General features: G+C 50.4%; 1 protein-coding gene across 11 annotated transcripts; it reads right to left on the reverse strand.

Moving 5' to 3' along the window:
* Positions 1-21,695: 21,695 nt before the first annotated feature.
* BCOR (BCL6 corepressor) lies at positions 21,696-80,012 on the reverse strand. Of its 11 annotated transcripts, none has more exons than XM_086934135.1 (15): positions 79,527-80,012; positions 45,589-45,718; positions 44,608-44,686; positions 40,932-43,748; positions 39,955-40,008; positions 38,240-38,429; positions 36,506-36,760; positions 35,364-35,615; positions 34,496-34,818; positions 33,886-34,161; positions 29,570-29,736; positions 27,348-27,493; positions 24,779-24,856; positions 24,446-24,593; positions 21,696-22,753 (listed from the first exon to the last, which is right to left on the reverse strand). In XM_086934135.1, exons 2-15 carry the CDS (start codon positions 45,672-45,674, stop codon positions 22,471-22,473), a joined length of 5,154 nt encoding a protein of 1,717 aa, XP_086790261.1. In that variant the 5' UTR covers positions 45,675-45,718; positions 79,527-80,012; the 3' UTR covers positions 21,696-22,470. The 11 variants fall into 11 exon arrangements, with proteins under 11 accessions (XP_086790261.1, XP_086790259.1, XP_086790257.1 ...); XM_086934133.1 differs by having other exon boundaries at positions 34,496-34,800; positions 35,364-35,717; XM_086934131.1 differs by having other exon boundaries at positions 35,364-35,717.
* Positions 80,013-144,179: the final 64,167 nt, after the last annotated feature.

Below are 144,179 nucleotides of genomic sequence, written 5' to 3' on the forward strand. Positions count from 1 at the left end.
GCCTGCACTTGCAGCCTGGGTAAGGTGGTGTTAGCACCCCTTACTTAGATATAGTATACCTATATATATATATATATATATATATATATATATATATATATATATATATATAGACACATATAGACCTATAAGTCACTCCTACGGCAGGGCTTAACAATCCTGAAGGCAGAGTGCTTGGTTTTGGGTGAGAGGGTGCCCTAGCATGAGCTGAGCCCCTCTGCAGCTTTCGGGAATCCCTTCCTTATAGCTGTTCTATGATATAGCCATACCATGTACTCTTAAGTGCATTATAATCCTCGCGGTTAATGCTACCTTTGGAATGGCTTTATCAAAACATGTCGTGTTTGGTGTCAAACGCTCTGGAATCTTACCTCCCCCCCCCCCAGTAAATGTTTAAGAGAGCTGCAGCATCAAAAATTGGATGCTGCTGCCACAGACACGAGTCTGACCTCCTGCTGCTGGACAAAACTACGGCAGGGGAGGCCTGGACAATAGGTTTCCTGTACAGGGAGGTGCCAGCACCTCCCTAGACAGGCTTTAGTGTATTGGGGCAGGGTGGGTTGCATTCAGTGAATGCTTTTCAGACACTGCCTGGGGCACAAAAGGTGTCCCATGCATTTCCCAGTTCAAACCGGTTGCTAGGGTACTCAGCCCCAGCTCTGGCGCGAAACTGGACGAAGGGGTGTCCCCACCCCCTCCCCAGGCCCTCCCATATGTGGGACCCTAGAGTTAGTCCAACCCCCTAAACTTAGTATAAGTATAGGAACCCAGTCTCTAGGACTTTGGATTACCCTGGATGAAACTCTGATACAGAAATCTTGGACTTTCGACATTCCATATCGACTGGAAGACGGAAGAAATCTCCCTTGGGGTCAAGGAGTGACTCCCCTGTTCAAATAGGCACCAAAGAGGCATCTTGCCGGTCTGCAATTTCAAGGCTCCCGACGGATCCCGAAGAATCTGCGACACAGTACATGGACTTCCAGACATCTCCGAGGCTGACACGAGTCCCCAGCGAAGCTGAGACCTGTAGCTACCACGAGAGACGTGGACCGGAACTCCTGGACATCCTGCACATTTGCTAGTGCATCGACTTCCCGAGCTTTCCCGAAGTTGTGCATTTGGCTACTTGTAGTCCATGCCCTGAGCAACTGTTGCATCGAAGATTGTGGGCCTACACTCCACGAGTGTTCCATGGGCCCGCTTTCAGAATTTATACTCGAGGCGCCATCGCGATCCCTAGTCCGTCGACTGGTGGGTCCGGACGAAGGACAATCCTTTGTTTCTTGGACTTTCCTGGTTGCTCCAGACGTGCTCTGACTCCCCTCCAAAGGGTGAGTCCCTCAGACCTTGCTGGTCTGCACCGAAGCCAATCTTGTCATCTTGCGTGGGTTGCTGTTGCCAAGGCTTGTTGTATCCAATCCGGATACCAATGCTGTAGCACTCGACATCCGACATGGGACAGGTCGAATCCAGCTCCTGGTCATCGTCGTTGCCTTCTGGACCACGTGGCTGTAGAGTCAAGCTTCACCTACTTCACTTGAAAGCACCCAACATCGGCTGGCATCTTCTTGTCGCCATCCTGGTCACTGGCTAGTGACCCAGACTCTGTCCCCTCTGCTTTCAGGTTCTTCAGATCTCCGATCCACCCTTGGATCCATCCGGACACTTTTCTCCTGGTCGCCAGCAGCACTTCTTTGCAGCTCTCCGTTGGAATCGACGACAAAACCCGACACGAAAAGACACCTATGCCCCCGGCTTCACTGAGTGAGGTAACACGAGTACTTCGGTGCTCACGTGGGTCTTGACTCTCGAAGTGTCCAGTACTGAAAGGGTTTTACTGTAGTCCACTCCTAAGTGTCCTGAAACTGTAACTTTAACTTTCGCCATAGAAGTCAGCTGTGTTTAGACACTGCACACGTCCCCCTTGGGTCTCCTGCGTCCCTACCTTGGGTGGTTCCTGGTTGCCCCAGCAGTTCTACAGGCACTAGGTCTAACTTCTATCCCTCACATGGTTCTTATACCACTTTCTTAGTATATGGTTTGTGAGGCCCCTAGGGTAAAACGTATACTGTGTTAATTTACTGTGTGCTATTTAAGTTCTTGTATTGTACTTTTGCCTCTAGCCTCATAAAGAGGCTAGAGGGGTTGTGTTTAGAATAAATACATATATTTTATATATATATATACCTGGTGTGGTGCTCTTTCATTTGATCATTCCAGAGATTATAGACTGGTAAACGGGCTGCTTTACATTCCTTCAAGAATTAGCCTGAAGGCTGCTCTCCAAAGCTACCACGTGGATAGCTTTCTATAAAGGTTGTTATAAATCTACCATCAATAAGGGTCGTTTAGACTGGTGCAAGGTGCCCACTAGAATAGTGGAAAGCATATGCCAGGCCAACTTCTCACAGTGTTTATTGGGGTTGTTGCTAACTGGCTGTTAAGGGACTCATTTTCACGCTTTCTAGAATTTAAGCTGGGGGGGGAAGAGGGGGGGGGGGGGGGGGTTGGTTGTTGAAGTTACCTCCCGGATGGCTCTACATGATAACGCTCAGCAGGCATGCCTTCTTTCCCCCGTAATCTATTTGGTATAAAACAGATGTTTAGAAACTATAACAACTCTCCTGGGACCTGAGCAACCTTTCAGTGCATCCCTCGTCTGGGCGAGTTTACAAGCTATTAAAAACCCTCCTGGGACCGGAGTAACTTTTCATTGCAACCCTCATCTGGGGGAGACATCACATATCTCCTTGAGAACAACATTTTTCTCTGCATTCTTTTATTCCACAGTTGGGTGGATCTCACAAACATCTTCCTGGAAACTTAGTAACTCGTTGCAGTTCCATATTAGTCATCGGACTGAACCATACAGGTCACACACCACAGTAACCCTGCACTCCCCATTTGGGTGAACCCTCAGATCTTTTTGGTAACTGGTGCACTCTCTGCATTCGTAGTAGTACACACTAGATTAGTCTCACACACAATTGTAGCGATTTCTATCCCAAAAAAGGACTGTCAAAATATATCTAGGTGCATATTTATCATTGGTGTTGCATCGACCGTGCACCACGCAAAGGGGTGCAAGTCCGTCGCAACAGATCAGATTTATCAAGCCATACAAGGCCACCTTGCTTGGCCCGGAGTGGCTTAATATATCTAGAGTAACGCAGCGTAAATCGCTGCTTTGCACTACTCTGCCCCAGGGAGGCCTTCCATGGGTGGAGCTTGGTTGTTCCCACGCATGGATTTTGGCACATTTTCAGATTTACCATTATTGTTAGACATTAGAATGTGTAAAAATGAGTCAGGTGAGGTGTAACGAGGAGAAATAGCTCTAGTTCTCCTCGTTTTCTCCTCTTTCTATGTGGCAACTGAAAGAATTGCTCAACATATGAATTTCCCACAATACGGCACACACTGTTAAAAGTGCAAATTCAACAGAACGAAATGGTGTTATATGCAAACAATGAAGGTGTGTTTGGGTGGGGGGGGATTGGCACAACATTGAGGAAGCTCAAAGATTGATTAAAATCGCTATGGGTTTAAAATTATAAAAACTGAATTGGAAAAGGGAGACAAAGCACAGAGGCTTATGAGGTGTGTCTCGCATCCCGTGGTGGCAGACAATTCCAACAAACCGAAAATACTATTCCAGGATGACCCACTACATGACGGAATAATGCACAGCATATGAATCTCGAAAATTCTTTAGGCTTCAACCTACTTCTATAGAAGTAGGTTGAAGTATTTCTTACCTATAGGTAAGAAATACTGTATTTCCAGTGAGATCAGAGGGTTGCATATTAATCCAGAAGCTAATTCAAGCTGAAAAATTGCTCCTACAGGCAAGTAACCATTTTGTTTTGCAGTGTGAATCTTTTCTTGAGTCCCTTGCTGTGCATTGAATTTGTGGCAGTATCCTTCCTTGGGAGATTGGGTTGAAATGTGCTTGTACTTTCAAAAAAGTGTTTTATTGCCTTATGTCGTACTTGTCCATAGAATAGTGTTAGGTGAATATGTATATATTTCCCAGTAGCTACCAAACAGATATTGTCAATGGAAACGTTCAACAAAAATGTAAGGGTTCCCATCTTTTTACTTGTGGAGTGGGCTCTTGGTTTCTCTTCTATTGCTACTCCTGCTTCCAGGCAGCATGCCTACTATCCTTCGTATGATGGTCGCCGATAAACATCTGCCTGCTCGGGCAAAGGGAACACAGAACTGGCTCGGTTTTGCTATTGGTTTAGGCTCTCGTAGGTAGTACATGACCGTCCTTCAGACATCTAACATGTGATGAGCTCTTTCTGAATCCTTGGCTGCTGAAAGAATTCCATCAGCGGGATGGTTTAGTTAACGTGGCAGTGTGAGATGACTTTGGGAAGTCCTTGAGGTTCCATGACCACTCTGTCTTTGTGGATCGATAAGTAGGGTTCCTGTGTCGTGAGCATTTGCACTCACTGATCCTGCACAGTAACACAAGGGATATGAAGAATGCATTTTTTTTTTTGCATTAAGAATTTGCCTTTTGATTGGTCTTGAAAGGTTGTTTCATCAGCAGCGCGAGCATCATGTTTAGATTCCACATGGGAGCGAGTGCTGATCAGGGATGCTTTTTTGATCCTTTTAGGAATCTTTTGACAATTGGTGTAAGAAGCTTTTACCCATATATCCCCCTCGAGTATACCGGATGCCTGGACCTTAAAAGATGTGTAGGTGAGATGTTCATCTGGCAGGTAAGTTAGGTATCAAAGGACTGTGGTGCCTTTTGTACTACCATCCATGAACCCTTCATTGTTCCACCGTGGCAAATACCTTTTCCTCTTTGCGGCTCAGCATTTTCTTGTGATTGGTCTTATTTATGGCTTCTCTTAGGACCTCCATGGTTCTCTGTGGGAGTGCCAGGTGTCCAAACTAAGTCCTGAGGAGCCAGGCTGCCCGACTAATTCTGGCTAGTACAGAGTGGTGGACCTGGCTCTTTTTGCAGGTCTTCTGATAAGTCTGTACCAGGATTATGAACCACATTTTTACTATCCAATGTGGTGCTATTAAGATCAGTATCCTGGATGACAGCTAGCACTTGTTTAGTATAACAACCACGCAACTAACCTGTTATAGTAATTTTTGGGGGAATAATCTGTGGCAGGTCTATAAAATCTCTTGGACCCTTCATGACACGTTTTATTAAAGCACTTGTTTATTATCAGTGGTAATGTGGAGGAGGGGATTGTGTGGGGGGAAATGTATGCACCACTGTGCAGTCTATCGATAAGACATTCCTCTGGGACAGGGGTGTGGGTACCTTGACGCAAAGTCTCTGCGTTATGTAATTGTTTGGTACCAACAGGACTAGCTCTGGTGTGCCCCTTTCTTGAAAAACTCATTCCAGTATTTTTTTAACTCTAATTTTTACATGGAACCTACTTGTCTGATTAGCTTGTACACCACTATGCCTTGTATGTCTGGCAAGTGCATTTCTATAGGGTTATATGTCTGAGTAGCGCATTTGTAAAGGTCCTGCGTCAACATGGGCAGTGCATAAGACTGGGTCGGTCACCGTTTGTGGAGGTAAAACATCACAGTTGTGTTGTCCTGAATTTGGATCATTTTCTCCCTTACCTGTGCATGAAAAGCTTTTAGTTCCTGGAAGACTGTCATCAGTTCCAACACATCTATGTAATTCATTGCTTTCTGCTGGATTCCACATACCCTTGATGTTAAGTTTCTCCACGGGCGCTTCCCACTCCACGTGGGATGGATATGTGGTGATGGTCAATGAGGAAATTCGTTGTCTAAAAGGCCAAAGTTCCACCAGTCTGTGTTTCTTCTTAAACACCCACTAAATCCTCCCACCTTCCAGTTGCCTGTGACCATTGGTTTTGTAGCCACTTCTGGACTGGTCTCGTGTGGGAGTGAGACATGGCGGATTATTAGCAGGAGCCACCCTACCCGTCAATTTCCATCCAACCTCGCTTTCAAGAGATTGCTCCTTCTGGTATAGAGGAGTTTGCCAACAATGTCAGGATCCTTTTGGTTGTAATGCTTAGGCTTCTCTGGAATCGTCTTGCTTCAAAAAATGTCTTCCTTCTGGAGTATTGGAGGTTACTCCAAGTTCAGCGAGAACCACAGTTTGTGTAGAGTACATTTTGTGTTCCCTTGGCATGGTCTTAATTGGTTCAGCTTCAACAGCGAATCGTCTAGGTAGGAGTACACATATATCCTGCTGCCTTCTCAAATACACTGCTACTACATCCAAACATTTTTTTAAAACACCAGGAGCGCAGACTTGAGGAATGAACTTTCAAAAAACACAGTTGATGGACAGAATGCAGAACAATGTCTTACATTCACCCCAGTATAAAGATCTGGGCCTAAATGTATGTATGTATGTGTGTGTGTTCTTATATAGCACTCGACTTACCCTAGGGCATCTCGGCGCTTGCATTGGGAACCCGTCCTGGCTTTTCCCTGTGAGATAACCCGTACTGGGCATCCCTAAGGTGAAAGCCAGGCATCCTGCCGCGGGGGGCCGTTGTGGAGATTAAGCAAGCTTAATGCCCAGAGTTGCAGAGTGTGAACCTGTGATTAGAGTGGGCACCGAAGCGAGAATTATCGAGTCCGTGGACAATTGGGCTCAAGACCCTGCCGCGTCGGGAATTGAACCCTGGTCCCGGGTCTGACCTCTGCTTCAGGGTATGCCTCCTCTAACCAGTGAGCCACACATCTCCACCAATCCATCGTTTTTTTGCACTCCACACCACCCCAGGTCAGACAATGGCTATATGCAAATCAGCCTTGACCCTGTGCCTCATGGGAACAGTCCAACCCGAACTACCAAGCCATGTCTTTCCTAGACCGGAATCAAGCATCCAAGGACCGGTTTCTGGCTATCAGCCTTCTTCAGCCTGGATAGCTAGACTCCAGTGATGTGGAGAGCCTGGGACTCACGTCTGAGTATACCCAGCCCACTTGGGGTGAAAGTTGCAAAAAACACAGTTGACGGACAGAATGCAGAACAAGGTCTTACATTCACCCCAGTACAAATGAACTTTCCTCTATCCTTGGCCCTGCCCCAAAAGAGCTCACCTGGGTTGAAGGAATTGCAGCCGTGGTATTGTTCGTGTTTCACCTCGATCACCGTAGAGAAAGATGCCTATGGAGTACCATGTTGAAAACCTTCTTGAAAGCCTCCTTATTGGTGCGGAACCCTTTTAAAAAGGCTGCAGAACTCCACGGCTCCAATCGTCTTTGCTGTACTGTCTTCTTTCTTGAGCTGTTGGAGAGAGTCAGCAACTGCTTCACTAAACAGATGGTATTCCTTCAAGGGAGTGTTTTGAAACATAAGACGTGTCTGCGGCCTGACTTTACACAGATGTTGGTAATACCCATGTCCTCTTGGTTAATTGTTTGTGCTCAGTTTTCATACCCGTCTGGGAGATGCCGAGTCAACCCCTCGATCTGCTCCCACTGCAGAGGCACATGGTGATTTAGTAGAGCATTGGAGTTCCTTGTTCTTCGCTGGGTTGCAGTTGCTCCCACTGGCTATCCTTCAATGGTAGGGTCCTGTTAATGTTGGGGAATTTGGTCTTTCCTGATTGTGGTCACTATTGTGTCCACCACTGCAGTATTCTTTTCATATGTGGGCTTGGGATATGTTTGTATTTTTTCTTGACCCTTGCAGTTACTATTTTACAGGAAGCTGGTTCTCTAAATTCCTGCTTCCACGGTTTCCAAAATACTTGGGAGTTACTGGCACCGGTAGGAAATCGTATTACTGATCGTCCTCAACTTCCACACCAATGGGTGTCACCAACTCTCTTGGATGCATTGTACATTGTGATGTCTTCGAGGTGAGTTCAAGGGATAGAAGTCGATGGCCTCCTCAGGGGAATCCATGTCAAGATTTTGCTAATCCCCTTTGGCACTTTCAAGTCCTCAAAGGGCCCTTTTGTACAGCTCTTCCTCATAGAAGGCTTCTTGTCTTCTTGGGTGTAATCAGTGGTTGTAACTACTTGAAGCTCTTACTACCCCTGGTCTTCAACAGATCTTGCAGGGATTTGTTGAAATTCCTTTTATTGGAGGATCACAGCCATGTCATCTTCCAGACAGCACTTATAAGAATGCCTTTTGTTGAGAGGGTGGATGCTCTTAGGCTTTTTGGAGTTGGCGTTTCTAACTTTGGCTCATTTTCATTTGCTTTGCAAATGCTTGTTTTAAAAATACCACAGACCTACTAGAGGATTTATTTTTTAGTTGCTCTTAAGCAACGCTTCATCTGGAGTGAATAGTAGTTTCTTAACTAACTCCAGTTCTGTAGTAGGGGTATCTCTGTTATCGTCATAATCTGTGAATAGTCCCGCTCATGTGCGGGGACTCCGGAGCAATCAAAAATAATCTCTTAAACTGTCTTCTGTGCAGTCCTGCATAGACACTTAAGAGAGAATTAAAAGACAAATAATGCATCCTATACCTGCAAGGCTACACTGTCCAGTACTTCAACTAGAAATGCAAAGGTAATTCCACCAATATCATATTCAACAGTCTGCCAATTTTCACCCTTGAGAAACTTCCCCTTCACAAAATCCTTGGAATGATAGAGAGGAAGGAGTAGTTTCTGTCCTGTAACTCCAGTTCTGTAGTAGGGGTATCTCTGTTATAGTCATAATCTAGTGAATAGTCCCGCCCATGTGCGTGGACCCCGGCAATCAAAAATAATCTCTTAAATTGTCAAAATAATGCAGAAACTGCAAAGACACTTAAGAGAGAATTTAAAGCAAAATAATGCAGCCTATATCCACAGGCTACACTGTCCAGTACTTCAACTAGAAATTCCACCAAAAAACACTACACATAATACAGCCTGCCAGTTTCTACCATAGAGAAACTTGCCTCCCCCAGTCAAAGACTCTGGAATGATAGAGAGGAAGGTAGGGACAGACAAGCCCCATAGGCTGCCATTATGTGGCTTAAATAGGATACTGTGCCTTTAAGAGAACTTTCCAGAACTTCTCCCAGTATCCCAGAATGCATAGCAGGTCCCTCTACTTTCAGTTCTTTTTGAAGGCGAAGCACGCCAGACCTGTCGCATTCCGTACATGATCAAATATCTCCACCGGGGAGGAGGGCGGGCGCTTATGACTATAACAGAGATACCCCTACTACAGAACTGGAGTTACAGGACAGAAACTACTCTTGCTGTAGTAGGGATCTCTGTGTATAGTCATAATCTAGTGAATAGAATGGCAAGCCCATCCCCACACCAAAGCGGCGGTGGAGAATAAATACATAACGCCACTACTGTGCGAACAAATTCCGCAGCGAAGCCTGCCCAACCTGAGCGTCTGCCCTGGCGTCAGTGTCCAGGCAGTAATGCTTAGCAAAGGTATGAACCGACTTCCAAGTGGCTGCCATGCAGATTTCAGCAATCGGCACGTTACGGAGCAGCTTTGCCCCTGGTGGAATGAGCCTTAGGCTTACCTCCTAAGGTCTTATTAGCCTTCTGGTAACATAATTGTATGCAGGACACAATCCACCTAGAGATGGACTGCTTAGAGGTCGCAAGACCCGTCCTGACCGATTCATAATTGATGAACAACTGGTCAGACCTACGAATATCTTTGGTTTTATCCAGATAAAATTTCAACACCCTCCTAACATCCAGGGAATGGAGAGACCTCTCCGCTGGGGATGAAGGGTTCTGAAAAAATGTAGGCAAAGTTATGGTCTGGTTGACATGAAAATCAGAAATAACCTTAGGAAGAAATTTAGGGTGAGTACGCATAACAACCTTAGCAGCTTGAAACACAGTATAAGGTTCAGTACAACACAACGCCTGAATTTCACTCACCCTGCGGGCCGATGTAATGGCCACGAGGAACGCCGCCTTCCAGGACAGGTGCTGCAAGGAAGCCTTATGAATAGGTTCAAAAGGTTCCTTCATCAATCTGGACAGCACCACATTCAATTCCCATGAAGGCAAAGGAAGCCTGACAGTAGGGAATACTTTCTTCAATCCTTCCAGAAAATCTTTGATCACAGGGATCTGGAAAAAGGAAGTCTGTGAAGGGCATTTCCTGTAGGCAGTCAGTGCAGCAAGATGAACCTTAATGGAATGAACATTAAGGCCAGACTGCGCCAAATGTAAAAGGTAAGGAAGGATGACATCTTCCTTACAGGTCGTAGGATCATGGTTCTTAGACTGGCACCAGATACAAAACCTCTTCCACTTGTAAGCATATGAAGTCCGAGTGGAAGGTCTCTTAGACTCCTTCAGTATGTCCATGCAATCATCGGGCAGATTCAGATGGCCATATTGCACTATCTCAGGAGCCATGCCGCCAAACTCAAAGACGAGAGGTTGGGGTGTAACATCCGTCCCCCGAGCTTCGTGAGAAGGTCCGGCCTGCACGGCAACCGAATGTGAGGAAGGAGAGACCGGTGAAATAGGTCCGTGAACCACCACTGCCTGGGCCACTCCGGGGCAATGAGTATCATCCGAGCCCTGGACCGGGCCAGCATGATGAGCACTGCCGGAATCAGGGGAATGGGAGGAAAGGCGTACAGAAAGCCGTTCGTCCAGTTGATCCATAACGCATTCCCCAGCGTCCCTTGCTGGAAGTACCTGGAGGCGAAGTTTCTGCACCTGCTGTTTTCGGCGGTGGCGAACAAATCTACGTCTGGCGTTCCCCACCTTGCGAAGACTTCTCCTAGTACTTTGTCGTTTATGACCCATTCGTGGTTTTCCTGAACCAGTCTGCTCAGTGCGTCTGCCTGAACATTCTGCACACCTGGTAGATGGGTGGCCGTTATCGTCAGTCCTCTGGCTTGGAGCCAGTGCCAGATCGCCTGCGCCTCCTGTGACAGAGTGCGTGATCTCAAGCCCCCCTGCTTGTTGAGGTAATACATCGTGGTGGTATTGTCCGTCTGTACAAGCAGAGAGTTGGTCTGGAAGGACGGAAGAAAGGCCTTCAGTGCCAAGTGAACAGCCCTGAGTTCCAGGAAATTGATGTAATACGTGGCCTCCATCGGTGACCACGTTCCTTGAATCTGTAGAGTCCCGGAATGCGCTCCCCATCCCAGGAGAGAAGCATCCGTCACGACAGTCTGCGTGGGAATGTCCTTGTGAAAGGGAACCCCTCTGAGGAGATTCTCCGCCGAACACCACCACTTCAGAGACTGAAGAGCATGCAGCGACAGTCGAATCTTGTTGTCCCAAGATCCTTTCCTCTGATCCCACTGGTCCTCCAAGCACTCCTGCAGCGGTCTCATGTGCAGCTGTGCGTGTGGCGTCAGGAAGATACAAGAGGCCATCGATCCCAGTAGAGAAGGCACCGTCCTCACTGTTGTAGATGGAGCCGTCATAAGAGCCTGAGCCTTCCGAAGGAGTGATAATCGTCGCTCTTCCGAAGGAGAATCGCTTGCTGACAGCGTATTGATGGAGGCTCCCAAGTACTGTATGCATTGGACCGGAGTCGGGACAGACTTGGCCATGTTGATGTGCAGCCCCAGCTTGTTCAAGAGAGCGCACGTCTTCTGGAAGTGTGCTCGCGCTTCCGAGAAGGAGGATGCCTTGATCAACCAATCGTCCAGGTGCGGGTAGACGAACACCTTGTTATTACTCAGGTGTGCTGCTACCACCGCCATGCACTTCGAGAATGTTCTCGGCGCAGACTTCAGTCCGAATGGGAGTACTGTGTATTGATAGTGATTGGTACCGACTTGGAACCGCAAGAACTTCCTGTGTTTGTGTGCAATGGGCACATGGAAGTAAGCATCCTGTAGGTCTATAGCGCATAGCCAGTCTCCCTGTTGCAACCGAGGGTAAATCTGATGCAACGACAGCATGCAAAACTTTTCCCTGCGAATCCATTTGTTTGCCTGCCGCAAGTCCAGAATGGGCCTGAACTCGTTCTTGTCCTTCTTGCGAACCAGAAAGAACCTGGAGTACAGACCTCTTCCTCTCTGAGACAGAGGTACGTCTTCTATCGCCCTTTTCCTCAACAGGATATCCGCTTCCGCCTGAAGCTCGCGCAGCTGAAACTGCGAGCTGACCGGGGGAATTGCTGGAGGAGGGCTGGTGAACCGAAGACTGTATCCATTGCAAACAATATTCAGCACCCACTTGTCCTGAGTAATTTTTCTCCACTCTGCCAGAAAAAATTGAATGCTTCCCCCTACCGGAGTGGGTAACAGATCCGGGAGAAGTAGGTTCCTAGGGCCTAGACCCAGCCTGGCCCTTGGGCGCCGGGGCCGACTGCTGGCCTCCTCTGCCCTTCTGACGCTTCTGGAACGGCTTACGGAACTGGTGTTGCTGTTGCGATTGTCCCGAAGCCTGGCCTCGTCCTCGTCCTTGCCCGCCGAACCGCCGTTGGAAAGGGCGGTACGTCTTCTTGGTCTCTTTAGGCTTCTCCTGGAGAAGTGGAGAAGTGTGGCTCAGGGGTTAGAGGCGGCAGACCCGGAATCTGAGATCGGTCCTGGACCAGGGTTCAATTCCCCGCCCCGGCGGGTCTTGGGCTAAAAATTCCACGGACTCGATAATTCTCGTCCCGGTGCCTCCTCAACTCTCGGGTTCACACTCTGCGACTCTGGGCAATAGCTTGCTTAATCTCCACAACGGCCCCTCGCGGCGGGATGCCTGACTTTCACCCTGTGGACACCCTGTCGGGGCTTCTCACAGGGGAATATCAGGACGGGTTCCCTAGGCAAGCGCCAGGATACCCTTGTGGTGACAGGTTGCGCTATATAAGTATACCTACATTTACATTTACATTTACATTCTCCAGGCCCACAGCCGTTAGCGTCTCGGCCTCCGCCTTCATGCGGGCCATCTCATCGTCCGCATGCTTCCCGAAGAGCGTCTCACCGGAGAATGGTAGGTTGGCCACCCTCTGCTGTGCGTCCGGTTTCAGGGACGTAAGCCGGAGCCATGCGTGGCGTCGTTGGTTGACTCCGTGGCAAAATCCGTGAGCAGCCAACAGGGAAGAGTCCGCCGCAGCGCTGATAAGCTGGTACGCCACCAGCATCCCCTCATTAAGCACCTCCATGAAGTCCTCACGCTTCTCCCGAGGTAAATGCTCAGCAAACCGCTCGAGGGAGTCCCAGAGGGCGCGGTCGTATCGGCCCAACAGCGCCGTGGCACTCGCAGCTTTCATGGAGGTAGCGGAAGTTCCACAGACTTTCCTCCCCGCCGAATCCATCCACCTGGACTCCTTATCCGGGGGAACCGTGGAGGACTGAGTGGTGGCATGTTGCTTGCGGGCCGCCGTCACAATGACAGAGTCAGGAGGGGGTTCCGTTCTCAGAAAGGCCGGGTCCGAATCAGGAGCCCGGTACTTTTTCAGCAACCTCGATGGAGCCGCCCTCGTCACCGCAGGGGTGAGAAACAGGGCCATAGCCGGTTCCTCCAGGCCCGGCACCAGAGGTAGGAGAGGACGAGACAGGTGTTTTTGATGCAATGTCTCAAAAATGACTGAAGTCTTCGGAGTAGGCACCGTCAGGGATATGCCCAACTTCGCAGCGCCCCTTAAAAGGACGTCATGGAACACCACCAGGTCACCAATCGGGGACACCCTCGTGTCTGGTGACCCCGACAGGGTAGGAGAATAGTCCCGGGTCCCAGAGGACCTCGTGTGTGAGCGAGATTCGCGCCTCCTATGGCGGCGTCTCGACCTCGTGGATGATCTGCGTCGCGATCTCTCCCTTCTCCCAGAGCGAGAGCGAGACCTGCCAGCCCGTGGCCGCTCCGCCCGCTTTCGTGGCGGGGTCTTCCTTGGCTCCTCACGGGGTTTCGGTTTTGGGGTCCCCTTAGGAGGAACAGGCAAAGACGGCAGGGAAGTGGACCTCGGCGGAGGAACCTTCGGCTGCGGGGTGGGCCCATGCGGAGGGACAGGAGGTGGTGGTGGGTCGCCTGAAGGAAGTGGAGGTTTGGGTGGAGGATCCTCCTTGGGAACAGGAGGAGGAGTCGGAGTCCGAGGCCGAGATGGCGTGTACACCTCTGAGTACACCGAGCCCGGTGACCCCTTAGGCGAAGGGTGCGGAGAGCTAGCCCCATCAGCAGGTGATCGCTTCCTCTTGCGTCCTCCACTAGAAGCAGCGTGACTTCTGGGACTAGAATCCCTCTTGCGCCGTTTCGAAGAGGCTGAACGACTCCTAGACGCCGACCGCTTTCTGCTAGACGCAGAGCGTCGCTTTTCTGGCGTCGAACGCCGCTTCCGTGACTCCGGCGTCGATCGCCGCCTCCGTGACGTCGACCCTCTTTTCCTCGACGTCGAACGCCGATCCCTCGACGTCGACCCTCTTTTCCTCGACGTCGAACGCCGATCCCTCGACGTCGACCTCTTCCTCCGCGACGTCGTACGACGCCTCCGCGACGTCGAGCGTTCCGTCTTAGACGACGAGCATCGCCGTCTTCTTGATGCTCTCGACGTCGAGGAGCCCCTCGACGTCGACCGGTGCTTCGACGGCGATCGACTGTCGCCTCGACGGCGAGCGTCGATGCTTGTCACTTCGCCTTCGATAGGAAGACCTTGACGTCCACGAAGACGATGACGTCGACGGTGGCTTCGACGGCGACTTCTCCATGATCTTCGACGTCGAGCCGTCACGCCGTCTCGACCCGGAGCCCCGGGGAGAAGGGGAGCACACCGCCGTCATCCCTCTGGACGTCGTCGTCGATGCAATCGACATCGACGGAGACCGGGACCGTTTGCTGGACTTCCTGCCCCTGGGGAGCCCCCCAGAGGCCTCAGCAGAGGCAGAGGGAACCTTCCCAGCCTGCCCAGACCCACCTGCAGCCTGCAGACGCCTCTCCTCAAGGCCAGAAAGCCTGATCTTCAGTCTGCCCCTCAGAGTCCGAGCAGTAAACTGCTGGCAGATAACACAATCCTCAGGGACATGATCTTCAGGGAGGCAGACGATGCAGACATCATGGGGATCGCTCTTGGCCTTCTTCCTCCCACATGCTGGGCACTTATCAAAAAGGCCAGGCATTTTAGAGCCCTAAAACGCCTGAAACAGCACAAAAAAGAGAACACCAAGAAAGTAAACTGAAACACTTTTAGAACACAAAAGTGCCAAAATATCCAATAAACCCTTGAAACAAGGGAGAGCTCAATGCCAGGGTCCTGTAAGCAGGAGCCGGAAAAAAGAACTGGAAGTAGAGGGACCTGCTATGCATTCTGGGATACTGGGAGAAGTTCTGGAAAGTTCTCTTAAAGGCACAGTATCCTATTTAAGCCACATAATGGCAGCCTATGGGGCTTGTCTGTCCCTACCTTCCTCTCTATCATTCCAGAGTCTTTGACTGGGGGAGGCAAGTTTCTCTATGGTAGAAACTGGCAGGCTGTATTATGTGTAGTGTTTTTTGGTGGAATTTCTAGTTGAAGTACTGGGCAGTGTAGCCTGTGGATATAGGCTGCATTATTTGTCTTTAAATTATCTCTTAAGTGTCTTTGCAGTTTCTGCATTATTTTGACAACTTAAGAGATTATTTTTGATTGCCGGGGTCCACGCACATGGGCGGGACTATTCACTAGATTATGACTATACACAGAGATCCCCTACTACAGAAGGGATGGACAGACAAGCCCCCACATAGGCTGCCATTATGCGGCTTAAAAAGGGATACTGTGCCTTTAAGGAAACTTTCCGGAACTCTCGGTATCCCAGAATGCACAGCAAATCCCTCCACTTTCAGTTCTTTTTGGAGGTGTATAAAGCTAGACCTGTAGCATTCTGTACTTCATCATTTTCTCCACCGGGGAGGAGGGCGGTCACTTATGACTATAACAGAGATACCCCTACTACAGAATAGAGTTACAGGTAAGAAACTACTCCTTCTGTAGTAGGGGATCTCTGTGTATAGTCATAATCTAGTGAATAGAATGGCAAGCCCATCCCCACAACCAAACCGGCGGTGGAGGAAAAAGACAACACCACTACTGTGCAAACAGATTCCGTAACGAAGCCTGCCCAACCTGAGCATCTGCTCTGGCATCAGAGTCCAGACAGTAGTGCTTCGCAAAGGTATGGACCGACTTCCACGTGGCAGCCCTGCATATGTCTGCAATGGGAACATTACGGAGCAAAGCTGTTGTACCCACTTTGCCCCTGGTGGAATGAGCCTTAGGCTTACCCCCTAAGGTCTTATTAGCCTTTTGATAACATAACTGGATACAGGACACAACCCACATAGAAATGGACTGTTTAGAGGTAGCAAGACTAGTCCTGACCGACCCATAGTTGATAAACCATTGGTCTGACCTACGAATATCCTTTGTTTTATCCAGATAGAAGTTTCAACACCCTTCTGACATCCAGGGAATGAAGAGACCTTTCCACTGGAGTGGAAGGATTCTGAAAAAACGTAGGTAAAGTTATAGTCTGGTTAACATGAAAATCAGAAATCACCTTAGGAAGGAACTTCGGGTGAGTACGCATCACAACCGTAGCAGCATGAAATACAGAATAAGGTTCCTGGCAACACAATGCCTGAATGTCACTCACCCTGCAGGCCGATGTAATGGCCACGAGGAACGCCGCCTTCCAGGACAGGTGCTGCAGCGAGGCCTTATGATTGGGTTCAAAAGGGTCCTTCATCAGCCTGGACAGCACCACATTCAGCTCCCACGAAGGAAGCCGAACAGGAGGAAACACTTTCTTCAAGCCTTCCAAAAAATCCTTTATCACAGGAATCTGGAAGAAGGATGTCTGTGAAGGGCATTACCTGTAGGCAGTCAGCGCAGCAAAATGAACCTTAATAGAATGGAAATTAAGGCCAGACTGCGCCAAATGCAAAAGGTATGGAAGGATGACATCTTCCTTGCATGTCGTCGGATCATAGTTCTTGGACGTGCACCCGCGCAGAACCTCTTCCACTTGTAAGCATAGGAAGTCCTAGTGGAAGAACGCTTAGCCTCCTTCAGTATGTACATACAATCTTCAGGAAGATTCAAATGGCCATATTGCACTCTCTCAGGAGCCATACCGCCAAACTCAAAGACGAGAGGTTGGGGTGCACCATCTGCCTCCTGAACTTCGTGAGAAGGTCCGGCCGGCGCGGCAGCCGTATGTGAGGAAGGAGAGACCGGTGAAGCAGGTCCGTGAACCACCACTGTCTGGGCCATTCCGGGGCAATGAGGATCATCCGCGTCCTGGACTGGGACAGCTTGAGGAGCACTGCCGGAATCAGGGGAATGGGCAGAAAAGCGTACAGAAAGCTGTTCGACCAGTTGATCCAGGGCCCTGTATTTCTTTTGCAGCCAGGAAGGTGACGATTTTGTAGAGGCAGGGGTGAGGAAGAGCGCCATGGCAGGTTCCTCCAGCCCTGGCAACAAGGGGCGAGACAGCGGTTTCTTTTGCAGGGTCTCGAAGATGAGTGAAGTTGATGGTGTGGGCACCGTGAGTGTAAATCCCAGTTTTGCCACCCCACGTAACAGCACCTCTTGGAAGGAGACAATGTCGTCTACTGGAGACACCCTCGTCCGAGGGGAGTCCGACAATGTGGGTGAATAGTCCCGGGCACTAGACTAGTCCGTGTGGTGGGACCTAGACCTGTCCCTCCTGTGGCGCCGTTTGGACTGTGTGGAAGAGCGACAGTCACTTCTGGATCTGTCCCTCCGTCTGCAGCGAGATCTCGACCTCCTCGGCCTCGGTTTGTCCACTGGCCGTAAAGGAGGGAGCTGAGGAGGGGGCGGGAGCATAGGATATGGAGGCCCCATAGGCGGTGTCGGGAGATGAGGGGGAGGAGGTGGTGGAGGCGTAGGATTACGCAGAGGAGGTTCCTTGGGCAACGGGGGAGGGGTAGGCGTCCTGGCCGTGAGGGCAAAAAGGTCTGGGAGTACTCAGAGCCCAGAGACTACCACTCTCCTTTTCTGCGCCTGTCTTGACGGGGTGGCTTTGAGGCCGACCTCATGGACGAGCGACGGCGGCGCCGTGACCGTGGGCTTGTGGAAGCCGAGGCAAGGCTGACTACAGACCCCTGGGACTCAGGCCTGGCCTTAGAACGCCCCCTGGAGGTCGATTTTCTCCTTCGACGCTGACCTCCTTCTCGACGGCGAGCGCCGGTGCCTTCCAGACCCTTCACGACGTCGACAAAGTGAGCTTCGATGTCTACCTCATCCGAGGTCCCAACGTCAATCCCCTGGACGTCGAACGGCGACGTTGCTTCGACCCAGAGCGCCGGGGAGCAGACGTGGTCATCCCTCTCGACGCTGAGGGTATTCACGTCACCGGAGCCGTTTTCGGGCCTTCTCTTTCCTGGGGAGCCCCCCAGAGGCCAAGGTACGGGCAGAGGAAGAGGCCTCTCCATTCCCAGACCCACCTGGACCTTGCGGTCTTCTTTGCTCCAGTCCTTGGAGCGAGTTTTCTCCCTGTCCTTCAGGGTCCTGTTGGCAAATCTCACAATCCACAGGGACATGAGAAGGGACACCGAGGATGCACCCCCTGTGTGGATCAGATTTGGCCTTCTTCCTGGCACACTCCGGGTATTTGTCAAATAAGGAAGGCATATCTGACAAAAGAGTGGCCAAACTCACCAGAAAACACCAGCAAAAGGAAGAAAGAGCAAAAATATGTCGAGTGAAACACTCTAAACACTTGGGAGAGCTCAATGATCCAGGGCCCTCCAATGAGCCGGAAAAAATAACTGAAAGTGGAGGGATTTGCTGTGCATTCTGGGATACAGAGAGTTCTGGAAAGTTTCCTTAAAGGCACAGTATCCCTTTTTAAGCCACCTAATGGCTGCCTATGGGGGGCTCGTCTGTCCATCTCTTCCTCTCTACCATTCCAAGAATTTTGTGAAGGGGAAGTTTCTTTATGGGTGAAAATTGGCACTGTTGAATAGGATATTGGTGGAATATCTTATGCATTTCTAGTTGAAGTACTGGACAGTGTAGCCTTGCAGGTATAGGCTGCATTATTTGTCTTTAATTCTCTCTTAAGTGTCTGTGCAGGACTGCACAGAAGACAGCTGAAGAGATTATTTTTGATTGCTCCGGGGTCCCCGCACATGAGCAGGACTATTCACTAGATTAGGACTATACACAGAGATACCCTACTACAGAACGTGTATAACATAACATGTTTTTGTAAAGCGCACGTTCACCCAGAAGGGTATCATGTTGCTGAATAGCAGATGTTTATTGTTACCCAACTCAATGGTACTGATATTCTCGGCCTCAGAAGGATGAAAAGCTAAGTGGACCCGCCAGGAGGTCGACACAGTCCCCTACAGTGGACGTGCTAGTCCCCTAAGCCACCAGACCTGCTAATAGTAATGAGGAAAAGTTAGTCTCCATGCATGTTCACTTCTTGGTCTCTGCCTGGGATGTTCTGCCAAAATAGGTGGTTCTGCCACATGTCCATTCAATCCTTGGCCTCTAGTTGGACCATAACTCTTGGGATTCCAGTAGCTTAAGAGGGGACAGACTAATGTATACAGATGTAACTGGCTGCAGGTCATTCTCTATATCAGTTCAATCATCGCCATGTAAGGAGAGGCATAGCCCCTAGCGCAGGCTTTCTAAATCTCGATGCCAATTACATTCTTGTTATTTTAGCTCAGGAATATATCTTTCAGGAGGTAGGTAGTATAAGGGTATAGATTCAGTCCAGTCTCTTTGCCTATTTAATCTATGGCTTCTCTCCAGGAAGGTCAACATGATGGATCAAGGGTGTGATTTATTTCCTTGCAACCAATCACTGTCAGCAATCCTATTTAAGGGTAAGTTGAGATCAGCGTTTACAACCACAACTCCAGGAGACTGGCCTCTCCCTGAAGGGATACACTTTTAAAAGGTGAACCATTCAATATTATGCCCCTCTGTAAGGCATGACGTGAAGAGGTGAAATACTCCCTCAGGATAGGGACGATCCGTAAATTTGCACAAAAATGGGGAGCAGAATAAAATCAAAGTGGCAGATACTGCAACAAAGCATAGAGGGCTTGCGCATGAGCAGATTTGATGAAGAAGTTGCGATGAAGGAGGAAGAGGGAGCCCCGGGATGCTGCAGCTAAGGTAAGCCATTTTCTTTACTTTTCAATGGTTTTTGAAGCTTGTAATTTAATTGTTATTAGCAGGGCGGGAGGGAGGCGGGTTACACGTAGTGGGGCAACACGGAGTGTGCGGGGTTGGTTTTCCACTCAATGGCACTCCGCATAGCCCCACTACACACACCCTTAGCCACAAGAACCTACAATCTAGTCTGCACTTTTTTAAATCTATTTATTGCATTGTATTTAGATTTGTACTATGGTATAGATGTCTGATTTTATTGAATGGTCTGAGTTCTAGAATAAATCTTACAAAAAAAAAAAAATTAAGGACCCAGTCATGAGATGGTGGAATAATGCACACCACGTAGCCAGAAAAGATCCATTTTTCAAAAGGAGCATAAAGCCAACAAAAACAAGATAAGGCATAGAACTTTCTCTTCCCCCCACCAAGAATATACAGCTACGTGTGCAAACATAACCATACACATCTCTATTCTGCCACACAATTGGCTGTGGTCTGATTTGGAAGATGCCCTAGCAAATAGTGAATCGCCAATCATGAAACGGACACCAAAATCATACATTGACAGCCCCCTATTTGAGAATAGGACCAGATCACAGTATCTCAAGCTAAATCAGTCCAATTATAAATGGTAATATCAGAATCAGCTTGAAGTCAACATTTAACAAAAGTAGAATACGGCCATTACGTGGAAAAATGTGTGCTGTACAAATTTCAGTAATGATGCATACAAATGCAAGAAAGCGAAACCATGGATACACAAAAAAAATGTTTTTGGGATACAGCAGAGCAATAGTGACAAGGAACTCCAAGATAACTTAGACCATGTAGTGTCTGTCAATAGCTGGCATGAACTGGGCAGAGCGGGTGGATTTGGTGAGCTCATCTGCCAGAAATTTAATTTACCATTCCAACTTTCATTGGCGGTCAAAACTAAGCAAGACTGACTTGGTAAGGGAAATCATTCATGTTAAAAGGGTTGACTAGAAACGTTTCCACATGGAGGCACACCATGTAACAGAAGCACCCCGGCCATTGTCCAATAAAAAACATGTGCCAGTCACACAGACACGTCGGAAACACTCAAGTTAAGTATTGCTCAGCATTTGGCGAAAGCCCAGTATCCACTGCTCTGTGGCACCCAGCCCAAGGAATCCATCACCTCTGCATGCAGTAGGTTACCAATGAAGTCGTTCCAGTTACCGGCACAAAGGTAACTGGCTAAAGAACACCGGGTACCAAGTGACACCGCAAAAGACCTGTTAAACACAGCCTCATGAATTGAGGCTCTCAAATCTAACATCTCCATTCAGGGAAGTTCTGTCCATTTGAAGCACAGTATATGGTCTACATGCCTTCTCCCTAGTTCACTTTCTACATTGCTTTCAAAATCTAGCTATTCTGGTTTCAAGTCCTTTGTTTTACCTCATATTGCAAGTAGCACGTATCAACTCGTTTGTACAAGAAAACTCATTTGCCAACTCCAAAGTGTTGTATTGTGAGTAGTTTAACTGGTACCAAGCATTGTAATAGAAGTTAAATACGGAATCATTGTAGCTAGTGTATTCTGTCTTTTTTGTAAAATTTAAACAAAGGCCTGGAGAACTGATTTAGAATGGGGAAGCGTTCCCCTGCTTTTGTGCTGGAGGTTTACAAAGTCAACTCTTAAATCACAGACACATTTCAAAAAATGTTTAATATATACACACACCGTCTCAAATAAACTCAACATTATATGTTACATTTTACAATATTTTACAAAGTACAGAAAAAATAGTTAAAGGTATTTTTCTTTTAAATAAGGGGATAAAATATTGAAACATATATTCTTTACACGCTATATATATATATATTTATATATAAAGAATCCGTTCTGATGTATGAAATCTAAATTACACAGCTATTTAAATTAGAATACAAAACTTCAAACAACTAATTGGTATATGATGTATTCTTTTAAAGTACAAAAATCATTGGATTACATCCAATACCACTTACCTGTCCAAAGCAGGTAATTTTGTAAACATAAAAATATCATGAAGTGCCTTTTTAAATGCAGGTACAACCGTACATTTTGAGTCTTCCATACAGACCACAAGACCTTGATCATATACCCTATTAAAAACAAAAAACGTCCTGTGTATTCAGTGCTTTGTATGAAGCAAAGTCAATGTGGTTTAAAAGTTGACGTCTTCCAAGTGAAAACAAAAATGTATCCCAAAAGTGTGTGTGCATTGAAAACCAAGGAAATATTTATAATATTTTGTTAAAAACGTAGTCTTTCTAGTTTTAAAAATGTCTTAGAAGTCCTTCCTTCGGGCCATGAAATTCCTTCAGACGAAGGAGCCATGTTTCCATATTCCATAGTGTCCTCTCTGTACAGGGATCGGTGTCCTTATAGCACATATGTACAAGTGTTTGTTGGGCTATGTACAGGTCAGGCCCTGGTCCGTCACCAGGTGGCGCGCGCCTCGGAGTGTAACCACTCCAGGGAGGAGCCCAGCAGGGCCTGCAGTTCACTTGTAAACTCCACCACTTCCAGCTGCTCCTTGCCCTCGGGGTCGAAGCCTTCCAGGTCCTTCGAGCACGAGAACAGGTGACTCAGCGACGTCTGTTTGTAAAACTCGGCCTCCGAGATGGTGACGATTTCCACGCCGGGGAACTTGCTACGGAACGCCTGGGGTGACATTTTCAGCCTCTTCAGTACGTGGGAGAATAAAAACCAGTTCCGAGGTCTGGAGGGAGGAAAAAAACATTGATTAACTTCAGAATGCCCACGCAAGATGAATGTACACAACATGAAAGTACAAGTATATATTATTTTTTGTACATATTAAACAGTTAAGTCGCTCTCTGTATTTAACCTGGACTGTAGATAGACAACAGATGTGCACACCTCAAAGCATTTTCGTGCCATGTTGGTGGTAGAAGGTGCGGTACAAAAGCCAGGGCTTTAAGTGGGATGAAAGAAGGGGGGGGGGGGTGTCTCTCAAAGGGGCCTGTGTAATTAGGGGTGTGGCTTAAAAACACAAGCTAAAAACCTGTGCTTAGCATGGTGTGCAGCTCGACCGGTATTTTGCGGTTTGTCATTGCATCCGGATGTATAATGCAACAAGTAAAATACACCTACAACAAGCCGGGATTATTGGCTTTGTCAAGGATTGTTAATAGCAGATGATACATAAGCAACTACGCCTTCGTTTTATAGAATATTGAAATGCTTCAGTTCTGAAATTATAAGACTATGGTTGCGCACTTCTTCCGTCTGTTAACAGAGTCCTACACGAATTTCTGGTTATATCAGTCAAACACTTTTCCACTTAATTAACATTAAACTACACGAAGCAATGCATCTTTCGAGGCGTCATAGGTGCGCCCGCAAAACACCCTTATTCTAAAAATAAAAAATAAAATATGTATCCCCCCCCCAAAACTGGTCTTTGTTTGGAAACTCCCTGCAGTGGAACCTAAAGCCACCTTCAGTCAGTGTGGCAGCGCCGCCCACAGGCCGCGCCCACCAGCTCCACCAGCTGAGCCCCGGGTCCAGGGAGCCCACACTTCCTGTTGGGACTCGTGGCCCGAGGGTGCATTGGGCTCATCTGCACAACCCGTGCCAAAGGAGTAAATTAAAAGTGCGCCGAACGCCGCTTGGGTAAAGTTATTTTGAGGGCAGGAGTTAGGAAAAACTTTGACCATGAGCAGAATGTTTAGGGCTGCTATAAAACGCCTGGCAATATTTTTCAAACACACACGAGGAGTGTGCATTTGTAATATAGTCATGTTTGATTACGTCGGTGCATTAGTTTTTATTTTAAATGTAGAGGTTCTATTTGTACAGTAATTAAAGGCAGGAAGGAGGTCGTTAAGGCTGCACTTGGATGTTCGACATTGTTTGTCTAAATGTAGTAATACTTTCGAACTCTAATGATTTGCTGAGCTGGCTTGCAAAGAAGCGGTATGTGCAGCTTGGCGCGGGATTAGTTAGGAGTGAACGGATGTGTGACCTTGGAGCAAGGCGCACCTCTTCTCTAGGGTGGAAAGGCTCCACAGCTATTGTCCGCAGGTCGGAAACCGCACAAAGGGCCGGGTCGTGCACGTTTGCACCAATAAAGCCGGGCGCAGCACAATGCACATTTTACTCCCTGTGGAAAGAAAGGCCATTCCTGTCCCAACACTTAAGATAAGCCCCATTTGCACGTCTCTTTTTAGGAGCCAGCGCAAACACTGAAGCACCTCCGGTGCCCCCCAGATACAATGGCGGCCATTTGATAAGCCGCAGGCAACGGCAATAAGAGGTAAGAGGCCATTAGGGGGGAAACAAAGGAGGCGCCAAGCCAGGACCCCCGAAACGTTAGGGCCTTTGACTGAAAAGGATATAACCAACCCTCTCCATCCACACACAAAGTTCCACGCCCCGTGGCACTCACCCCTGGGAGAGAGACACCTGGATGTTGTAGCAGGGCAAGAGGGGGGTGTCGGAGAATTCGAACTCGAAGACGTCGCTGCAGCCATCCTCGTCGTCGCTGGGGCCGGGGGCGTTAGCCAGGACGTCAAACCCGGTTTCATCCTTCGGTTCTAGTGAAAGAGACGGAAACACGTCAGCACTGAGGCGAAGCTACCACGGCACACCCAAGAGTCAGCAGTTCACCTACTCCACTAGCAGCCGCTCTACAGACAGTAACCCGGAAACCCCCGGCCTTGCCTGTAACCTGCGGCAAACTACCCACACACAAAGAAAAAAAAAACATGCATTTACTTACCACACACAGAGCTGCCGTAGAACTCCCAGGAGCCACCAGCCTCGTCGCCACCGCGGCCTTGCAGGTCAGTCAAGTACTCTGAAGAGACAGGGAGAGGCAGACATGTCAGAACAAGAGGTCAGCAAGCTGCGTCATCGCCCCAGCGCCATCACATGCTTCGCAGCCCTTACCAACACGCAAGCGCAGATCAGACCAGCGGCAAACCACGCACTCAACTCGGCTGGCTGAGAATCTTAAATGCTCATTGTTCTGTACTGTAATGGTTGTGTTTAGTCTGTCTCTAAGCACCCTAGCAATGAAACAGCAGCCCAAGATCACACCATTCGTCCACGTGGAAGGAAGCCTGTATTAAATATCGCCGTCCGAGTGTTACACGTGATTAATAACGCAGCCACTGACCCCGCCTGCCTAAGGGACCCCTCTTTGCACTAATTAGTGAGAAGAGCTTACCGTCTGGGTTACCCCGGTTGGGCCTTCTTTTCTGGTTGCCCAGTACTCCAACCGCAAACTGTTCCACTTGTTAAATACTTGCCGGTTACGTATTTTACATTCCCTGTCTGGGATATTCACGGACTTTGTGCTCTTAAATCTTTACCCCTTTCAATGCAAGTGGCAACAAAAAAAGCCTGATTTTTTTAAGCGGCGGGTGAGGGGCGTGATTTCGATCATTCAAATGGACGTTTGTGGCCTTTTGACACTGGTAACAATAAGGCGCTTTATCGGCCTGGGAGCCACGTCGAGGGGTTCAGAAGAGCGACGAAACGTGGGGAATTCATTCCGACAAGGACAGAGGGGAATAATTGCAGGCTCCGCCCTCCCGAGGTAATTAGCGTGACCTGTGCCGTGCACAGCATTGTGGACAGGAGCAGGGCATGCCTGGGGCAGTGCCCGACGCTCGCGTGGGTGGAGGGACGGGAGTAGCATGGTGGGCTGGCTTTCGGGTGGCATTATTACAGACCGCGGCCTAGAAGTGTGCAGGTGTGGCATCGTTACCGATAACGGCATGGTGATGTGTTAGGTGGCAGCATTATAGACTCTTGTAATCCATGGTGTGCGTCAACAAGAACAACAAACGTGGGGGAGTTCTGCTAGAGTGCTACCTCCATGGTTACTCATAAGGGAAGGGGGTGAGTGATGGGAGTGTGCTAGTCTGAGCATGCGCGGCTAGCAAACGACATGTGTGTGTTAATGTGGCACCACGGTGTTCACTAGCAAGATGCAAATGTGCGTTAGAGACGGCTGTAGAATTGCTGCAGACACTAGTAAAGGGTGGAGGGTAGGGTTGCTGGTGCAGTGGGCCCCAAGGACCCACGAGTTCCTGGCACAACATTCCAGGCAGCAGCATGCTATGCGAAGGGAGGTTGAGACGGAGAGCCACATGGAAAGGTCCGAGCTGGTGCTGAAGCATTCAAACACTAATCCTGTATGGGTTCCGGGGTAGCGTGCTACTCGCCTAAAATGCACTTCGACGCCTCGTCAGGGGTAGTAAGCGCTATAGAATTACAGTACAATACAAAGGGAGTAAAACCTGCCCCAGTACTCGGGGCTGGTTGGTCAGAAGCCCGAGATATTCCAGCAAGAAGAGCTGTGCAGGTGGTATGTGTGTGTGTTGATAGGATTGCGTGATCTGCATCCGTGTTTGTGTATCCATACCCCGACACTAGGATGCACAAGGGTGTAACAGTCGGCTACTAATCATAGGACCGCGTGGCTGCATTGTGGTCCCACAGCAATACGTTGTTAAAGGACAGAAGCCAGGGAGGGCGCAGCTCGGCACTGGATGTGTACAATACCAGATGCGCAAACAGATGAATTAACTTACTGGGGCTCGGCCATGTGCAACCACTCATGTCCGGCACCTGTTTCACATCACCGTCAGAAAATATTTTTAGCTCAACTCAGAAGGGGAAATCTTTTGCAGGCCCGCAGCCGAGTTTGAAAAGTCCTTTCCGAAGGCATGCCTTCCCTCCGTGGAAGTGCTTCAGAACAGTCTTACACTTTGGAGCTGCCCTAAACGGACCACGGGGAGACCTCATGTGATCTAAGCACACAACACTCTTCTCTTGACCTTGCAGAGCACGAACACGTGCAACCTGAGAGGATAGCTGCCAGCCCCGCCCCCTGAAATGTGGCAACGTTTCCGGATCACGACGTTACTTAAAGGTACACAGCTGCTAGGCTTCGCGCTGTCTACGGGGCTAATGCTGCCAGGTGACTCCGGGTCATCAGAGGCGCCATTTTCCAGTTCCGTGTTTGCCTTTATCGCTCCACTGCATTGAAAAGAACGGTGTTACCACACTCAGCAGGCGGTTTCCACTTCTTTCATGCCTGCATCATATGCAGTTTTTTAAACTGATATCGGAAGGACTCAGTCCAAGCACCACCTTGTATGGTATTGTTCCTATACACCAAACCCTGCGTCATAGGTGTGGCCAGCCGTGCACCAGCTCCTTGCAGGGCTTTAAATTACGCTGCGCGCGCACTCTATAGGGGCCACCTGGGTGGGGGGGGGGGGGGGGGGGGGGGGGGTTGCAGGCCATACTCTTGAGACACGCGCGCACACACACACCTGTCAGGAAGGCCTCCATCAGCTCGCTGTGCGTCATCTTTGCAATGGTCCTGCCCGAGTAGGTCGCCAGGGTGGGATCCGCCCCGTAGGAGAGCAGGAGGCGCACACATTCCAGGTGATCGTTTTCTACGGAGTCGTGGATCGGCCTGTGGAGAGAAACGCGTGCATTTAGAGATGCGCCCAGACAGTATTCACACCCACCAGACACGTTTCATTGGCTTATTTTATTTTGAAAGTTTTATATAGCGCGAACAAGATCTTTGCAGATATCAGAGCGCTTTACAGACTAAGGGTACAACATGTGAGTAAGTAACAATTGGGGTGGGGAAGGTACATGCGGGAGCATAGTCAGACAGATACATCAATAATGATACAAGTAAAAATAAGTGGTAGCGTAAACAATCCATTTAGATCGTAACCTTGACCAACAAACACCACTCAGAAAAAGAAGAAAAACAGAACACTGTAAACTAAGGTTTCAATGGTGAATTATCCGTGGAATATTGTACAAATCCACGCGAGTGTAACGCCCCCACCACCACCCCCGGCACTGCCCATTCTGATAACACAGCCAGGTTAGGGTGCCTACCCCGAATTTGTGGTATTAGTTTAGCAATTATTTTTCTCCTCACTGAAGGTAATAGGAAGGAAGGCACAGTAATGGCTTATAAAAATGGGAGGGCTGAGTAGAGCAACGACTCCATTTGTCAAGGGTGAGAGGTGTCCTGCCCATATAAAAAACAGATTCAAACAAACGTCTGAAATGGCGACAATGCCCTTAAGTTAGAGAGTCAGTCTCATGACAAGCTCTTTCTGCTGCTTCACAGGCCCGGTACTTGTAGATAACTCAATTTCTGATTTATGCCCCATTAGCGACAGATATATGTCGAGCTTAGCCATCCGGTGGGTGCCGACTGGCTTGATTAAAATGCAATGGCTGGTCAAGCTCCCGGTCGCATGTGTTGCCAACGTCATCATGCAAAGTAACTAATGAGCCCATTAAACAGATTTATAGAGGCGTTACGCCATTGTTGTTAACACGCTGATGATTTGTTTTTAATCAATAACTTGCACAGAGCACTTTGCACGCAGTGGATCTTTTAAAAAGGGAAAAAAAAGTGCTGAGGTGAAACCAGCAGCGAACAAGGCTCTTGAGGCAGCCACGCTGGGAAGGGGCCGTCAGAAAGCTACCATGGCCCATGTGTTCAGACACAGCCCAATGCAGAGGTTTGTGGAGGCTGATAGGACCGGGTCACATGTGGAAGGAGACCTCTAAGCCCACTAAATGTTCCTCATTGGTCTGAAACAGCTACAGTATAGGTTAACAATTCGGTACAGATTCACACTAAGTCCTCCCATCTGCACTGCTCAGTTCAGAAAATCAGCACTTTGCCTTAACTTAAATCCCTTACACATGGTGAAAGCTCTAATAGTTAGAAGACTTCTTCAATGCGATTTTAAACTTAAGGTACAATTTGAAATCCTTAAAAAAATAGGGTGGGGGTAAAGAAAAAAAGAAGCTATGGCATAAATTATATAGAAAAAGCAGACCTTAATTATGCTATACGGGGTGTATCTTGAAAGTGGGCTGGCATTGCATGGTCATTACGGGGGAAGAGAGGGCGGAGGCAGGGCTAGCATGCACTTTCCTCACTGCACCCCGCAGCTAGTCTGCGTTTACTGGCAAGACGGGGGCGGCACGTGGTTGGCACAAAGTCCTCAGCCGTAGACCATTCCTGCAGGGCCTGCATGTGTCACACACGGGCACCGCGCACATGATCAGCAGAGGCTGCTGGCGGCTGTTCATCACTGGATGAAGGTCAGCGCAGCTCTCCCCCACCTCCAGACCCGGCAACCAGGAGTAACATTTGTAAATGTCCCTTTGATTAGGAATAAAGCCTTACTTCACATAATCACGGTGACAGCGAGACACAGGAGAAAGAACGATGTCAAACCCAATGCTCGATGCGAAGAAATAGCAAAAGCATGTCGCAGAAGCAATGGGGGCATTAAGGGCGTCATTGTAGACTTAAGAAGGCTACCCACATCTGCATGGAAGACTTTTGCATGCTTAACATAGGGGGTGGGGAGCAGCCTTCTCCCCATCCCCCAATCACACCCTAGTTAATTAGTGTGCCTTATCAAATAAACCCTTCGATCAGAGGATTACTATAATTCTCACGTGACCTCTGCCCTTCAACAGATAAAATAAAGCCACTCACCTGGTTCCGTCCTGTGCACTGCAGTTCACATCCGCCCCATGGTCAAGTAGGTGCTGTACGATGCTCAACCAGCCCCTGGCACATGCCTCATGCAGGGCGCAATAACCAGCGTTGTCACGATGATTGACATCACAGAGTTTGTTCTCCAAGCAATAGAGGACCACTTCCTGCAAAGACAAAGGGCACTTAGTCACAGCTAGACTACATTAGGTGTCTGCAGATTAAATCAAGTATGTGTAAATTATAATACAGTATTAATAAAAAAAGGAAGTCTGAACCGCAAACAAAGAAAGGAAAAAAAAAAAGTATCACCATACTTATTAGAGCCCTGAGCTACACACAGAATAGATTATCCTCAGTTGTCCAGCTGTGAGCATAGGCTGCAAAAGGCTAACAACGCTGGCAAACATGTTCAAACCAGCCCCATACTGCAGGAGGGTCCGGGGGTTGTGGTTCGATCATGGCAGCTGTTCCTCCTCTGAATGCAGCCGTTCCGTGCAGCCCATCCTGGAAATTGTAAGAGTGGGGCAATGGCCAGCATAGCCTTCTCAGCTATTTACAGCACAACCAATCTTACGTCAGTATTTCTGTCAGACACCACACCAAAGTAACCCTTTCGGGCAAACACCTTCGTTTCCATCATTACACGAGGCAGGCTTGTCTCCATAGACCCAATTATCAGTCTCGTGAATAAAATTTAAAAAACTTCAGTGAGGCTACAGACGAGGTAGTTGTGAGCCTCATAAGGCTTACTGAGGCGGGTGAAAATGGCATCTGTCCAGCCCAAAGATGATGGGGCAGAACTGCCTCTGGGCTCATGCTTACTCTGGTCTTTCAAAGATCCCAACGAACACAAGGTTCCGTGGGAAGGAAAAATAAGCAATAATTTCTGTTCCCAAGGAATAGCTTGGGCAAGGAGATCATTTGATCGTGTTTACGGTCCTAAATTTTTAGGGTCTTACAGGCCAGGACGTCCTGGTTCTGAAGAGACTGAACATGTGGGTAGAGACTATTCATTTCAAAACAAATGTTGCAGAGCATCATCCCTCTAGTCCACAGACAGGATTTCACGATTGTGATTGACCTTCAATATGCTGATATACACATTCTAATTTATCCAAGATTGTTGTAGTTTGCAGCTACTTCCAATTCAAGTTTCTACCTTTCAGACTCAAGTTGGTGTATTGTGCACATCGAAGCAATTAAAATCACCAGACTGTGGACCTGGCTAACTTACTTTTTGCAGGCAACCCGTCAGCCGCCACAGAGTGTGGCTCAAGGTGGATCCATAAGGATGTGTGTTCCTCTACAGCTGATGTGTGAGCTGCTTTCATTTCCGAAATGTGCTGAGCAGCAACTTGGTCATTTAATCCAAGTTGGCAATTTCATGCAGGTGTTGCTTAACAACTATGTTGCTGGAGAGTCAATTAGGAAAAGGAGGGAACAGTGCGCAATAACTACATGTGGCACTTCCCTTTGCCCTTACAGGCACTCACATTAAGGGCTGTGATGAGCTGCGGTTCCACTCCCCCTAAATATATCAATCTAAATTCTATTGACTTTAGAAGGCTGGAAAGCAGTCGTTAATGCCCAGTAGGAGGTCAAGGGTGTTGCATAGTTCACAAACACCTTCGCTTCACCAGCTGAACCCACGAAGAAGCCATGTGCCATTAATCTCCCCCGCATGCTCAGGCACGTAGACTTGCAAAAGCTGGATTCACTTCACCAGCAAAAATAGCCCTGCGAGCGGAGCCAATGCAAAGGGAGGGCGACCAGCGTGAAAATGCCTCTGACACAGCACACCCGCGCCGCAGACAAAGCCGGTGGCAGGCGGCCAGCAGCCTGCCCTCCCGAGAGCCGCGGGCACGCACGCGCTGCCTTCATGGAGGAAGCTGCTGCCAGCTCCGGGGGCTTGGGGTGAGGAGGGGGAACATACGGATGGGGTAGGGAGAAACGTCAGGAGGAAATGCGCACGGTTTGCAAAGCCGCTCCGGTGCTGTACCCCTACGCACCTGAACGCAGACTCGGTATCCGAGAGGCCGCACAGGAAGCTGGGGCAGCACCGACCACAGGAGGAGAGCATCCCCACCCCGGGCAGCCGGCTCCGTCACGTGACTGGCGGAGCGCGTCAGCCGCCGTCGGGTCGACGTAGGGATCAAGAGACCAACGTCCCCGCGCGCCGCCGAACCACGCCTGCGCCGCCAGGCGTCACAGAGCGCGAGCCCCGTCCGCAGAGGTGCGGACGCGCGCCGGCCGCTCCAGGCCTCGAGCTCTAAACGGCCGTGCCCGGAAATCTCTCACCGGGCGGGGCGGGTCCCCCAGCGGCCGCGGCCTGGCACAGCGGCGGCGGAGGGAAGTGCAGGATGCACACAAGACTGATGAGGCCACCGGTGGCCGTGCACCTCTACCAGGGACTGAGCTCGCGATGCGCCACTCGGAGTCGGTGTAGCTCCCCCACCAGCTACGTATGACAAGCCTGCCCAGCAGACGCGGCAAAGGAACCCCCTTCAACCGAGCTGCAAGACGAAACAGCTGAACTTTGAACCAGACCCGGCATGGTCACGGCAGAGTCGGCCTGCGGACCACCACAGATGACCTCCAGCCTTAACAGTGCCAGGTGGCACCGGGCCCAGCCACTGAGCATGCACCCTTTCCAACAACATCCCTCGGGCACCCAACACGCACTGCGGCAGAGACACGGAGAAGATTTATTGCACTTGGACTAAAAGAGGAGCCTGAAAGTGGCCGCTGGGTAAATGTTAACAAAATATTTTAAACTTGCCGAAACACATTTCTACTTAGTCCGAAGACAGTTGGCATGTAATAACTAGGAGGTGCACATGTTCGCTGTTGGCACTAGGCATCAAGACATCCCTCCCTGTCACCGATTCAAATTCCTAGCTATCAGTTACAGCTCGGCAGTGGTACAAGAAACCTTGTCACGTGACTGTGCCAACTTGGTGGTCCAGTATATGAACACACAGCATCACTAGGGTCACCGTCTCGGACAAACCCACCTAGAGTGACATTGGTCGGACACTGAATTAAGGGACTTCGGCTTCAAAATAGAAACCTTTGAGTCTGGTAGCCTTGGTCTTGCGCATCAGAAGATATTTTGGACAGGCTATTATAGTCTACATCCTTTCTTCCCCCAACCTCCTGGCTAAAATATAGCAAACAATTTTTTGCCGCTCCCCACACCTGTCCAAGTGAGGCAAGCACTCAAGACTTCACCATCACACATTATTTCTCTAGGAACAAGAGACTCCTCTTCTGTCACAGACTTCAATAGAACTAGTCTGATATTAACAAAATAGTTCCATTCACAGTCACCAAATCGACCATTCTTGGGTCGACCATCAAGCTCTCAAAAGCTGCTATTAACTTTAAGCAAATCTACCTTATGCATACACGGGACATTTCTGCAATACAGGAACAAATAAAAACTGTCACGCCAAACAAGGCGGAAGACAGAGCAGTTATTGTTTATAGAGCACCGAAGCATCTACTACAGAAGGAGGCACCCAACAAGAGTTGCTTGCAGGGGCACAGTGAAAAAAGCAAGGGGGCACCACAGCACAACAACCATCCAATTTTCTATCGCTGGAAACGGAAGGACACTTCACCACCACTGATACCTAACAGAACAATCAGTAATCCATGCCATCGAAACGCCCACCCAAGACATGCTGCTTATGGGGAAAGAAGAGCAGGCAAGTGACATTTTATAAGAATACATTTTCAGTATTAAGATCAAACTTCGAGATGGGTGGCCGAGGTTCCTACTTCCTAGCGGTGAGCTTAGCCTACCACAGTTCTGAAAAATCAGTTACAGTAAAAGTTGGTAAAAGAAGCACTCATTCTCACACTAAAATAAATAAAACCCATTGACAAAGGCGTTCAAAATGTCCCCGGACATGTTTGAAATAGGAAAATACTTAAGGAAAATGTTTAAATTTGATGTAGCCTTTAACATGCAGACATCAGATTAGTTACAGCCAAATTAGGTTTCTACCACAAACCATCATACTGCAAGTGGGTAAATTAAAATGGTATATAGAAAAATGAGAATGCATGCTACACAGCTATGGAAGCCATGGGTGGTTGAGGGCAGATCAGCTACTGTTGATTAAACAAGCCATTTGATGTTCTTTTGTTAATAACGTTTTTTCACTACAGTGCCATGAATCCGCCATGTATTATATGGTGGTGCAGATCGATTTGGACAGTCACAGAAGTTACACTTTCTGGGGAACCTGCAATATATGCAGTTTTCATGCAATTCAGAGTTAATTTAGCAAAAATAAAATACTTGCCTCATATCCCAGACGAGCTGCTCTTTGGAGGAGAGTCTCCCCGGCATTCTTATTGACAATGAGCCTGCGTGCTTCAGGTGGCATAGGGCGGCTCGGGGTCATCTCTGGAGGGCCATCTGCAATCTGAGGCTGTGGAGGCTGGGTGGCAGGTATGGACAAGGACATTGAGGAAGGTGTATGCAGCAGGCTGTCCTCTGGCTCACTCGCTTTGGCTGGGGAGGACTCCCTGTCTGAAGCAGTTCCTTGTTGCTTCTTGCACAGCCTGGTGATGGCACCCTGCAGGATTCAGGATAGAATTGTTCGTTAGAGCACAATGGTCTCTGGAGGAAAAGACACTGAATCTGCACTACTGAAGGTCAGAAAAGAGGGAGGTATTTTCCTTATCTGGCAAGTACTATGACCCAGGCCATTCTATGTCTGGTTCAGAAAATGCAGACATATGGGACCACAAAACTGCAGTCGACCAGCCAAACTATAACTGGGAGGGTCAGATGGAGTCCCACATCAGTTTGTAACAGACAGGTTTCTGTATATTTTGGCTTCTTTTTAACGGAGGTGCATTTAGGTTTCAGAATACATCAGCAGGACCTGGAAAAGCTTGTTTAATTACCTTGTCTTCGTTGGTCTCTCCGTCAGTGGTGTCCTCTGCCAGGGAGTCCCTTGTTTTGCCCATCTCCAGCGCAGACAAGTGCTTTGTTTTGCACTGCCGCTTCCCGACTGGCTTGTCGCCCTCGCAAAGCTTCTGCAGCAATGAGGCAGTCTGGCAGCTCTCCTCGTCGTCCGTGCTCAGCTCCTCGTCCGTGTGGCTTGCTTCAATCCTCAGCTGCTTGGCTGGGAGCCTGGGAGTGGGGCTTGTGCTGGCAGGACGCTTGCAAGTTGGAGAGCCAGTAGAGAGGCTTTTCATCTGCAGGGAAACTGCATACACAGACAAACCTAAGTAGATCAAAGGGTAGAGCATGCATTACAAAGTGAAGAGTGGGGTTAAGGTGCTCAACATTTGGGCACACCACAATTTTTTGCGAAGGCAATGCGCGCCCTTTACTTCCCACACACTTGCAAATATTTCCTACAAAAGCATTATTCGCGTTTGTACAACGCAGCTACTATTATTAAAGCATCCTGGAGTTTTCGGTTTCTGGGCCCCTTTTGTGTAGTTCTATGAAAGCCACCAATCAATAGTGTCTTGGAGTTTGGTTGTGCAACATAAGCAGAGTTTGTTCAATAATTAGTTTGAGACTGGATTGTGGACAGTACAGTGAAAAACGGTTGCGTACGACTATGGGCCATCTTTCTAATACCTTGTGTACGTGTGTATGCACCAAAATACTATGTTTTCTCTGGATTGTGTGTGCAGTTTCCATTGCTAGGCTGGGACAAAGTGCTCTAGGCATTCCAATCATTGGAGGCAAACTTATGCGATGCGCGCATGGAAGCATGGTTACATTAGGACAGAGGGTATCCCCTGGCACCCAGCATACCTTCATCCACTTCACTTCTCCTTAAGGACTCCTCCAGCCAGCTCCTAGTGCTTTGGACTTCTGGGGTGGTCCTGCTGAGCCTGTCCTCCTCCCAGTCTTTGACTATAGCCTCTTTCTCGCTGGCCTCTGGCTGCTCAGCCTCAGGGAGGTCCTGACTGCCCACATTGCCACAGGTGGCTTGTTCCGGTGTGACCTGCTGCTCCCACAACTCCCTGAGATGCTGCAGGTGACGCTGCTTTTTGGGATGGAGCCCTGTTAATTCAATGCACACCTTCAGGTTGGTCACCTCATTACAATTGGGCTCTTCTAAGTGGTTAGAGGAACTGTTTGTCATTTCCCTCTCAGGCCAGTCATCTAAACGAAAGATAACTACAATTAATCATGATGCCCCCTTGGCTACGCACAAAGAATACCTACGCTGCACTGCTGTCTCCGCTACGCAAATGCACACCAGAGTTTCAAAGCCCTCTGCACCAGCGCAGCACCCCTCTAAACCGCCCATTAGCAATAACCCCATGTGTAAGCTATGGAAAAATAGATGCGATACACCAAGATGGCAACTAACTCCCTCTCCGAGTCAGTGTCACTGACATTGTACCCAGTGCCACTTTACCTCACCATGAGATTAATGCCTCTGCTGAGGTCTCAAATGAACATGTATCCCACCATGACATGGAATTATTTGAATACAGCAAAAAATAAAATGGCAGCATTTATGGGATGGGCCTGTAAGAACAAGAAACATGCCGTTCAAAGTAGCTAAAGTTAAACGGTATGAACCAGAGGCCTGTTCACTTCAATCCGTGCCTCCATTTGCCCAGATAAAACTCCGCTATAATTACACATTTTTATGCAGTGGGGCCAGCTTCAGAGAAAGGGAACACCAAATTCTTTTTACAAATATGCTGCGCTTATTTATACAATATGCGTTTATCCCATTGAAATAAACCCACTTCTCAAGTCCAGGTTCCCCTAGTACTGTGAAGCGACAACCCCGAAACAATTCAGCTAACTCAATACACTAAAAAAACGCATAAAATGGCCGTCCTCAACACTGCTTTGCAGGATAGCCATCACAACAAGAAGGAATTCAGCCCTACAGTTACATCAAGCACTGGAAGCGCCACGTGAAAGGAGCTTACCATACTCAGTTCGCATCTTCTTTGCCTGCGACTCCTCGTCACCTTGGGAGGGCTCCCCACAACTCTCGCTGTGGTAGGCATCGCTGTCAGAAAGTTTACGCTTCCGGTGTGGGCTGTCACTCAAGCTTTCTGCAAAAAGTTCCCTGGCTTTCTCCTTTGTGGCTTGATACAAGGTCATTCTTTCGAGGAGGGAGGTCTCCACTTCTCCTGCCTGGTGAAGTACCGCATGGTTGTTTAACGCAGTCTTAATTTCACCTGCACAGTGAAAAAAAAATATAGATCTATTTAGAATCAGAAACTTATTAGACTATAAAATAGCCGTAAAAGCATGCAGATATATACCAATATACAAATAATGTGCAAGAAAAGCAAAAACGCCATAAGACGTGATCCAATAATTAATATTAATACACAAAGCCTAGATAAAATTGGCAGGGAGACCTAATCCAACTAAATCTGCATTGTACAATAAAAAAAACTGCTTAAAAACAAAGAATTATCAGTAAAATCAAGCCAGTAATATAGTCCTCCTAAAGGATACTTCAGCTCGGATAAACATGGCTCCAAAACAGCATAATTCATCATCTGTCAAAGAGCGTAAAAAAAGATGAGCCTAAGTGCAGGGCGGTGTCTTTCTGAGTCTCATAAAAGGCACGACAAATGTTTTTGTATACAACACATTAAAACTGCAGGTAAGAGAAAGTGTATGATGGTTTGTTTAGACTGATTATTACAGAGGCATATTCTCAAATGAAACTTACGCTGATGCCCAGGTGGGGAGCAGAGAATAATTTATTGCTCCTGCCCTAAAGAGGACGTCACTGTAAACGGCACACTTAAGATTAAAAAGACTCCGCATTCCACGGTGACCCCCCCCCCCCCTACATTAGGGTACTATAGGAGGCTCTTGAGTAGGTCAGTAGGGGTGAAGACAAGGCCCTCCCCTTGAAGCAGCCTGTTTTAGCCCCTTGGCTGACATGCCAGCGCAGTGAAGGACTCAAGGGCAATACAATGTGGTGTGCCATTTGCGTAGAGCCTCCATTGATGAACTACAGACACCCACCTCTTCATGGAGGACGGCGAAGATGGCTGGCATTCACTGGTTACAATTGTTAAACCAGGACCATGATTTTACTGAACTATTCAAAAAATCATAAGGGTACCAAAAGGTTTCACATATGAGGTATGTAAAACCTAAATCACAAATGGAACTTCACGCTGTGGAAGAGGCCTGAGCTAGCAACCCAAATAGAACTTAGTTTAGAACCATAATCAAGAGATTCAAATATTTCCCCTGAGAAACCAGAAATCTAATCCTGGCTTCACCACTTGACCACACTATTACATACAGGGCAAATCACTTTTACCTCGGTGTGCTAAGTTTATTTTTTTTAATCCTAGATGTGCAGACTTCAGAAACTAAAAATATCTGCCCATATTTTGGGGCATTTTGTTTAATCTCCAATACTTTAGCAAAAAGCTCAAATATCCATGTAATTGGCATGTGCGCACCATTTGCTTTTGGGAGAACCTTGTGTGCACAGCCTCGCAGCAAGGTGCGCCTGATGCCAGGGTCTGCTTTCCTAGACGTTAGCACCGTATGCCAGAGCTTGAAAACACTATAGAGTTGTGTATAATGTGTCCTGGTCCATTCGCTGGACTGTGTGGAGTGACTGGTCTTCCCAGGTAAAATGACAAGATTGCACCTCGTTGAACCGTCCATGCAGCACGTACCGTTCATGCACCGGCTGCTGTCTTGCTGCTCAGCCATGGCACTCTCCAGAATAACGGACGCGGGCTTGTCCTGGGTCCCTTTCTGGCTGTCCCAGCCGGCCTGCCCCAGGCGGGTCCCCTCGCAGTCCTTTGTGGGCGCGTCGCCCTCTCGCACCTTGGTCTCCAGTGCAGAGAAGCGCATCATGGCATGCTGAAAAGAGACAAGCCACAGATTACCTCAACTGCCAGGGAATCCATCTGCTTACCAACCACGCTTCGATGCAGCCCTGGGCCACCCTTGTGTGTATGCGAAACGTGTACCTCCACCCCCAAATTCCAACTGTGTTCCAGTTATCAAATACACTTCACTATTTCAAACAGCAATCCGAGATTAAACAAATAACCAGTGTTCGCATAGCTAGGCAACACGAAGGCAACGAGTGCCCCCCCCCCCCCCCCCCCAACAAAGCACCTCGTGAGCAGTGAACAAATATCATCTCACTGTGTGCTGCCACATTAAATCTAAAACACACCTTAGTGTGTGCGATTTAATCATGGTTTTGAAATAAATTACATAGAGAGGAGAGCAGTGATGTCCATGCTGTAAAACACAGAAAAGAAACACTGGGCTATACAACCAAGGAACAAGGGGCAGGTATCATGCTTAGAGATGTAATCATGGCGCACTGGCATCACATAAAAAACAGCGTACATACCATAGTACGGTGTAATGTGTCAAATACCCAGAATCCCTCGGACATGACCTCATGACGAGGTTAACCATCATGTAACTTTAATACAAGGTTCATCACAAACGGGAGTGCTTTCAATGGCATTCTGAGCCCAAATTGTAACCCTACAATGCCACGGAGGTTAAATGTCTAAAGGGTACAAAAACATCAAGCTGGCGTCATTGAGCAACAATACATGCCCCACATGACATATGGTTATATTTAATGTGAAGCTGTATGGCTTAACCTTTGTTGGGCTCATGTGAACACTAATTAACACCCGGGAACTTCTAGGTTTGCAACTACTACAGAATGCTTCAAAAGCAAATCAAAAACATATTTAAATCCTAGAAGGGAAAGTCAACGTGGCCCAATAATGTTATTTAAGCAAAGCGTCCAAAAACACCCATTCGCACATTGCTCTAGTGTAAAGGGCACCTTCCATATTAATACCACAGTACAGTGTAAGTGACATGAGAAAAAAAGACACTGCTTTGGTGTCACAGAATGCATGGTATCTCAGAACTGACAGTGGAAAACAAGAAGGCCAATTCAGTGGATTCGCTCTAAATACACTCATTTAAACCCTTGCATCTTGGTATAACACCTGCATAACTCCAAGACACGGAAAACCAGCATGGCACAAACCACATACTCAGATCAGCAGAGATTAATATATACACACACACACACAACCAGATATCAAATCCCACCTATTCGTTTAATATGTCCATAGAATGGTTAAAACAGCAGGTGTGGAGGATGCAACAATTCACAAGACTGTAAATAAGCGGCATGCTGGATGAAAATGCATAGTGCAGCAAGCTAGACACAGTGCCGTTTAGTAAATCAAGAAGCAAATTAAAAGAGGTGTTACCAAATAAAATGAGAACAAAAGGATAGGTAAAGAACAAAAGATTAAATGCCCGTGGCCCCGTACACACCCCCTTGGTGAATTTAGAAATAAAGCTGAACCCAAAAGGGTAGTAAATTTAAAGCACTGACCTCACAGTAAGCGGCAGGTGGGCATAAATTAGTGTCCTCTTGCAATCCTTCCATCTAAGTAATTAAAAGAGGCACTTAGTGGGTCATTTACGTAAATTACTAGCAGTACACATCAAAATATCAAGTGCATCAAAGGAGGTCTCAACTGGGGCCACATTATAGAGCACAATATTGGTGCACTGCAGCATTGCACAATTATTAGCACCGACTAACCAGTACAAATGGTCCAAAAACTATTTTCCCACTAGTCCGGCAGATGTCATGTGGGCACTTTCCGGCAGGCGCGCTTGTAATTTTTGAACCGGTTCTGCATCATGTAGCTTGGCCCCTACTAGGGGAACTATATTACAGAAGGGCCTCAGAGTAAAATATGATGCAACTCAGCAGCACGTGAAACGGCACCGTTAGTCTGCAGAGAATAGATCGAGAAGATGCAGCCTTCATGGCACTGAGTGGGACTGGCACAGAAGCTGGGCTTGCCAGGTTTGGCATGGATGAACTGCCCATACTATGTCCAAATTGGTGAATATGGCCCTGGACAGGGTAGCCATGAGCTTTACCGCTGTTGCTTCAGCCTGCCCTTGAATCTGAGGAGGCCTCCCTCAACTAGTTTGTCATATGCAAAGGGTGAGTTTGGGGAAAATGGGTAGAGCCAAGGCTTAGCCTGGTCAACAGGGCCTTATGATAGTTCAATAGAATGGAGCATCATTAATTTTTAGAAAGAACGTGCCACCATTACCAACAAAACCAGATTACCCTTCAGATAGAAGACAGTCATTTTAGCAGGGCCATAAGGGTTTAGGGTCTGGTCGCGCACATCTGATTTTGTGGAGCCACTTTTGATGCATGTTTGAGTTCTATGCAAAGCTCAATTTAGTCACTACCAATACTGCCCAGTGCACAATTAACATCTACTGAAACATCAGTACAGTTCCATCTGCCCACCTCTGCATGCTTTATCAATGAGAGAAGCTCACCTGCAGTGCGCGCTGCTCCCGGCTCAGCTGGCTTGAGTCCCCAAACAGTTCGGTGGTCATGCACTTCAGCCGGTCTCCTACGTAGCCAGCAGAATTTTCAATTCTTTTCGCCACCTTGGAGGATCGATTCTTCATGTCCAAATTGTCCATTTCTTCTTTGGTGAGGGTTTCGTAAACGCTAGTGCCAGGGTGAGAAGTTCCCATGCAGAACTGCTGGGTGTCCTGGGGTGTGGTCCCAAAAAAAAGGGATGGGTTACAAGTGGCCTCGTAGAGCCCTGTGGGAGGCTGGGGGCAGGGACTCTCTTGGTGGGGGCTCGTGGACATGCGGTCAGTCAAGCTCACCACTGGACCATTCTGTGCAGGTTTAGCAAGGTCATGGAAATCATGCTTCTTCACAAAGTCCTCCCTCATGACAATGACTTCTCTGTGCGGCTCCACCTTGGGCTTGGGTGGGTCACTGCTACGACCGCTGCAGTCCGGTGCAAGGGGGCTTTTAGTGGTGCGCAGCTCACTTCTAGTGTCATGCAGGAGATCACTGCAGCTGGTTCTTTCCAGTTTGGCCAGGGGTTTACTCAGATTTGAAGAGCTCTGGGGTGCCGCCACATGCTTTTCTTTGGGGGCATCGTAAGGTTTTGGGCTCGGCGCAGTGGTCTCATGGAGTCGGTTCCGTGGAGCAGCATCTTCGTATCTCGGCCGTTCATGCGACCGTGATCGCCTCTCACATCGGTCATCCTTGTTGATTTCCAGAGAGGACGGTGGCAGCAGGATGGGATGCACCATGCCCAGGGCATCCTGGTATGTGACATAATCCATGCGATTTGTTGGCAGACTGTAAGGAAGGCCAGGTTTAGGAGCCAGTGGGCCTGGGAAAATGCTGCCACTTGGCAGTAACACTGGGTGAGGGTACATGGGTGCTTTGCTGTGCAGAGATAAATGGCTCAGAGCAAGGCTTTCCGAAAGTGGGTAGGGGAGAAAGCTTCTGGGATAGTGGATAGGAGACCGATAAGCCTCGTTCTGAGCTAAAAACATGGAGTTCGATAAAAGGTCACTCTCATTTGGTTTAAAACTGGTTTCTTGAGTCATTGCATCAAAACACTGCTCTTCATTGGCCACCTTGAAACTGGACTCTTGATTGGCTGCCTTGAAGCCAGACTCTTGGCTTGTAGCTTTTATACTAGATTCTGGATTAGCAGCTTTTTGATTTTTGTTAGACTTTGTGCATGTTGGAAGGGGTTGCCCTATTTGTTGTATGACCGAGGTCGCACTTTCGGTTCTGTTGATTTTGGGGCAATCTACGTTTGCATTGGGAGCTGGTGATGCAGAGGCTGGGCGACCTGCGCTTGGCACTGCCCCTGTATTGCTAGGGACAGCTCCATCAATGCTCCCAATTCGCGGGCACGAAGAGCTTCTGGGCTGTGGCATCACTCGTTCCAATGCTTTGTTTTTTAGCTGCATAATCTTGCCTCCATTTTCATCAGTAACACTGGAGTTGGGGACTACCCAGGATGAGGGTGCTGTACTGATGATTTCTGGTCTGTAGGTTGCACAGCCACTTCCTAAAGGAGAAAGACCTTCTTTCTGCACATCCCTCACAGATGAGATCAGGCCACACCCGGGCTTGCTAGGGACCAGCACAGTTGGTGCGATTTTCTTTACGCTTTCCGACTTTGGTGTCTCAGCATCAACAATTTTCGATGACAGATCTAGGGGCTTGTCGCCTCCATCTTTGGTAGGTACTTGTTTCTCGAGTACAGGAGGGGACCTGCTGTCTTTCCTGTCCCGGGTCGGTTTCCTGGTGTGTCCTTGGGCTTGCAGAGCATTATCAGGGTTATCCTGGGCTTTGGCAAATGTTCCATTGGGCAGCCTTGAAGGAGAAAAGTCATTGTTCACATTCATGTATGGGTTAGGCAGAGGAACTGAAGTAGACGTTGCCATCTGGGCGAGATGCTTTTGGAACTCTGCATAAGTGTCCCCCATCGGCTGCGAAGACATGTGGAGCCTCGGAGAAGGCCTTGGTGAGTGGGGCAACAGGAGGGCAGGCTCTGCAGACATGCTAGGGGGAGTAGGCTTGGGGCACTGGACTCTGGGAGGTTTGGGCTGTAGATGCTGGTAGGCATGTGATTCAGCAGGACTCACGCCCATCTTCCACGACAGGTTCTTATCCTGACAGTGCACGAGAGGTGGCATAGCTGGAGATGTAGAAGCAGTTGTAATCCGCATGGGTGAAGCTAAAGTGGATGGCATGTGTGGGGAAACGTAGTGATGGGGGAGGTACAAGAAACGCTCGCTGCTGGTGCATACAGGAGAGTACGCCAGATGTGGTAAGCTGTAGGTGGACTGCTGAGGTAATAACGCCTTGTACATGCTCAAAGAATACTTGTTAGGCGAGTCAATGAAGGGGTACATAGCAGCAGCTGTACTGTCCATGTAAGGGTGTACCCAGGGGAGTCGCAGGTAACCGGCACCATTGACAGTGAGTGGGCTCTGTTTGTCAGCCGCCATGCCATCCAATCCCAGAGTTTCACCTGGTGACCCTGATTTTTGCAGTCCAGGAGGGGTTTTGTAGATCGCACTGAAGCCATTAGAACTGCTCACAGAGACAGGAGAACCATCCATGGGGTCGGCTGGGTTCCTTTCAGGGGTGTATCCAAGACTCGCCATGGCACTAGCAGCATCCCGGCTCTTCTCCGCACTCATTCCACACAGGCTGGGGTAGACCATGCCCCCAGGCATTCGAAGACCTTCCCTCATGAAGCCGTTTCGGTCCATGCCCAGTGCTGCGAGGCTGTCCATGCGATGTGCTGCGGCTGCATCAACCTTAGGAGAAACAGAAGGGGGGCCGGGTTAATCATGTGTTGATATTGGTCATCAATTAACAAATCCAAACATATCTTGGAACATGCCCCTCTGAGCTACACCGTGCGACCATCCTAAAGTATTCACATCAGCGGCACCTAAAAGCAGTCAAAAAACCAGCTCAATGCCCATCTGCATGACACTGCTTTTATCAGTATCAAATGTTTAAAACAAAGAATACATGAGAATTGTGCCTTGCCAAGAGTCAATTCTGTGACCATTACATTAATTATTTTATTCTCAGTTTACCCCGCCCCTTTGTTTAAGCTATGCAGCTATAAATTCAACATGTGTCATGCATAAACCAGGAGCTAGGGTGGAATGCACAAGGCAGATAAAGTGAAAAATATTGGATCATTCCAAGTTGCATTTTAAGGATTTATCAGAACAAACAACTTAATCTCTGGTGAAAGGAGCAGTTAAACCTTCACGACCCATGCGGCCACAGTAGTGCATGTCTCAGGTTGAGATGGAGATATTTGTGTTCAAGATCCTTACAAGGTAATGGACGAGTTTGGTGCCAAGGTGGGGGCCTGGGGTGGATACACCCATAAAGATGGCGCCAGGGAAGGCAACAATGTCAACTGAAGGGAATGTCTTTGAGGGGACTCTTAAGACTACAGCCTGAGAAAGGATGACGAGGGGTTATGGTTTTGGACACCATCAGTATAGGGTCAGTGGGGATAAAGGATGCAAGCAAATTATAACTTCTAGCCGGGCAGCCAATTCCCATTGTCTACAAAGGTAGCATGACACCTTGCTGCAAATTTCGGGAAATGTGATCATGGCAGACCATGACTGAAGATCAAAGGGGCCTTACCAGACTGTGGGTAAGGAGACCGTCTTCCCTCAATTCCAAACGATTTTTCTGAGCTTCGCCATCATTTACTGGAATTTTTCTAATGGTGGAATAAAAAGCATCACTTTAAAATGTACACACAAAAAACAACACTTTCAACTTCAGTATTTGCCGACAAATCACAAGACTCTACAACACTGCCCTGTTTTGTTCACATTCGTAACACCCATCAGGGAGAAGCAGAATTATTCAACTTAAAAGGGGCTATTGCAAAAGACTGGTGATCAACAAATAGCAAGCCACACATCTGAACCAAACACCTGAAGAGCAAAATGAATTCAGTTACACAGAGGAGCAGGTTGTAACTAGCCAGCAGACCAGATGAGGCCTTCTGTGAGCTAAACAGTAATTGTGAGGCCTTTAGCCAATGAAGAGAGGGTTCCGAGAGGAAAATAGAAAAATTATAAGAACATTTAATGGAGGAGATTCTCCGGATTAATTCAGCAGCATACAGATTGAAACTTCTCTACATCTCTTAGACGCCTTGGTACATCTAGCCTCCCATCTAACGCGTTCAGCGTGCCAGTGCCAACCCCAACGACCACTGTGCGCCACCAACACAGAATGCATCTCTGGTGGCAGCGGGAGACTCATGTCAGCGTCAGGCCCCGTCACAGCCCGCGCTTCCTTCCTCCAACACATAGGCGGCCATATATACATGGCAGAGATCCATTTCCCACAACCACCTCTGCAGACACGTTACACAACCTTCATCGTGGGCGAGTAGCAGATTTCAAAAGGGTAGTGAAAATAAAGAAGACGGTGGGGGTTGACACATTCTATATTCCTCCCTAGGCTCAACAAATTCGGCATGTGCCAGCCTTCCCCCAACTTGCCTTCTCTGGCCTGCTAGCAATCCTACAGAAGCCCTCCCCTCCTAGGGGGGTACCCTCTCTAATCCTCGCCCCCCCCCCCCCCTCCTGTGTGCTCTGCGCCAGTTACCTGTCCTCTGGGAGGCCGCACATGCGGACCCTCTCGGTGCTCATCCAGCTGTGAACGTTCCCATACAGGGGGGTGGCAGAAAGCATGGCGGCCTCTGGGGTCGGGCTGCCTTCAGCTCCTCGGGGTCAGGCTGTGGGGAGAAGGCAAGATGGTGAGGAACGCTGCATTAAAAACAAACAAAAAAACCTGCAAGAGCGTGTCCCCTTTCCTGGCCCGAAATAGAGTCCTACCCTGAAGAGAGGATGAACCTGTGCAATGGCACGGCCAAAAGCAGAGCTGCCAAGGGAGAGAGGGGAGACCCAAGTATGGGGGCAGCAGATAGGGCAAACAGTAGCTGTATGCACCCAAAGATGGGCATAGAACCTGCTGTAAACAGGTGATAGCGCGCTCACGGGACGATAGCAGTGTGCCCACGTATGGTGGTCACATCGCAGGCGGCTGCTTGTGCAAGAGTCGAGGATGGGTGGATATTGTGTGTGGGAGTGGAATAAAAGTGTGCGGAGCAGGGATTAAACGTGCTCTGTATCTGATCGGTATTCTCTGTGTGCAAGAGGGGATTCCAAGCGGGGAGGTTCTTTGCATTCAAGGGGGTGTTATATGTCGGAGTGTGAAGGGGAGCCGTGTTTGTGTACAGAGCTCTGCGTGCGGGAGGGAGCGCTGCCTGTGCGTGCAGGAGGGGCCGATCAATCATTAGCCGCGGCTGCGGGAGGCCCCCTCCCCGGGAGTGTCAGAGTCCAGACACTGCCTCCCTCCCTCCGCCGGCAGCAGCAGCCTCCGCCCCTCACCTCCCTCCGGGGGAAGTGTCAGGACAGGCTGCCTTTTATTAACAGGATTACCGCCGCGCGTGATTTATTCCAGTGCAGCCTTTTAATTGCTCTGCGAGGGGCGGAGCCGGCGGGCCCGGCCGCCATCCTGCTGCTAAACGCCGGGTTAATAAGCACTGGAGCCGCAGAGGAGGCCCGGCCTAACCGAGCGCCATCGCGGGCACTGTCCCAACCCCTCGGAACCTCCCCACCCCCATCACACGGTGACCTCCGGGCCAACTAGAGTCTCCTGCGGGAGCTTCCGGCCCTAGCGCAGCCGCGGCCTAGCGGAGTCTAGAGCTGGCCCGAGGAGCCCTCTAACCTCTCGCAGGGACGCCTCACCATACATTTACTTCAGGCCTCGCGAGTACCCTATTTCCCAGCCCTAAAGGCTGGGGAGACAGGGTCCCCGAGCTGCCACCTAGCGAGCCCGGGCCGATACGCTGCTTATCTGGGGCCATCCAGGGCGAGGATAAAACCCTGGCTGGACAAACGAGACTAATACAAAACATTCAAGCATGTATCTCAACCAGAAGTCACTGGCAAGGTGTCCATCAATTCCCAGGCCTGCGGCACCTCCTCCCGCCATCACATGCCTTGTCAAAGGGGCCGATTTATATTTTTGTAAAGCGCTACACACAGTAAATCCCATCTCTTCAGCTGCAGTCTCTTCGTTTGCATTTTCAGCTTTTAAACGCACAGGTTTAAGAAACCAAATGTGTGAAGTAACCAGAATGAAAATGTTCAGGCATTAAACAGTTTTGCTTAAACTTTGACTGGCACAATTGATTCCGTCCCATGTGCATTTCGGTTCAAGACCCTTCTCTGGGGCGCTTGACCACTGAAACTGGCAAAAGGGGAACCTCTATTGACTTGCCACATGTTTACCCGATCAAGGAATAGTACCCAGGAGGCACACGAGGGCCAATGAAGGCAGTATCCCGAGGCAGAGATGGAGGAGGGTGGCTAACACAACGACGCTTGCTTCATTACAGGCCTGGCCGAAATTTACCTGGAACTAAAGGAAATAAAAATAAGAATCGGGAGTAGCCATCTTAGGACTGATCACACCTCACGCTCAATACAGACGTGGTGTGAATTTCTTAAAGAAGGGCTAACCACGGAGGAAGGCCTGCGTGGTGAGAGGCAAATGCACTTAACGAGTCTGTAAAGCGCGCATCCACCCTGGGGTCTTTATGCGCTGTAATAAATAAAAATGGAGCAGGTTGTACAGACGACACGGAAAGCAGAGAGACAGGAGAGGAGGTGCAGAGAGGTTTACACGTGATCACCTAGTAAACACTGGTCGGGCCGAGAATTAGATCTGCGGGCAGACAGAACTGGGCAGTTTCTCCTATAAAAGAAGGTACATAAACCTCACGGAGCTGCTTTGACTTAAGATTGCTTGATAGTCAAGAAGGCAAGTCGGGAGGGGGAGGTAACACGGGGGTGGGAGACGCCCACGTCAGTCACCAGCACTATCGCGGTCAGACTCGGCTCGACTCACCACTACAAGACGAGCAGGACAGACCGGCAAACTCCGAGGCCAGGATCCAAGCCAAACCCCGTCAGCGCGGCAGTAAGGTCACCCCGGGCTGCGGCAGCAACCCGCCCACATTCGGTCCTAGAAAGAAACCCAGCTGGCCCTCCAGCAGTCCCACGCGCACCGCTTAAACTGCAACGGGCACAGGAGGGCCCGAAAACCAACTGCAGCGAAGCAAGTGCGAGTGCCTAGAAACCGGGGATGTGCACTTGGCGTAAGACCGCTTCAAACAAGACGAGGGGCGCGCGCAAGAGAATAAAAAACATGTACATGTCATAAACAAACATGGCAACAACGAGAACACTAGTGCAAGTGTATCATCACAAACACTGAGCCAAGCCAGCTACTGTATGTTGGATTGTTACACTAGGGAAGTGCGGATACCAGCGCTACACGGGGAGCCAATCTGTTTCCGGGTCAGGGCCCAAGGACAACTTCTCGCGGGTTGTGTAGAGTTCCGTTTTCCTAACATCGCACTCCCTGGGCCGTTCGGCGACTCCCAAGATATCCGTGCGTTAAGACGTAGTTTACAGTACCAGGAGATCCCCCCCCCCCCCATCTAATACCCCCGAGACTAACACCCCGACCCTCGCGCAAGTTGGAGTACTCGCACACATCAGGCATTTTTGATTTATACAAGGCAGAGTTCTTTTACACACGTAGAGCAAGCGCATTTAATGTAATAACTAAGTAAAGCTCAGCATAGAAATTCAGAATGCACATTCCAATTAGATAACGCATTTGCCAACACCTATTGTATACTTTAAAAAAAAGTGAGAGAATGAGCATTAATTGCTAGAGCAGTCGACTTTGAAGCTGGGGAACCAGGTTCGAGTCTGGCGGGAGGCTCAAACAGTCAGTGATTCTGGGCAAATCAATTAATCTCCCCGTGCCTGAAATATCAATATGCCCGTCTAATGCAACTGCTGCCCATGTGAAGGGCTCAGATACCTTCTGGTAGAGTTAGAGCTATAATGAATTAATTTGTTTCAGTTAATTAAAATTGTTACAAAAGAGTTCGCGCTATATAAAACTGCCGCCCAAAAAGGTAACGTTGATGCCGATATGTAAAAAAGAAGACTGGCTTCCCACTCAATAAAATATATATCTAGATGTTCCTTCTATTTCCTCTTTCTGATATTTGAGTATAGGAAGTACCAGCGTATTAGACAAAATGACCAGTCCTACACAATTCCCATGACAATATAAATCACACATACAGTTCCTGTGGTCCTGAAACACGAAAACGGCGTGCGGAATGCATGACGGCCGTGTGACAGCCTCTCGCGGACAGTAACACACAGACGCGTCTGTTTGCCCCGTGTGCTCCAGGCCGGTCGCTGTGTGTTTGCTGATAACAGGCTGTGTGGGGCCTCCCGGCCCCAGTAATCCGCCTGCGCCGCACGAGGCTGAAACTGCGCCCAGATTAGAAGGGCATGGCACGCCCTGGATCCACAGAGCCGTGCGAGCCTGGGCACGGCGCCCCGCCGGCGCGATGCCCAACTGCAGAGACGGGGGCCATGCCTGGCAGGGATGCGCCCATGCCACAAGAGAAACTGGAAATCGGGGGTCAATGACACCGCGAACCGCAGGGATCTGTCTAGATGGACCCGCAGGAGGGGCGCACTGAAACCCAGAACCGGCAGAGGACTGCGCCCAAGGCTCAGCAGAACCACAAGAGGGGCGCAATGGTACCCCGAACACGCAATTATACCACAGAGGGGAGTACTACCACCGCGAAACAACAAGAGGGGCCACCCCAAACGCTGGACTCATCTTGAACCGCGCGAGGGGGGGGGGGGGGGGGGGGGGGGGGGGGTCACATCCACTCTAAGCGAGAGCGGCCTCTGCCCACCACCTGGGATGAACAGAGCCCCCACTGCCGAACGGAGCCTAATGAACGAGTCCAGCACCATCGGATCTGCAAGAAACGGATCCGCGTGGAACACTAGAAGAGCGCTGCGGGCGCACTTACGTCTGTCCGCGCAGGGCCGGGCTCCTCCAGGGTCGGCGCTCCTCTGCCGGCCGGCTCGGCAGCCGCGCGATGCGCACGTGTAATTCGGGATAATTGGTGTCTCCGAGTTGCAGGGAGGGGCGGACTCCGGGGATTTCAGGCGATTTACAATCTGCGGCGGCGCTCCAGGGAGAGCAGCCGGCTCACGGGGGAGGGGCGGGGGCCGCACACCGACTGCATGCCAAGGAGCCCGGAGGCTGCCGAGCGCGCCTGCTGGAAGGATGGGCCGCCAGGAGCCGCAACTACAGACATACGGTGGGTGCGCAAACCAGAGAGCCTGGCGAGGGGACGGAAGCGCACTTCTGTACAGTTGGCCCAATTATCCCCTTTCTCTACCTATCAATGCAGTGGGGCTATGCTGCTGTCAGGAAAGAGCACCAAAAGGGACAAAACCCCGAACAGCACCCGATACAAGAATAGGGCGATCAGAAGTGCGCGGGCACATACCTGGACCATGTCATCACGCTAGGGATGGCATGATGGCGGTGCGGAATGCATGACGGCTCGGGAGCCCCAGGTAAAGGGACGGGACTTCGGTACTTTTGCGCACCTTCTTGGCACTGTTCTTTCATTTGAGGCGTAAACCAGCACACCACACAAGCGGGTAGCACCCCGTCAGAATCGTGCAGGAAAGCCATAACACCATCACTAGAGGTGCAGAGTTGAATTACAGGGCTGCAAGGAGCTCGCAGCAACACACGCAGTGGAAGGAACCCCTAAACCCCTCCCTCGCTCGCTCCCCACCAAGCTTATGTTGAAGGGATAGACGCCCCCGCAAAAAAAAAAAAAAAGCGTGGCGCCAGAAACTACATGTTGTGTCTAAACCTGTCCCGCCACTGGAAGGTGCAGTGAGTGATGTACGTGTCAGGTACTCGCTGGCAAGAAAGCGTGGACACAAGGTGCGCCCCCGAGTACACAAAGCAGCACCCCACAGACAGGGGTTGTCAACATGCACGCCCGCAATGACTCGGGATACCCGCGGCCCCTGGCACAAGTGGGGTGCCGCAGTGTACACCCCGATAGCTCCACGCCGAGATCTTAGCCCCAACACGAGCAGAACAAAGAAGCGCGCGTCCCCGTGCTCTGCGCGTGCGATCGAGCTGCGGCCGACCCAGTCTGGGTACCAAAGCAGAGACTTAACTGACAAGTGCACCTCCAGAACTTAGATAATAATTCCAGCCGCGGCGTAGGTCGTAGGAGATGCGCGCAAAATGCGTTCACAGTGCTTGGGGGCGATTTAGCCATATTCCACCTAATCGGAGCACCGACTCCGGTCACTATACACACAACTGAGTTATGAGAGTGTGGAGGTAGCGTTAATGCCGCGCGGATACCAGAATAGTACGAAACGCAGCTGGCCAGTCATTACACCCGTTTATCGTACATGCAACAACCGCAATACAGTCTGTACATTCTATAACAAGTACATTCAGCAAATTGAAAAATTCTCATTTTACGAACTTATTTAAAATGTTAAATATTTTCCTATTTTGTAAGTTAGGTTTACTATCTTTGACAAATCCGCCTCACGACGCTTAATAAAACATAAGCCTCTCTATGTAGGTCTGTTTTGCATTTGGGGCAATTATGACATTTAAACCTTTTCTGACCGGCTGCCACAAATCTCCACAACTGGTAGCGGCCCAATCCTTAATTGCAGCTTCATCTGAGAATTATGTAAACTGTCCTTAAAAACCGCGACTGCTTTCTCCGAAAGTACCCTATGCGGCCCGTCTGGAACTAAGAATTGTACTGGGACGTGTAATATGCTGTGCGGTGGCCGGTTTATGCAAATTGGACACCTATCCTCTGGTTGTGGGGATGTCGCCGCTGGATTCCTCCTGCCAGGCCCGTGGGCAGCTGTAGAGGCTGCCCACGGTGACCGACTCCGGTAGTGCAAGCACGAGTTACTAAGCGGAACGGGGCAGGCTCGGCCAGTGGTCTGCCGACCCCCACGGCTGCTCAACAATGGTCCAATCCGACTTGGAAAACATTACACAGATCAGTCCGCACACGGAGCCCGTAACATACTTTCTGGACCTGGAACCCCAATACTGCTCGGCACACGCACCTGTTTTTTTCCCAGACTGTCACCAGTTAGCTACAAATAGGTCTGAACCCATCTTGGCCATAGTATTCTATTGGCAAACCGTGTCCACGATGGTTTAGGCCGCTCGGGACACCCTCCATTCAGCCTTCCATGACAGTCACGTTGAGATTCCATATATGACTATTTTAGTCACTTGTGAGGACCTGGCGGTGACTGCACCGGGTAGGGCTCTCGTTTGTCCTTTCACGCGCCAGCTAGCTCTCTGGAGCGGCCTTTGAGTGTTATACCACTACATAGAATTAGTAAATAATCTGCAGCGACTAGAACTAGCACATCTAACTGCTCTAAAATGTGTTATTGGCAGCAGGTCACGCACCAACCTGTCGGGCAGATACTGCTCCTGGTCGCAGGAGGATGCCAGGCGCTTTGCAGCGTTGTCCGTCACCCCCTGCACCCTCCGTACACGGGAGGGTATGGAGTGACGGGAAAGCTGCCGCTAGTGCAGGCCGGGACCTAAGGGGTTAAGCGTCTCTGCCGCTGGCTGCAATGAAATTAGGCCCGCCATGGCGCCGGTGTTTGCTCAACAGACCTCCAGCCTTTAGCAGTTCACTAGAAGTTCACTCGGCTGAGATGCGGTGGGGGAGGTGCCCGTCACGCAGCGCTCGAGGGAGGCGCTACTGCGAGACAACAGGGGTGCTAGTCTGTGCGCAGTGTGCGAGCTCCAGAAACCAAGTCGAGTTCAGCCTTTATCGCCCCACGGTGCAGGCACAAGCGGGTATTTGGCGTGTGCACCGAGGTGAATTCGGGCTGGATTGCATATAACGGAGATCAGCGCGAGTCCCGCAGAAGCCCCACACTAAAGGTGCTCCACCCAGGGCCAAAGCATCAGCAAAAACAAGCCGCCCGAAGTGTGGGCAATAGAACTGCTATAAAGAACTAGACTCCTGAATAACTCCGATATTACGCGTTTCTAGATCACTTTAAACAATCATTCATGGGTTTTCAAAATACACACCGTCACACACACACAAGCGCAAGACTAGCCATCTCCTTGTGTAAAAAATATAAAACCAGCCTTTTACATGCTTTGAGAAATGTGAAAACCCTACAAGAAAGAAATTCAACTGGGAGCGCCGAGGGCTGACAGAACGGCGCTAGCCTCAGCGCGGGCGGTGCGGGAGGCACCGGGTGACACGCGCGAGGGCGCAGCAGACCCGGGCTCTGGGGTCAGGCGAGGCCAGGGGCGCTGCACCGCCAGAGGACTCTCCAAAGGTCACCGCCAGGAGGAGCGGCGCCCCCGGAGCACTGCGACGAAACCCGAGCACAAAGGAGCACCTGCCGCGCACCCTGCCAGCCGGCGAGGGCTGCTTACCCCGATCCCCTCCCTGCCCGCCCCGTGCCTCGGCTCCGGGCCCCCGCGCTGCGCTCCGAGGGGCGGCTCCCGGACAAAGCCACCAGCAGCGGCCCCGTGGCGCTCTGGTTCAAACCCCCAGGCCTCCCTCCGCCACCCCCGGGTCTCCCCGTACCTGCTGCCCCCAGCCTCATATCCCGTGGGGTCGGCCTCTCCGGGCGGTGGTCGCTGCGTGCGGGGTGGACGCGCTGCTCCGGCTCGGTGCGTGCGGCGCGCTGTGCGGCCAGGAAGCCTCTGAACGGCAGACACCGTCGCTGCAGCGCACCGCTTCCCATTTGGCGCCTTTCCTCCTCCCTCTCTCCTCCTCCTCCCTCTTCCACCCGCCCCTCCACCTCGGGCTGCTGGCTGCGCGCCAGCTTTCCACCGTGTCACCTCCTGCTGCTGCAGCCTTGCGAGCAGCCTCGGGACGGTGGGGGAGGGGTGCTCCCGCTGCAGAGTCTCCTATGGAAGTTTGAGGGGGGGCTTCAGGAGCTAGCCGCCACTGGGGGTTAACCCCCCGCCTCCCGGAATGCAAACAGCGCCACACCCGCCTCCACCGGGTCTGTTGCCAGGCTACTGGCCCCAGCTCCACTGCACCGCGCCTGCTGGCACCAACGGTGCCTCGACTCTCAAAGCGCATCTCGAGGCGCTCTTCGGCTCCAGCTCAGCTGAACCCCACAGGGCAACATGTTCATATTTATAGAATAAAAGGATTCAGCCACACACAAAACATAACCTCCGCCCAACTCCCGAGAGTTTTTAATAAAGTGGCATTTTAAATAGCGCCTCATACTCCAATGCCTGCAGTTTCTAGGGGCTGTAGTTAGATGCTAAGATAAGCGATTTAATACGAACTGCGTGTATTATGCAAGTCCTACCCACAAAAAGCCGATTCAACAGTTCACCCGAAACGAAATGCCGGGTTCGTTTAAAAATATATATTTTTCATGTGTTCTGGCGAGACCTTTCATACACAGAATAAGCGACACCGGCATTTTTGATTGATGTTTTATATAAGTTGTTGACCTCAGAGTGCTTTACATAGATGCAAAACATATATACCGTGCAAAGTTACAAACACCTTATAGAAAGACAGCAAGCAGGGCCCTTCAAGAAAATCATACGAGTAAAGGGTTGAACTTAATTTGTGATTTTTTTTTCTGGAATTAAATTAAAGCCGGATGTGTTCTAAAATGATGAACTCTAGACTTGTTGCTGTAACATTTTAGAAGTGTAGACTGATATCTGCCACATTTGAGGAATACCTCAAATCAGATTAAAACCGCCGAAAACGAGGCACAATTGCAGACGCCGTTTAAGGCCACGTGAGGAGTCTACCAGTTGTTGAAAAAAATAAACTGCTAATAAAACGTGCTGTCCCTTATTCACTTACAAATAAAAATGTAATTGGTGCTATAGAATTCTGAACTGAAACAAAGCACACCCTGTACAACACCAGGTTTCATATTTTGACAGCTCCCGAGAGGTGTCCTGAACTGTGAGAGCGCAGGTATGGGCAGAGGCTGCCTGGAGGCCAAGCTTAAGCCACGGAGTGGCGGACAAGGCCGGCAGCCGCATACGAGCGCGGGCACGACGCCGAGCCCTGCTGGATAGGACGCGCCTGCGTACACAGAGCCGTGATCCCGCATCATCAGACTATGGTGCCCGCTCAAGCACAGCAGCAGATGCCGACAGGGGCGCCCGCACACCCCTTGGGACAGACAGCCCCGAGGGGAGGAGTGCACAGACAGCCCAGAGGACCAAAAGCCTCATAGCCGCCCCAGATGAGGCTAACGACACCCGAGAGAGAAAAGGGGAGGTAATAAAAAGGGACCAAGAAAATAGAAAAGCGGAGGCATACGACTGGCGGAGCCACGGACATCCGTGAGGGGAGGAGTGCATAGACACTCGAGAGGACCCAAAGACAACAGAAGAGTGACCCGAGAGAAGAGGAAGGCAAGCGGGGCATAAGAGAAGGGGGACAGACGCACACCAGAGAAGAGACTTCAAAAGAGGAGGCGAGTGGCCAAGGTCAGAGCCTCGACCGGGAACCCCAGAGAAGCACAGAGGGCAACAAAAAATGTAATGGAAATATTGCAAGAGAAACTGCCCTCTCCCCGTGGAAGGCACGACTTTCCGATTGAATCAGTAAACTCCGAGGCCGCCAAGCCGCGGAAGTGCAAAAACTCTACACTTCCGGAGGCTGGCTGGGTATCTGGTCAGAAGATACCCTGGGCTCGAGGTGGGAGACAGCCATGGTATCGGTCTAGACGAGACTGCACCTTGGGCTGCAGAGGGCTTGAGCGTTTATACAGGCGATAACATGGGCACAAAGCGCAGGAGTGCCGGGACCAGGGACACAGATCATGAGAGTCCAGGGCATCCCAGGAGGCATCCCGAGGCCATGGAGTGCATCTCTGTCACTACAAAATGCAGCTCGGGTTTATAATATCTGGCCAGCGATGCGTGTGAATTTACGCAGGAGTCAGCGGAGCCACAGAGACTGCATGCGTGTTGAGGCTGGAGACACCTTGAGCCAGAGAGGAGACAAGCGGCAGTCCGGCCCAGGGAGAGTTCATGAACGTCTAGACAAGAGACACCTCGGTACACGGAGAGTTGATATGCGTTTAGTAGGCAAGATACATCTCGGGCCTCGAAGTAAGGTTCATATGCGTTTAGACAAGAGACGTCCCGCGCCACGGAGGGTTCATATGCGTCTAGACAAGAGACATCTCGGGCCTCGAAGTAAGGTTCATATGCGTCTAGACAATAGACATCTCGCGCCACGGAGGGTTCATATGCGTCTAGACAAGAGACATCTCGGGCCTCGAAGTAAGGTTCATATGCGTCTAGACAATAGACATCTCGCGCCACGGAGGGTTCATATGCGTCTAGACAAGAGACATCTCGGGCCTCGAAGTAAGGTTCATATGCGTCTAGACAATAGACATCTCGCGCCACGGAGGGTTCATATGCGTCTAGACAAGAGACATCTCGTGCCACGGAGGAAGGTATATATGCGTCTAGGCAAGAGACACCTCGGGCCACGAAGGAAGGTTCATATGCGTCTAGTCAAGAAACACCTCGGGCCACGGAGACTTCATATGCTTCTAGGCAGAAGACGCCTCGGTACACGGAGAGTTCATATCGGTACATGGAGTTCACATGCGTCTAGGCAAGAGACACCTCCGTATACGGAGGGTCCATATGAGTCTAGGCGAAACACCTCGGTACATGGGAGAGATCAGATGCGTCTGGGCAAGAGACACCTCGGCCACGGAGGGTTCATATGCCTCTAGGCAGCAGCCATCTCAGGCTACGGAGGTTTCATATGAGTCTAGGCAAGACATCTCGGGCTACGGAGAGTGCGTATGCGTCTAGGCAGGAGACACCTCGGGCCATAGAGTTTACATATACATCGAGAAGCGACCGCTGGAGCTACATAGCCCATGCGTGTACAGGCAGGTGAGTGTGTACCCGAATCTGGGTGGAAAAAAAAAGATCAGAAAGGAGACAACGGACCAGAAAATGTGTATGGTATGAAATTCGTGTATCCTCCCGGGTCATAGCTCCGGGGACGAGCAATTCGCATCCGTGTTCTCCACAGAACTCACGTTTCAGCCACCCTCGAAGTCCTTAGCCTCGGAACGTCAGCCATTTTCAGCCAGTTACAAGTCCAGCCACCCATCACCCGCAGAACGAGGGGGAGAAAGCCTGGAATTAAACCTCTGGCCTAGCAGGAAGAGGGCCGCAAAGCCCTAAGGGATGCCCTCCCCCAGTGCAAGTCACTCCACCTCGGGTATAACCATTCCCTGCCTGGAACTCCATTTTCACTCAATTGTGCACATACCGCTTCAGTTTATTCGACCACCTTCCGGACCTAGATCCACATGTCACCAAACACGAGTGTAACACGAGAGTAGTGGTAGATACCAAGCGGTGGTCCAGGAGAACGCCTGCTGCCCTCCGTATACTACATAGGCGATGAGAGGCCCGGCAAGCTGCTTTGAGGCGATTAAGGAGCTACACGAATAATCCAAAGAATGTGCAGCATTTGGGCAGGCTCTTAGATACGTGCCAGAGCTGCCCGGAGCAGGGGAACGGAGATTATGCACACGAAGGAGCACTGGACTAAAAATCCGCTGCGCGCAACTGATCGGACTTTAAAAGCCATTGGTGTGTGCGCCACACACGCGCGCATCCTGCTTTCATCATTGTACGGTGAACGGGAGTGGGCGCCCCCGCCTCTTCCCGCCCTCCCTCCCTCCTCGCAGGAGCTGCTGCCGGGGATGAGCCGGCCATGGCAGCCAGCCACACGGGAGGTCACACGCTGCTGCTCTTAATATTTTCCAGGCGCCTCGCCCTCCTCCCCTCCGCCGCGGGCACATCAGCCCCTTCATCGCGCACAGATCCGCGGCTTCCGATCCCGGCCGCGCCATCTTAGAGGCAGCTGGAGAGGGGGTGGTACAGCACGGGAGCGGGGCAGACGATTCACGGCAAACTTCTCTGGGCAAGGTCACTGCGTGCTTTCTCTGCCGTTCCACAACCGACACAAAACATACCGTCACACAGGTTTACCCTTCTGCAGATCCCATCAATGAAACCCGTAAGCCTCGGGTGGCACCGAATGTTATTATTCTTTGTCAAATTAGGCACCGAGTAACTTACAGAGCAGAATTAAACGTTGCTGGTAAAGCTTGTATAGAGCGAGGTAAAAGCAGGCGACAATACAATCTTTTATTTAAAGACAGGGCGTTCGGGGTAGACGTGTCTAAAGACGAAAAGGAGGACACTTTAGGGCATTTTTAGAAAATGGAGAAAGAAAGAGCTGGGTTATCAGGGTTGTTGGTGCATTCAAATGTGGGTCAGGTTCTCGGCGCCATCACCAGTCAAGACGTCTCGCACACAGAATTAAAACTGAACGCGAAGAGAGCTCGCCAAGACTGCGGGAAACACTCGTGCGCTTTCCGAAAACAAAGCAACAAGCTCCCGGCGCAGCCTTTTCCGCGCCAGCCTCCTCCCCGCCCCTTTCTCATTTCACTGACAGGAAACTTCAAGTTGAAAAGAAAACCCCACACACGCTGCCCGGAGGCGGAAAAGAATCCACCAGCCTGTGTGCGCGAGCTGTGCCGGGCGGGCGGCGCTGCCTGCAGCCCACAGAGCCAGGGTCAGAGGCGACGAAGCACCAGCGCCGGGAGTCAAGCACTGGCCCTCGTGGGCCGGCTTTAGGGCATTGCCACTGGTGCGGTCGCACTGTGCGATGTCCTGTGGAGGGGGCGCCGACCTCAGGGCTGGGCGCTGCGTTTAGCAGAAATGTATGATTGGAGAGATGAGGGGCAGTTGTGCCCGGTCGTTGTGAGAGAATCTGAGGAGGCATTCATGCGGTGGGGGGGCCCCATTTAGGTGGTCGGACTCACACCCAAGTCCGAAATACTGGTTGAACTCTAGCTCCATGACACACACAAGGTTTTTTGTGCTAAAAGACATTTGTTTGTGGGCTGGAAGTCCCCTTGGCCCAGTAGAAACAAAGTAAGGCCACAACTTTCATTAAGGGGGTGGGTGTTTCGGTATTAACGGAACGCCAGGCCCACATGTTTATGGCGTGCGCCCCTTCACTGTGCTTTGCGCAGGGGTGGCGTTAACCCGACTCTGGTGCAAGGCTTTATCCGCTCCGGCAGTGATGTAGGATGTCAGCCCCACCTCCCCTGTATGACGAAGGGTGTTTTCAATCCAGGCTGTTCGAATCGTGGCGTCAGCCCCCCACCACCCCCGCCCAGGTCTTGTGTAGGGGCGGCGTCAGGCCAGTCTGTGGTGTGCAGTGGTGTCAGCCCTGGCTGCCTCGTAGGGTGGTAACAGCCCCGGCTCACCGCCTGGGTGCATTCATCGACCGCGGCCCCGGAGATGCTTTTTGCATAATTGCGGCTGACAGGCCCTGTGGTTGCCTCGTTTACGGAGCAGCAGATCGGAAGGGCTGATGGACGCGCCCCCGCCCACTCCCAGACACTCTCCGACGTACACGGCTCGCGCCGCCCACCACGAAGAGCACGGGTTCGCTCTCCAAGCCCCCGAGGAAAAGGAAGAGGTTTGGTGGTGGGGGCCGTGGCCAAACGCCTTTTGCTATATTAATGCCAAGTTATGTGGCTATTACAAAAAAATCTCCAAGTGTAAACGGCTGCATGCCAGCACCCCCGCAGGGTGGGGGGGGGGGGAGCGTGTTATGGGTCGTATTGTTGAATAATGTCAGAGTGAGCTGAAGCGCGCTTTACCCCCATGAGCTACCACATCTTGAAGTCTGACAGGATAGACATTTTTGTCATTTCATTTTTCGGTTACGAGTCTTCCGCGGACCAGAATTTTTGGGATAGAGAAGCGTGTCGCTGAACCCAGTTCTTGCTACCCTAAAGTACCCCCTGGCACTACTTTACCTGCCGTGTGGGTGCCAGCGAGGCGTGTACAACAACGGCTGATAGTGGCGAGAGGACGGGGCTCCCCACAACCTCTGCGCTTTAATTACCGGCTCTTGTTTCGCGGCCCCGACGGCAGCGGGAGCCTGGACAGATGTGAGGGGGTGACGCGGGCACACAGCTGGAAGGAGCGGCCTGTCTATACGCCGCCTCCCCGCCGGAAAACACGCGGAGCAGTCTGTATGTCTCACACACACTAAACCAGTATGTACACTACGCGTGCAGATTTTAGGCCCACGATTCTCCGCAGTCCATGTAACGCCCCCATCCCGCCCCACCAGGTCAGGACAGAGCCCTTCCCTCGGGTCCTGGGTGCAACTTTTAACTCCGAAGACAGCAGTGCTCCGGCCTGGAGCCCACAGATGACCCCACGCTTCCACTGAGCCCAGAACCAGACTCCCTGACCCCTAGGGATGCACCCAGAGCCGCACAGACCACAACAACTCCGCCACCGTTTTCATAATCAAGTTAGTCACCTGAACACTCTGGGGAGACCCGATAAAGACGCGTAGACACCCCTGAACACAAAGGGACGACTGCAGCTCTTGTACACTTCAGGCGATCTCAAAGGCCCGAGAAACTCCCCTTCCGGACTCGTGGTAGGAGACGTGCAGCACAGGGCACTGTGCCATCCGCGGGCTTACATGCGGACCGACCACACACGCTCAGATGCACTTTTCAACACGAAGGAAAACGGGCAGTTGAGACTAACAAGCACGTATACAGGAAGCAAAAGAAACCACCCCTGCCCCATGCAGGCCTCTTCAGGGGTGTTCAAGACCTATAATGGATTGGGGGCTGCACGAGAGAAGGCGGAGACAGCAAATAAATACAAGAATACCGGATGTGTACAGCGTTTAGAACCGAAGCAAGTGCGACACGAAGCACTATAAAAAACACGCCCTTCGTGCTCACTGCCGGATGTTTATGCCAAGCCGCCATAGCTGGCTGGACTCAGTATCTTTGAGGGACGGAGTGGAGAGGTCTCCGAATGAAGTATATGAAATTTAAACTCAGTGACACCAAAGAGATCAAACGTGGGGGAGGGGCCCATGCCGCCCCTTAGGGGGCTTATTAACCAGTGGTCTATGGCTGCAGGCAAACACACAGTACAAACACACCGCGCACACACAGGACAGGACACAAAAACTTGGCCCCAAAAACTGCAGATACTGGGCAAAGGGACGACCCAGGAGCAGAGAAACAAAACAATGCACACCAAAACAGCACACAGCAGGCACAGGGCAAAGACAAACAGCGTATGGAGGAGGGGTGGGGGTCAGGCGTGGGCACACAAACATGCAGCAAACAGATGCCCAACCCACAGACAAACACGGGGAGCACGGGCAGAAATCCGGGCACAGTCGGAGACACAAAGGCAGAAATGTCGCAGACCAACACCACACATCAGACACAATGCAAAGAAAGCCAAACACGCAGAGAAACAGACAGCAGGAAATGGACACAGAAACTCACATGAGACTAGAACTGCAGACACCCTGCCCAAAAGGAGACACGGGCCGTAAAGTCATAGCAGAACAGAGGGACAGGAAAACAACCAGTAGGAAGAGATGGAATGGAGCCAGGCACATACAAAGACACAGAGCAGTCACACGGAGGGCTCCGCGCTCCTGCAGTTATTACAATCGACCCAGTGGCGATAATGCTCGGCCGCACGGCTCACTGCGCCCCCGCAGGGTCACAAGGTCACCCCCATATGAACAAGCCGATTACTGCAGAGAATGCGCCCGTCCATCAGGGGCTGCCTGCCCTCTTGGGGCTCTAGGGAGCAAGCCACAGTGGCCCCGCACCGCCGTGGCATGCCTGCGGGCCAACCCGGCCTTTATGTCACACCCTGTGATTCATGCTGCCTTGGGTAGGGCACAGGCTGGCCTCGAATTACGAATCTCGTAAACAGTGGTACAATGCACAGCCTATTGTCGCACATTATATAAGATACCCTACAACCAGAATTCTGTATTAATCGTGCGTGGGCGTAGCTATCAAAAGATTAGCAGGTGCAGTGGCACCGGGGCCCAGTGGTGTTTAAGGCCAACTGTGGCCCAGTTACAACGGATTTATTGCCAAATCAGTGCAAGCGGGCCTATTTTCCCTGGCAGCAGCGCCAGCCCATTTCTGCAGCAGAGCTTTACAACTGCTCGCCAGTCCGGAAGCAAAATGAGGTGCAGGCCGCCCCTTTTTTGCAGGACACCCAGGAAAGGACCCCATGGGCGGCTCAAGCTAACGGGTACTTGTCCTGCCAAAGGCCTCGGGTGCAGGTTTCTTGTTAGACCAGCACAAGTTTAAACCAGAGAGTGCCCACATATGCGTTTGTGCCCAGCCAGGGCCCCCAATAAAGAATGTTATTTCAAACCTCTCTTAAACACTATAGCGTGGGGTTAATTGTGGCGTTCGAAAGTTTGTCGTGTGGATAAGAGACAACACATACAATATAACAGATTAAAAAAAGCTTAACAGGGACCACATTACGTCAAATTCCATCAAAACCTCCTTATTGGCTCACATGTACTTTACGGAGGAAGGGTTACTCACAAAGGCCTAGTCAGTGTAATTTCAACACGGACTTAACTACTATGTACTGGTTATGTAGAAATTACATTGTTTACAACTTTTACACTTGAATAAGTACTATGGGATAGCATTCATCATACATGCAGATCAGCTGAGTGTAATAAGCCATTTATTACTATTAATAAGGCAGGGGGCATAGGGATTCATAGCGTACACGTCCGCACACATCTTATTTATATTTCAAGGCGCACAAGTGTGCAATTATAATAAAACTAATAAAAACACTTTCACACGTCTTTCACAATACGGTCATTTCCGCATTGAGGGATGGGTCATTCTTCCTAACATTTAGTCCAGGAGACGCCCAGAAAGCCTCTTCCTTGGTCTGATTTATCCCACCAGATAAATTACTCGCCAATGTATTTCAATATTATAGAGAAAATTAAATACATATTAAAAACATTACAGCTCGGGACGAACCACCTTAAGTAGCAGCTATAATAGTCGGTCTACAAGGTGGCCCATTGTCAGCGAGAACATTGCCTACAGTAGCTGCAAAGCCCTTCACTTCCAGGGACAGTCTTTAAGGCGCTTCGTGCCGCACCTATGCGGTTTCTAAACATTATAAATGACAGAGTTCAAAACTTGCTGAGATTTCACTTAGGGTTTTCAAATCTACCTACTTGTGAGCAACCAGCATGGAACTTAAGCTGGGGAATCCCCCTTACAACCGCCCCCCCCCCCCCCCCCCCCCCGAAGAGAAACGTCATCGTCAACACAGGAAAACCTACTTGGAAAGTGCACTCTTACTTGCAGGTTCGCAAAACACTAAAAGCATAATTGTTGGGCCAGCATACAATTATTGACGTGTATCGTGTAATATGAGCCACGGGACTGGTGACTTTTCACAAATACCCTCACAGATTGCCCCTGTGGTTTACAACGTTAATTCACGGGCCCCATAAAATACACCTATACACCCTGTATCAGAAAGGGACAACCCCCCCCCCACCCCCCACTAAACACTTCGAGAAACCAATATATTGATATCATTTCACCCGAAAGGTGTCGGTAAACATGTGACACCTATATATATATATATATATATATATATATATATATATATATATATATATTTTTTTTTTTTTTTAATTGGACCGGTCTCAAACTGCCCATTAATTTCCACTTCAAACAACAAGCGTGAATTACAACCAACCCACTGGCTTCCCTACAACTCACACATCAGCCCGGATACAAATGCTTCTGTAAAAATTAAACATTCAGCAATTGAGAAGCTACTCTCTATCGCCACATATGCATTCCAAAGTGTAATGTTTGTCGAGCCTTCTTTTATGGGGCACAGCCTCGTAGAATTCAGTGGGGTTGCCCCCATGAGGTGGGGAGGGGCGGTGGGTTTGGATTTTTAGAAAGCCTTGAGAGGCGCTGGGTAAAGTTGCGAGACGGGGCTGTTCCCACCCCGCTGCAGCCGCGGGAGAGGAGGCCCCGGAGGAGCAGGCACGCCGGCTTGCCTTTCAAATGAACCCACGCAGGCAGCAGCCGTAAAGTGCCCGAGCTCCGCCGCCGCCTCCCCCATAATGAGCGCTTTGTGAGCCGAGCGGCCGGCGGGGCCAGCAGCTGTCACACTGTTTGCACTCCTTGTAAACAGGCCTCGCACCCTGCGCCCGGCGGGGAGGGGGCGCCTTGGGCCCGAGAGAAGTGCCAGGCACGAGGTGCGTGCAAAGCGAGGGGGGCACTAAGGGTGCCAGGCACTGTGTGCTTGCAGGGGGGGGTACAGCTGTACAGGGGCGGAGAGGGGCCAGGCATTGCCCCCGTGCATAAGGAGAGGGACAACATGGTAACGGGTACTATGCACGCAGAGAAGTGCCAGGCACATTGTGTGCCCGTAGATAGAGGGGGCGGAGAGCGGGAGATGCACGCACACAGTGCCTGTCGCAAAAGGACAGGAGACCATAAGGTGCCAGGCAATGTGCACGCAGAGGGGTGCCAGGAAAGGCAAAAGGGGTACCGAGAGAGGTGCCATGCTTCGCATGTGTTAGCAGAGGCACACTGGGTGGTGGTGGTTTGGGAGAGGGGTGCTAGAGCAGTGCATGAGACAGTAGGGGCAAGGGGAAAACTGGCCTAGTGAGAGAGAATGAGAATGGTGTGTAGGAGCAGCGGGCACCAGCAAGGGGAGCCACGGGGGTGGGCAGCGGGGGTGCCAGGCAGGGTGTGCCGAGCTGGACACGGGACCGTCGGCCTAGAGAATGCCGGGCACTGAATGTCCAACTGCTGCTGGAGGGGTGCCGAGCACTGATAGTGCGCCCGCAGGAACAGAGAGGTGCCTCGCCCGAGCCTACAAATGGAGGGAATGAGGAGATGGCCGGACACCGAGTGCGTGAGTGAAGGCCTCTCCTTCGAGACCGCGGGCGCACGCTTATGCACTCATGCAGAGGAGCACAGGGTGGGTGATGCCTAGATAGTTGAGTATGGGCATCGAAACGGCCGGGGCGAGAGTGGTGCCAGGCACTCTGTTCACACAGGTGGGCACAAAGAGGGCAGCCAGGAGTGCTCCAATCATTGGATGTGCGAACGGAATGAGGGGTCTGTTCACCACCTGAAGCAGGTGCCAGGCAATTCTGTGGAGATATAGGACGTGTTTAGTCCAAGGTTACACGATGCCCGCCCGGAGGCGGCATCTGGTTACTACGCTCACACAGGTGCAGCCGGGACTGAAGGATCGACAGCGCGGATCCCATTTCTTTGTCATCGGCCACGCGTCCTACAAGGCAGCGCAGAAGACTTACATTTGAACATCTCCCAAAACATCCAACGGCTGTAGGAGGATTACGCCCCTACGCTGACGATAGTGGTTTAAATACAGCTGCAGGGGTGATTCTGTGGATGCCAACTTCATGGAATACTCAACCGTCTTTGGACTGGGTAAGAGTGGTCTGCTCAATTCAGACACTCTGTTCATCACCACCCCCTTTTGTAAATCGATTTTGGCCACTATAGGTGTGGCAGGGTATACTCAGACATGAGTCCCTTTCTCACTGCTCCATCAGGATTCAAGCAAGCCGGGCCGAAGAGGCTGAAATGCCAGAAACCGGTCCCCGGTAGCTTGTCTCCTTTCTGGTAAAGAATTGGCTTTGTAGTTTAGTCTGCCCTGTTCCCATGATGCACTGGGCCAGGGACAGACTGATTTGCATATAGCCAGGTTCTGAGCTGGGATGGGGCAGTGAGATAAATAACGGTGATGGATCAAGCCCTGATCTTTGGACTGGGTAAGAGTGGTCTGCTCAATTCAGACACTCTGTTCATCACCACCCCCTTTTGTAAATCGATTTTGGCCACTATAGGTGTGGCAGGGTATACTCAGACATGAGTCCCTTTCTCACTGCTCCATCAGGATTCAAGCAAGCCGGGCCGAAGAGGCTGAAATGCCAGAAACCGGTCCCCGGTAGCTTGTCTCCTTTCTGGTAAAGAATTGTCTTTGTAGTTTAGTCTGCCCTGTTCCCATGATGCACTGGGCCAGGGACAGACTGATTTGCATATAGCCAGGTTCTGAGCTGGGATGGGGCAGTGAGATAAATAACGGTGATGGATCAAGCCCTGATCTTTGGACTGGGTAAGAGTGGTCTGCTCAATTCAGACACTCTGTTCATCACCACCCCCTTTTGTAAATCGATTTTGGCCACTATAGGTGTGGCAGGGTATACTCAGACATGAGTCCCTTTCTCACTGCTCCATCAGGATTCAAGCAAGCCGGGCCGAAGAGGCTGAAATGCCAGAAACCGGTCCCCGGTAGCTTGTCTCCTTTCTGGTAAAGAATTGGCTTTGTAGTTTAGTCTGCCCTGTTCCCATGATGCACTGGGCCAGGGACAGACTGATTTGCATATAGCCAGGTTCTGAGCTGGGATGGGGCAGTGAGATAAATAACGGTGATGGATCAAGCCCTGATCTTTGGACTGGGTAAGAGTGGTCTGCTCAATTCAGACACTCTGTTCATCACCACCCCCTTTTGTAAATCGATTTTGGCCACTATAGGTGTGGCAGGGTATACTCAGACATGAGTCCCTTTCTCACTGCTCCATCAGGATTCAAGCAAGCCGGGCCGAAGAGGCTGAAATGCCAGAAACCGGTCCCCGGTAGCTTGTCTCCTTTCTGGTAAAGAATTGGCTTTGTAGTTTAGTCTGCCCTGTTCCCATGATGCACTGGGCCAGGGACAGACTGATTTGCATATAGCCAGGTTCTGAGCTGGGATGGGGCAGTGAGATAAATAACGGTGATGGATCAAGCCCTGATCTTTGGACTGGGTAAGAGTGGTCTGCTCAATTCAGACACTCTGTTCATCACCACCCCCTTTTGTAAATCGATTTTGGCCACTATAGGTGTGGCAGGGTATACTCAGACATGAGTCCCTTTCTCACTGCTCCATCAGGATTCAAGCAAGCCGGGCCGAAGAGGCTGAAATGCCAGAAACCGGTCCCCGGTAGCTTGTCTCCTTTCTGGTAAAGAATTGGCTTTGTAGTTTAGTCTGCCCTGTTCCCATGATGCACTGGGCCAGGGACAGACTGATTTGCATATAGCCAGGTTCTGAGCTGGGATGGGGCAGTGAGATAAATAACGGTGATGGATCAAGCCCTGATCTTTGGACTGGGTAAGAGTGGTCTGCTCAATTCAGACACTCTGTTCATCACCACCCCCTTTTGTAAATCGATTTTGGCCACTATAGGTGTGGCAGGGTATACTCAGACATGAGTCCCTTTCTCACTGCTCCATCAGGATTCAAGCAAGCCGGGCCGAAGAGGCTGAAATGCCAGAAACCGGTCCCCGGTAGCTTGTCTCCTTTCTGGTAAAGAATTGGCTTTGTAGTTTAGTCTGCCCTGTTCCCATGATGCACTGGGCCAGGGACAGACTGATTTGCATATAGCCAGGTTCTGAGCTGGGATGGGGCAGTGAGATAAATAACGGTGATGGATCAAGCCCTGATCTTTGGACTGGGTAAGAGTGGTCTGCTCAATTCAGACACTCTGTTCATCACCACCCCCTTTTGTAAATCGATTTTGGCCACTATAGGTGTGGCAGGGTATACTCAGACATGAGTCCCTTTCTCACTGCTCCATCAGGATTCAAGCAAGCCGGGCCGAAGAGGCTGAAATGCCAGAAACCGGTCCCCGGTAGCTTGTCTCCTTTCTGGTAAAGAATTGGCTTTGTAGTTTAGTCTGCCCTGTTCCCATGATGCACTGGGCCAGGGACAGACTGATTTGCATATAGCCAGGTTCTGAGCTGGGATGGGGCAGTGAGATAAATAACGGTGATGGATCAAGCCCTGATCTTTGGACTGGGTAAGAGTGGTCTGCTCAATTCAGACACTCTGTTCATCACCACCCCCTTTTGTAAATCGATTTTGGCCACTATAGGTGTGGCAGGGTATACTCAGACATGAGTCCCTTTCTCACTGCTCCATCAGGATTCAAGCAAGCCGGGCCGAAGAGGCTGAAATGCCAGAAACCGGTCCCCGGTAGCTTGTCTCCTTTCTGGTAAAGAATTGGCTTGGTAGTTTAGTCTGCCCTGTTCCCATGATGCACTGGGCCAGGGACAGACTGATTTGCATATAGCCAGGTTCTGAGCTGGGATGGGGCAGTGAGATAAATAACGGTGATGGATCAAGCCCTGATCTTTGGACTGGGTAAGAGTGGTCTGCTCAATTCAGACACTCTGTTCATCACCACCCCCTTTTGTAAATCGAGAGAAGTGCCAGGCACGAGGTGCGTGCAAAGCGAGGGGGGCACTAAGGGTGCCAGGCACTGTGTGCTTGCAGGGGGGGGGTACAGCTGTACAGGGGCGGAGAGGGGCCAGGCATTGCCCCCGTGCATAAGGAGAGGGACAACATGGTAACGGGTACTATGCACGCAGAGAAGTGCCAGGCACATTGTGTGCCCGTAGATAGAGGGGGCGGAGAGCGGGAGATGCACGCACACAGTGCCTGTCGCAAAAGGACAGGAGACCATAAGGTGCCAGGCAATGTGCACGCAGAGGGGTGCCAGGAAAGGCAAAAGGGGTACCGAGAGAGGTGCCATGCTTCGCATGTGTTAGCAGAGGCACACTGGGTGGTGGTGGTTTGGGAGAGGGGTGCTAGAGCAGTGCATGAGACAGTAGGGGCAAGGGGAAAACTGGCCTAGTGAGAGAGAATGAGAATGGTGTGTAGGAGCAGCGGGCACCAGCAAGGGGAGCCACGGGGGTGGGCAGCGGGGGTGCCAGGCAGGGTGTGCCGAGCTGGACACGGGACCGTCGGCCTAGAGAATGCCGGGCACTGAATGTCCAACTGCTGCTGGAGGGGTGCCGAGCACTGATAGTGCGCCCGCAGGAACAGAGAGGTGCCTCGCCCGAGCCTACAAATGGAGGGAATGAGGAGATGGCCGGACACCGAGTGCGTGAGTGAAGGCCTCTCCTTCGAGACCGCGGGCGCACGCTTATGCACTCATGCAGAGGAGCACAGGGTGGGTGATGCCTAGATAGTTGAGTATGGGCATCGAAACGGCCGGGGCGAGAGTGGTGCCAGGCACTCTGTTCACACAGGTGGGCACAAAGAGGGCAGCCAGGAGTGCTCCAATCATTGGATGTGCGAACGGAATGAGGGGTCTGTTCACCACCTGAAGCAGGTGCCAGGCAATTCTGTGTGGAGATATAGGACGTGTTTAGTCCAAGGTTACACGATGCCCGCCCGGAGGCGGCATCTGGTTACTACGCTCACACAGGTGCAGCCGGGACTGAAGGATCGACAGCGCGGATCCCATTTCTTTGTCATCGGCCACGCGTCCTACAAGGCAGCGCAGAAGACTTACATTTGAACATCTCCCAAAACATCCAACGGCTGTAGGAGGATTACGCCCCTACGCTGACGATAGTGGTTTAAATACAGCTGCAGGGGTGATTCTGTGGATGCCAACTTCATGGAATACTCAACCGTTCAGCCCTGAAGTGAGTGGGGGGTGGAAGGCAGTTTACAGACCGGCCTCGTGAAAGTCTAGTCCTGCACATGGGAGGCCTAGAGTACCCACTCCCCCGCACATGACTCGCCTTGAATTCTAGGAGCCGCAGAAGCTGCACAACACTGACGGGTGCCAATAACTCACCCTCTCCCTCACAGGTGGAACATTCAAGGTCATCGTTTCGCGTCTATGCCATTACCCAGGCCATTACCCAGGTATTCCCGCCTAAGCCATCGGGACAAGGGGCTTCCTTCCCTGGTGTGAGGTCAGAGCCAGCTTCAAGGCGGCATCTGGGGATACAAGTGGCCCACAGACAACTCCATCAAAAGGGCACATGCTGGTGGTACCAGTCTGGGCGATTACCAGTTTACCCGGGGCAAATCCCTGCCCTTAAGCATGTCTGGGGTACCGGCGTCCCCCACGTGACCTCAGACCTGGATGAGCGCGAACCTGCCCAGGTATATTATTGCCAGGCTTTCGACGCTCCGCGGGCACGATACCCTTTGGAGCCACGAAACACCGCGGATGCCAAACAACCAGGCCGGTGCCCACCATTCACAGAGGCCTCCCTCCCCAGCTGGTGTATTCTGCAGAACATGCCCGGGCGGCCAGGGAAATGTAAGTGTGGGTGCCTGTGAGGGAGGGTGGGGGGGAAGAGATCTATTTAGAGCCGTCACTGCGAAACGAGTTGCCCTCCGAGGCGATTGCTGTCAGCGATGGGTATCCGGGCTGGCACCGTCTAGCACGGTAAAGCTGCCTGTCTCAGCAGAAGCAAGTCCTTGCCCGCCACCCGCGCAGAGACCAAGGAGGGGTGCATCGCACTCGCCGGACCCGGCTGTAAAGCTGCCGGCCTGGCGTGGGGGAGGGGGTAGACTCGGTGCTAACAAAACCATGTCAGCAAAGGCTGCTTGCATTCTTGTGAGAGCGCAGCGATCCGTGCCTGCCGAGGCGCTCTCCGAGCAGCACAAAGGCTTCCGGGGGAGGGAGGGCGGGCGAGGGAGGAGGCGGAGGGGAGCCGGAGAGCTCTCGTGTTTCAGGGCCGGCGTCCCTCGGGAGCAGAGAGCCGAGTGCAGCTTCAATCAAGCGCTGGCGGCTCCTGCGGGAGGCAGCAGGAAACCTGATCTCAGCGCGCCGAGCCTGGGGCGGCTGCTGCTGCACAGGGGCGGGCAGGCGGCTGCAGCACCTCCTGTTCGGCACGCAGGGGCTGTTGCACCACCTGCACCTCACCGAGGGGCTGCAGCGACCCACCGAGGGGCTGCTGCATCGCATATCCCACACCGGGGGCTGCAGCACCCCCGTCACCACCCTGAGGGCCTGCAGCACCGCATAACCCACACCTAGGACCTCTTCACCCCCTGCACCACACCGAGGGGCTGCTGCAAACCCCTGCACCACACCGAGGGGCTGCTGCAACGCAAACTGCACACCTAGGGGCTGCAGCACACCCAGGGCCTAGTAGGCCCCGGGGCGGCTGCACCTCCTGTTTGGCACCCAGGGGCTGTTGCAGCCCCTCACCGAGGGGCTGCTGCTCCGCGTGCCCCACACCTAGAGACTGCTGCACCCCACATAAGGACTGCATGCAGCAAGCAACCCCCCCCCCCCCCCCCCACGCCTGCAAGGTCCGCTTTCCGCCCAGGCCGCTACAGCCCCTGTACAGGGGCTCCCATCCTGCAATGCCTCTTCCGAAGCCAGGCAGCGGCGCTTCAGTTGCTGCAGCAGCTGCGTCTGACTGCGATCAGAGGTGAAACGCCCTGCTCGGTGGCACGATGGTATGCCCAGCCTGTGTAACGCACACACTGCACGGAGCACGGGCTCCCTGCTGGGCGGCGTAGTGGGGCACGGTAGAGATCTAAGGGCTCTGGCCAGACTGGATCGGTGCTGGGACAGGAAGGTAGAACGCCTCGAAGAGTGCGAGGTTCCCCAGCATGGACGTGGTGCTAAACAGGCGCGTGCTGTATCTCCAGCCTACTAATGTATTATCAATCTCTGGGACATCGTACCAGCTTGGGGCTGGCACACCCCGTCCGACCTCACACCTGCTCCCTCGGCCGTGCCAGGGCAGGAAACTTAGCCCTCATCAGGGCCGCGAAAATCAGCTATTGCAAATAACACGCGAGGCCCACTGGGAGCGGCATGTCTCCCAGGTGCCCAACCCGTCCATTCGCCGTGCTTGGCAGCCTGCCAGTGTGTGCCGACGCATGCCAGCCCCTGGGGCTCATTGCGGGAGCAGGCTACCTCTGCGTTACATAGGGACGCCGGCCCGACACCTAACAGCAATCACGCGAGCGGGCCAACGCTGGATGCGCATAGAGGCAGGTGCGCAATCCGGGCACGGGGACTTCATTTGGGTACTCGGAAATACGGCACAATTCCCCTTGTATCCTACTGGCATCACAACAGAGAGGAGGGGGCGCAATGGAGGTAGGGCAAGAAGGCAAGTTTATTCCCGGCACAGCCAATACAAAAAGGCGCATGCCGCCGAGCGCGCATCTCACGCGCAACCAAGCCTCAGCCCAGACTCGTGAAAAGAATACCGAAGCCGCTGCGCCTTAACCTCACTACTGCCTATGTGCACTTAATTGCAAAAACATCAAAGGATAGCGAAACGGAGCCTGGGAACTATAGGAAATCACTGAGGCGTGTGACGTCTCAGCCAGATCTGCTATCTTTATTTCACAACATTCACAGACACACTAACGTGTGAATTCCAAGCCGGGAAGCACGCAGCTTCATGAATGGCGCATTTACCAGATTCAGGACACGGGGGAGCCGTTTCAGGGCCAGGGGAGAACCCGAGGATGTACTCTTAAGAAGGGCGAGGGCACATGGAGTACGGGGTGGTTCACCGTAACGCCCCCTGCACTCGAATCGTTGTGATTAGATCCTGCCAAAACAGCCCCCAACAACCTCCATGCTGTTGGGAGACAGTCTAAAAGCCGACATTTCCGGGCGCCTCCGCGATATCAGATGTCACCCAAACAGCCCAGTGTGAGAAACACCCAGAGGGGGGAAAACCACCACAAGAGCACCATTGGACGTGCACGCAAAAAACTCAACCCCAGGGCGCCGACAGGGCAAATGACGCATAGTGTAGTGGTCTTACACCACAGCCATCCCGAGGGGGCGGGTATGCCACTGGAGTCAAGCTATCCTGGCTGGTAAGGGCTGGAAACAAACAATGATGCTTGTTTCCAGTCCAGGGAGGACCTGGCTTGGCAGTTCGAGCTGGACTGTTCCCATTGGGCACAGGATCAAGACTGATTTGCATATCGATGGGTTCAGACTGGAACTGCGAGCAAAAAAAACGATGGATTTAGGCCCAGATCCTTGTACTGGGGTGAATGTATGACATTGCTCTGCATTCTGTCCATCATTTGTTCTTTTAGCATTTGGCCCCGTGACTGGCGGCCGCTCCACCGGCCCTGCGCACACGTCCATCCAGTACATTGAGCGGCTGCCTATATATGCCCACTCCGCATTCGTGCCCAGAGAGTGCAGTTAGACGTCCCTGGTGTGTATATAATATTCACCAAGAGCATGCAGCGACAGGGAGAAAAAACACAGGGGCGAGGGACCTGCAGCTGTGGTATAAGAAACCCGGCGTTCAGGCTCACAAACAAAATTCGTGGCGCCTATTAAAACAAATATATATTTAAAAATGTAGCACTGGGCGGGGAGGAATTAAGTACTATATAAATTGAGACTCTAGCATGACCGGGTACAGGTAAAACGTCTCAGCCTGCAGTGCCGAGAGAAAACGGCTCCAGAAAAAATGTACAAGTGACACAACAAAGTGGTACAACGTGAGGACCGAGATTTGCCCTCATCGTCGTCGTCTGTGCATATACCTGCAACTCTGGTCTCAGTGAACATACAGGAGGCACGGGCCTTTCACCGTGAGAGGAGCAGGGTCAGAGAGGGCCAGAGACCGAAAACAAGGTGTCACGTGGCGCAGGCCTCCGGGGCCGTAATCCGAGCCGGAGGCACCGGTTAGGCCTCATCGAGGCGGGCTGTAGTACTCCGAGGCAGGCACCGTGTACTGTGGAAAGGGCGTCGCGTCTCGGATGGTACCCTTCCCCGCACCTGTGCCCTGCGACCCCCTCCCCCCCCCCTACCGTGCTTCCTGCCAGCCTCCACCCACCGCCCTAGCCCATTCAAGCCAAGCCCCCTATTAGCATCTGAAGGCCGCGCCAGGCCCGGGTCAGCGTGAATGGGGCATTGTATGCGGGCGCAGGAGAGCGCCGAGGCCCGCGGGCCTTAATGGGATTAAGGCGCGAGGAGGCCGCCAACGGAGCTGGAATTATAACCCCGCTGGGCGGTGAGGAGGGGCTGAGCGTCGTCTGCAGCATCCAGGGATCCGTGATGCACTCAAGAAAGAGGCGGGGGGCAGCCACCTCCTGCACGGCCTGTAACACCGCCAGGCTCCAGTGGCGATCATTAATTCATCCTTGCGCCGCCTGTTCCTTCGCTGTAGACAAGCTTCACAGGCCGAGCAGAGGGGAAAAAAAATACACTGAACCGGGCAGCACCAGAAGCAGGAGAGTTAAACGAGGACTGTAACACCACCAACAACAAACCGTAGAGGAGAAAGACGATCCACCAGCAACAAACACACCGTAGAGGAGGAAGACAAGACACCAGCAACATACCGTACATTGAACCGGGACTAAACACCATCAGCTGAAGGGGGGGGGGGGGCAATGAAACCAGGAGTGACCACCACCAGACACCTCATGCAGCAGAGGTGGAGCCCAAAATTGTAATACCACCAGCAAGAAACACAAGGGAGAAAACACACTGAAACTGCTGGTGTCCAAACCAGCTGCAGACCCCGCAAGCGCAGCGATGAGGACCAGGTGGAGGAGAGAGCCCTGGATCCCTGATTAGAATAGTGCCAGCAAAAAAACAATAAGGATAACACCAGCACCAAACACCAAAAGCAGCAGCGGGGAGTCCGACATATATTGAACCCTGGCTGAACACCACCAACAGCAGAGTGGGGCGGGAGCTTCGTGGAGTCCAAATTCCAACAGGTCAGGGGGAAAACCTGAAACACTCCATGATGGTGACAGAGACAGAGACAGACTCCAACACCACTGGCAAAATATCTCTAGGTGTTACCGGCAGAACAATCTAACAATCGTGCGTTAGAACAGACGGGTAGAAGTGGCCGTGCGGGGCATTATTCGCTAATAGTCCCTTTAAAGGCTGAGCTCCGAGGCCCTCGCTTGACACTTCGGGCTTGCAGAAGGATTCATACACCTCTGCGTGGAGACTGTGGGCAGTTAACGTGCCACAAAGCCGCAGTAATAATGGAGCCAGCGCTAAACAAATACCAAAAAAGTGATATGTAAAGATCTTCTGAGAGTTCACAAATAGAACCGGCTGGGGAGAAGTCATTGTGGCCACGTACCTGTAAAAAACAGACAGCAGTCACCATGGGCTCCACCCTCACCCCCGAGAGGGGGCCTGGCCGCCGCCAAACACTGGCAAGCCCCGGAACCAGTCCAGAGCGCAAAGGGCTGGTTAGCAGTACCGTTAATTCTATCGATTTACATGTCGGATGCTTCATGCCTTCCTCTCGCGGCCTGTGGACGCGCACAGAGGCTTAGACGGCCCTCTCGAGCACGCCCGCCTAAAACCGTGAGACACAAGGGACCCCAGGGTGAGAGCATCGACAGGGGCCACTGGCTGACCCATCAGATGACGGCATGTGAAAACATGGTCTTCCCCTGGTCGGGGTAGCATGGTCAACAGTTTAGTCCGTTAGCACGAAGGGGAGCTTGCACCATGGAGGGGGAGGGGCTGCTCTGCTGTCTCTCTACGAAGTGCAATCGATGCGCGTGCCCTTCAAAGAAAAAAAGCACATTTCTCAGGGAGAAGTATGTAAGCTGGTCCTCTGGCCGTGGCTGCACTAGCCCCAAACCCTCCCATGCCCACCTCTTGAACTCAGGCCACCCTAACGGCACCTTGGGGTGGCGGGGTCAACGCCAACAGAAAGTGTTCACGGGGAGGGGGTTAATTGTCGAGTTGGGCCTTCACACGCTTTCCGTCGCCTGCACACCTCACCATATGTCGTGATAGGGCTGGGTCTCGTGATTTCTGGACACGCACTCCTGGCCGAGTCTTGGATCAGTCCCAGGAGTCCGTCCATGCACTGCCCCTCCCCCTCCTGGCACCTGGAGGGAGCAGACTTATTCACTTCGCGTGTAGCATCCGTGCCGACTCGCCGATCGCAGGTGGAGCTGAGCTGAGCTCACAGTTCAAACACCCTGCGGTTTCCACGTGTAAACATGGGATGGAGGGAGTGTGGGGGCTACAGGACCTGCCCATCCCCACAAACAGGGCTTCAGAAATGATAACAATCACCCCACCCCTCTCAGGGAGCCGCGCAAGAGGCAAACCCAACTGCACCGCCCCGGGCTGTCAAAACATACAAGTCCCCACCACACCACAGAGACAAACAAGCCTCGCAAACTACCCGGAGCCAGGACACCGCTCACAAAGAGGCCCGCACCGGCCCTGCGGAGCACGCAGTGGGCACGGCTCCCGCCCGAGAGCAGTGGCGAGGAGGCCTGGGCGCAGCGAGAGAGAGAGACGGTGCCGGCTGGCTCAGACAAAGAGCAGCGAGGCACAGTCCCCGGACAGATCCCAGAACCCCGCGTTGTGCTTTTTCCAAACCAGACTCTTGGCCAAGATCTTCCTGCCGGCACCCATCCGTGCTACCAGGTTGAAGTTCACACCAGGCAGGGTCAAAGAAGCTCTGAATTTCTCACGTTCGACTACACTGAATTTCAAGAATATATTGCGCCGCAAAATGCCACAGATATATATATAAAGGGGTTATTTTTCTTTAACTGTAGCCGTCCAAACAGAGCAGAACCATGGCGCTTTCACATATACCCCGCAACAAACATGATCTTTCAGATCCGAGTCTGGGGCCACGCCTGGCGCAACAAATAACACAATAAAAGCGCATAGAAACCACACAGCGCAGTGTAAACTGTTGCCACCTTTCTCAGAAACAATACAGGTCATTTGTTCACGTTTTGACATTCTGCAAAGGCCCGATAATGATTCTTAAGCAGAATTTTACATTAAATCAAATAGTTTAATGTATTTTTAAACACGGCCTTTGTCTTTACTTAAATTAGGAGGACCCGGCCAAGCAGTTCAGGCTGGACTGTGCCCATGGGGAGCACGGTCAAGACCGACCGATTTGCATATGGCAGGGCCCAAACCAGGGGGGCTTGGTGAGCAAAAAAAAAAAAAACGCGATGGCTTAAACCCAGACCTGTGACTGGAGGTGAATATTTGATTTGTTCAGCACCTCCTCCACCATCTGTTCTTTTTACTTTAATTATCCGCCAGTGGGAGCAGGGCAGCTGTAGAAAAACCATTTCAAAGCGTTCTCTTCTTGCATATTTAAAGCGTGCTCTGGTAAGGGCAAGCTTTCGTGGATTTGTCTCAAAAGGGCATAAAACTCACCAGGTGGCAACCCTAGCAGTTGGTACAATGTTTCTTCCAGATCAAAGTAGTTCGGGCTTTGGCTGGTGGCGGTCAAGGCACAGCCCCCTCCCCCCAAAGTTTGTGGCTAATCACGCAGGGAGCTATTCTGTAAACAAAACAGTGTTGGCAAACAAGACGTGGGCGGCCTGCTGCCCCGAGGCGCAGCGCTGCGCTGCTGTATACAGGAAACAGGCGGCCGTAGAGGCTGCGCAGGCGACGAGGGAAGCGCTGGGTGCATCGCTGATGTCTAAGGTCACCCGCTGGGAGGAAGAGGAGCCGAGCGCAGGCTGCTCGCGCCGATGACACTCGCCGAAGGCGGAACCTCCAGCCACTTACGCTCAATAAAACGTCACCATTTTATAGCACTACCACAGTTTTACCATGACAGATAAGTAACACTTATAGATCTACAGAGGTAAACCTCTCCACGTACACACTGCAGTACTGCTTGATCAGAATGAACCACGCGCAACTTGGGGAAAAAAAACAGCACATAGCGCTGCGCAACAGAAAAGCCCCCGGCAGCATGCGCTGTGTGGGCGCCCAGTGCGTATCTATATGAAACTAGCAGGTTACGGCGGGATTGCAAGAGGCAAAGGGGGGGGGGGGGTTTAGAGTCAAGGTAGATTGAAGTTGGACACCCCTAACTCCTCCCCCCCCTCCCCCCTAATGACTCCGGTGCCTTCAAGTGTCATGACCCCTGAGTACAGACACCCCGTGACCTTCAGTCGTTTGCTCAGGGACTGGCTGGGAGCGCGGCTGCTACTGTCAACACACGCCCCCCCCCCCCCCCAATCTTCCCCACGGATTTTGTTGTACAGAGCCCCTCTCTCCCCTCCCAAAAGAAAAAGTAACCAAGTATTTAATGTGGCGGGGCTGTGCCTTAGGGAAAGTTTCACTCTCCATCTAGCTTCAAAGGGCCCCTCCGGCGTCCCTCCCACCCATCACCAGATGCGTCTTTGATCTGCCTCTGAGGCGCAGCCTTCCCTCAGTGGCCTAGACATGACCAGCGTTCACCCATCCAAGACCAAAGCGGAGCCTGCGACGTCCCAGCCCCACTGGGCCCAGAGCCAAGGCTGGCTGTCGTGTATTGCCGGGCTCAGGGCTTCAGAGCAGAGGCGGCTCAGGCACGAGCAGCGCCGAGAGGTGTCCGAGGGCGGACCCTTTGGGATCGGAACGAGCATCAACATTGGAGGACGGACCAGCGCGAGACCTGTAGCGGCGAGGTCGTGACACTGCAGATAAGTTTTAAAATCACGCTACAGCGTTTCTAGGCACTTAAATAATAAAATACGTCAATAGTGATATAAGTATGAAGTTAAGACTTCTTTACCATACAATCGCGCCAACAACTCCCCCAACCTTTACAAAGTCTAAATGTAAATGCCCCAGAGCGCTCTCCCCAAGCCCATGAGGATGCGCAGCGAGTTATCGACAATACAGCCTGATCCGGCTGGCACCCAAGCGGACCTGGCGTCGCCCTGACAGGCCCCTCCGCCCCAGTACACCGGGCACAGCGCACCCCACAATCTCACAACTACAGTGACTTCCGCTCGTCGCCTGTTTATCAGAGCGACCCCCACATCATTGCACGCCGTCTCATTGCTGCAAGCCCTTCCCCCTATTCATATCCCATGGTCTCAATTATACATCACATCGACCCCCAACAACCCAGAGTTTTACTTCCGGACACCCGAATGACGTCACCAACGGCAACTGGAATTCAGGTGGGACAGAGAGCCCCATCTTCTCAAACAAAAGCCCAAAATTTACACACCCGCCGGCGCTAGGCGAGTGCCTGCTGAAGCCGACTCTCCCCCTCCATGCACACTAACACGCTTGTTAAGCTATCGGTGTACGCACCCTCTCCTGTATATTCCTACCAGTCTTGTACCCTTCAGGCCAAGAGACGCCATCGTCACTTAGGCTAGATGTGCACTGCCATTTGTGCAACGGGTGCAGTGGCACCGGGGCCCACTGCATTATTGTCCACTTTTCGTCTGCAAAAGTAAATGAATAAAAGCTGCGCTATAGACCTTTGATTGCAGAGCGCCTCAGCTGTGACTATGCCCGACACAGATAAGTTACTTTACTCAGATAATAATATACCTCATAGCACAGATTAAGTATACTTACAGACTTAAGCAAACATCGAAGTACACTTTGCTCAAAGATAAAACAGGCACACACCGCAATAAATAACCGAATGACCCCACACACCGAGATATATAGCGCTTTACATCGAAAACCGGGGGCGGGGGGTGACTGACAGCACATAAAATATTCGACATAAAATATAAATAAACAGCCAACCTCTCCTCAGAGAGGACCAACACCCACAAATGTAGACCGACACACAGACTAAACACACCCGCAGAGATATGCGTACACCCACCCCCGAGTGTAAACATATAGCGCACACAGCAGAGAAAGCACCTCACAAACATGGGGATGCCTCACCTACACAAATACGCGCAGGCACACAGCAGAACACGTCTCGGAGACAGACTACCCCGCTCCCACACGAGGCAGACAGGCAGGGCAGGGCGTGCTACGCTGTGTTTTAAAAGATCTAATTATAACCACAAGAAGCAAGCCGAGGTGAGGGTCCCGGTACATCGCACGCAGCGACACTGACCTGCGGTGTCCCCGCTCCGGCCTGGGTCCTCGGCTCCTCCCGCCTCACTCCCCGGCAGGTGTGTCCACGCCCGGCCGCTCACAGGGGGGAGGGCAGCTGCGCCATGTCCGGCCGCCTGAGCGGCTCCGCGGAGAGGGGGTTAAGGATCCCTGGGGGGGTGGATGTTCCACAGACGGGGTGTCCAGTATGTAGATCCGGGAGAAGCGCTCCCGCGGTCAGGAGGGGGCGGCGTGCCCCGGTGTTTGGGGGTGCTCCTGGGGGGCAGCGGGTCTGCCCCTGGTACTCAAGGGGGCTCTCCCTAGTCTTGGAACTCCTTCTCAAGGTCTCCCGTGGTCTGCTCTCGAGCTCCTCGTCTGGGGGTCTCGAGTCCTCGGGCTCCAACTGGGGGTGCTCTGCTCCTCGTCGGTCCTGGGGGTGCTCTGCTCCTCGTCGGGGTTCCCGCGCTGCAGACTCGTCCTCTCTGTGCCGCTCTCTGCCCGGCTCTGCGCTCTTGGCTGCCCGGCTCCCCTCCTCCCTCGCCCAGCTCCGCCCCTCGGTGTCTGTGGGAAGAAGCGGCGCCTCCGACTCGCAGGTTTGAGAGCGAGGGCGGGGGCTGGGGGAGGGCGGTGTGAATGGGAGGCCGCCGGGCCCTGTGCGGAGGATCGCGCGGCTGCGGCGCTTGTTCCTCTCTCTCCGGGGGCTGGTGGTGGCCTCAGGCCACCCAGCGCCTGCACTCGAGGGCTCTTGTCGCACCGAAGGGTCTGAAGCCGCCGTGCGCCCACACTCGAGCGAGGATGGAACGGGCTCTGGTGCATGAAGGGAACATGATCCATTTGTCTGGTGGGATAGTAAAATTCAGCAATTATCGGGGTTCACTGCGCCTGCGAGAGCTCTGGGCCCTGGTGCTACGGCACCTGCCGCACCAATTTTAGCTACACCCCGCTCAAGCATTCTTCTCTCTCACACTCAAGGACTGCTGAGGCACCCACTGCAATATTTATTTATGCGTTTTTGTATAGCGCAAACTTTACCCAAATGTGTCAGAGCGCTTTACATTAGAACCAGTTACATTACATAAGGATTTCAGAGTACATGAATTACATAAGAGATATGAAACAGATACACTCTAAACTCATAAGTATGGTAGTAAGTACATAGGTCTACTACAGATACTAGTGGTTAGCATTGCATATATACAAGTTGCAAATTCACTCAAGATAACATTTTAGGGAAAGTTAAAGCGATTATGGTTGGACAAATATATATTAGTTATTTACACAGCATGATCTAGTTTTTGCAATTGCTATGGTTCTTGCTTTCAGCCCGGCTTTCAGGGTGATGTTGCACTCATGGCGGTGATCTTAGGCCTGGAGGGATCCCCGAGCTGATGATGGCTGTCGGGGTAATAGGCGGGTGGTGGTGGGTGAAGGCGGCTGCAGTAGTCTGCAGGTATGTGGCTGCTCTCTCTTTTCTCAAAATCTGGGCTCACACCCCTCTCCGTAGTAACACCCTGTTAACGCACACTCCAGTATCTGCAGGAGTGATGCTACTCTAGGTTAGTAAAAGGCACACCAACACTCACTCTTGACATAGTGTGAGCCTCTCTGCTCGCTCCTCACGCTTCTGGGTCAACACACTGCAGTAGGAGGGAGGGATACCTTTACACATCAAGCTAAAATGACAGTTGTCCCACTCCCGGAAGAGCGTCATCATTGACTAGGACTTCTGGTCCCCTGGGGGTCGCTCCCATGGAACTGACGTCACTGTAGGTGTGGTGTGACATGACTGTGTGGGGTCAAGTGTGTGTGTGACACCACCCTGGTCACGTGTGTTTGCCATGGCCGCTGTGTCTAGGGGTTTGGGATGTAGAGGATTGATGGCGTCATTGGTAGCCACACCGAGGCCGGAGCCCCTCAATACGGTCTGCAAGGCACCAATTCTGCCTCTTGTGCCTTGTTAAAAAAAGCCACATTTGACCAGTCTTTTTGGGTTAAGCAGTCATGGGGGCTGGGGAGGTGGCTGTGTATTTCCCCTGTTCATCACTGTGAGGAGACAGACATTGGTTCTTGTAACCTGTCTGAACATGTCCCAGGCTTGCCTTGTTACACTCAGAAATACTGCATACACCTCTAATTTTTGCATATCCCAAACCCCTAGACACAGGGGCCATGGCCCAGACACGTGACTAACACATGACCAGGGTGATGTCACAACACACTTGATCCCACATAGTCACATGACACCACACCTACACTGATGTCAGTTCCGGGGAGGGACCCCAGGGGACTGAAGGTCCTGGTGAATGATGATGTTACTTCCGGGGGCGGGACAACTGTCACTTTTGCTTGATGTGTAAAGGTATCCCTCCCTTCTACTGACCCTCCAGCTGGAGAGTAACAAGGGTGAATGCTTGCTGTGGGAAACAAGGTCACAGTTATGCATCCCTGCTAGCTGCAATCACAGACATGCATGGTGCGTTAAAGGCTTGCACCATGGTGACCACAGTGATGAGAGAAAGACTTAGGTAGACCTCACTCCCAGAGTCACAGAACAAAAGGTTTATCTTACTTCTCATTGAGGCCAACGCCAAGAAGGAAGAAATCTAATACAACACCTGGAGAATTACTCTTGAGGATGAGTCCTTTATATGGCCTACATTGTTCTAAATGCATGGAATGGCTTATTTCACACCAGAGCCTCCTCCTGTCTTGAATTCCTCAAGAAGCTGAAGACCTGGCTTTTTGATTACCCCTTCCCCCACCCTTGACAAGACTAGGTCGCCACACCTACTCTGCATCAAGATACCCTCGTGGATCATGGTGTGCTCTGCAAATACACACACAGTAACACACAACCCGGATCTGTATGTTGCATGTTACAAAAGGAGAGCTGGCATATGGTTGGTCTCTAAGATGATAAGACCGCCAGGTGAACAAAATGCAATAGAAGGTACTTTTTGAGAGACAATGTGGGGAAAAAAGCATACAAACGGGCAACATAGCTGAACCAGGAAGATCCAAGCTGCCATTCATACAACATCTTAGCGGGCATACAGTGCTATAACTTAAACCAACATGACACAACTCTGGCCCAGTAGAAAGGTTCGTGTATGACATCAAGAAACTACAAAATCGCTCTTCCGTTCAAGCACTCCATGGTTTAATACATTAAAGCAAAGACAACAACTGCACACTTCAGCACAGACTTGTGCGCTGGCCTCATGCAATGGATTGGCTCTCTGAAACCGGCTGCACCTCCAGAATCACAGAGGGACATTACCTTTTAGCAGGATGCCGCCGAAATGCCAGCTCCCAGCCCAGTGGAAGCACTACACCTGGTATTGTTCTTGATCAGCCCTCCAGAAGCAGATTTGGTCTAGTGCTTGCTTAAGGTTGGACTACCCCCTCCTACTTAGAGACCCTCCAACCACTACAACCAGGCAAGTACACCAAGTTCCACCTGAAGGTTACACTGACAAGCTGAACTTTGTCTTCGGACTGGTAATGTGAAAACGTTCGTAAAACGAAGTGCATTGTGGGTTCTCTGCCTAGAGGCCTTCACAGCGTCATAACATTGTGTCTAATTTTTTGAACAACTGTAGCGGTAAACGACTGTTTGTCACGGTGTCGCACAGACCAACAACGGGGGCAGGGGTCTGGCACCAAAGGATGTACCAAACCAGCATTGGGCATTGGTGATGCAACTGACTAGAGCAGCGTGCACTTACTTTCATCCAGAACGGGGACAGAATAGAGCACCTTGTAAATATACCAGGAAAGAGTTGAAACGATTGATAACTCCTGAGCACCTTCAAAATATACCAGGAAAGAGTCGCCCAATAACTCCTCTGGAAGCTGCAGGCTGTCAGAGCCACAGACTTATGTAGGAGTGAGTGACACTACTTTCTTCGCTCCTCCCGTACAGGTTTACGGTGGTGGTAGACCGCGTTCTCCTCCCCCCCCCCCTGATATTTGAAGACTGCCCTCCCCCTCACACACTCTAGCGGTGCCAGGCTGCTCCCTTCCTGTTTCCGCGCACACAGATCTGGGCCGGCCTCACACACTCCGGGGCTGTGATCGGCCTTCGATCCCTCATGGTGGCTGGCAGCGGCTCGCACCGTTGTGGTGGATACACACTGCTCCTCTCTTCCACTCTTGCGGCGGTGCCAGTCTCCCCCTCTCGCCTCTGTGATTGGTGGCAGACGGCTCCCGGGCCCCTCTCGCGCACTCTCCCTCGGCAGTGGCAGGCTGTCCCTTCTCTCTTTTCACACACACTTTGTGGTAGGGGCACATCTCTCTCTTTTCACAAACACAGGTGCCGCGAAGGAGGTTGCTGCTATTACCACACTGGCTGTGGTGTCGTGACGGTAGGAAGAACGACCACCACCACCACCCTCTCCGCCTAAGGGCTACCAAACCCCGGGCAAGGACGGCCAGCCTACCCCGCCTGCCTCCCATGCCCGGCCGCCCGCCCGGCGCTGAAGCAGCCGCACGGCTGACCCTCCTCCGCAGCGCGGTCTGGGTGTGCTTTTTCGCTTCCCAGCGCCGAGTTGTCGGAGGTGGCACGGCTGGTCACCCCTTCCCTCTCCACAGCGCGCACTTGTGCGAGCTTCACCCGTTTGCGGTTCCGACAGAGCTCACTGTATACAGGATAAACACAAGCACTGTTGTGCGAGGTGAAAACACACACAGCTCCGATGAGCACACGCCGAACAGATGGATCTGAGACGAGTTTGGCTGCGTGTTTTTACATATCTGTACGTATTCGTTGTGTGATGATTCCAGTGTGTGTGTGGGCGTGTGCGTGATGGCTGTGTGGTGGCTTTGTGTCATCACTGTTTCCAATGGATGCTAGCATGCCATTGTGTGATTGTAATATATATTTTGCGATGGCTTTGTGGGTAGGTGGAGTGATGGTTGTGTTTGCAACAGATGTCTGCATGCGATGCTATGTTTTTTTTGTTACAGTTTATATCGCGCGAACTTGGCCCAAAGGCACCCGACTGCTTAACACTACATTACACAAGGTAGGACTTTTTATTGCTTTAGATACAGGGAGATTACGGGCTTGGCCTAGAATCACAAGATGTTGACCGGGCGCCGGAGCTCAACCATGGTTCCCTAGCTCCAAAGCCTGGGGCTTATGCGATTGCAATATCTGTGTGCCTGGCTGTGTACGTATGTGGGAGAGAGGTGGCAATGGTATGGTTGGCATGTAATGGCATGGCTGTATGGGAGGGGGGTGGTTCTGTGAGAGCATTATCTGTGGTTAGCCGTGTACCAGAGGTGTGTGTGTGACGGAAGCAGGGCCAGACTGGGAACAGCAACCAGCCCTGACAGACTGCTTGCTGCTCGACCGGCTCTGGGAGCGTTGGAGGGAGCAGGGGGGGGGGGGGCAGGGGATGGCTAGTAAAAAGCACCGCTCCCGCTTTTGTTACAGGGGTCAAGATTGCAAAACCGGCCCACTGGGGAAGAAACAACACCTGGTGCCTGCTACGGCCAGGCACTATTGTAACTCCTGCATACTTTGTAATGGCTGAGTGTGGGAGGATGTCTGGTTGAGGGATATGTGCTTGCAATGGCCTCGCGCTGGTGCCTGTGTATATGAGAGATCAGGGATGCAGTTCCTGTGGCCGTATACTTGCAATGAGTAGGAGTGAGTTTTTTTTAAAAACTCCAACCATACACTTGGCCGCTCTTTTATTGAATCCCTAACTGTGTGGGATTCAATACTAGAATCATAAAGTGCTAGAAGCCTGCAATTTGATCAACAGGCTTTTCGTGTCTTTAAAGAAGAGGGGTTACCAATCTGTGGGTGTCTCTATATTGTATAAAATAAGAGCCCCGTATGCCCATACGATAACTGGCACGACATACCATCAGTTGCAGTAGCGTTCCTAGTGCACCACCAACATCTTATACCTTAAAAAACAGGAACAAATCCAAGTTAGTCCAGATCCCTATTGAGGAGAATGGAGAGGTTATAACTGCTTTTATGTATATGCATGTGGGAGTTATGAATCTGTCTTGAAGAAGGAAGCCAAAATTGTTGTTACCTGTAGAAACTTGTCCACGTAATGTTTGGACTAAATCTGATGAGCTTTGAGATACAGTAGATAATATTTATTTGAGAAATCATGTACCTGAAATCATGATTTTAACAGATTAGTAGCAGATAATGATGCATGTGTTTGTCTAATGTGTCTTTCCCTTAGCATGTTTTAAAATAGTTTTTTTAACAAAAAAGCTTATAGGGACCGGATCCCCCAGCATGCCCCACGCCCTCCCCTCACCCACCCAATAATTAAACTTGAGATTTAAGTGGGTGTCAAAACGGCCATGTTTAATATTCACACAACATAAACATGACGAAGATTATCATTAAACTTATTCAAACTTGCAAATCAGAACACCAAATTAAAACTGTACATTATCATTTTAATAATCACACACACAGAATGACATTATCCCCCCAGCACCAAGGGGCCCTCTGGCTAGGCTCTCCCCAGGAAGCGATGCCCACGTGAGGCGCAACCCACCTGCGTCATAGAGTGATGGGCCCCAGCCCTCGTAACCTTGTCCGCCATTTCCAGGGCACCACCACTCCTCCACCAGGTTGACCAGGGACCCAGGAGGCTCGTATCTGTCGCCCTAGCCTCCCCAACCGGTGGTCTCCATCCCCCTGTGAAGAGCTTACCCTCTCTCCCCTCAGTGCTGGCCTAAGGGAGTGCTCAAAGGTGGACTCCCGTCTATGCCATCTATCAAGATTAGTGTTCAAATGTCTCTTTTCCGCCACAAGGGCGACTAGGGGCCATAGGTCCGGCGCCCTTCCCCCCTTCCAGTAATTGCAAAACAAAAGACCAGATTCCATTAATCCATGCGTCCATGCCAATGTCAGACAAGTGCACACCATCGTGGTGGAACATCGCCGGGCCAGAAATCATCTTATGGGGTAAGTGCAGCAAACGGCCCTTCGCTGAGCACAGCTTTGCCAACTCACCATTGAGACGTCTTACTGATATGTTCAAAACTCTAGCCCTGATGTCCTTGCCCCACCATTTTCTCGGAATCATACATGACCATGCAATCCTGGCCTGTGGAAAGGTGTGACCAAGCCAAGAAAATTCTGCGAGGAGCGCCTCCTTTACTGCCAAGCGTCCGCGGTCCACCATGTCGTTGCCGCCCAGATGGATTATGATTAGGTCCGGGGACTTCTGTCCCTCGCGTTCTTTAATCTCCTCCACCAGCCGCCGCAGATGCCGAATGCGCATTCCTCCCACACCATGCCATAGAAATTCCGCCCCGACCAAGCTCGATGGCTTCCTCAGACGGCGCCGTCGCAGGTGCTCAGCCGCCCGTCGCACAAATGAGTGACCCAACACCCACACCACCATTCCCGGCATACTAATCAGAGAGGAAATAGAAAAGTTAGCAACATCGTGGCGAAAAACTGTTTGTCAAAGTAATTCAGGGCGAATGTAACGCTTGAAACAATCAGAAGACCAGCGGCCCACCTTCTTAACAGCCACAGATGACAATCCTGCCCCTGCCGCCAAAGTTGCTGCGCCTATTCTGAAGGAGTGGGAAGAGTAACCTGCGCCCCCCAAACCCAGATGTGTTAAGGCCCTTTGCAGCACTGCCTTGAATTGAAACTGCGATACGCACTCCCCATTCTCATGGATGAACAAGGCTGTCCCCCCCCCACTAGGGCGCAGGGCCAAGTACTCCTGCATGCAGGCCACCGGGCATACCGGGGCTCCCCGAGCGGGGTGCAAGTGAATCACCGCCCCCTTACCCGCCTGGTCAGTCTTGGATTTCGTAAGGATCACTACCAGGTCACCATGCCCAGTTCTTGTGTCCCTAAACTGGATACCACCATCCTGATTGGTACGAGAAGACCCCACAATCTCTCCCAGGCGGAAGGCACCATAAAATGCCAGGGAAAAAACCGCTGCAAAGAGCCTGCCCTCATATGCTGAGGTGCAGAGCAAAGGCAATACCCCCAGGATATCCCCCAATGTCCTCACATCCAAAGGGCGTCTAGAATCCCGCTTGGGCCCCTCCAGCCTAGCCCAACCCGATAAAGCCTTCTTAACTACAAAGGATGACCCAGGATCGTGTGAACCCGCCAATCTAGCAAAGAACCCCACTGCTGAAATATGCGCCCCAGCATAAGAGAGAGACCTGCCCTGATCCCTGATGCGCTGCAAGAAAGAATACATGGCCTGATCGGAGAACCAATTCGTATTGCCCGCCTCTTGAACCAGGCACCTGTAAGTCAAAAAACACTGTTGATACCCAACCCGAGTGCGGTCACTCAGTGAGGCACCTACCAGCCCCGCTAGAGCGGGGCTCCAATCCTCCACATTGATGGGGGAAACTCTGTCATCTCGTCCTCCGCTCCCGGGTGGAACTTCCTGAACTCCTGCAACTTGGAACGAGACAAAGCATCAGCAGCGTGGTTATCAACGCCTGGAATGTGTGCAGCCCTGAACGTCAAATTCAATTTCAGACACTCCAACACCAGCCGCTTCAACAATCTCAACACGTGTGTACACGTAGCCCCTTGCCTGTTGATAGCTTCCACCACAGCCATGTTGTCAGACCAAAAGATCACCCATCTGTTCCTAAAGTGCTCTGCCCAGATGCTCACTGCCACCAAGATCGGGAACAATTCTAGAAATGCAATGTTCCTAGTCAGACCACTCTCATGCCACTCACGTGGCCATTCAGCCCCACACCAGCGCGAACCTAATATTGCCCCAAAACCAATGCTCCCAGCCGCATCCGTGAACAATCCCAGCTCCTTGCTAGACACCGCCGGTGCCGGCCAAACCACAGAACCATTAAAGTCCGCCAGGAAACTCAACCACACTCTCAGGTCATTCCTCACCTCCGCCCTGAGGCGCACCCTGTGGTGCTTCTGGGACAGGCCTACCATAGATCTTGCAATTGACCTCGAGAAAGGGCGCCCCATAGGAATGATTCTCAGGGCGAAATTCAGCTGGCCAACCAGTACCTGCAACTGATGTAAAGTCACCTTAGTAGACGCCAATGCCGCCTCAATGGACCTAGAAAAAGCCTGGACCTTATCAAGGGGCAACCTACACTCGCCTGCCACCGAGTCAATCTCTATGCCCAAGAATGACATACATGTCGCCGGGCCAACCGTCTTACCAGGGGCTAGGGGTATCTTGAATTCATGAAACATGGCCACCAACTGCTCCAAGGCACGATCGCAATCTGTGGAAGCCGCTGGCCCCATCACCATAAAGTCGTCCAGATAATGCACGACCCCTTTGTAGCCAGACCTATGTGAAAATAGCCAGTGAAGCATTGAGCTAAAAGTCTCAAAATATCGGCAAGACACTGCACACCCCATAGGCATACACCGGTCATAATAGTACTTGCCATTTAATTGGAAACCTAACAGGTGATAGTCCTCCGGGTGTACTGGCAAAATGCGAAAGGCAGATTCTATGTCTGTTTTTGCCATGATAGCTCCTGGGCCCAGGTCCCTCAATTTCTGCAGAGCAGCATCAAATGAGGCATAATTCACTGAACACAAAGCAGGGTCAATTGCATCATTCACTGAGGCCCCTCTGGGCGCCGACAGATTATGGATCATCCTAAACTGACCAGGGTCCTTCTTGGGGACCACCCCTAAAGGAGAACACACATAACCAGGCAAGGGAGGAGTCACAAAGGGGCCCGCTACCCGCCCCAACCCCAGTTCCTTGTCAATTTTGGACTTGACCACTGCTGGCTGGGCCCGCGCTGACAGTAGATTATTGCAATAGTCAACAGGGGGAACGTCTTGCGCTGGGATGCGAAAGCCTTCAGAAAAACCTAGGTACTGTAACTCGGCTGCTGACCGGTCAGGATACTGATTCAGCCAATAAATCAGTCTCCCAATGTCCACGGGGGTGGGCAATTTAAGGCTGCGGGGGCTTGATGTCCTTACTCCCTCCTCCCTTCTCCTTGGATTTTCTAATGCACTTGAACTCTGGGTGGGAAGGATGCCCGCAATAGGAGCACACATGCTTGAACTTGCACTTATCTGCGGGCCAGGTGCATGTCTTCCTGTTAAAAGCCCAACAGGCTCCTCTTTTCTCACCGGCCCCCCCTTGCGAGGTCCGAAAGGGCTGCCTAGCTGGTTGAAACCCCCCAGACTTGCCCCCATTCACGCTTTCAAGCCAAACATTGACCTCCACTTGGTCCCACCCCATGTCAGGATCCTGTACCTTTTCCCATCTAAAGTCCCTATCATAGTCTAACCAGGCAGAACCACCATGAGTTGCGTGCGCCTTCAAAATCTTATGCTGATAATGGACTAGGGACGCCGCCAGCTCTGGCTTCTTTTCAATCAAGACCGTCATAAAAACCTGAAAACCAAAAAGCCAGTTGGTGATGGACTCCTCTACTCTCGGCCTCCTATCCTTACCAGCGCTGTCCTTACCATCTTTATCTTTGTACTCCACCTCCCACCTTTTGGGCCGAATGAGAGAAAACAGATCTACATATTCCCCTTTCCAGATTTTTTCTTTAGTCTCAGGCGGCACATGGGTAGCCAAGCGGCCAGGTTTAGATAACACATAACCCTGCCCACCTTCGGCTTTCCGCCCACTGGCAGACATAACACTCGGGCCCTCAGGTTTACCTCCTGAAGACGCGGGACCGACTGTCCCTGATGCGGTGGACTGTTGACCTGACTGCCCACTGGCACCCCGCTCCTTGACCAGTAACGCTATCTGGGCCCTAATCTCGCCAAGGGTGGGATCCTCAGATGTACTAGGAGCCCATGGCGCGACTGCCGCGGTGGCCACCACTGTCCCTGCCGTGGGGGGAGGGGCCGCCGCCACCGGCGCCGTCCCCACCCCCCCACCTCCCTGCTCCTTAGGATCTGTTGCCAATGCTTTAAGTGCCCCCAATATTTCAATAAGCGGGCCCGCAGCTGCACCCCCCGGGAGAGGAGTCACCGGTGTGGCAGGTTGGGGGGCCGATGGGGCTACAGGTGTGGGCGCTACTGGTGCTGCAGGTTGGGGGGCCGATGGGGCTACAGGAGTGGGCGCTACTGGTGCTCCTGATCCAGGTGGATGCACACCCCCCCCAGTGACCGGGACCGGCACAAGGGTCGCTAATGCCCCACGAATCTCTTCTAAGATCGCCCCTGTCCTGTCCTCCGCTGGGGCGGTAGGGGCGGGCGTCCCCGGAATACCCTGGGGGTTGCCAGGTGCTGCTGGCGGTAATTCCGGTTGCTTAGGGGGAGGAACAATCAAAACCTCCGGTTCGAGCGGGACCACTTTAGGCTGTGCCTTATCCTGACCTCCCGCTTTCTTGCTCTTGCCCCGCCCGCCCTGCTTGTTGACCCTAGGCTTCTTATTCAGGGGGGGGAAAGCGGCCCTGGGTGGGACACCGGGCCTACGCGGGCGCTCCTCGATCGCCTCGGGCTCAATCTCGGGCTCGGAACGCTCCCCGTCCCCCTCCTCCTCACTACTGCCCCCGCCTCCCTCGAATTTGGCCAGCAGCGCTTTGAGCAGCTGCGCTACTTCTGGGTCTTTACCCTTTCGTTTTTGGTGCACGCCTTTTGGTGGCATATCGCCCTTAGAGTATGCGCGCGGGAAAATTTAAAAATGTGCGCCTCCCGCTCTCGAGAACAATTGCACCTCCCGCTCTCGAAAGCCCCCCGTAACGCCGCTCCAGCCAACCCCCTCCCGCTTTGCAGCTCGTGCCCAGGCGGCAGGCAAGAGGAGTCGGAGCTCAGCGAGTACCTGCAAAAAACACACAACACGCTACAGCCTGTGCAGACCCCAGGGACACCCACCGAACAACAACGCAACAGGGCGAACCCCGGAGCCCACCCAAGCCCGCAGCCTCGTGAGCCACAACCCCCTCACCTGCCACACTAGTCGCTGCTGCCCGACTCCGGTTCACCGCGATCCCGCACAGTCCGGCTCGCACTCCGCCACGCCTTCCGACCAGCCGCCGTAGCTTCCCGGCACCACGAGGAAGTGAAGGGGCGACTATGGGGCAAGGGAATCTACAAGCACGGGGACCGGGCAGTACGTAAGATTAAATAAAACAGGCTACCGAGCCTGAGAGTGCAAGAGATGCGAGGGGGGGGCAGAAGATGTGTGCAGGTCCGTGCGCAGGCGAGGAAAGAGGCCGACCGAATTGTAAGTGTGACCTATATAGGTCACGGCCTCTGACCCCGCCTGCACTGGAAACGCGTCACCGCCCACCCCGGAAGGACTTCCTTTGTTCGCCCGGTCGCCTCCCATAGGGTGGACGACCGGCTACCCTCTACTAATGGGGGGGGCGTGGGCCGGGGGGCCGGCCCCTAAAGGCGGGCTCATCTAGCCTCGCCCTTGGTACATGCTTGTTGTTGGGACGGGAAGTCTCCTGCATGTCTCTGGAGTGAGTGCTTTCCCTGCCTTATGCTAATCTCCAGGCAAGTCACTCAAAAGTGAAGCAGGCCCCCACCTTTCTTTTTGTGATCTCTGAGGGTATCAGGGTGAACTGGCATTCTGCTCAGCCACTACCCTCCTACTGCTAGCCAGTGGCTACTGGACTAGTGGGACTCCAGTAAACTGTGCCAAGCTATCAGGCACCTATGATCAGATCCCTGACACCACTAGAGCGGTGTCCTCACTCACAACGGGAGGGCACTTCTGCTGAAACTATATCCTTTCAATCCAAAGATTGGTATCAAGGCTCTAGTGAATGAGAGCAGCCCTGTGTAACATGATCTGTAATATGCAATGCTTACTGTGTGTTTTCATGTTAACTGTGTTTTTATAGTGCTTGGCGTCTAGGCGCTATAATACTGTTTGGGGTCAGAACTCTGTCCCAGAGGTTGTAGAGACTTCTGGTTTTCACTGTTTATCCTAGTTTTATGTGTAGTATAATTATCTTATGTGTATTAAAGTACTTTTCTTTTATAAAAAGTAAAGCACTGACTGGACATTGAGTTTATCAGCTGGTGGTACGGTTTACACTATATTCTGAATGTCTAACCCCACCTCACCTCCTTGAGTAAGCCTTGGACTGCTGTGTCTCGCTACCCTGAGAGAGTCAAGTGCTAGAGAGGAGTACTTGGTTATCCAGTTTTGGGTCCCTTAGTACTGAGGCCCCAGGACACCAGTGTGGGAACACTCCAGTTGATGCGATTGGAGCACAGTTACCCCTGAGTGCCCTGGTGCCCAGGAAGCCAGGTCTAACACTTGTCTTTTTTAATATATTGCTTGATGATTAATACCATGTTTTTAATTAATGTCCCAAATAATCGTCAATTTTACTAAGGGACAGTCAGATGAACTATGATTTGTAACTTTTTATTTATATGAAAGATAAGATGTGTTTTTGACATAAAAGATATCAAAACTCTTCACAACCGGACAATTTCACGGTGTATGATTATGTTCAGACTGGGGGTGCAATAGTGTGCTGGATGTAACAGGGACGATTGACTGTATGATTGTATGCCTTTGTGATTGTTTAACATCGAGTCCACAAGGGGAAGTTTTCTGACTAGATGGCTTTAGCCAAACTGCCACTGAGCCTGTGGGGCTCCACAGAACTGAGGGCCTGATAAGTACACTTAAATCTTCTTCATGCTGGAAACCACATGCTGCCATGAGGGCTTGGGGATGGCCCATGTCCATCCTGTGTGGTACATACAGGTGCGTGAACGCCGCTACTAGATGAGAGTTTCACATACAAAACAGACACTGGGGGAGCCGGTCCTGTGCACTTCACCAGCCCGTGCGGTGCAGGCGGGTCTTCCAAACCTTCCAGGGGCCCAGATTCTTAAGAGGTGCCCCACTGAACCCAAGGCCTATGAATATTTGTGAGACATGAGAGATTCGGGGGGGCCCTTTTCACATTCTGGGTGGGGCATCATTTTACATTTCGCCACCTTGAGACTAGATGTAAACTTTCCCACTGCAGTTAAGCTCATTTCACAACTATCTGATGGCATTGTTTCTGGTCTCCAGTGAATCCGGGATATGAAGGCAGAGAGTAGCAAGGGTATCAAGGGTCCTATTGCAAGCAAGCAAAATGCCCCCTCCGCCACACTTCCGGTATGGGAGTAAGAAAGGCCCATAACTGGGGGGGTGCAGAGAGCCCCTCACCACCAGTTTAAACACAAGCACATTCTGTCCCCAGACACCCAGGGGGCGTGATCATCCACATGCACACAAGGAGAACACACCTTGGCCCTTTAATTTTGCTGCAAAGGCCATGACCTCTGAGCGACCCTTGAACTGATGAACCTGGCTCATCAAAAGGGTACAGCACCTGGCTGCACTCGGTGTCAGGATCAGAAATAGGGCTGCCACCTTTCCCAGTGAAAAATGCAGGTCATATGTTCATGTCTTAAAATTCCACAAAGGCCCAAGCACAGTACATTTATTTAAAAAAATGTTTTTGGCAGTTTTATATAGCACGATCTTGACCCAAAGGTATCAGAGCGCTTTACATGAGCACCAGTTGCATTACAGATGAACCCATTCATTTTCTAGGCACAAGGAGATTTAGTGATTTGCCCACAATCACAGGATGTTTGAGCCTCCCACCATAATTGTCTCTATTCATTTTTACTATGGCTTTCTGCCTTTGCTTACTTAATTAGTCATGGATCATTAAGGCAGCCATAGAACACATTTTAAACTGTTTTTTGTATAGTTACTTTTTAAACTATGTACAGATAAGGGGAAAAATACCAGCTTTAGGTGATCTTCTAATTTTTGTACTGACCAGGACATTACAAATACTGGCTATCCCAGAAAAAAAGTCTTGGTGACAACCGTAATCAGAATAGAAAAAAAAGCATTTACAATGCAATAGGTCTTGCATTTACGAAACTCTGGTAAATGGGATACCTATTGCATTACAAATGCTTGTTTATAAAAGCGTCCCATGCCGTACTTTCATTTTAATGTCGGGCGCGCCTCTTTCCGTAGACAAATGCATCTAAGGAAAGGGGCGCGGCCGCCATTAAAGTCAAAGCGGGGTATGGGGGGCTTTTACAAAAAAGCTTGTAGGTCAAGTTGACAATTATTGTTTTTTTGTTTGAGGAATAAATGTAAAAAAAAACCCATGCAGCTGCGTTCGGCACCTCAAATAAACTAAAGGCGTGGATGCCAAATGCTATGGGAAAAACATAGTAAAGAGTTGTGAGAGAGCGTGTCCTGCCATTTAACTAAATAGTGCTTGGAGGCTGTAATTAAAGCCTAAAACAAAAACAACAATTGATCTGTGTACTGGGGTGAATGTAAGACATTGTTCTGCATTCTGTCCATCAACTGTGTTTTTCACCCCGAGTGGGCTGGGTATGCTCAGACGTGAGTCCCAGGCTCTCCACATCACTGGAGTCAAGCTATCCAGGCTGAAGAAGGCTGATAGCCAGAAATCGGTTCTTGGATGCTTGATTCCGGTCTAGGAAAAACATGGCTTGGTAGTTCGGGCTGGACTGTTCCCATGAGGCACAGGGTCAAGGCTGATTTGCATATAGCCATTGTCTGACCTAGGGTGGTGTGGAGTGAACAAAAACAATGGATTTAGGCCCAGATCTGTGTTCTGGGGTGAATGTAAGACATTGTTCTGCATTCTGTCCATCAACTGTGTTTTTTGTAATTAAAGCCTACCAAGTAACATCATATGTAACCGGGGGTGTCACCATTGGAGGTTACAAAATAAGCATTTGCAATGCAATAGGTCACACATTTGCGAGAGTTTAAGCTATTGGCATTGTAAATGCCAATGCCTTTTATTCATCTGTTTTGATAATTAACACATACATAAAAGGCATTGTCATTTATAGTGCCAATAGCTCAAACTCTTGTAAATGCAAGACATATTGCATTTTAAAGAAGCAGCAGCCATTGTCCCGGGCTGCTTGGGAAGTGAACTCCTGCATGGCGCGCTGAATGTTTCAGGAAAGCATATGGTGCCTGCAGTTGGAGAAACTCATTAAAGAAAATATTGCTTACAGACTAAATAAGACGTACTGTGAACTACTGAAGCACAAGGGCCAGTCCTCATGGGAGGATACAAATGAACACAAGGCGGTACTAAGGAGGGACTAACAAGCCTATTAACAAATCAGAAGCCAGCATTTACGAAGGACAATGAGACAAGCTGATAACAAATGTGGGCGGGGTCCAAGTACAGACTCGAATACAGTATGCCTCGCAGAGCAGCGCATGCGCTGCATAGCCTCTACCTAATGAGACAAGGCTGTACTAAAGAGAGACTACTAAGCCTATTTACAAATGAAATGCCACAGTTTCCAAAGGACAAAGACACAAGCAAATAAAAATTATGGGCAGAGAGTGGGAGGCGCTTCAAGTCCAAACCTGGATACAGCATGCGTTCCGGAGCAGTGCATGCACTGCACAGGCTCAACCTCACAATAGCAGGGGTAAGAGTCTCTTGGAAATGAAAATAAATCCAGCTGGAAGTCATCACACTGCGAATTGGAGGTATACAGCTAGGGCCTACAAAACACCCACGTTTCACAGATCCATGCTAGAGTAACATCCACTGAAGTTATTTTCATTGCATTTTCGGATTTTTTGTCTTGTTTCTACTATTGTAAAGTGTGGAATACAAGCCACAGTATGCAAAAAAACAAAAAAATTGGACTGGATGAGTTACTCAGGCATGGGCCTGGGATATGACAACTCTGGCAAGAACTCAAGCTAGAATGTTTTAAATATTTACAGAAACTTCCTACCTGCAGACAACCTCACTTTCCTCTGAAATGCAAACCATTTTCAAACCTGCTACCCAAATACAGACTGAGTGACTGACATCAGGTTAGAGCTACAGACTGTGAAAACAGAAGTTCTCGAAAGAAGGCGCCCACTTGAAGAATGTGCTGTGATGCTATATCGGTGCTCATTGGTGCTATACAAATGCAAGTAACATAACATATGCTATACCCTAAGAAGCCAGGAGTCCAAAATCCGCCAACAGTAGGACTGTGAAAACTGAAGGGCCTAGTGTCACTCTCCTGTACTGATCCACTTGGAAAGATATTCAGCCTGGACCTTACACTAGAATAAAAAAAATGAAGGGATTCCGGATAAAATAAAAGCCCCACACTTTTTGACATCTATGTTGCCCCTTTCCTAAAAATATCAAAGCCCATGGATTCGAAGTGTTGTCCTATGCTGATGATACGCAACTAGTAATCTCCTTTGATAAAGATTTTGCCAAAGTGCTTCTCAGCTGAAATGCAAGTTCTCCAGTATTAGGGGTGTCTTTCATAGATTCACATGCCTGAATCATCCCCTGTCGTCGGAGTGGGAGTCCCACGGTACATAAAAAAGCAATAAAATGCCATAAAAACATAGGAAAAAAACAGTAATTCCAAACCAGGAAGTAAAGTAGCCAAAGCTACAGGAGAAAAAACTTCCACACTCATGACTATCCTAGTCATTTTGTATAGTCCAAACTACAGCCAATCAGGCGACAGCACCCACCAGAAGGTTCTACCCAGAGGCTCAGGCTCTCGGATTTTCTACCGCATGTCGTGTGAAGGGAGTCTCCCTGAGCTCTGCTCAGTTTCTTCTCTTATTCCAGTTGGATTCCACTTTTCAAGAATGTCTTCTAAGAAATCTTTATTTAGAGCATGTGACTCTTGTGGTAAGCTCCGGATTTTTAAAGAGGATCCCCACAAAAAGTGCATATATTGCCTTTATCCTGATCACCAGGTCAAGGACTGTAAAATGTGTGGAACCTTCCCTCAAAAGACCCTCAGGGACAGAGAGGGTGGCCTGCTTTTGTGGCTACAAAAGCTCAAGGATTCTGATTATCCTGTGTCTGAGGTAGGCAGTATTGCCTCTGGTTCTACTTCAACCTCTAGGAAGAGGTCTGCGACTGAGGTGTTAACATCTCCTAAGGTTAAGGTGGCTGGGAAACGTCTGCCATCTAAGGGTTCTGACAAGCCTTCTACTCTCAAGGCTACTCCCCCAGTCAAGGAGAAGGAGGGACCATCTACACCCCCTAAAAAATCTTCCAGAAAATTGCCTCTGACTTCTGAGAAGAATTTGCCTCAGATTCCACCACTGTCGTCGACGGCGCCATCTTCAACTCCTTCATCGACGAGGATCTCCATCGACGCTACATCTACATCGACGGTAACATTTTCATCTCCTAAGCCTCATATGATCATGTCGACGGCGGCTTCTTCGCCTACTATGGTCTATGTTTCTGTCAGACCTCTCCCGTCGAAGGCGCAGCTTTCATCTGCCGTCGTCGGCGCATCGTCGTCGACTCCTCTGAAGAAAATCCGAGTTCCACTCCGTCGACGACGATTCCATCGTCGACGAAAATAATTCCGTCGACGAAGTCCTTCCCGTCGACGAAGACCGCCCCGTCGACAAAGTCTGTTCCGTCGACGAAGCCTGGCCCGTCGACGAAGTCTATATCGCCGACGACACCAACACCGTCGACGGACCCTTCATTGTCCACGTTGACGACGACCTCGTCTAAAGCTAAATCCACTGCAACGAATCCTTCAGTGGAACCAATGTCGACGCAGCAACTATCCTCTTGTACCGCTTTGCAGGTCTGGTCACCTTCTACGGTTTTTCTGACGCCCAACAATCTTTGCTTCAGAGACGTGGGTCGACCTTGGAGCTCTCACCCCTGCATATTTCTCCACAAAAGATACCCCTGCAGGTGCATGATAAATTTCTGGATTCTGAACACAGTGAAGAAGACTCAGACATTGGGGAAACCTTTGGCCTAGCTACTAGTTCGTCCGAGTTAAATATCAAGTATCAAGAGGACGAACAGGATGATCAGCAATCACCTGAACATATGCCGTCCCCTGTAACAGGTGTCCCTGCCACGCAGGTGCCGATTGCATTGCTCACCAACCTCCAATACATGTTGGATGACTACTACAAACAGTTCCCGCCATCTTAATCTACAGGCTCAGTGCCTCGTACACCTGCTACGGAAGCACCTATACCAGACTTTCGACCGCTAAAGTCTCCTCCACGTCGGCCGTCCACTCAGCCTGAGGATCAACAGCTTTCAGATGAAGAAGACCAGAGAGAGGAAGGCGAAGTGGATGATATGTCGGAGTGGGATGAATATCAGGGGCAAACTCCCTCTCCATCACCTCAGGCTACCTCGGACTCACCACCAGTAGACGTGGGTGGTTTCCACCTCTTGATGGAATGGGCTACTAAGCGTTTCCATATTGATATGGAGCAAACGGAGCAAGAATGTTTTCTCTACGACTTTAAAGACCAGCCTAGAAAACAAGTCAAATCCATACCGATTATTGACTTTATCTGGAAGGAGGGTATAAGGTCATGTCTACTCCAGCATCCATTCCTCCGGTCATGCCACGGATTGACAAGAAGTACAAGGTACCTGGAAAGTCACCTGCGTGCCTTATAGGACAACCAAAACTGGACTCAGTTATCATCCAATCGGCGCAAAAGAGAGCTAGAAACCCTTCATCTCCAGTTGCAGCCCCACCGGACAGAGATGGCAGGCGCCTGGATGCCATTGGGAAACGCATTTCAACGATGGCAGCTACCACAGTCCGGGCTGCTAATTCTTTGGCCATCCTGGGCAGGTACGACCGGCAGATGTGGTCGGACATAGCTCCGTACATAGACCTCCTTCCTGAGCCTTCTAAATCTGAAGCGCAGAAGATCTTACAGGAAGGACAAAGAATCTCAGAGGAGATTATTGATTCGGTGGTTGACGTCGCCTCAACTGGTTTCCGGCAGCTAGCTGGTGCTGCTGTCTTGCGTAGGCAGGGGTGGCTTCCGTCAGGAGGTACAATCTAAGGTACTGGATATGCCTTATGATGGTAAATTACTGTTTGGCCCGCAAGTTGAAGAAGCCCTACAAACAATAAAGAAAGATACAGGGGGGAGGAGCTTCGCTGCCAACCAAGATGGCCGCGTGAGCTCGGAGCTCCGAAGACCTCCCGATCTTCCGAATTAATCCTGCTTCCCATCCTGTCCCACGATGGTGGGAATCGGTTGTTAAGCCGGGCCTGATGCGGCACCCGCTTTCGGAATGAAAATTGGACATTCCTAGCCTTAGTTGTGTCGACGACTCCCGGAGGCTCCTCCCGCGTCGCTTGTGCCAGGGCGGGTAGCAGCGGGGTCCCTACGGAGTTCCTCCCTGCCAGAGCCTCTCAGTCCCGCAGGGTGCTCCCGAGCTCCGATCGCCTTGCTGGACGATCTTGATTCTGGACCTTGGGAACCTTGTGGTGTGCACTGGACGTACCCCGCTGGACTCTCTCGCCCCTGGTATTCCCCCCCGTCCCGTGATTGCCAACATGGCGGGCAAGGGTGGCTCGGATGCGGGCAAGACTCAGCGGATTACCAGGAAGCCATCTCAGTCCCAGTCCACTATTCCCGAGCGCTTTTCCCAGTCTAAGGGGTCACCGGTGCAGGTGGTTCGCACGAGAGACCCGAGGAGAGACGAGTCGCCGGATGACTCCGAGGTAACGCTCAGGGACGTCATGGGCGCGATATCGGGGGTGAGGACGGAGGTGCACACACTTCGCGAGGAGCTGTCCAGCAAGGTCGACTCCCTGAAAATTGAACTTAATCTCATCAGGGCGGACCTCGGGAAGACTAATGACCGGGTGAAATCTTTGGACCTTAAGACGTCCAGCCTGGTCACGGATGTATCTGACATGCAGACGGAGGTGCGCAACTTGAAAATGGCTAATGGCGTGCTGGCGCGTCGGCTGGACGAGTTCGAAGGCCGCGCGCGGCGCCAAAATGTTCGCATCACCGGAGTACCGGAAAAGGCCGAGGAGGACTCAACTGAACTTTTCGTGGAAGAACTGGTGGTGAAAAACTTGCAACCCGGGGGCCTGAGCAAGTTCTTCTCGGTAGAGAGGGCCCACAGGATCCCTGGTGGGCCGCCTAAATCGGGGGCTACCCCACGCCCCATCATCGCGAGGCTGTTCAATTATAGGGATAGAGACGCTATCCTACAGGCGTCGAGGACCGCGGGCCCTCTCCATTTCCAGAACTCTGAAGTGAACTTCTTCCCGGACTTCACCCAGGCCGTTCAGAAACAGCGGCAGAGTTTCACCGGGGTGAAGCGGAGACTTAGGGAAATGGGCCTGCGGTACTCTATGCTCTATCCTGCCAAGCTTCGCATCGAGCGAGACCACCGGACTTTCTTCTTCGACTTTCCTGACGACGTGGGACACTGGCTCGACACCCTGCCCCAAGAACGGCCTGAATCGACCGACCAGACGGAGGACACCACCGGAGGCGCGGCAGCACAGGAATGATTACTTGATTACTTGTCTTCCGAGACCTGGGAAGCCGTGAGGTGCTTCGGCTTTTGACATTGTTGCTTTCACTGACTCATTTTGTTATTGATATGGGGGATGACGGGGGGGGATGGGATGCCTCCTTTCTCCTTCGTGGGCTTTTTGTAGGTTAGTTAAGGGGCGACAGGCACACTGCTAGTTGGGGCGGATTTTAGTCTGATGCAGGGGTGCAGGGTGGTGGGTAGTTGGGGTGTGTTTTTTTGTACTTTCTCTCTGTTTTGCCTCTTATTCTGGCTGAGGAACTTCTGGTATGTCATTTTGCTGCATTGGGCGCTGATGTGGGCGGGGGGGGGGGACGCGATGCGTCCTTGATGATGGGGGGTAAATTACTTCATTTGCTGAGCTGGAATGTAAACGGGTTGGGTGATCGTATCAAGAGGGGCGTTGTGTTACAAATGCTTAAGCGTTGCTCGCCGGATGTAGTCTTTCTACAGGAGACCCACTTGGTGGGACATGCTTGCAAGGCCTTGAATAGACGGGGTTACAAAATGGTGGCACATGCGGGATTCTCTTCGGGCTCCAGGGGGGTGGGCATCATGGTGCGTGCGTCCCTTCCGTTGGAGGTGGAGTCTGTGCTGGCTGATGACAGAGGCAGATACGTGGCACTGGTGGGTAGATGGGAGGGCCGCACACTAGTTTTGGTTTCGGTTTATGTTCCCCCGGGGTTGCAGGAGACTACATTCAGGGACCTGGGTGGCGCCATTTTAGGCCTTCCCGAGGGATTGTTACTGGTGGGTGGGGACTTCAATTCGGTTGTCTCAGGGGACCTGGACCGCTTTCCCTCTAGGGATCTTCGCCCTTCCCAGTCTTGGATGCCTGATTTTGTATGTTCCATGGGGATGATTGATTGCTGGCGTTTGCTACACCCTACTCAGCGACAGTACTCCTTCTTCTCGGGTGCTCACGGTAGCTTTTCTAGGCTGGACTATGTCCTGGCCCCGGCGGCCCAGGCACAGTCTGTTTCCACCGCGCGTCTCCTGGCTCGAGGCATCTCGGACCACTCTCCGGTCTGGGTCTCGTTTGACTTCCAGGTCCCCACATCTTCGCGAGTTGCCCTCATTAACCCGTGGTACTTTCGCGACCCGAAGACCCGATCTCTCCTGACCAAGACTATGGACCGGTACTTTGCCGAAAATACCGGCTCCGTTACCTCCGCAGTCTCCCTCTGGGAGGCCTTTAAGACTGTTCTTCGTGGCGAGGCCTTCTCCCTGATAGCGGAGGCACGCCGCCGCCGCGACGAGGACGTGGTGCGGCTGGAGACTGATCTCGCAGACTTGAACGCCCGGCTGGAACTGGGCCCGTCTCCCGACCTGGTCCATGCCATCTCGCTTAAGCAATCCGAACTCCGGGCTACCGCCACTGACGCAGCGAAGGCCTTGAGTAGGGAACAGCAGGGCAGGATTTACGACTCCGGCGACAAGGCCGGCAAGCTCCTGGCCTGGTTGGACAAGTGGGACTTGGCGTCCCGGGTGGTCCCGGAACTGACGGGTGAGGACGGCTTAACCTTGACGGACCCGGCGGCTATAGCCGGGTCCTTCGCTGAATATTTTGAAGGGGTTTATACCTCCGCCACTCCCCTCCCGGAATCTGCTTCGGCCTCCTTTCTGGACGAAATTGACCTCCCCTGCCTCTCTGATCTTGAAAGTGAGGACATGGATCGAGATCTGTCTGACGATGAGGTTGCCCTGGCGATTCGCTCGCTGCGCTCCGGCAAAGCGCCGGGTCCTAACGGGATCCCGGTCGAATTGTACAAACTAAAGGCTGATGCGCTGGCCGCACCGCTACGCAAAATGTTCCTCGAGGCCCGCGAGCAGAGAGAACTTCCCCCAGACCAGAGACTCGCCACCATTGTGGTGATCCACAAGGAAGGGAAACCGCGGAATTTGTCCCGGTCCTACAGGCCCATTTCGCTGTTAAATGCCGAACCCAAGATCTTGGCGAAATTGTTGGCCAACCGGCTGGTGGGCGTGATCGCGGATTTGGTACATCCGGACCAGTCCGGGTTCATACCGCACCGGAACACGGCGCTTAACCTACGGAGACTCCACGCAGTTATGGCGCGCGCCCATTTGCTTCGCGACCCGGCGGTCCTAGCCTCGCTTGATGCTACTATGGCATTAGATTCCCTAGAATGGAACTATTTGTGGGCAGTTCTAGCCAAACTGGGCTTCGGGCCGTCCTATATTGGATGGGTCCGACTGTTATACTCTGCACCGCTGGCTAACGTGGCTGTTAATGGCAGACTTTCGGCCTCCTTTACGCTGCACAGGGGCACCAGGCAGGGCTGCCCGCTCTCGCCGCTCTTGTTTGCACTAGCACTAGAGCCCCTAGCGGCAAGGCTTAGAACGCACCCCGATGTTTCAGGGATCACGTGGTCGCCTGGTGTTGAGGACCGAGTGTCGCTTTACGCGGACGACATCCTCCTTTACCTCACCTCCCCTTGTCGCTCGCTTATCGTAGTCTTTGACCTGCTGGGCACCTTTGGGTCGTACTCGGGACTGGTGATTAATTGGTCTAAATCCTCACTGTACACACTGTGTGGGGATACTCCGCGCCTCCCCCGTGGATGCTCGATTCAGGTAGCCCAACAGGGCTTCCGGTACTTGGGCATCTATGTGTCGCGCGACCCCCGCGCCCGGTACTCCCGTAATCTTCTGCCACCGCTCGAGCGTTTACGGAGGGATGTCGAGATTTGGAAGAAACTGCCTATCTCTTTGATGGGCAGGGCCGCGCTGTTCAAAATGATGGCGTTGCCTCGCTTCCTATATGCTTTGCAGAACTCCCAAGACCCAGTCCCGACCAAGTACTTCGGTGAGATCGAATCCTTGCAGCGGGCACTGCTGTGGGATGGGCGGCCGAGGATCTCATTGCTCAAATTGACTATTCCCTGCTATGACGGTGGTATTGCACTGCCGGATATGCGGCGGTATTATTGGGCGTCCCAACTGGCGGCGGTTAACCACGGCCTTTATGGCCCTGCGGTGAGTCCGGGCTACGCTATGGATCGGTGGCTAGTTAACGACGGTAACTATTACAGAGCTCTTTACTCCAGGTCGTTGGATCGTAGGTTGACGGGCCCCACCAGAACGATGGTGCACGTATGGCGCGCGGTCACCGACACCCTTGGCTGGAAAGATAAGATCACTCTGGCCACTCCCCTGTATGACTCGGACGTGTTGGGGAAACTGTGGAAGACCAAGGGGTTTGACCGATGGGACACCATCGGAATATCTAAAGTTGGAGACAGGGTCGCACGGGGTAGGATCAAGTCGTTTGCCACGCTGCAACTCGAGTACCAGCTGGCGTCAACGGAATATTTCCGACACGCCCAGCTCAGCCATGCCCTCTCCCCCCACGTACCTGACGGTGGTACTATCCCTGAGTCATCGCCCCTGGAGGATCGGGTGCTGGACGGCCACATGCCGGACAGCGCCATTTCCCTGACTTATAAAAAACTGATCAACGTGAGGGTGGACTTGCTTGAACGACTGAGGATGCACTGGGTGAATGATGGCATAGAAATGGACGATGAGGAATGGCAGTCAGCGGCCTCCTCCCCCAGGGAGGTGGCCATATCGGCGCGGTTACGTCTGGTCCAGTTGAAAATCTTACATAGAGTGTATGTCACTGGCCCCAGGCTCATCCATATGGGGCTTTCCACGGATGGCCTGTGTCGGCGGGGTTGTGGTGCGCTTGCTACCTTCCTGCACATCATCTGGGAGTGTCCTGGTGTGGCCCGGTACTGGAGGCGAGTGCATGAGGTGATGGAGGAGGTGACTGGTGTGGCCCTGCCGGCCGAGGCACGACGTTGCCTCCTAAATGTGTGGTGTCCGAATGACTACAGTGTGGCCCAGACCCGATGGGTCACCTTAGGCAATATGGTGGCCAAAAGGGACATTGCCCAGAAGTGGGGTGCGCCTGCTCCCCCCTCCCTTAGCCTCTGGGAGACCAACATGGACTGGTGCATGTTGCGGGAGAAAACGGTGTATGTGGCCAGGGGTAAGCCCAAAATGTGGAGATCAGTTGCTATTCTGAGTTGTGTTGGATGTGCGGCCCCCGACCCCCTCCCGCTGCGCCCCTTCAATTACTTATGTACTGTCCTCGGCCACTTCCCTTTCTTCTTTCTCTCTCTCACAATTTCCTTCGTGCCCAGGCACTTCGTTCTTTGGTGGCCTTCTGGGGCCCTTCTATTCTTTGGTTCTCCTTTCCAAGTTGCTAGTTCTTGAAAATTAAACCTGACTGCTTCTGCGCACTGTTTTTGTACATGAGCCTTCCTGTTATCGCAATGCTGCCTGGCCTCCGGGATGTATGGCTGAATAGCGGTGTATTTTTTCTACAAATAAAGGTTTTTCAAAAAAAAAAAAAAAAAAAGAAAGATACAGAAACGGCAAAATCCTTGGGTACACTTCAATTTCGCAAGCCGCCTTTTCGAGGAGCGAGAGGACGTGGATCGTTCTCAAACAGAGGTGGATACACACAACAATCCTCCTACAGACAAGGAAATCAGCGCTACCAGACCCAGCGCTATCAAACCTACGGCCAGAGGAGAACTAATTATTCCCAGAACAGGGGAAAAATTACCTACCGCGGAAAGGATAAGCGCCAATGAGACCTGTCACCTGCCACCTCTACTACCCCACTCTCGAGAAAAAGTTAGAGTACAGATATCAAAGTTTTACTCAAATTGGCTATCGATAACATCAGACAGGTGAGTCCTGAATATTGTAGCCAAGGGCCATGCCTTAGAATTCGACCATTTTCCTCCGAATGTCCCCCCAAAAGGCCCACCTCCAGCTCACCTGGAGGAGCTATTTGCCCAGATCAATTTGATGCTACGGAAAGGAGCAATCGAGAGAGTATCTCAAAATATGAGGGGAATGGGATTTATGGGATTTTACTCCAGATTTTTCCTAATAAAGAAAATGTCCGGAGAATGGCGTCCGATTCTGGATCTCCGTGCCCTAAACAAATATTTGAAAAAGTTAACATTCAGGATGTTGTCACTTCAGGAAATACGGCATCTTCTAGCAGCGGGAGACTACATGACCACCTTGGATCTCCAAGATTCATATTTCCATATCCCCATCTTACCACGCCACAGAAAATTCCTGCGATTCAGAGTGTCTGGCAGGGATTACCAGTTCAAAATTCTTCCCTTCGGTCTACGCTCGGCGCCAAGGGTGTTTACAAAGGTCTTAGCCCCAGTGGCTGCTCACCTTCGGCTGGAGGGGATTCAAATATTTCCATATTTGGACGACTGCCTTATCAAGGCCAGTTCTTACGAGGAGACAGATAACCGTCTACAACGGTGTCTGAACCTTTTTCAGTCCCTGGGTCTCTCCATCAACTTCAGCAAATCCCAGTTGATACCATCACAAAGATGGGCTTTCCTGGGAGCAACCTTGGACACCCAGTTGCTCCAAGCCTTCGTCTCGGACGAGAGGCAAGTCAAGATACGAAATATGGCCACAAATCTACTTTCAAAAATGTCAGTTTCAGTTTGACAGTACAAGTCTTTTCTGGGGATGGTATTGTCTTGCATTCCATTAATACCAAATTGCCGACTCAGGATGAGGCCTCTGCAGGAAGAACTGAGCTTACAATGGCTACAGGTCTCCGGCTCTTTCGAGGATCTCATCCAGATCACACCTCACATGCGGAGGTCCCTCCTCTGGTGGACGCAAAGAAAACATCTGCAGCAAAGGTTGCGCTTTCCTCCAGGATGCGCCAAGCTTTACAATCACCACGGATGCACCCCTCGAAGGCTGGGGAGCTCATCTTCAGGGCCTAACTATCAGCGGCAAGTGGAACCCTCAACAAAGGCGTTGGCACATCAACCGGCTAGAACGGAGAGCCATTTTCCATGCGCTCAGGCATTTCGTGCAATCATCCAGAATGCCAATGTGTTGGCACGCACAGACAACACAACGAGCATGCATTAAGTAAACAAGCAGGGAGGAACAAGATCACTTCTCCTTTCTCAGGAAGCCCAAAGGCTATGGACATAGTCAATACAACACAACATCAATCTTCAAGCGGTGCATGTTCCTGGAACGGAGAACGTCTTGGCAGAAGCACTCAGCAGGACAACCTTATCCACTCACGAGTGGGAACTTCATCAGCAGACCGTGGATCGGATCTTTCAACTATGGGGTCATCCAGACCTAGACCTCTTTGAAACCAAGACCAACAGCAAATGCCGATTCTTCGCAAGCTGGCATCCCCACAAAGACCTTCAGTGGAATGAGTTTTCGATCGACTGGTCTCGGACATATGCGTACGCTTTTCCACCAATTCCGCTAGTTCGAGTTTCCAACACGGCACCTCTAAGCTGTGGAACCTGCTGCCACCAGAAATTAGGAAGGCTAGCTCCCTTTTGGGCTTCAGAAAAAATTTGAAAACCTGGTTGTTTTAGTGAGGGGGGCTGGCTGGGGTCTGTTCATGGTTCTAGCGCCGGGACACCATTTCTGGTATTTGTGCGCTTTATAAATGTCATTATCATTATCATTATCATTATCCCAGAGTCCTGCGGAAGATGAAGAAGGAGCCATGTCGGCTGATTCTAATTGCTCCCAGATGGCCTCGCCAGTACTTGTTCACAGAGCTCCTTCTCCCATCGGAGTGCAAACTGATTCAGTTGAGTCCAATTCTGGATTTACTCTCCATTCAGGACGGCCAGATTTACCATGGGATCCAACATCGCTGAAATTAGCGGCCTGGCGCCTGAGTACCATGAGTTTGCCCATCTAAACATCCCTGCGGATTGCAAGGAAGTTCTGGCCAAGGCAAGGGCACCTGCTACCATAATGACGTACAGTCGTAAATGGAAACGTTTTTGTGTCTGGTGTCGTTCAGCTGGAATTCACCCCTTTTCAGCTAAACCAGACGAGATCCTGTCTTTTTTTCCTACATCTGGCTCGATCAGGATTATCTCATGCTACCCTAAAAGTTTTCCTGGCAGCGATTTCAAGATATCGACAAGATGGGACCAATTCTCTTTACTCTGCGAGAATTTTACAGCAATTCTTTAAAGGCCTTTTTAGAATGTTCCCTCGGGTACGTCGTCCACCTCCATCGTGGCATCTCAATGTAGTGTTGGCACAGCTCATGCGACACCCATCCAAACCCATCCACAGAGCAGATCAATTTCTTACGTGGAAGGTGTCACTTCTATTGGCCCTAACCTCCTCTAGGAGAGTCAGCGATATCCAGGCTTTTACATTTCTTCATCCTTTCTTACAATTCACAAATGAATCTGTGGTGCTTCGCACCAATCCGAAATTCATTCCAAAAGTACCTTCGGATTTCCATCTGAATGAACCGGTGGTTTTAAAGACATTTTTTCCTAACCCTCAGTCACCTGCGGAAAAGGCATTGCATACTCTGGACATTAAATGATGTCTAAAATTCTATTTGCAAAGAACATCTACATTGCGCAGGTCTGATCAACTATTTGTCACTTATGGGACAGTTCGTAAGGGACAGGCAATTTCTAAACAAACAATTGCAAGATGGATATCTGCAGCTATTGCATTTTGTCATGCACATGCAGGAAGACCTCTGCAAGCAGCTCCTGGAGCGCATTCTACAAGAGCAGTGTCTTCGTCTACGGCACTATTTGCTGGAGTTCCTCTTCAGCACATCTGCAGAGCGGCAACCTGGGCCAGTCGCCATACTTTCATCAAACACTATTGTTTGGATGCAGCCAGCGAGACCGATGCTTCAGTGGGTCGAGCAGTTCTACAAAATCTTTTCATCTAAGGTGAGCCTCTGTATCCCACCTACTATTCCTGCTGTCAGACGCTTGTTATGTTTCTGTTATGCACATGATCAAGTGATTGCGTTCTACTATGCTTTTACTGATGTTCTTTTACATATTGCATTGTTATGTGCTTCTAATATTGACAAGCTTATACTACCATTAGCGTCTGCCAAGCACGGATATGTACTGCTTTCTACTCTGATTCAGGCATGTGAATCTATGAAAGACACCCCTAATACTGGAGAAGAACAATAGTTACTTACCTGTAATCTGTGGTTCTCCAGTATTGGGGTCTTTCATGGATTCACATGCAACCCGCCCACCTCCCCTCAGAGGCTCTTAGGCTACATTGGTTTACCATCACTCCTTGCGAGAAAATCTGAGAGCCTGAGCCTCTGGGGAGAACCTTCTGGTGGGTGCTGTCGCCTGATTGGCTGTAGTTTGGACTATACAAAATGACTAGGATAGTCATGAGTGTGGAAGTTTTTTCTCCTGTAGCTTTGGCTACTTTACTTCCTGGTTGGGAATTACTGGTTTTTTCCTATGTTATTATGGCATTTTATTGCTTTTTTATGTACCGTGGGACACCCACTCCGACGACGGGGAATGATTCAGGCAGGTGAATCTATGAAAGACACCAATACGGGAGAACCACAGATTACAGGTAAGTAACTATTGTTCCTATTGCCGCTTGGATGAGGAAGAAGTAACTCCGATTGAATGCAGGAAAAACAGAGAGTATGTTGTTCAGCAAGGCCCAACAGCTCTAGGCCTCTGACTGGTGGCCTTCAGAACTAAGCCTAAGCCAAATCCTAAACAGGTTGTCAAGAATCTGGGTGCTCGATTAGATTCGTCCCTCACTATGAAAGAGCAGTTTCTGTCTATCAGAGGTACCTGCTTTCATACAATGCCCTTGCTGAGGGAAGTCTTCCATTTGCTCCCACTTTCGGCGAAGAAAACTTTAGTCCAGGTGCTTGTGATTTTCCGCTTGGATTATGGCAATGCCTAATTGGCCTCTTCTAATGAGATTCTGTTATCTAAGTTACAGGTTGTTCAGAGTACTGCATGCAGCCGGTCTCATCTGCAATGTTCTGTCAGGGGCTTCCTCCTCTCCTCACCCCTTCTCCATTCTTTACACTGGCTACCGCTCTGGAAAATATTCATTTTCAAAATCTGCTGCCTAACACGCAACCCTTTGATGGGAAGGCCTCTAGCTACCTATCTTGGAAGCTTGTCCATCATCGTCCAGTTACACGTTTACAATCCAGTGACAAAGCTCTGCTCGCTGTCCCACAGATCAGAAAAATCAATACGGGGCTGGCCTTTCTCTTGCATAGCCCCTTTGCACTGGAATGAGCTGCCTCTTCATATCAGTCTGTGTACTAATCATTCTAAATTTCGAAATCACTCAAGACAGCACTATTCTAATTCAGTGGTCCCTGTTGGGTAGGGCAGCGTTATTTAAAATGATGTCCCTGTCCCGGCTGCTGTAAGCTGTACAAAACTACCCAGACCCGGTTCCTGCCTGATACTTCAGAGAAATTGAGGGGTTGCAGAGAAAGTTGCTGTGAGAGAGGAGGCCCAGAATAGCACTTAATAAATTGGTTCTGAACAGGTATGATGGAGGAATCAGCCTCCCTAACATTCGGAAATATTATTGGGCATCCCATCTGCCCGCCATTAACCACTGCATTTATTGCCAGCCTGACGACCTCGCTTTTACTATGGACAGGTAGCTATTGCCCGGCGGAAACCTCAACAGAGCCTTGTATTCCAGCCCCCGGAGACTCTCCCTCACTGGCCCCACCCAGCACTCTGTTCTGATTTGGCACTCTGTTAACAAAAGCTTAGGTTGGGACCGGAAGCTCATGCTGGCGACGCCTTTGTGGGACTCGGAACAGTTAGGCAGTCTTTGGCCCACAAAAGGTTTCGATAAATGGGACTTGATTGGTATCCCACATGGGAGATCTTTGGGTGAAGGGCGACATAGTTACTTTTGCCACACTACAGCAGCAATTTGAGCTTGCAAATATGGAATTCTTTTGCTGCAGAAACCAAGATTAGTACTTAGTAGTTTAGTACAATGTTTTTTTATTTTGTTTATTCGTGTGCATTAGTTGTGTTAGGATATAATGATAGAAGGGATTTGAAAAGGGGAAATAGTGAGTTGTTTTTGTAAGTAATGGTTGTGCATGTTTGTTGTGTGACACGGCTAAAAAGGAAGGGTGAAAGACAGATGGTTGTTTGAGAGTTCATACTAGTCAGAAGGCTTGGGATGAGTCAGAGAGAGTAGGGATGGGAAGAACAAATGTTTTATTATAATAGCAAAATGTAAATTATTTATATGTTAGTGTGTGTACTCACATGATGCTTGGCAACATTTTATTTGCTTGATTAAACCCTTCGATGTAAATACCCATATTTAGATTGTAGGGCAATATCTAGATGGTCTGCTTTCCACATTTATCATGTGGTAAATTTTTCCTTTGAAATAACTGTAATTAACTTATTGTAGGTATTAGTAGCTTGCATAACCCTCTATGCATGCACCTGTATGTACACTGAAGCAGCAATTCTGACATAGTCTGTATATACATGTATACTGTGGCGTAATATACAATTTCCCCTTATATAAATTATCTACTTATAAGAGGCTGCATAGTTTCAAAGTACAATGACGTGTACTTGTATAACATCAGATAGCATGAGAAGTATAGTTTGTTATGTCTGAGTATACTGTTGTGGTAGATTCTCGAATTGTGGGTAGAAGTGGGCAAGTCACTGACAGCTCGAGCCAGACTGGAAATTGAAGCCTGGCTGTGGCTCAGCTCGAGGTTCTGTTGGAACCTAGAACCCATCAGGAGCTCAGCTTTAAAGTGGCTCCTTTCTCCCCCCCCCCCCCCCTTCTCCCCTCTGCCCCTGGGATGTGACATTACTGTCAGAGCTGCAGATTCTGGAACGTTCGAGTCTGGGCCTCGTTTCAACACCCTGTGATTCTGGGCACATCACTTAATTTTCCTTGCCTATAAACATTGCATGTGACCTTGCGTAATGTACCTAGTGCTCATGTAAAGGGAATATGGTCGAGTTTGTGCTGTGTTTAAAAACTGCAGGAAATCAATTAAGAGGTAAAAACCAAGCCTTACCATAAGGAAAGACAAATAAAGACTCATTTCTTGCTGATTTGTACATAGTGAAACCCAAAAACCTGGATAAAATGCGAAATTCCCGCTTAAAGTGTGTGATCTTAAGCAAATACTTCATTTCACCCAAACTCTTTCTTCATTATCCTGTATGAAAGTACTTTTAAATATGTGAGTTCAGGCTACGAGTTGTACAAAGCATCACTTTTAATAAGTACTTCTCAGTGCAGTGCTATAACGTGCCTTATTAATGTTAAAGCTCCCACATGTAATGTTTGTTGTATGATTTAAACAGCAAATACTTTAAGGTCTCGGCTCATGCATGAGCTCTAAGATCTGAGGCAGACCCTTCCCTGGGCTCTGACTCGCGCTCCCAGTTAATTTATTGGCTCACCCATCTCTAGTTGCGAGTATAGTCATCATGCGGGCAATAGCCAGCTTTTGAGTAATCTTCTGAAGTGGAAATGGTTATCTGTTTCTCTTATGTTTGTGGGAAGGGAAGGCCATAGTTTGGCTGCTTGAACAGAGAAAGATATTCCACCCATGGTTTTTTTCTTGTATGTTGGAATTATGATACAGGATAGGTCCATTTGCTGTATGTAATTGTTGATTTTCTAGCTGATAATGAGTGGTCCTTTGCCATGTATTGATTTGTGTCTGATACAAAGCACTTGAAGGAGGATCTTCTGGCAACTGGTAACCAATTTAGCGCCCTCCAAGGCAGGAGAGATGTGTGCTTGTGACTTTACATGTAGGAGTACTCTTGGTAGCATTCAAAAGATCTGATAAATATCAGAAGCGTTAAATAACTCAACCTTTGCTAAATGTTCACAGGTGAAATCGTATAATGCAGATTTTGGTGCATTAAACACCAAAATCTGTATGTTATTCCCCAGAAACTCTTAATAGGTTCTATTTATCACACCCAATAAATAATGTACCATGTGGTATCTTTATTTATTAGGTGAGATAAATAGCACCCATATTCGTAATTAAGACCTAAGTGGCAATAGTGGTGGGGGGTGCAGCTATCTTGTAATACTGCAACCAGGACCTGAAAGTCTGAAACAAGCGTGGACATGATATACTCAAAAGTACTATGTTTTTTAAACTCGCTTATTTATCTTTTAACTTAGCCTTTCCTCTCAGTGTGTAAATAAGAATGTTTATCTGTTGATCTTATTCTGGAGACAGGAAAGCAAACTGTCTAGCCGAATGTGATCTTTAAAACAAAGGTAGGGCTGAGTGGAAAGTAGGGACGGAATGTGTAAGTAATGAGCAGCTTGCAGTTAGACCTTGCATTTTTTTTATTTCCCCCCTACTGATCTTCAGTCTCACCCTCTGGTCTCCGATTGGCAGAGTTCCCCCAAGGTACTGTTTATAAAGATGGGCCCTTCAGAGCTGTAGGCTGCTTTTGATTTGCAGATGGATGCCCAAACAATTCCACTTTCCTCAGGTGAATCGCCCTAATAACACTGTTAGACTCTTCCAACCAATAAATCCCATTTGAACTTTTGACAGGGTTTCCTGTTTTATTGCAGCCTATTAGCATTTTTGCTGAGCACCCAGGTGGCTCTACTCTAGGGGGTAGTACCTACCACTACCAGGCGGAAGCGGCTCCTCCGTGTGGGCAAAGAAGCGTCACCCCACTGCTTTCTTGCAGTGCGAGAAGCAGAAACAAAAATGGTATTATAAATACCATTTTGGGGAGGAGCTACGCTAGCAACCAAGATGGCCGCTTAGGCTCCCGGCTCCACCGACCTCCGTATCCTGCCAGAAGATCCAGTCGATAATCCTGATTTTACGCCCAACCTCCGTGTAGATGAACCGATGCTCACTCCGATGGTGCAATTCTGAAAACTTAATTCGCTTGGGTGATGGAGCTGCGTCGAGTTGAAGTTTGCAGCCTAATCCAGCAGGAGAGCCGGGGCCGCGAGTTTTGATCTGGCCGTGTCGAAGTTGAACAACATCGGCCGTGAGTGGCAGTCAGGGTCCGGTCCACCGAGGTGGAGGTTTTTTCTTTGCCCGATCTCGACGGTGCTCATCTTGCCTGACCAACATTGAGGGAGGAGTGACGTGGCACTACTGTGGTCGGGGGTGGAGGTCCCTGACCCGCGGACCCGCTGTGGCCCGGCCGGTGTTCGGTGGGTCAGGGTCTTCGCTCTCGAAACGAGATACATATTGTCGCCGCAGAAACTGACCAGTCCCCTCTGACGTCGTCCGTTCCGCTCCTGTCGTCCCCCCCCCCCCCCCCCCCCCCCCGAAGAAGCCAGCTCCCCGGGGAAGTGAACATGATCGTTGCTGAGCGTGGAGAAATGAACCGGACGGAGAGTGAGCCGTCGCTAAAGACGATATTGGCAGTCATCGGGGCATTTCATTCCCATGTGGATGCCCTGATTCATAAAATGATGACGGGCTTATTGGTGATGGAGTGCGTGGAACCGGACCCGGTTACATCTCAAGTATTACCGCAAGCTATGATTTCAGCTGCGACCATCTTGAATCTGAACGAGAGCCCCGTGCGACAAGAGGAGCAGCACCCTTGGTTGGTCTCCTGGAAAATCCTGAACCCAGTGTTATGAACATATTGACATACCTACCATCATCACTGACTTTGGGAGACTCGATTTGCATTCCCTTCCTGGAGAATATTGTGGGTGATTGTCCTTGGACTTCTGTTCCATCCTTTCCCTCTTTGGTGTGAAGAACCGGGTTTTAAAACCCAGCGGCGCCAGGGGCACGCCCAAAGTCTTCGGGTTCTCCTGTCTTAGAATACAGAGACACAGGATACTTCTCGGTGACGTCAAAGATCAAATTTATTGGCGGCAACCAGGAACAAAAGCCTACGAAGTACGACACAAGTAGGTTCGCTAGAGACTGCTCAATTTTCGTATTGCGAGACATCGTCTTTTATGCTAAAAATCACATTCCTGACAAACACCCATTATTTACGAATTGTCCAATCATAGGTAACATTGCAAAAGGTATCACATGACGACAAACCCACTTTTCAGTTGTCCAGCCCAACATCAATTACACAGGAAAGCCCAACATTCTTGCTCGGACAGGCCGGACAAACCCATAATAAAAGACCACAAACCAAACCATAAAAGAAGGAACAGAAACAGATGTGAAGCAAGATAAAGGGGTGTGTGCATGTGTAATAAACTCAACAATGTCCTGTTCTTTGATCTCTATCTCCATCAGCTACCGAACAAGGAACTGGCTTAGCAAGGTTAGCTTCAGGCAACGGGGTCAGTTCGCTCAGGTCATCTAAAAGTCAGCTAACGTGTCCAAAGACTCGTTCGGCTGTAGTCATCGGCCTATGTGAGGGCAACCACAAAATGACTGCCATGCACAAAATGGAACCTGAGGGTTCATAACGAAATCCCTAAATACGTAGTGAATCCATCGATCGAACATGACGAAAACACTCGTACTTGCCGCACTCGCAATTTACGGTTCGCTACTACCAAATTCGTAACGATACCATGACCTTTATGAAACGGGTTCAGAATTCATGGAACCTCAGACCCTCCTTTTGCCCTTACATAGGCAATAACCTAAACTCACGTCAATCTGAATCCAGGTCTATATTCATCAGATCAATAAGATGTTGCTGGAGCATCATCCTATTACTTAGTAACTCTGTCTGGACAGGTCTCCTTGCACACGTAGTAGCACAAAGGCCACATATAGCAGGAGCACACTGTACACAAAGACAGAACAGGAAAAGAATAGCTAAAGCCATCCCAATGATCATCAGAATCTTCCATCCCCAAATGGATAACAATCCCCAAAACCATCCCATTAACGACCAATCTCCTTCGGCCACATGTATAGACTCGGAGATCTTATGTAGCTTGGAAATGGCCTGGTACACTGTCGGAGCATTGTCTGGAATGAAAACGCAGCAGCTCGATTGAATCAATTTACATACCCCTCCTCTATCTGCAAGTAGAACGTCTAACGCAGCTTGATTCTGCAACGTCATAAGACGATCCGATTTGAGCTCAGCAGTCAAATTACTAAGGGCACCAGCAGTCTGAACTATGGTGGACTCAACCACTCTCGTCAATTGCCGTATGTTCCTACTGTTGACCATAGGTCCCCAAAACGGCAGGAAACCCTTCAGAAAATCTCCCAATTCTTGTCCTGAAGTATCTTCCTTACTGAAGACACCTCATTCTATGGTAATCTGCCGCAGCAGTATACGTAGGGGGCAACAGAAACGAAACATAACATGTTCCCGAAAAATCAGGGGGCAACCCTGTATATGCTCTATCGTAGCAGACAAAATATGTACCCTCAGCTGCTAAAAACAATGGGGAAGCCTGGGACGCAAAAACATACGTCTCAGTGCAAACACTCTTCCCTAACAGAGCTCTCGGATTCTTGCCATTACCTTGCAGACAAAAATGACCACGATGGGGGTACGATCCAAATCGGAGAAGATCTTTTCCCTCGCTGCTTTTCACTCCGACTAATACCATATCCAGTCACGTTCCATCCAATATATGCTAGTGTCTCGTCTTTCGGAATAGTCTCATAGGAATCAATTCCTCTAATCATATCTACTATTCCCTTCACTAGAGCACTATTCCTCGGATTATCTTTCATAGAACGCAGGGGGTAAACTTCACGGGCATAAATGAACATCGTCCTATACGCCCACACAGAACCATTATAGCTGAATGGCAGGACCAGGTAAGGAATACCCTTATCCGTAGTATGAGGCATAAGACCACACACCCAGCAATTAGTGGTGTTCACTACTAACTGATGCTGATGCAGAATTTGAACAAAGGAGTTATTAACGAATTCCAATCTTCTAATGGACTCATGTTCAGGCAAAGGATGAAAAGAATGCGAAAAATAGTAGGAAAAGACATAGGTTGTGTGGTGGATGCAAACGTCACTTGAAAAGAGAAAATAACATATCCCACCAAAAACATCGTCATGCTAAGTAACATTAAAAGACACGTTATCAAAAAACATTTCTACTCATTAGTTTATACAGTCTTGTCTTAAAGTTAATTTCCTCAACAGCTCTCTCGATCGCAACAAACTCCATCCTCTAACCGTGCTGTTCGCGGCAGTTGGTTCTCTTCTGCTCAGGTGTACCGGGGTTAGCTCTACTCCACGAAGAGGTACCGACGGACAGTGCGGGGCCTCCCTCCTGAGCAACCTGACAGGTAGAGGTGAGGCTGGACTATTCAACAATTGTGGATATCCAGAGTATGACCTGACACAGCAATAATATTGAGCAGGAGTACTGGTGGTGTATTACCAATTTTCTTAGTTGTTTTATGCTTTACTCACTATATTGCAGCAGCATTGTATAAATATCTGGTCCTGAAGAAAGCCGCTGATACTAAAAATAGATCAAGAAGCTGAAACATGTCGACCTATCACTAACAGTGGTTTATATCCATACCACTGTGCTGTTACATTTTAATCCTGTCAGGTAGTACACAGGAATAAAGGTTATTGGTGATCTATCTAGACAGTTTTAATCCACACCCCCTATCTTCACACAGCGCTGCAACATACCTCACTCAACCTACAACAGCACACATATGGGATTACCATCCTACTCCAAAAAACATCTCTGAGCTCCTTCCTTAAAACCCAGAAGTAGTAGCTCCCAGTGGTGACTAGGTTTTCCCCACTGGTAAGGAGGACCCATATGATGAAGCATGTCACCTTCGGTGAGTGAGGGGTCTTATCCTTAAGGGATGCCTTCCCCGGTGTTACAACACCTTGAGAGTTGAGAGTTAAACTAGGGCTCTTCAACATTACATCACATACACATGTGGAAGACTATAGGTATATATTGTGCGTTTATTCTGAGTATTCAGGGACATATACCTAACAGTCTATAAACTTTCCCTATAGACCCCAATCCACGGTTGTATCAGCAGTACCTCTGAATGTCCCAGGGAACGCCCTAGAACAAACCAGAACTATCGACCTTGTGTCTACCAGCTGTACACTCCAAGTCTTTATACCGCGACCCTACAACTGAACCCGGATGGCGTTTCGAAAAACAAAAATAGATCAAAACAGTTTCTCTGATGAGAGAGAGTAGTTTCAAAAATAGCAAGAAAGAATTATTTTATTTGTCCATCGACTCTCGGTCGTAAATTATAGCGGCCTTTACCAGGCAACGTCTGATCACAAAACAACAACTCAGGCTCAGTAGTGTTCAGTCGGACAGATGGAGGCACAGCTTCTTGTAAAATGTCGTCGTTCTCACGCTCAGAACTTGTCCCAATCAAACGTGCATCGCTGAATGGAATGAAACGTGGCACAGTCTCAGTCTCTGAATCACCAACACCCTCCTGGACCCACTGGTCGTACGGCAGAGGCAAAGAAATCCTCTTACAATGTACACCGTGGATCCAGTTCTTTTTGCCGTGAACTCACACTGCGGTACGCGTCGCCAACAGGACCTGGAATGGTCCAGTCCAGCGGGGCTGATCGTTCTTTGTCCGCTGAAAATTCCGCACCAGAATCCGCGAGCCAGGATCGATGGCGTGTCCTGGATCTTCAGATGCTTGTGGCAATGTATCGAGAACCTGTTGGTGTAAGACACGTAATTTAGCCGTCAAATCATACAAATAATCAATCAGCATAGGATGTTCAATCTCGCTACACTTTGTCGGCCTCGGCACTCCCCATATGTTTGCCGGGCGACCAAAAACGATCTCGTAAGGACTAAGTCTCACTCGAGAATGTACTGTACTTCTGGTTGACAAAAGTGCCAATGGCAAAGCATCGGGCCATTGGAGACGAGAGCTCGCCTGAATCTTGGCTAACTTCAGTTTTAAGGTGCCATTGTAGCATTCGACTAAACCATCTGATTGGGGGTGATTTGCAGCATGGAATTTCTGCCTGATGCCTAAACCTTCACACACTCTCTTCATGACTTGACCCACAAATTCACTTCCATTATCACCCCACACCATCCTTGGCAAACCATACCTAGGGAAAAATTCCTTGAGTAGGGCTTTAGCTGTGGACAAGGCAGTATTATCTTTCAGGGGGTATGCTTCTACCCGTCTCGAAAAAGCACAAACAACCACAAGAACGTATTTCAGGTTGTTACATCTCTCCATATGGATAAAATCCAATTGCAACACCTCAAACGGATACGTCGGAGGCGCAAAGTGACCAGCTGGAGTTGGAGTTCCCTTGCCAGATTATACATCAGACAAACCATGCAATTCTTAACCAGATTCTGCACCACTGCAAGCACATACGCATCAGGTAACAACCATCGCTGATGTTCTGACAACTCAATCCAACAACCAGTCGAATCCAATTTTCCCGTACTCTCTCTCCATACACTCAATTCTTTCTCTGTAGCTTCAGCTTGAATTGACTTCACACTCTCTATCGTATCTTCACACATTCCTCTATCCGGAACCCATCTTGCTGGACCCGCAACATACATTCGACTCATTACATCTTTCGCCACATCTTTCGCAACTACATCCGCGAACGCATTACCACGACCAACGTCATCGGTAACCTTCTTATGTGCACTGCATTTCACGATCGCAACTTGCATCGGTAACGTAAGTGACTCAAGAAGTTCATTCACCAACTGACCATGCTGAATTTCCGTACCATGAGACGTAAGGAACCCGCGTTCCTTCCATGAGCACCCAAAACTATGGGCCACACCAAACGCATACTGGCTATCAGTATACACAGTCACTCTCTTTCCTTTCGACAACACACACGCTCTTGTCAGTGCAATCAACTCTGCTGCTTGAGCTGAATTGTGTGGGATACGTGCAGCTTCAACAATCGTATGCAAAGTCGTAACCGCATATGCTGCAGTCGTATCACCATTCGGAAGCTTGAAGCATGAACCATCTACCCATAAGGTACCATCAGAATTCGCAAGAGGAGTATCTTTCAAATCAATTCTACCCTTCGTTTCTTCCTCTGTCCTAAGAAAGCAATCATGCTGTTCCTGAACATCTGTCTCTACAGAAATCGGCAACAACGTAGCTGGATTCAATGTGTTGCATCGCTTTATATGCACATGACTCGCCAAAAGTGTCAACTCGTAACCTGACAATCGAGCACTAGTCAAGTGCTGTCTTGGTCCTATTTAACTAGGTATCCACTGCATGTGGAACCATCACAATCAACATATTATCCATCACCAAACCACCAGACTGTCGAATAGAAACAGCTGCTGCCGTTGTAGCTCTCAAACAACTCGGCAACGCTCTAGCTACCGGATCCAAAGTCGACGAGAAATACGCACATGGACGTTGTTTATCGCCGAACTGCTGAGTCAAGACTGACAATCCACATCCCTCTCTCTCGTGAACATAGAGTATAAAAGTCTTATTGTAGTCTGGAGTACCCAACACAGGAGCCGAACACAACGCATTACGCAATTCAGAAAAACTCTTCTGGCATTCGTCAGTCCAAGAAAGAGGATTCGGAGTATCCTTAACAGTAAGTGCTAACAAAGGTTTCGCAAGAAGCGAAAAATTTGGAATCCATTGCCTACAGTACGAAGTAATAACCAAGAAAGCACACACTTCTCTCTGTGTAGTTGGCACATTCATTTTCGCAATCGCTTGAATTCGTTCTGGGGTCAATCTTCTTCCCTCCTTCGATAAGAGATGACCTAAGTAGGTCACTTCTTGTCGACAATACTGCAACTTCGAAAGTGACACTTTATGATGGAGGTCAGACAAATGTTGTAACAAAGAAAGAGTAGCTTCTTTACAAATTTCCTTATCATCAGCAGCAACTAACAAATCGTCGAAATACTGAATAAGAGCAGCACCATCAGGCAAGACCATCGTATCAAGCTGTTTTTTCAAAGCCTGATTATAGATGGATGGACTCTCACAATAGCCTTGAGGAGCGCGCTTAAACCGAAAACTTCGGCTTCCTAAAGAGAAGCCAAAAATATCTCTACTCTCCTCAGCAATCGGGATACTGAAGAAAGCATTCTTCAGATCAATCACCGAAAACCAGATAGCAGAGGCAGGAATCATAGTCAGCAAAGCAGTAATATCTGGAACAACAGGAAATTGCGGTACAACAATCTTGTTCACTGCGCGAAGATCGATCACAAACCTATACACAGGCGGTTGAGAAGAATCAGTACGTTTCAAAACAGGCAAAACCGGACTATTGCACACATTACCTCTCGTTTCCTCAATCACACCTTTCTCAATCAGATCATAGATGATAGCTAAAAGCGCTCTTTCACCATCAGTAGAAATCCTATATTGTGGAATACTTAGCAATCTAGCATTCGCTTTCAGCGTCACAACATATGGTGGAATCTCCAAAAGACCCACATCATTAGGACCAGTAGCCCAAAGAGTATCAGGGAGAGAACACAATTCTAATGGAAGCCGATCTTTGGACAAATACATCAGAGAGATCACTCTCTTACCCAATGTAAGCTGTACTCCTGAAGGAGAACAATGTAGTGTCGCATACAATCTTTTCAACAAATCCAATCCCAACAAATTTTCACCACAACCTGTCGTTAGAATGAGGGGTGCTTCAAATTTACAAGGTCCAACAGAAAGAGACAATGGACTAGAAACCAGATTACAAACTTGGGCGCCAGAAAAACCTACCGAAACATTCGTCAAGCCAGACAAAGGTGCGCCAGGGAGTTTAGAGTGCATGATAGAACTCTTCGCTGCACCAGTATCCAACAGAAAAGGCTCTGACACACCTGATGAAATCACTTCAACATAAGGTCCACTCTGATCTACTGGAACTGACACAACTCCCTCTCTTTGTCTATGGCTGTCCTAGCAATCATTACCGTCAACATTCTCACCCTCGACATAGTAGTCGTCAGCATAATACTGAGTCGACCTACCAGACGCAACATTCTGTTGATCAAAACAATTCATAGAATTCTGTGGAGGAAAGGATCGTGCATTCTGGGGGAACACACCACGTCCTCTACCTCTCGGAGCTTGCTAAACACCTCGACCTCTCACACCAGACGCACCATTTGTTCGCTGTAACAGAACCGGACAACTATTCTTGAAGTGGCCCTCTTCTTTACAATACGCACACTGATTAGGGCCTACAGGAAAACGCTGTTGAGAAGGCTCGGACCTTTACGAACCTCTCTGAAACTGCTGAGGTTGCTGATCTTCACGCGGATTATTACGAGGCGGATACACCTGTTGCAAAAGAACCTTCGTCTTTAAATCTTTAGTCTTTCTGTCTGCTTTCTCTTTCTCGTCCTTATCTCTATTCTCGTAATATTGTGCAGTAGCCAATATCTGCGCCGAGGAAACAGCCCATGAACTCTCAGAATCCTTCAACTTAGTACACAACTCGGGAAGCAAGTTATGCACAAACTTATCTACGAACAACCGTTGGCCACCTTCCGTACTCATGTCTTGACCACTATGATCGATAAACGTCTCTTCAAACCTAGTGAAGAAATCAGACACACTTTCATCTTTCTTCTGCTTACATGCAGTCAACTTATCCCAATTCACTCGCATAGCAGGCATCAAAGTCTTCATATAATTAATGATCCTTCCGGGGAGTTCTGCAACTAAAGCTTCAGGTTTAGCTCCTCCACCTTGAAGACCATCTGCAGCAGTAATGTTAGCCCATGTATCACCTAACTCTTGCGCATGATCCATATGACGAATCGTTCCCCACAAGAGTTGAGGAACCACATTCCCAAACAACATATCTATATCGGCTAAGTTCATAATGCATGCGTCAGCTGTCTGTGACAACTCCTTGTAATACCCTGCAGGATTCTTTCAGGGATCAGGTAGAGTCTGCTTAAGGGCCAAAACTTCAGCTCGCTTCCAAGGAACATGTACCCAAACACGCTGAAAATGAGCATCTACAGCTGCAATACCAGCATTAGCATTGGCCTGAACTGCTTCTTTCCATACCGGAGGAACCTCTCTCATAGGATACTGTCGCGCTTTTCTCCTAACAGAAGAATCAGGCTCAAACAACGACTGAGAAGGACGCACACTCCTAAACGAAAGCAACGTCGCAACTGCTTTTTCAACATCGAGACCCACTATTGTTCCTTTTGCAAACTCGGACTGTACACGAAACAACTCTGATGGAGTCTGACCCAACTCACCATCTTCCCGTTCCTCACGGAGGAAAGTACACATGATGTCGAAGACATATCTCTGCTTTGGTGCTTCCCATTGACGGAAGACATCCATAACCGACTCTAAATCATATCTCAAAGAATTAGTAACCCATTTGCGAGCCAAATGATCCAACACTACCCGCTCTTCTGGACCAGGCAACTGGCTACGCAACTGTTTACGTGCAGAAACAGGGGTCATACTCAATGACCCAAAGAAAGGAGACAAAAGACTAGTAACAGTATCAGTCATTCTCTGTTGAACAGAAGGACAAGCTGCCATAAGGACAGGGGGTAAAGCAGGCTGAGACAAAGCATACGTAGAAGTAGTAGCAGAAGGAGTAGCAGAAGTAGGAAATACAGGAGAAAAAGTCGTAGGAATTGGAGACGGAACTGATAGCAAAGTTGGCGGCCCTTGGGAAGGCTGCGCCAAAGGAGTAGGAACCAGCTGAAGAGGAGCTGACGGTTAAACAACAACAGGAGGCACAACAACTGGAGGTTGCGGAACCAAAGGTTGCGGAGGTGCCGTAGCACTCTGCACATAAGGGGGTGGAGAACTCAACAAATGTGACATCAAAGGATCCTTTTCAGGGTCCTTCGTTGCACCCTGTTGAAGAGGTGACCAAGCTGGATAACATTTATCGATGGCCATTTTACGTTGCCTATGCAACTGCTCACTCGCTTGTTCTTCTTCAATATCTTTAAACTGTATAGCAGCCTGCATTATCGATATAAACTTCTCTCTTTTATTTCTTTTCGCTAGTTTAATTTCTCTCTGTTTGGCTTCCTTTCGCCAAAGGCGGAAAGAGTCAAACATCGCCGGCCGTGCTTTCTTCTTAAATAGTTTAACTTCCAGATTATCTAAAATCTCTGTGTCATAGCTACCATATTGGGGCCATTTTAGAACACCGTCTTTCCTAGTGTATCAGACCCATACTTCATTATACGTAATAGGGCCCACCCCATGTTTAGAATAGAGCTCATAAGTCGGAGTTCCAACTGGAGGTATCGGACACGAGTCCTCCAATCGGGAATCCCTGTTACAACCACAACAAAATATCTTTCCAAGTTTGCTAAGACCAGGCATCTTCGCTCACTAATCTAGCTTCAAACTTCAAGGGATTACCAAACTCGATAGTCTCGCAAATATACGAGTCCCTCCGCTTTGGCACTTGCAAGTTCCAAATCAAAGATCCCGATGGATACCCAAAAACTAAGGACTGGGAAACGTTCCACTTATACTTAACTGAGGTATCGATCACGTCACCAGAAGACCCGTCTATCGTCTCGCTCTACAAATCATCTCAAAGGGTCCAAGACAGGGCGACAGTCAGGGCAGCAGTCCTTCGTTGCTGTCGGAAAGCGGGGAAGCCTTGCAGCAAAAACCTTCAGTCCACTTTCGACATGCCGGGGTCGATGAAGTGGGCGCCGTCTTCCAGAATTTCCTCACGAAGCTCCTCACGATCTTCAGGCTTGGACCGGTACCACTGAAGTCACCCAACGTTGGGCGCCAACTGAAGAACCGGGTTTTAAAACCCAGCGGCGCCAGGGGCACGCCCAAAGTCTTCGGGTTCTCCTGTCTTAGAATACAGAGACACGGGATACTTCTCAGTGACATCAAAGATCACATTTATTGGCTGCAACCAGGAACAGAAGTCTATGAAGTACGACACAAATAGGTCCGCTAGAGACTGCTCAATTTTCGTATTGCGAGACATCGTCTTTTATGCTAAAAATCACATTCCTGACAAACACCCATTATTTACGAATTGTCCAATCATAGGTAACATTGCAAAAGGTATCGCATGACGACAAACCCACTTTTCAGTTGTCCAGCCCACAATCAATTACACGGGAAAGCCCAACATTCTTGCTCGGACAGGCTGGACAAACCCATAATAAAAGACCACAACCCAAACCATAAACAGGCCATAAAAGAAGGAACAGAAACAGATGTGAAGCAAGATAAAGGGGTGTGTGCGTGTGTAATAAACTCAACAATGTCCTGTTCTTTGATCTCTATCTCGATCAGCTACCGAACAAGGAACTGGCTTAGCAAGGTTAGCTTCAGGCAACGGGGTCTGTTCGCTCAGGTCATCTAAAAGTCAGCAAACGTGTACGTGTCCAAAGACTCATTCGGCCGTAGTCATCGGCCTATGTGAGGGCAACCACAAAATGGCTGCCATGCACAAAATGGAACCCGAGGGTTCAGAACGAAATCCCTAAATACGTAGTGAATCCATCGATCGAACATGACGAAAACACTCGTACTTGCCGCACTCGCCATTTAAGGTTCGCTACTGCTAAATTCGTAACGATACCATAACCTTTATGAAACAGGTTCAGAATTCACGGAACCTCAGGTGATTTTCCGATCTTGGAGAAAACTACATTGGGACTATCCGTCCATGAAGGAGTGTTCCTGCGCTGCTGAAGTTCTTGGCAACTTGCTGACTTTGAATTGTATTGTATTGCAGTTATTCAGACTCTTTTTTCACTTTTGTTCTCCTGCTGAAGTAATGGGAGGGGTTCACATAATGGTTCGGAAGGGCCAGGGCTGAGAGTGATCGACTGTAGTTGGTATTACGGCCTTAATGGACGTAGATTTCGTGGCTGTTGGTCTTGCGGGAGGTTGGGCGGTGCATCATGGCTCCCCCTAATTTCTCTTTTGTTGATTATAGATATTATTGATTTTTCATCGTAGGGGGTGCTTGTCTCTGGCAGGGGGAAAGGGGACCGGGAGCTTATATGGAAATGCCCTCCCCCACAGTTCCTCTTTTCTACTTTTAGAATTTAGTTAGTTGGGGCGACAGGCACACTGCTAGTGGGGGTTAGGCGATAGCTGTTGCAGGGGTGCAGGGTTGGGGGTTGGGTTTTTTGTTTTCTTTCTGTTATCGCTAATATGGTTTCCCTTTTTTTTTCATCTCTTTTTAAGTTTTTCCTATACTAGCAATATTGTCGAAATATCCTGATTCTGTTTTTCGAATTCCAGTGTCTGGTTGCCATGATTCTTTTGCTTTTTCGATTTTATGGGTGGGAGGGTCCTGAGGGTCCGCATTTAAAATGTCTACTGATTGTAAGGTTGTAAGTCTTATTCCATATTCATTACTGTTGGCCTCTCAGGGATTCTTCTGTTGCTCCATGTTTATCCTGCTGTCAATCCTGTTCACCCTATTATCAACATGGCATGGCATGGCACCGGATATGTCTGTTCCTTTTTTCTTGTTTAAAATAATAAAAAGATTTATAAAAAAAAACAAAAAAACAATTTTATGTTTCTGCTTCTCGCACTGCCAGAAAGCAGAAAGGTTTGGTTGGGGGCAGGTGGGTGAGCAGTCCTACTCTAGGGCAGGGAAGAGTGGCTTGCCCACTCTGAGGGCGCTGACTGTTTGACGGCCCCAGGGCCGAACAAACCAGTCATACGCGATCTCCCTTTTCTCCATGTAGGCTGCATGAGAAAATGGCCTCATAGACACCTGTGTGGTCGGCGTCCCAGCCAATCACAAAGCTGTAATAGGCTTAGGGGAGGGTAGGGAGGCTGCCTGCTACCTGTGAGGAGCAGAGAGAGAAGCAGACGCGACACCGGACCAGGCCGGCGAAGGTAAGTTAAACATATTTTTTTTAATGAAACCTCCCCCAGCACGGGACCTCTCCCCCCCGCGAGTCATTTCGGCCGCGACTGCCACTAGGTTTAGTCCATGTGCTCCCACCTTGTTCCTTCACACTGTTACCCTTTCCCTAGTGCATGAACAGCATAACACATGTATAAAAGTTTGTTGAGATTAATATGCAACTCTACTTCAACTAGCTTTGGAGACCATTTTGCTTAGAACTGCTGTTTTAGATTTGACAGAATATTATACCAGTGATTACCAAACTCGTAGATATCTTACTAGTATATGAGTCCCTGATTAGTCTCATAAGTTGAAAGTATTGGCAAAAAGAACATGAAAATAATTTGACAATGTAAAATTTATATTCATTGGAGATATAAAACTGATTTTTGAGTTAGAAGTCCCAATTAAATCTATGTTCAAGCAATAACATATGTTGACTTTCAGAATACTAGGATTACATTTAAGTGATATATATTTGAACAAACGTTGTGTGTAAAAGAAATAATTATCACTTGATAACAGTGTTAAATAACAAAAAAGGAGCCCTTTGGGTCTGGTATACATGGGTGTGTATGGTTGCTACAGCAGTAATAACCCTTAATTATAGTTTAGCCTGGTCACCATTGTGAAAATTGGATATGGCATCCCTGGGCCTGCAAGCGTTCCCCTTCTCAGAGATACTTCTGAACTGATTCACCAAATATGAAGGTATTCTTCTCTCTCTGAAGTTGTGTGAGCAGAATACACATATTTCTAGTCACGCTGGGCCACTCACGTTTGCATGTCGAAATATCTACAAAGTGTGCTAGATCCTCACAGGTCAAAGCAACTCACAATTGAATAATGCCCTTACTATTTGGGAGCTGTTGCCCCACCATAGGTGTCCAAACAATTAGAATATCAAACCTCTGCAGCTAGTACTTTAAATCATATTGACTAGTGACTGCAGTGTCTCAGCATTAAGTGTTCCTAAGAAGGACAAGTTAAACAAAGCCTTCTCTGTGATCACAGATCCTGATCTGCATACCTAGTTGCTGACCTAGCTGCAATCGTAGAGAGACAAGAGTCCTCATCCAACAAAAGGGCAAATCCATATTGGATCCACTGACTGCACAAGGTGGAAGATAGCCTGTTGACTATTCAACTGTTATGTGTACCTTCCAGCATTGTAGAAAAGCAGTTTTTCTCTAGATATCATCAAACACTGCTTGGCGTTAGTCGCCTCTAATTCACTCAGTTATTAGCTAGTCAAATAAAGAGGCAGGCGCTGGCACTGGAAAACGATGAACAGGTTTATTTCTCTGGAGGAGAACACGTCATTTCGGACAAACGAAATGTCTTCTCGAGGTGCTCTAACTGCATCTCTGTTATGTAGCCTTTTATACACAATCTTAGCTCTTTATTGCAGGGTAACACATTCCTGACAGTAGTTTATTACATCCCCGGAATCCCCGTTTCCAGCTAGTTCCCACACATACCCAACAGCAAATGTCCCTCACCCCGGTCTCAGCAGGTGATTGTTATCGCGCAGCTGGGCATTCCGGCAGGGTCTGAAATATGCGTAATAGGTCAGATCTAAGAGGGTTGTGGCATTGATTAATTCCGACCCCTTTGATGGGGAGCAAGTTTCTACTGTACGGGGGCAATAAACTGTATCCCAGGGGCTCGTTATTGCCTGGGACCGGATCGAACAGCCAGGTGCAGGGGAGGAGGTTATCGATGGGCCTGTTCGAGCATGTGTGTTTGGCACGGGAAGTGGCTCTGGGGCTGGGTCGTGCTGAGGATGCTTTATGACTCTAGCATGTGTGCTTGGGGGTTGTCAGAGCGCGAGGGATGATAGCGAGGTCAGGGTGACGCGCTGGTGATCGGCAATGTACGAAATGGCCGCGTTATCTAAAATGGGTGCCGCTTACGTGCATACAATGGCTCTTATTAGGCAAGATGGCGCCGGCGATGTTCACGTCTGTCGATTATATTTTAACAGTCGCCCCTTTGAACATTCCCAAGACATCTTGCTAGTCTATTTCAATCCCCATGATATTTTGTATCTCTGTGTCATATATTGCATTAATTCGTTCTTTGCGAGTATCTACAGTCTTAGGGCACAAAGAGTTCAGACATAGAGTGTAGTGTAGTTCCTATTTTCCCTATAGGCCCTGCGCATTGGAATAACATAAACAGCAGTGTAGACGTAGGACTGCGGTCTTCTAGGTCTCTACTGACTATGTAAGACTTAATTTAGGTTTGCGCCAGCTAGCTCAGAGGTCACTGGAAACTTTCTTGACTGAATAGGAAGTGATCAGCTTCCCTGGCTCAGACAAGAAGGGATTCAGCTTCCGACAACCGCATAAACATGACAACTTTGCTCCTCAGAATAAGAGTCAATCTCTAGAGTCGTGTGAAACAATAGACAGCTATTTCACTCAGTCAGTTGTGCATATTTTACTTTTACCAGGATGCAGAGAATAGAGAGACGGGCCTTTTCAATAAAAGATATTATTTATTGAGCAGTCTTCCCTTCATGCAAGAGAAATGAATTGCCACAATTGCAAGACTTGTTATTATGAAAAGTGCGTACAGTAAAAGGAGTATTACGAAATAATACTGTAAAAGCATTGATATGGTTTCTTAGCCATAATATGGTTAAAATGAATAAAATATATACATTCATATATACATTGGCTAACGACCTCAACTGGTGCTTCTAACTACGCCTACCCCAGTGTACCTGACCTAAGCCTAATACATGGGAGGGAGTAAGTAGCAGTTTTAGTTAAGTTGATTTTGCCAAGAGTTTGTTTCAAGAATTCTCTCTAATGGTTTAGTCAGCACCGTACCTCTGGAATAGAAGGCAGGAGGTCTGGTATCTCCTCTCAGGACCCGATATCCCAATTACCCGCAAGGGTAGGCTGGAAACGCCGGAGCTCGATTATCTCGGCAGGAGAAAAGACAGCGTCTTTCTCAGCGCGTCAAGGAGGAGGGGCAGCGTCCGTGGGCTTCTTGCATCTGCTGGGCTCTGCAAGGGACAGATGTTCTGCTCCAGTATTCACCACCACCATGTGCTTGCTTAAGGCAACGTTGGTATATTTATACCTGAAAGGTGCCGAGTTTGACGTAAGTTTTTGGACATAAGACGTCAATAAAGATGTCACTAAGAACTGGTCGTTCTTACAGTGCTCGCAGAAGTTCTATTACTAATCAAAACAAAGCAAGCAGGGCTTTCCCAGGTTGCTGGGGGGTTTGAGATGTCGAAAGAACTCGGCGTGTTATCTAGGAATCTAAGGAAGTGGCTTCTGCTGTGTCATGGACTGTCATGAGCTGCAGAGACGAGTTACTGAAATATGGCTCTGATTGTTTATGCCATTATAGGGATATGTATTGATTATAGCCGTATAGGGGCATGGGGTCACAATATTGATCGGGGTCCTAGATAGAACACAACAAGAGAACACAAGGGCGGTATGCATTGTATCCCCAAACAGCAGCCACATATTACAACAAGCATTGGAAATGCAATAGGTCTCGCATTAGAAAAGTTTGAGATATTGGTCTTGTAAATGACAAATATTTTATTTATTTGTTGGTTTTTAAAATAGCTAAATTGATAGCTTTGTCATTTACAATGCCAATAGTTATAACTTTCGCGAATGTGACACCTATAGCATTAGGAATGCAACATGTTTTGTATTTACGTGACTTAGATGGCAGCTCTGGTCGTTAGGCGACATCTCTAGAGAGCAGGAGAGTGCAGCAGGGGAGAGAAGCACAGCAATGCAATAGGTCTCGCATTAGGAAAGCTTGAGCTATTGGTATTGTAAAGAGCACATTTTTTATTTATGTGCTTGTTTTGAAAATAGCGAAATTAATAGCTTTGTTATTTACAAATTTTTTTTTTTTTTTTTAAATATATTTTTATTGCAGGAATTAGTAAATCGTTACAATATCGACCAGCATTGTATCACAAGCAATATCAACATAGTAAAACCCTCTGGCCCCCCGTCGTAAGTTTCGTACACAGCCGTCCGGCCCACAACCCTGGGGTCGGGCGGCGAGATGCAATGGGGGCTCAGCAGGATGCTTGAGCTGGTCCGGATGATCCACTGTCCGTCATCTGCTTTTCCAAACAAGCCTATAAACCCAAAAGAAAACCCCCACCCACAAAATACTACTAACCAAAAGAAACCCCACCCACCCCCGCCACCAGCGCCCGGGAGCTACCGCCACAGGATCTGCCATGGGACCCACGGGGAAAGCAATAGGACTAAGAGTGCAAACGTTTACCGGGACTCAGGGCGAGTCACTTCTTCATCCTCAGAGTCGCTGGGGGCACAATAATCCCTGAGGGCCTGCACCAACATTTCCCACTCCAACGCGGCCTCCTGCGCCTTCTCATTACGCTGCCTCCAAGCTAGTTGATATCTCAGCGCGCTCTCCCCCGCCGCCCACTTCAAAAGCTCACTGTGCCATCTGCTGCCTGTCGGACCAACTTTTGCCTTCCAATTCCTGGTCACCTCTCGTTTAGCAAGGAGGAGCCCTAGGTCGATAAATTTACTAGAAATTTTATTCCTGGGGGTATGGGGGAACCAGTGTAGGAGCCCCACCGCCGCATCAAATGATAAGGATCTCCCCGTCACCTCCTCCAGGGTCTTCTCTACTTCCTGCCAGTAAGATGACAATCCCGGACAGGCCCATAGCATATGTAGGAGGTCCGCTTCCTGAGCTGGGCACCTAGGGCATTCCGCCGAATTCGTGGCAAAATACCGCCTAATTTTCACTCGGGTCAGGTACGCTCTGTGGAGAACGTAATAGTGGACCAGCTGGAAACGGGCGTTACGTGTGCCCTTCCAGGCTCGTCTCATCAACTGGGCCCAGGTCGTCTCCGGAATCTCCCTGCCAATGTCCTCCTCCCAGCGGTTTCTCAGAGTGGTAAGGGGAGCCAACCCTTCGTTAATCAACCTGCCGTAAAGGCAAGTGACCGCCTTCACCGTGCCCGCAGACATCATCACGTACTGGCACACCTGAGATAAGGGGGGTTCCTCCTGCCCGCTCTTCCAGTGTGCCTGGATTGCTCGGACAATGGCCGAGTGCAGCAGAAAATCACCACGGGGGATCTCGAATCGGTCGATAAGATCCTGGAAGGACAAGAGTGCTCCGTCCTCATACAGGTCCCCAACCAACTGTAAGCCGGCATCCTCCCAGGCCGCCAAACGTGACCAATCCCCTCCATGGGGGAGGGCCGTCAGCATCCCCAACGGTATTTCAGGTGCATATGGTGTTCTCAGTTGGCCTCGGGCGTGAGCCCGATTCCAACACAGGCGGACAGTCCGCTCCTCCATCGACAAATCCCGCAGGGCCAAACGTTGTCGCAGCACTATAAAGGAGAGAACATGCCTGGCCATGCCCGTACCCCACCTGTCTTCCGGGCCCCGGAATTCCCTGGCGATCTCCTGGGTGAAGGTCTGGAGCTGCGCCGCCAGATAATACTTTTCAAAGTCCGGCACCGCGAGCCCCCCCTCGTCTTTCGGCCTCATCAGGGTTTTAAGGGCTACCCGCCGGCGGCCCGACCCCCAGAGGAATCCGACCACCATAGAGCGTAACAGTCGAAACGTGGCCGGTGGAACCCAGATCGGTAGAGTCCGAAAGTAATATAATAGCCGGGGAAGCGCCACCATTTTAAGCAGGGCGATCCGTCCCGCCACCGAAAGCGGCAGCGTGGCCCAAAAGTCCATGCAGCCTCGAAGTGCTCGAATGCTGCGGGCAATGTTCCCATCCAGGAGGTCGGGTTGGTCGTGATAGACGAACACCCCAAGGTACTTAAAGCAGTCGGGTTCCCATCGAATCTCCCTAGTTAGGGTAGGGGCGGGAGCACCTTTGCGTACCGGAAAGAGACAGGTCTTGGACCAGTTCACTCGGAGGCCCGAAACCTCCCCAAACTCTGTGAGCGCCTCCGCCGCTCCACGTAAAGCGTCGAGCGGGTCCTCCAGGAAGAGCAACAGGTCGTCCGCATACAGCGAAACATAATGCGGGCCCGCTGGCGTCCACAAGCCCGTATAGTGGGCTCCCGACCGAAGGTGCAGCGCGAGTGGCTCCACCGCTAGCGCAAAGAGAAGTGGGGACAGTGAACACCCTTGCCGCGTGCCTCGTTCCACCGGATACTGTGAGGAAATCAGTGGACCCGCCCGGACCCTGGTTGATGCAGAGGCATAGAGAACCGCGGTCCACCTGACAAAGCCCTCCCCGAGGCCGAATCTCCGCAGCACCGTACAGAGGTAGTCCCACTCCAGGCTATCAAAAGCCTTCTCTAGGTCCACCGACAGGACGACCGGGGACGGGGCATCCACAAATGGTTCCCCCAGCAAACGGAATAGTCTGCGAATATTCATAGTCGTGTTTCGCCGTGGGATGAAACCAGCTTGGTCTTCATGCACTAGGGAACTCATGTGTCCCAGCAGCCTCGAGGCCAAGATGCTGCTCAGTATTTTATAGTCCACCGTCAACATTGATAGGGGGCGGTAAGACCCCGGGTCGGATGAGTCTCGACCCGGTTTGAGGAGAGGAACCACCAGCGCCTCACACATCGAGCTCGGGAGTCGCCCCAGCCTCTTCGCCTCCCTGTAGACCACCAACAATCGGGGGGCTAGGAGATCAGCGTAAGCTGCATAAAACTCCACGGGTAGGCCATCCAGGCCCGGGGTCTTGTTTCTCGCCATCCGTTTGATGGCCCCGCGGATCTCCCCTAATTCAATGTCGGACCCCAGGGCCTTCGCCACTTCCTGCTCCACTACGCGGATCTCCAGTGGACGTAGATAATTATCGAGCCGGTCAGGGTCTCGTGCGGAGCGACTGCGGTACAAACATTCATAATAATGCCGGAAGCAACTAAGAATCTCCGGTTGGGTGTGTACCTCGGTGCCGTCCGCCTCACGCATACTTGTCGTCAATTGGGACTGGCGCGTAGGGTTGGCCAACCATGCCAGCAGCGCGCTCGATCTGTCCCCCTCTGCGATGGATCGGACCGTATAGGCTTTATAATCAAAACAGCGAAGCCGTTCGACCTCTGCCGCTAACTTTTCCCTCGCCTCCGCCGTTCGTACCTGCAACTCCGGGTGTCCAGGGCGGCGGATTTCAAGCTCGCGGAGTTGTTGGTCCGCTGCATCTAAGTCAGCCAGGATAACGCGCCTCATACCCACTTTCTTAGAAATACAGTAACCCCTCACCACTACCTTAAAAGCGTCCCACTCTAACGCTCGCGTACTCGCGGTGCCGCCGTTGGACGCAAAATATTCCAATACCTTGTCTCCCAGGTCCGCTCTGAAAACACTGTCCTCAAGAATCTCGGGTCGCAGCTTCCAGGTGGGCACCGCCGGCGCCCCGGGGAACCAGCGAAGGTCCAGCAGGAGTGGGTTATGGTCTGAAATGGTTCTGGACAAGTACTCAGATCGGACCGCTGCCAAAACCAGTTCGGGCGACCCAAGAAAGGCATCCAGTCGGACATGCAACTCATGCAGGCCCGAGAAGTATGAATAATCCCTAGATGCGGGGTGATGCGCCCTCCAGATGTCCGTCAAACCCCATCGGGTCTGCCAATCCTGACGACCCTTAGCCGTGCGACGGACCGGAGAATCGGGAAGTGGTGGATGGGAGCGGTCAATATCCACGTCCACTACGGAATTGAAGTCCCCCCCAAGCAGAAGGGGCCCGGAGAAAAAGTGGGCCAACGAGCCCGATAACCTGGAGAGGAAGGCAGTCTGGTCCACATTAGGAGCGTACACACAGCAAACATTCAAGTCCCTCCCTCCTAGAGTGCCCGAGATGGCCACGTAACGTCCCTCTGGATCTATCGCTGTTCTTGTGACTAGGAAGGGGACCCCCGCTCTGATCCATATTAGCGCCCCTCTGGCATACGCGGAGTACGACGTGGAAAAGACCTGCCCCCTCCATCTACGCTGTAGCGCCGCCCCCTCCGCCCTGGTCAGATGAGTTTCCTGCAACAGCGCCATTTGCACTCCCCTACGCACTAAATAAGCGTGGACTTTGTGGCGCCTGGACATGGTATGAAGCCCCCTTACGTTCCAAGTAACACATTTCAAGTTAGCAACATCAGCCATTGTCCCATATTGTTCTCGCACAGTCTCCCCGTCCGGGCTCCCGCAGAGAAAAGATATCATCCATCCCAGCACTGATGGCGGCCATTTTCCCCAACCAAAACCAAACAACCCAAGAACAAACCGAACTCTCACCCACCCACCCCAGAACAGGACCCAAACTGCGCCATCCAGATCCCATCCAAACCTCGCCTTCCCTCAACCCAATAACCCCTACTACTCCTACGGTCGCCACCGTAGGAAGGCCTTAAGGGCCAGGTGCGGGCCGGGCGGAGGCAGTGGGCCCTCGACTCTCAGGCCACCAGGACTAAAACAAGCCCTATATAGTACCAAAACCCCCCTCGGGGCAGAAACAGGGGCATCCCACCCCTCCCACCCTCTTTGTCAGCAGCAATGGACGGCAACCGCCTCCCCCCTGCCGGGCCCCCACCCAAAATAAGGCAGCACACCCCGTTACCCTTGTCCATCCAAAAGGTCCTCCACCGATTTCGGTGTGATCACCGGTGTATGGGCACTGTCAGTCACTGAGTCCTCCGATTCCGATGGTGCCTCCTCATCACCCGGGTTGTTTTCCTCCTCAGTGGCTTCGTCTCGTGCACCAGACACCTCCGACAATACTTCCAACACTCCCCTCCGCTCCGACGACGTCTCTGCAGTTGAGGGCCCTCCCGTGTGGCCGCGGCGATTCCTGATCCTCCTGGATCGCTGTCTCTGTTCCGGCTCATCCGCCTGTTGGGACGAGGAGCCGAAGCCATCTTTCCCTGCCCTGTAAAGCTCGAGCCAGGCACAGACATCCTCCGGGGTGTCGAAGAACTGAGTTTTGTCATCGACAATGATGCGGAGCCTTGCAGGATAGAGGAGCGAGTACTGGATGCCCTCGCTCCTGAGCTCGCGCTTGACTGCCAGGAAGGAGAACCGCTTACGTTGAGTCTCATAGGTGTAATCCGGGAAGATGTTCACCTGACTGTTCGCCACTTTGAATGGACCATTATGTCTGGCGGCATTAAGGATTAAGTCCCTGTCCCGAAAGTGCAATAACCGTGCCACCACCGGTCTCGGGGCGCGTCCTTGTTGCGGTGGCCGCGCTGGGACTCTGTGGGCACGCTCCAGAGTGTAGAAGGAGGATAGCCCCTCCGGGGCCACCGTGTCGCGGAGCCAGGTCTCCAAGTATGTCACCATGTCGCCATCTTCGATCTTTTCCGGGAGGCCCACTACACGGATGTTGTTCCTCCTGTTGCGGCCTTCCGCATCCTCCGCCCTCTGCTCCAGGGCCGCAATTCGGGATAAGGCATCCTTCATCGTTGCAGCCAAAGTCCGCTGCGCCGGCTCCAAGGTTTTCACCGAGCTCTCCACTTCCTTGACCCGGTCCGACAGTTTACCGTGGTCCGCTCTGAGGAGGCCTAGGCTCGTCGCCACCTGGGCAATGTCCTGTTGGAGGGCCGATCTCGTGGTCGCTATCGCCTCCAGGACGCGGTCGAACTGTTGTTGCATCGGTGCGCCACCAGAACTCTTTGGGTCCCCATGTTCCTCTTTGTCCTGGGCTTCCGAGTCCGAGGCAGTCGGGGTAGGCCCCTTGGCTCCTCTAGGTTTCCCCATGTCACCGGGGGCACTCCGTGAAGGTCCCGGAGTAGGCGTCTCCGGGTGCAGATGCCGACCACGACCCTCCCGGTTACTGGTCTTCAAATCAAGTATGGGAGACCTCCTTCTCCAGGGCCTGTGGAGACTTCTCCGCTTCGGCTCACGCCACCGCCACGGCGTCCGAGGGCACCGATGAGGGGGCGGAGACAACCGCCGCCGAGTCGGGCAGGCCCGCTCAACCGCTAGAGACCCGGGGTGAGGGTCACCAACTCCACCGGACGACTTGTGGCGCCAAAGTGTCGCGCCTCCCATGGAAGTGGACTGGCCAGGAAAACGTAGCTAGGTGCGGTGTCGTGAGTTGGGCCACCGCCTGGATCACAGGGCGTCCGCTCCCGGGGTCCCCTATACCGTGGACATCCGCCCAGTCACCCAGCCGAGTGCAGATTCGTTGTAAAAAGCCCGATCCAATTGATATCTAGTGCACAGAGCAGCCGGGGATGGCAAAGCCGGGCGCAAGTCGCTGCTCGCGACGCTCCTCCGAGTCAATGGGTCCGACCAGGGGGACAAAGAAGTCCGGGCGCCATGTTGGGTCGCACTCCGCAACTCCGCAAACTTCGGTTCCACTCCAGCTCAACCCTCGTCCAAGCCCAAACATGGGCCCCGGCAGGTCTCCGTCGGTCCACTCAGCAGAATGCGGGGTCTGGGGTGCCCCGCAGCCTCCGATTTACAGGATAATTCCGGGCTCAGTCCCGGAGCCGAGCTCTCAGGCGACCATCGCCATCGGCGCCCAAGCCACGCCCCCTGTTATTTACAATGCCAATAGTTTTATTTTTCGCAAATGTGACACCTATTGTAACACAATATGTGTTGTAGCACTGAGGGGTGTGAGGGTGAGGGGGTGTGAGGGTGAGGGTGAGGGTGTGAGGGTGACAGGGTGTGTCAGGGTGAGGGTAAGGGTGTGTGAGGGTGAGGGGGTGTGAGGGTGAGTGAGGGTGAGAGGGTTGTGAGGGGGTTAAGGGTGTGAGGGTGAGTGAGGGTGTGTCAGGATGAGTGGGTGAGGGGGTGAAATGGCCTCGGTACTGTGTGAAGCAACATCTAGGTCCCTTTGACTGTATGCCTGTATGAAAAAAAAATAACACCTCAAATGGCTGGGCTCCGCGGTTGCAATGGACTGTGCTTACGACACAATTCAACAAGCACTGGCAAAGGCAGAAGCTAAACTGCTGAGAGAGGGGCCACATCCTGCACAACAGGAAGAAAACAAACAGAAACAAGTCGGGCAACACAACAGGGGCTGAAAAAAGGGGAGGCTGAATCCACTGACTTTTTCTTTATATCCTTTATATATAGATTCAAACAGCACAATGCAACAGAAATAGATCTGTGCGGCTAGCTTGGGGTACTAAAATAGTACATACAAGTCTTCCGAACTGCTTCGTTTACATTAGGATTCGAATGAAATGATACACCTGCTGCTGTGTTAACATGTTCATCACTGCAGAAAACTCAATTAACCCGACTACGGGTCAATTAATTAGCAAACGTTTCAGATGTCGGCACATTCTTAAATACAGACTACCGTGCACGGCTGTGTGAGGGCCCGTGCAGCATTACCATAGCGAGTGATCGCTGACAAATGAGCCGCTCGCCCTTACACATCAAGAACACCCACTGCCTGCAACGCTTGGGCAGGCAGGAAACATTTCTCAGATGAGCGGCGACCAATGGCAGCACCAGCTTGGAAGGTCGGGCCAAAGCATGCTGCACACTCGCGGCGGTATGTAGGGCGACATTTTTAACCGGTATCGAAAGTTAAAACGAAGTGAAGCAGCAACCAGAAAATTATAAAAACAAAACACATCCTACAGTTTTAAAAAACACGCCACAAGCGCCACTTCCACAAAATATGCCACCCAAAAAAATTTTTGTCTGCAAGTTTTTGGATTAAACTTGTCTAAATCCAAGTTTTATAGACACGCACGACAGGCATTATTAACATATTGAGATCTACATAATATCATCCTGATGAGGGTTGTAGAGTATTTACACGTTGGACCAAGTCAGTAGATTTGAAATTACTTAATACATTTGTATCCAGAGCAAGAGCAAGTGTAAGATACAAACAACATTTAATACAACAAGACGGAGGGCATTGCTGTGGGGAGGGGGGATGAGAAATGCGACAAGGCCGTAGCAGCGGGCAGAGCGGGGAGAGCGGCGATGAGGGAGAGACACGGCCTGGCGGCCGTGAATAGTGTGACGCTGCAGATGCCTTTGAAGTGAAGCTAAGCTTCACTTCAAAGGTGTGGGAGGAGTGCGGCTGAGGCAGAGCGCACGCTGATGGAAGCTTGTGGGGCGGAGCGGGAAGAGCTGCTGGGGAACAGATGGCTGGTGATTTGATGCTGTGCACGCGCATTTTAGGTCAATGCGCTTGCGCATTGACCTAAAAGCGCACGGGCACAGCATCAAATCGCCAGTTTTGTTAAACCTCAGTTTAGGCCCCTATAGTCTCGCTCCGCTCAATACGCATGCACATTGAGAGGCGAGACCTAAAAACTGGCACCGAGATGATCATCAACAGTTTCCAGCCCCAATCCTTTAATATGCCCCAAAACCAGCTTCCAAGTGTCCAAGTCTCTTGTTCTTGATGAATCTCTGATGCCAGCCTGTGAAGATGTTCAATTGCCTTGTAGACAGATGGCGAGCCGTCAGGGACGAAAGTTCAACAGCTGGCACCAATGATGCGGCATGCTCCTCCACGGTCTGCTAGTACTACATCTAAAACAAGACGATTTTGCAAAGCCAACAGGCGGACTGCTTGTAGCTCGGCGGTGTTGTTGGTAAGGATGCCGGCTGTGACGTTCAAAGCTGTCTCTACTGCTTGAGACAGGTGTCAAATGGCCCGGCTGTTTGTCATCGGACCCCAAAGCGGGACAAGGCCTTTGGCTGCATCAAGAAACTGGGATGCAGCAGAGTCTGCTTGGTCCGTGTCTCCGGACCGCCTTTCTCAGTGGTGTCCAGCAGGTGCAGTGTAGGTTGGAGGCAGAACAAAAGCGATGTAGCATGTGCCCCCCCAGCCCTTTGGGAGCCAGGTGTAGGCCTTTGTACCACAGATGAAGTACATGTTGGGTGATGCAACAAATGAAGGGGGGTCGGCAGTGTTCAGTGTTCTTGTTATTTGGCAAGTGCTGTGGCCCACGATTTTTGTTCCATGGCCTTCGATGCAGACAAGACCTGGGACGCTCACCACAGATAGGGCCACAGTTGTGGTTGCACTCGTTCTTTTGCAGGAATGTTCATTGGGAAAAGTTGCGTTTGAAGTGAGAGGACAAAATGGAGCAGTCGTTCTTCCAGTTTTGTTCAGCCAGAACTCGTTATAGAATTGTTTCATTGTCCCATCGGATGTTGTATTGCCTTTATAGCTATCTTGTAGGAGCATTAACCAGGCGAGGTAGGACCCATGAACAGAAAAGGGTGAAGGTATGAAAGGAATGGAGTATTCAGTGGCATGTGGTAGTGTCACGTTCAAAGGATACACTGGTGCGGCCCCCTCAGGAACAGAAGCTCTTACCCCAAATCCACCCCAAGGATAACTCAGGGACTACTGAGAATTTCGCTGTCCGCAGAATTAACCCCGTGGGGGAAAGGGGAAGTGGATGACAAACAAAGAGAGACACGCTTCGGACACTGGCTTCCTACCTGGTCTGGTCTGGTCTGCGCTGTAAGGCAAAACACTTATTAGATTTCTGACTCACAAGAAATGTTATATCTTATTATCTATTCCTTCCTGACCCAAGCTAATCCTTGTGATGCTGACCTTCGATCAAATATTCTTTCAAACTCTAACTTAAAGTTGGCATAATTAGTCAACACAGGATCCTTCCTGGTGACCAAGGACATGGACCATGCAGCTGCATCTCCTGTCAGGTACGACAAAATGAAGGCCACCTTAGCTTGGTCGTCTGTAAAAATAAACGGACGACACAGAAAGTGTAATGAACACTGTGTCAAAAAGATTTGCGCTTTCATAGGGTCCCCCCCATATCTCTCAGGAGAGGCTAACGGAATCACTGGGGAAATGGAATGAATCATCTGGGTGGAGACAACCGCTGAGGATGAGGGTTGAGATGTAGGAATATTACCTTGAAATAAGGACCCAGCTGCTTCTAAGTCGTCTAACCTTTGCCTAGTTTGGGTGGACTCCTGCCTAGACCTCCTAATCTCCTCCCTCAGGGCTTTATTTTCTTCTAAAGTATTATTCAATTGTTCCTGCATTCCACTCAAAACAGCCGTTAAGGCTTTTAGGTCTATGTTCTCCACCATCTTCTGCTCAGGAGGGGGCCTAATTCCTCAATAAAGAGGCTGGCACTTCAATCTGTCACGTTCAAAGGATACACTGGTGCGGCCCCCTCAGGAACAGAAGCTCTTACCCCAAATCCACCCCAAGGATAACTCAGGGACTACTGAGAATTTCGCTGTCCACAGAATTAACCCCGTGGGGGAAAGGGGAAGTGGATGACAAACAAAGAGAGACACGCTTCGGACACTGGCTTCCAACCTGGTCTGGTCTGGTCTGCGCTGTAAGGCAAAACACTTATTAGATTTCTGACTCACAAGAAATGTTATATCTTATTATCTATTCCTTCCTGACCCAAGCTAATCCTTACCAGTGTCTAAACAGAAGCTAGCTCCTCCCTAATAATGTTTGTCTGGTACTTGTGTATCTGATTCACTGTAAGAAACAGGCTGACAACCCAATGGAAAACTGCATAAGGAAAAGGCCACCAATTCTGTCCAAGGCGGCAAGCAAACATACAGTCTCTGAGTTTCCTTGTAGAAGGTTGCAGGAAATACAGTCAATTAACAAGCACTCTCTGAAGTCTTAATTGAAATAATGTTCTCTGTACTCTGAAGTGCTAGTCTCTTAGGCTCTAGGATCCTCTTGCTCCAAACACTGCTAGCTTGAAGGTATCATCACCTCAGTCATTGCCTAGAGACTGAAGCACAGAGAACCACACTCTTACTTGGGATTCGAGGTCTTCTCTTCACAGAAAACACTCTGTAGTCTCTGCTCCACTAAAACTCGGAACGCTATGAGGTAGCGTCTTTAATTACCAAAACTCGGGAACGCTTTGAGGAAGAAACAAGGGGCAAAACGAAGCACTCGAACAGCGTGTCAAAAGTTCCTTAATATCACGCTATCACTGTGAAAGGACAAGTGAAAAAGTTCTTTGAAATATGCGCAAGATTTCCTCAGAGAAATGACAGCGAGCACAGGAAGCTCCTGTCAGGCGATGAAAGTCGGTTGAAGTGCGCAGCGTGAGGCTCGCGCATGCGCATTAACGACAATGCTCGCCACAGCTCCCATAAACTAGACCGCTGCAGGATGTTTTGCTCGATGGGGCTGGGAGCTACCTTTGCAACATGGCGGGACGCTGCAGGACCTCAGCAGACACCGCAAAGATGTTTTCCAGCATGGATTCCTTTTAACTGATAACCTTTGGCGAGGGACATGGATCCTGACAGTTAGCAGCCCACAGATCCAACAGTTGGTGGCATTTGCGGCAAGATTGTGTTGGTGCAACAGCTGTACAAAAGAATTGTTCCAGAACTCTTTGCGCCGTTCTAAGTCGTGGTGACAGTGAAACCAGATAGTGTTCTTTTTCAGTGGTGGGTTGCACAGTTGGTATCAGTGTTCAGTAAGCAGGAGCACTCTCTTCAATGATCCAGACTGTGACCATTAGCAAGAGACTGGGAAGAGATGCTGTTAGGAGTGTGATTGTCTTTATACTGTGAACTTTGGCAGTCTTGGTGTCGTTGCGGCGGTTCTTCGGTTGTCCGGGATCTTCCATCACCTTCAAGAGGCTCGATGACTGGCAGGACCACATACTTTCGTCTCGCGTTTCTCCTGGTAGCCTTTGTAGTGTTAGCTACCGCTCTGAGACTTTTGACTTAGTTAGTGGCCTGCTTCGTCGGAGCACTCTCCTTTCGTCGTAAGTTGTACCCTTCTTTGGATGGCACTGTGGGGTCTGGAAACTCTGCTAGTTTGAGTGTCTCTGTTTCTGGGTAACAACTCAGGGCTGGTCGGTCTTTGGTCAGGAGCTCTTCTTGGGTGTCCACGTCTTCTTTTGCTGCCAGTGTCGGTGCTACCCGTTTGCAGTCGTGAGCGTGCAGACAATTTTTCTTCCCTTCCACTCGAAGTGCAGTTCGGGTGGTGATCAAGACTTACCAGGGGCCCGTCCACCGGGGTTCCAAACTCATTGACCTCTGGAAGTTCCGAATCAGGATGAAGTCCCCGGGTTTGATATCGTGTCCGGGCCCCTGGATACGTCTGGTATGGCTTGCTGCACCTGTTGGTGGATAACAGTTAGTTTGCTCATTAATTTATGCAAATAGTCGGAAATGAGTATGTCCGGGACATCGTTAATGGTTGTCGGTTTCGGGGCCGCCCACATATTCATCGGCCTGCCGAAAACAACCTCGTACGGGGTCAATTGGTGTCTGGTTGGGGTGGAGCGCATGGATAGCAATGCCAGTGGGAGTGCATCGGGCCATTTCAGCCCAGTGGTGGCGACTATCTTGGCTAGTTTCAATTTCAGTGTGGCGTTGTGCCTTTCTACCAGGCCCGCTGACTGGGGGTGGAAAACGGCATGGAACTTGTGTTTTACTCCCAACCCCTTCAGTATGTGTTGGATGACCTCAACTATGAAATGGGGCCATTGTCGCTCCATTAAACTCTACAAAGGCCATATTGGGGGAAGAATTCCTTCAGCAATACCTTTGCAGTGGCAGTATTGTCACGAGTGGGGTATGCTTCCACCCATTTGCTGAAGGCGCACACAATAACTAGAACGTATTTCAGACCATGGCACCTTTCTTGTTGAATGTAATCCATTTGGAGGATTTCAGAGGGATGGTCGGGGACTCCAAACCCTTACCGTGGTACTACTGTCCCTTTCCCTGGGTTGTGTTGCAGGCATACCATGCATTGTTGTACTAGGCGTTTTGCTGAGTCTGCTATCCTGCCGTTATGCCATACCCTAGCAATCAGCTCGGTCATGGGAGCGGATCCTATGTGTGCGGGTAAGTGTGCCATGGTCAATATGGGGATCAGATAGGCGTTAGGTAGTAGCCATTTGTCTTTGTCCTCCAGCAGCTTTCATCGTCTTTCAGTCTCACCCGAGCCCATTCAGTCAATTTGTGTGGTGTACTCGTCAGTTGGATGTCTCTTATAGTGGCCCTAGCATCTGTCCATTTCTCAGCTTGTGACCTAGTCACATACATTCGTGTTGTAGTTCTGTGGCTCGGGCAGTAACGTCAGCTAGTGCATTTCCCTGTCCAATAATGTCCATTACTTTCTTATGTGCTTGGCATTTAATTACTGCTAGCTGCTTGAGGAGGACTGCTTCAGTCAAGGCGGAAAACTAGATCTCCGTGTAGGATGGGTGTGCTGTGCGAGGTCAGGAATCCTCTTTCCCTCCATAGGAGCCCAAAATGGTGAACCACCCGAAGGCGTACTGGCTGTCTGTGTATATGTTTACTGTCATCCCGCTGCTAACATACATGCTCGTGTGAGGGCAATCATTTCTGCCGCCTGCGCGGATCGTTGGGCAATGCGGGCTGTTTCTATAATGGTTTGGGCAGTGGTGACGGCGTATGCAGTTGAGGTGGTGCCATCCGGGAGTTTGATGCACGAGCCGTCTACCCATAGTTCCCTGTCAGGTTCTGGAAAAACAGTGTCTCGGAGATCTACCCTGCTCCTCGTCTGTTCGTCAGTGAGGGTCACACAGTCATGTAGGGGAGTCACGCTGGGGTCGTGTTCAGGCAGAGGTAACAACGTAGCTGGATTTAGAGTGGTGCATCGCTTCAGAGTAATGTGTGGCGCTAGCAGGGTCAACTCGTATCCTGTCAGTCGTGCACTAGTCAGATGTTGGGTTTTGGTCTGATTCAGAAGCGTGCCAACTGCATGGGGTACTAACACTGT

Source organism: Lissotriton vulgaris, chromosome 8 (assembly GCF_964263255.1).
Source record: "Lissotriton vulgaris chromosome 8, aLisVul1.2, whole genome shotgun sequence".
Classification (NCBI taxonomy): Eukaryota; Metazoa; Chordata; class Amphibia; order Caudata; family Salamandridae; genus Lissotriton; species Lissotriton vulgaris.

What these genes read in the sequence shown, in the direction of transcription:
- BCOR (XM_086934131.1), bottom strand. Translation starts at nt 45,674, where the DNA reads ATGCTTTCTGCCACCCCCCTGTATGGGAACGTTCACAGCTGGATGAGC. An exon ending in GTCTCCTTACCCACAGTCTG is followed by an intron (nt 43,749 to 44,607) that starts GTAAGGCCCCTT and finishes GTTTCTCCTAAG; the next exon opens with GTTGATGCAGCCGCAGCACA. An exon ending in GATGGAGGCCTTCCTGACAG is followed by an intron (nt 24,857 to 27,347) that starts GTGTGTGTGTGC and finishes CTGTCTCTTCAG; the next exon opens with AGTACTTGACTGACCTGCAA.